This window comes from Harpia harpyja, chromosome 1 (genome assembly GCF_026419915.1).
Source record: "Harpia harpyja isolate bHarHar1 chromosome 1, bHarHar1 primary haplotype, whole genome shotgun sequence".
Classification (NCBI taxonomy): Eukaryota; Metazoa; Chordata; class Aves; order Accipitriformes; family Accipitridae; genus Harpia; species Harpia harpyja.
In genome coordinates, this window is record NC_068940.1 from 13,718,791 (window position 1) to 13,840,719 (window position 121,929).

Below are 121,929 nucleotides of genomic sequence, written 5' to 3' on the forward strand. Positions count from 1 at the left end.
CTTTCCGAGAGGGCCGAGCGGGGTTCTGGCCGACAGCCTTGCTCCAGCTTTTGTTTCATGAGAGCAATCCTTAGCTTGTCTAATAACGAGTAACTGGTGAGCAGGCAAGTGCTCTCAGGAAAACTGAAACATCCACATATTTTTAACCATTTGATCGAAACAGTGGCTTGTAGCAACAGTAAAAGAGAAAAAAAAAAAATCCTGTGATTTCGTTGAAACCAGTTGTGGGGAGGATGCATAGCAGCCCCAGATGGCTGCACCAGCAGCCCCCAGCTTCACCCCTGCCGAGGTCAGGGACACCCCAAGATGGGCAGCACCGGGGGGGCCATGGGGCAGCAGTGGCAGCACCAGAGGGTGCCCCTGCTCCGCTGGGGTGCTGCCCGGGTGGGCATGGGGGCTGCAGATACAGCACGGCCACGGCCCAGGCCTCAGCCACCAGGGCTTGTTGGGTGACCAGAGCCCAGCTAGCAGCTGGGCTAGTATGGGGCCACCGCTGATGGTGTGGCCACTCTCGCTGCCCAGTCCTGGGCCACTCTGGGCATGTCTCATGGGGCACATGCTGCCATCAGTCCTGGGTACTGTGGCCTGAAGACAGCTTGGCTTTGATGAGCTCTGGGTTTCAGCGTTACACCGACGGGCAGACAGCCGCTGCCGTGCTGGCCGGGCAGGTGTGGGCAGAGGGAGGAGGGTTGGCCTTTGCTGCTCCCACGAACACGTCCTCAGTGTTGACGTGCTGCAGTTTTCTGCCGCCTCCCTGTTTTCTTCCTTTAGGATGTCACAGCTTTCCGTGCCGGTGTTGGTTCTCCCCTGTCCTTGAGCTACTGATGATCGTATTCCTAGAATCCTGTCTCTGCCTGCATTTATACCTTCTCTTATCGGGCGTGGTGCTGCGCTGCTGGCTTTCCCACAGCTTAGCAATTTTCTCGAGAGCCTGGGCTGAGGCTGTGCAGCCAGGCCATGTTAGAGCCAGGGCTTTTGTTGGGGGCAAGGCTACCGAGGGTCACAGCACACAGCCACGGCTGCTACCAGCCTTGTCCTGCTGCTTGTCCTTTCCCACCAGCTGGCAGAGGTGGGTCCAGCCACTGGCATAACCTACAAGCAACCCGTGTGCAAAACCACAAAGACACACAGAAATGGAGATCCCCAACAAAAGTTTTATTTGCATAGACAAAAAACGTTCCCTCTCTGTGGGCACCACCCCGAATTCCTCCCAAATGTACCCAGGGTCCTCCCATCCTGCCCCTCCCTGGCCCTCCTCCAAGTTACAATGATGCACTCTGAGGGGCAAAGTGTTGGTTTGCCCTAAATGACCTAATGAGCCACCCTGGGTGCAGGTCAGCTACTGCCTAGCCTGGTCTGTGGCGTAGGACCTCGACTTGTGAGAGTCCAAACTTCTTTCTCATTTTTATATACTGCAATATCCCACCCCTCAAGACACGTAAAGCTTAGGTGCCACTCCTGGGGGTTTGGGCATAACTTCAAGGTCTTTAAATCATTCATATCTTTCTGAGAGGAGCCTCAGACAAGGACATGACCCATGAAATGAGATGCTGAGCCGCGGGATGGGTGCATGTTTTCTGAAAGAAAGAGCAAGTTTCTCTTTAGGAAAAGCCTTCTAATGACCCACAAACTGTGCTGCAGTACATCACACGCATGCAAGCATTTCCTATTATAAAGTAAAATGACCGAGTCCTTCCCTTGGGTTTTTGTTAGCTGGCTTTTGCAGCCTTCTGCATCCTGCAAGGGCGTTGGGACTTTCATCAGTGACCACTTCAGTAGCTTAAGAGGGAGGCTCTGACAGTGATCACACCCAACCTTTTAGCTGGGAGGATGGGAACCATGAAAGCAAGTAGGGAGAGGATACCTTGGGTAAAACCGGGTAGTTCCTCTGAGCTTCCTTAACCAAACTCTTGACTGAGGTCATGTTATTCCTCCTCTCTTACACCCAGCGTAACAACCTTGGGGGCCGGCATTTCTGTGCTCCTCTGGCCGCGCTGCTTTTACACCCTGGGAAATCAGCCGGGCGAGTGAAAACGTTGCAGGCTTTTTTTTTGTTGTTCCTTTCTTTTTTGTGCAGCTCGTTTCTGCCGGGGGGGTTGGGGGGGTTGCCGGGGAGACTGGGGATGGAGGAATCCAGCCAGGGCCGGCCCCGGGGCTGGGCAGGGGCTGTGCTGACAGACACATCGATGTGAGGCAAATACAGAGAGGGGAGAGAGGGGCACTGGCTGCTAACAGCTGAACAGTTCGTTTCCCTGCAAGTAATTCGCAATAAGCTACGCTGAACCTTTGGGAAACTCTCCGTTTCAAATGCTTACCTTCGGATTAAGCTGGACCTTGTCTGAAGTCTCCTGAAGTGATCTGAATGGCTGCTGTTTGCCTCGAAAGGGGCTTGTCTAGGGGCTGCAGAAAAGCTAGACCTGGATTTCCTCCCTCATCCCTCAGTAATGCAGCTATTTATTGTCGAAATAAACATTTCAAGTTGTTTTTTTTCTTCCAGTCTCAACAAGTTCTCTACAGAAGCTATACTTGACCACCCACCCCCTTCAAAATTGTGAATTAATTTATTTTAAGATAAAGCAGTTGGGCTGGGTTTCTTTCCTCCGGTGTTAATCTGTTTTCCTTGAATTGGATTTTAAAATGGCTTCCTTTGAAGCCTCAACCTGTTAGGAATGAGCTTAACATAGGTATGGAGGATGTGTGAAGTCAGCTACTCCCTTTCACGCTGAAATGTCAATAATTCTTCTAGTAAATTACTAATATGCAGTGCACGGTATGCAGAACACTTGGAAATAATAGTAGCGAGCAGTCACGGTACCTGTATTTTGCACCAGCTCTGCTGTAACCGAGTTTTGCTGCGACAGTGTTTTCAGGAGCACACCCACCGCAGCCATGGGAAAGACTGGCATCACTTTGAATCGTTACCTGAAGCGGTCAGTGGTCCACTGGAGTTGCTAATCCGCAAGTTATTTTTAAACAAGTAATTATAGATGTGGATGTTGATTATGCAGTTAACATGCCACAAAAAATGTTCGCTTGGAATTAAAGCTACACATTGTTTGCAAAGTGTAGTCAACCAAATAATTAAATTGCTCCTGGCTTAGACCAGTAAAAACAGCTTACACAGGGAGTGCAAGCGATCAGATTTATTTTTCCCAAAATCACTGTTGAAGAGACAAACCTGAGAGTGTATTTTCTAGCATCCCCTTTTGGAGCTGGGATGCTTCTCCCCGTAAGGCGAACAAAAGAAAGGTGTGGATGCTTTGGCATATCAATCAGAGGAAACCGGGTTGTTCCGCAGATCGCCTTGGAAGAACGTAAAATCAGATCTAGAGTGATCCATAGGCAGGGTTATCGATCCGCATAAACGGGGTAAGAAAGATTAGGGGGATCGGCACATGGCCAGAACAAAGGAAAGAGTGTATTGAAGAAATACGGGTTGGAAACGGTGACGAACTTTGATCCGCACCTCTAGAACGGCTGTCGCCTTCATCTAGCGGGTCACTAAAACCGGGTTTGGCGGGGTACCGCCCGGCGCTGGCTGCGGGGAGCCCGCCTGCGCTCGCCGGGGCTCCGGGCAGCCCCTCGGGGCAGCGTCCCCCTCCCACCGCCGCCCCCACTGAACCAAACTGGTCTGACACGGGCGGTACCGATGCGGAACCGACACGGCGCGCTGACCGCACCAAAGGGCAGCGGGCGCGGAGCGTGCCGCCCTTCCGTGCTCTTCCTCCCCCCGGCCTCCTCCTCCTCCTCCCCTGCGGGAAAGCATCTCCGGGGCGCACATGTTCAGCCCTCCCTTGCTCCCCCCCCGCCCTGTCCAACTCCTTTCCTTTCTTCATCCCTCAGCATGTGTAAATCGGCAACGAAGCGACAAAGTGCTGCGAGTGTGCAAGACCCGATTGCTGCAGAACGAAAGGGAAATACCCCCCCTCTCCCTCCCGTAAAGCCCCCGGGCCCTGTGCGGCAGCACCGGCGTTGTCTATTGTCTGGCTGAGGGTCGCCGGTGGCCGCAGCCGGACGGGGGGCGGCGGGGTAGCGGGGAGCCGGTCGCTTGGCTGGAGAGCGGCTCCTGGCTCAGCTACGGGAACTAAATCTGACCTTTTTAGGCGGAGAAAGAAAAGCCGAGCTCGGCACCGGGGGAGCGGCGGGCAGGGTTCGCTCGGGGGGGGCGGCTGGGTATAGGGTAGGGTGGGCAGACGAGAGGTTACACGGCACAGCCCGTGCTGGGGGGGAGGAAACCCACCCGCGTCCTGCCGGGGGTAGACGAACCGGGTCAGGGCGCGGGGCTCCTGACCGCCGGGGCGGGCTTGTGCAGGCAGTGGAGCGGCAGTCACCGGCGCTTGGTGATGCCCGTGGGGGCGAGGTGCCCCCGCGGGGAGGGGAGTCTCCCGCCGGCGCCGTGTGAACGGAGGCACCGGCGCGGGGGTGGGGGCAGCCGCCGGGCTCCCCCTCCCCACCCCCCCGCGGCAACGCCCGCTGCTGCGGCAGGAAAAGCTGCACGTCTCGGGGAACAAAAGGCTGCGGCGGCCACGGGAGGGCGGAGGGACGGCGGCCGCCGGCAGCGGGGTGGCGGGGCCGCTTCACACACGTGGCCGGCCCAGGACGGCCGCCCTACCGCCGGGCTCCGCGCCTTTGTCCCTGCTGTCAGCGGCGAACCGGGGCGGCGGTGGCGGCACCGGTGCGCCGCGGCCGCTCCCAGGGAGCCACGCCCCTCCCAGGGCCCCGCCCCCTAGGGCCCCGCCCCGCCTCCCGCTGCGGGAGACAATGCCGCAGCCACGCCACGCCCCCGCGCGCCCATTGGCTCCGCGACGGTCCCGCATGACGTCACCGGCGGGGCGGGGCGCGGCGCCCCATTTAAGGGGAGGCGCGGGGCGCGGCCGCCGCAGCGGCGAGTGCGAGAGCGGGCGGAGAAGGCGGCAGCGGCGGCTGGAGCAGCGTCAGACACCGGCACCATGCGTGAGATCGTGCACATCCAGGCCGGGCAGTGCGGCAACCAGATCGGCGCCAAGGTACGGGCCGGCGCCTCTGGTCGTCTGCCCGGGGCGGTGCCCAATCCGCCGGGCTCCGCGTGTCCCGGGGAGACCGGTGCAGGCAGGATCCTCCTTCCCGCTGCGGAGCACCGACGGGCTCGCCCCGCCACCGCCGGAGGGTCTGCGCGGGGCGGCTCCCGGCTGTCGCCCCGCGGGGGAACGCGGGGGGCTTCTGCGGCGCGCCCTCGGCGGCTGGGGGGGGTGGGGAGGGCAGCCCTGCCGTCCCTCCGCCCCCCGCCGGCTGCAGGGGTCGCGGGCGGGCGGGGGAAGGGGGCGCCGAGCCGGTGCCACACCCCTCCCGTCGGTGGCGGGGGGGGGGCGGTGAGGGGCGCGGTAGCGGCCGTGTCTGGCGGGGGCCGCCCCCACGCGCGGCGAATCCCCGCGCGCCACGTCGCGGGGCTTTGGCCAGGGGGCGCGGGCGGGGCGTGGCGGCGCTGACCCCCCTCGTCCGTCCGTCCCTCCCCCGGTCCCCGCAGTTCTGGGAGGTCATCAGCGACGAGCATGGCATCGACCCCACGGGCAGCTACCACGGGGACAGCGACCTGCAGCTGGAGAGGATCAACGTCTACTACAATGAAGCCACCGGTAACGCCCCTCCGTAACGAGCTTCCCGGCCCGGTGCCGCGGGGGGAGGGGGGGGCGGGCACGGGTGTCTCCAGCGCATCCTGCCGTGGGAGTTGTGCCCCAGCCTTCCCCGCGATGGGTGATGTCCTGGCACAGCTTAAATGGTGGGTTTGTATTCCCATCCCCAGCTACCTCCCTGCAGACTCCCTCACCCTCCTTGTCCTGGGCAGCAAATTGTGGGGGGGCAGAAGGGAGCAGGGCAGGGCTCCTGTGATGCTGGCTGCCGGCTGCGGGGCTGTGACACTGGTGCTGGTTCCTCCCACAGGTAACAAGTATGTCCCCCGCGCCATCCTGGTGGACCTGGAGCCCGGCACGATGGACTCCGTGCGCTCCGGCCCCTTTGGACAGATCTTCCGGCCCGACAACTTTGTCTTTGGTGAGTGAGCGCGGGATGGAGGAGTCCCAAAGTGGGAGCTCCCCGCACGGAAAAGGCCTGGAGTGAGCAGGCGAGGGACCCTGGGGGTCCTGAATCCCGATAGCCCCGCGGGGGTGGAAGTGAGGGAGGAAGCCCGCGGGGCAGGAGAAGAGGCGTTGTCTCTGTTCCTCCCGAGGGCGCTAACGCGGCACCTTGCTTCTGGTCTGCCCTCCAGGTCAGAGCGGGGCTGGCAACAACTGGGCCAAGGGGCACTACACGGAAGGTGCTGAGCTGGTGGACTCCGTCCTGGACGTGGTGAGGAAGGAGTCGGAGAGCTGCGACTGCCTCCAGGGCTTCCAGTTGACCCACTCGTTGGGCGGCGGCACGGGCTCTGGGATGGGCACCCTCCTCATCAGCAAGATCCGGGAGGAGTACCCCGACCGCATCATGAACACCTTCAGCGTCATGCCCTCCCCCAAGGTGTCGGACACGGTGGTGGAGCCCTACAATGCCACCCTCTCTGTGCACCAGCTGGTGGAGAACACGGACGAGACCTACTGCATTGACAACGAGGCCCTGTATGACATTTGCTTCCGCACCCTGAAGCTGACCACTCCCACGTACGGGGACCTCAACCACCTGGTGTCGGCCACCATGAGCGGCGTGACCACCTGCCTTCGCTTCCCCGGCCAGCTGAACGCCGACCTGCGCAAGCTGGCGGTCAACATGGTGCCTTTCCCCCGGCTGCACTTCTTCATGCCGGGCTTCGCCCCTCTCACCAGCCGCGGCAGCCAGCAGTACCGAGCCCTGACGGTGCCCGAGCTGACGCAGCAGATGTTCGACTCCAAGAACATGATGGCCGCCTGCGACCCCCGCCACGGTCGCTACCTGACGGTGGCCGCCATCTTCCGGGGCCGCATGTCCATGAAGGAGGTGGACGAGCAGATGCTCAACGTGCAGAACAAGAACAGCAGCTACTTTGTGGAGTGGATCCCCAACAACGTGAAGACGGCCGTCTGCGACATCCCCCCGCGCGGCCTCAAGATGTCCGCCACCTTCATCGGCAACAGCACGGCTATTCAGGAGCTCTTCAAGAGGATCTCGGAGCAGTTCACGGCCATGTTCCGGCGCAAGGCTTTCTTGCACTGGTACACCGGCGAGGGCATGGATGAAATGGAGTTCACGGAGGCCGAGAGCAACATGAATGACCTGGTCTCCGAATACCAGCAATACCAGGATGCCACTGCTGATGAGCAGGGGGAATTTGAAGAGGAAGGAGAGGAGGATGAGGCGTAAAGTTGAAATGGGTAGGAGTTAAGTATAGTCTGAGCAGGCAAGTGTTCATTGAGAGGAGGAATCTGTGCAGTTGTGCTGAAGCATGCATTTTTTAATTTGGTGCTCTCCACTGTTGCTTCTGTCAGCAGTTTTGTATCCTTGACTGTCCAATGTAACAGTAGTTGCAAAAATACTTCAGAGTCTTCTGTTGAAATGGTTAACTTCTCAAACATAAAGGCTTTTTGTGTCCTAAACTGTCTCCTCTGCCTTATTTCTGTGTAGACTAAGAAAATAACTCTTGTGTAGTTTTCTGTAGCTTCACTTCCCAGTTTAATCCTTAATCTCAATGAAAAGGTAAACTCAATAAAACAAGATTTCTCAGGCTGTGAATTTAGCAGTATGAGGAAACTGCAGTTGCTCAGCTTCAGATGGTAGCTAATTTATGGAAACTGGGGGTTCACTGTTAGACACTCTTGTGTCCAACAGCTAATCTGTTGTTGGGGAGAAAGCTGCCTCAGCTAATAGAAACAAGACACTGCACTTGAGAATCCTGCAACTCCTATTTATGGACATACATAGTAGTGAGGTCAGCGAGAAGGTATTGAATTCCGCATTACAAGATGTCAAAACTGATTTGACAGGATAGCTGCAGGCTTACCCACTGCCATTCAGCAGCTCTTACTTAACTTCTCCCAGGGCATATCTTACATGCATATGGGTGGCTGCCTGTGATTTGACTTGATCCTGAGCTGTCTTATCTTCCCCTAACCCTTCTCTCTAAATATAAAAAGTCCATGCTGAGAAGCATGGGTCTGTACTAGTAGACAACTTGAAGCTGATTAAAAAGCTGAACTTTCTCTTCAGGCATAACATTATTGAGTGTTTCCCAAAAATAGCCACTAAGCTGCCCTTAACTGTAAAGGGATTGACTCTTCAGGGCAATCAATTCCCTTTAGGACATAAGAGGTGATGGGCAGATTTCTAGATAACATGGCTCAAAAGGCTGCCCAGAGCATACATACAATCTTGGAGCAGTCACCTATAGATACTCTGACAATAGCTGTCTCCTGCCTCCAAGTTATGTGCTTACAGGGCTGCTGTTTGATGCTCTTGGTCCCTGCAGCAGGAAATGGACCTCTACCCAGGCAGGTGAGAGCAGTGCAGCAGCACCCTGTTGTGCATCTGTGCAAAGGTAAGCGTGGTTTCCTTACAGTGATGGGGGGGGGATTTACGTTGCCGTACGCTTAAAGGATGCAAGAACCCCAAGTGAGTCTACAATGCAGTCGTCAGTAGTTATGGGGTCTATGAGACTTTTCTTACTCCTACAAAATGAGTAAAATCCCCCATGGAGTATAGCAGTTACCCAATATGTAAGCTTAGTCCTTAGTTCACCTAAACACCACTTAGGGGAGTGTTCCTGCACCAAAAAAAGTGTTGCTTTGAGAACTGCTACCAATGCTACAGTTACTGTGGTCCTTACTACTCTGAAAGAGCTGGTATCCACATGTGTGCAACCTCTTTTGTGATCCTTTAATGAAATGCTTGCAAGGCATTACTGGAATAAGGACTTAAAAGGTTGCTGCTGTGCATAAGTAATATCTTGCCTGTTTTGGCCTTGTTAATTGACTCCACTGCCTGTAGACACAGCTCTGAGTGTACCCTGTTCCTCTGCTGATGGGCCTATTAACCTGGTATGCAGGACAACAGGCACTTGCTAAAGCTTTTCTCTCATCTATATGCTTCATTTCTGGTGTACGCCCTGTGAAGAGGAGTGAGAAGCACTTAAACTGCCTGAACTGCCAGTAAACAAATACAACCATATATACCCACAATAGTACTTGTGTTTCTTTGCACTTGAGCAGTTCTAGGATTAAGCATTAAACAAATTGAGGTTGTTTTAGTAACTTGAGTTAATACATGCTGCCCCAGGCCCTTTGGGGAAATAACAGCTTATCTGGTTGTCACAGTAACCTTCCCTTGAAATTACCTAGCTGGGTTGCACTTGAAACTGTTTATCATATAGCTTTGTTTGTAAAGCTGAGAAGGGGAGCCAGCAAACGAATTTAAACAAAGTTTACCTAAAAGATGAGAACCTGGTCTTTGGTAGTAAAGATCTTCCTTTTTGCCATGGAACTGTAGCAGGTTTCACTAGTGTTCAGCATGTCTAGCTTCTAATTCTTAGTGTAATTACACTCTGTCTCTAGCTAACCCTTAAATATAGCTACCCAAGCGACACATTTCACTACAGCTCCCTTACTACAAAGTAGGACACCATCCTACATTGCTTGCTGTTGTTTGTATTCTGTTTTTTCTAGAGGAAGAGAAACCTTAAATAGAGATACTCTAGGCAGAAACATGTCCTTTCATAAATCCTACACAGCTTATTTGCCAGTCATAATCATTAAAAAAAAAATAATCAAACCACCATTTCAGTAGGAGTTGAGAGAAATACAGGAAAAGGGTGTACTGGAAGATTTAGAGGGGAGGTTCAAAACCCCTTGAACCTTGGTAGGAACTGTAAGTCAACTATAAGGGAGGATGAGTCTTGTATGGGGCCTGGGGGCTGCAGTACCCTTTTTTTTCTGTTGGATGTTTGAGCTTTAGCTGTATCAATCATCTAGGGGACCATTCACTATAAAACCTGGAGACTGATGCTGTATAGCAAACAACAAACAGATGTCTTTGCAAATGCTCATGGTTACACTTCTATTTCACAAAGAAAGCAGAACCACTGAAAGGATTTCAGATTAGGTAATCTGACTGCCTTAACCTCTGTTGGGTATTGATTTGTATTTGTCCATGTGATGAACGACACCTCTAAGGCTAAAGGTCTTGCATGAGGCATCCTGTCTGGAAGAAATGAGGATAGATAGTACAGACTTAGTGATGTGCAGCTTAAGCCACTTACAATGCCTCATTTGTGTGGAGATAGAAGTTAATAATATCAAGCAATGTATTTTTGTTTCAGTATGTCAGTGGTGGCCTGCAGGGAAGCATTCTCCTCTGTTGATAGTCAGAGCTGATGGTGTTGGGGAAGGGAACAATCTCCTTTTTTTGTTCCATTTATTAAATGTGTGGCATTTTTAAGCACAATTAACAGAATGTCTTGACCAACACAACTCAATGTTTGTCTGCTGGTAGCTGTAAGATGGTAAAGCCAAATAAGGCTGTAAAAGCAGCTAGGTACTATGTAGGTTTAATTTAAATAGAAATGGAATGAGGTGTGGTACCACTGAGATGCCATCTCTCCTAATTTCCCTTCCCTGTTTAGTTCTATGACCTCAGTCTAAGCCATTGTACCAACAGTGTTGTGGGAGAATAGTCCAATATGTGGTCTGGTTCTTCAAAACACTTAAGTATCTGTTGAGAACATAGGCCTACATCTGTTTACCAACAGATGTTTTCCAGTCTGTCAAGTGAGAGCAATAACAATTGTCCTCTTCCCAACATATGTGAGGTGCCCATATACATCAGAAATTGGGTTGCATTGAATATACAATGGTCCCAGTGATGTGATAATCTAAGAATCAAACCTGAGGTGTATCTTTCCGGAAGGTATGAGGTAAAGAACACAGTAAACCAAAGTAGCAATAGGATTTATAACCCGAAGAAAGAAGGGAATCCAGATCTTTGGTCTCTTCTCCAGCCAATTCTCTGCAAAATGGGGCAAACCCCTAATCTTCTCTGCAGGGAAATCTGCTCATGGATATTATCACATGCTACATACTTCAAAAGAGTATAGCGCTAGTAAGTCCTTCTAGGTATCTGTGCAAGTATTATGTGCTTAAAGAAACCGTGATGGACTGACAGAGTCCTTACTGGACAGTGCTGCAATGCACTACTGCAAACCACAGCTCTGGTGCAGGAGGGACAAGTTTTCTCTCCTCACCAGGAAGAGCTGGGGCATCTAGCAATACTCTCTGCACCAGAAAGGGTCCCCCCCTTTGCCTCCTTTGTCCTTTGCCCCTCCCTGTAAGCTCCATAGCAAAGTTATGTGTAAAATCAGGATGAACCCTGGGACTGGCTTTGAGTAGGGCAAGTTTCATGGTTGTTCCATTGAAATCACTTTTAAAAAAAAAACCCAAACCAAACCAACCCCACACCTCATTGTGTTACTACATTTTTTTTTAAGAAGCACTGTTAAACTATTAAATTGTGCTTTGCAGTGGGAAGTGCTTCAGTTATTGCTTTCTGTTTAATGAGGCCTAATATTTTTGTTTGCTAAAGCTATGAGGAGATAAAATCCTCTCTGGAGAAATCACGTGACTACCCCCTATATTTGGTACACACCCTTTCTCCCAAGGGATGTTATTTTACTTTTCCATTCCACATTAAAGCATAATGAACGTATACTTTTAGGGATCATTCAGATGTGGTAGCCTGTGTCAGAGCTATAGGTAATGCCGTTCCCCTGAACCTGCTCATTGCAGGGGAGGCCCTGTTTTCTCATTTACAAATAATCCCCTTCTCAATCTTCCCATGTATTTTTCAGCTGCTTCTACGTTTCCACAGAACAAAGCTCGTGACTCTTTTGATGTGTTATATGTGCCTGAGGCAATCCAAGTAAGGTTATTTTTTCCCCCTTTCTTCAATTCAAGATAAACCTTTATAAATAACTGTTATAAGCTGATCTCGTATGTGACAAAAAAAAAGATTTTTTGAGAATTTTCCCCCTTCCAATCTAAAATTCATTCATGCTAAGCACCTGCCTTTTGATACTCCAGCAATCACCTGTCCTGGTCTGTTTGTTATTTATTAAGATGGGAAAGAGCAGACTATTGGATCTCAGATACTTCCATTTTAGATGGTTGTTATCTTTAGCTTGCCTACATGGAAATTTAAAATGGAAGCATTTTGTCACAGGAAAGTGCTTGAGGCCATGGTGCATTTTGGAAAAAGACATTTTTTGGCCCTGACTCTACTGGACGCTTGTCCAGCTGGAGCCCTCTGAGTATTTGAATCTGAGACACAGGGAAGGTATCGGGGGGAGCTGTGAAAGCCTGCCCCCCCCCAGCCATTCTGCCAGCAAACGACACGGTGCAGGTGACAGACAACTCTTTCCTCTCCCTGAGCAGTTTAACAAGAAGCAAACCGTTTCCCTGCTCCTAGCATCAGTGCTATTTCAAGTATTTTATGTGTGAATCTGCCAGAAAGAAAAATTGTGTCCTTTTAAAGTGTGTGTATAAGAAGGATGTCTATTCACAGTATCCAAGCAAAAAAGAAATAATTTAAGAGTAGGTCATTCCCTCCTCCCCACTCAAAGTCATTTTTCCCTTACGGGCAGAATTCCATTCGTAAGGGAGGAAATCAAGTTAGCTTTGTTAAATTCTTGTTTATTAGTGTTTGATTCTTGTAGGGTAGAGATTTTCTAACTGGTCTCAATTTATTCATATGTCACCTTTTATAGTCAGATTATTTTTCTCACTTGGCTTCCTTGGTGAATTTAAAGCATATTTTCTTTTCTTTCTGGCAAGAATGCCTCTGTCATTGCAAACAGAAATGTTAATGGTAATCCAGCTTAAGCAGAACGTGAGAGCACTTGCTCCAGAGGGTGAAATGGCTACCCTGGCACAGGTTGTGTAGCTTGTTCAGCAAACAGTTCTCTGTTGGTTTGCACTGAAAAATGTTTCCACGTTTTCCTTGAATGTAATAGAAAGGTACTGCTTGCCTTCATAGTGAATAATTAAACGGGGTTTTCAAGCAGAATTCAAATGGTCTCACAACAAGCTTTACAAACATTAAATGAAATTCAAGCATTGACTTCCTACAGTCTGCTTCTCTGAATCCAGCATAATGCTGGTCTTGTAATTAATAAATTAATTGTATGACTCTTTTTTTGGAAATTCCAGCTATGATTCCAGCTCCACCCTAGCAGGCAGGGAGAAAGAGCAAGCTTGGATTAGAGCTTTCCTGGGCATCGAGAAAACTGCCACTTGCAGAAGTGGGTAGCTGCATGGGCTGGGCTGATTCAGTATCCTCCAGGTGCTAAAAAGAATGGTCCTATTCCGCTGCTTCAGGTGTTACCTTTGTGTTATTTCCTTTAGCCAGCTCCAGGGCATGTCTGACCCTTCTTCCAGTCAGTTCAGCTCCCTAAACTCCACAGTTAGGGACAGTAAACTGGGGGTGGGGAAGAAGCGTTTTCTTGGATCAGGGAGTGTGCCAGAGGGAGAACTGGTGCAAAGGAGGAGGAAAAGGCAGGCAGCTGGAAGCAGGAGAGAGCAGAGCAAGATGCTCCGTCGATACAACCACCTAGTGCGACGGCACCCTGAACTCTCCCGCAGAGAACCCTGGCAATTTTAAACAATGTACATTGAATCCCACCACAAACTACTGCATCTCTTAGCAGACATCACAAGGTGAAGTTTAGAGTTTGCTCTGTGTCAGTTTGAGTTACAAGTAACTATCAGATTGCAAGATAAAGCAAGGAGGCTAAGGAACAAAAGAAATGGTGACTAGCAGATCAAAGTCACTATCTGTGCCTTGTTGTCGATGATGTGCAGGAAATAAGCTACCCTAGAAAACGTGATATCAGCATTTCATTTATATTGATGCTGGAATCTTAGGCATATCTTGACTGGAGGACCCAGTCTGTAGAGATAGCAGACGTATTCTTCTACTGAGTGATCTTAAAAGGTAGGTGCAGCCTGGATGGGGGCAGGAGCCATCTGGCTGCTACCCATCACAGCTGGTGTGCCAAGCGGAAATAATGAGAGGCTGCATTGTTTTGCCTTTCTTCTCAGTAAATCACTGCCTGATGATGATCAACATATTTTTCCCTTTCTGGAGTCATTTTGTGACATGTGATCGTGTTTATTGCGGTAGCTTTGGAAGCCAGATGAGTGGGGTTCTCTTTGCTGTGTCCTATACAACCACACTCACAAAAATTCCTGACTCTTGGAGGTTATAATCTAAGTTCACAAGAGAAACCATAGGGTGTGGAAGAAATATTAGGTTCATGAAGAAACAGTTCTTTCCTCAAAAGGAGCACGGGTCATTTTAGAATTGTCAGTGCCCTAAATTGCTCTGTAACGTGATGTTCTCTCACACACTTATCCTCTCTCCTCTTTTGTTCTTGGCCAAACACACAAACCCCCAGGTACAATAAACACAAGTACAGAGGACTCTACAAGGAAACTGCTTTTGCTCATTCATAAAAGCATGCTTAGTGTTGTAGTATTTAATTGCTTCTAGTGCCTGCAGTGGGTTGTAATTTTGAAATAAAAATAGATTTTCCTTTTCAGTATTTTATTACTAGAATTAAAAATACCTTCACAATTATTCCACCCTCTTGCTGGCAGAAATATTCTTCTATCTTAACGTACGCTGCAAGCGATTAAGCATCAGGTTCCAAAGGTGACCTCAGACAGTCCTCATCAGGTGGGAATATTGTAGTTACCAGGTAGAAGGCAAACAATAAGGTAATGAACAGAGCCTACTCATCTGAGTACCAACAGAAAGATTTAAAAAGTCATGTGGCCTCCGATATACATGCCTGAGCAATACATGACATCACCCATCACAAATAAATGAGAATAAAGCCATAGGCAGACATTTTTTGTGCTTGAGCAGCTTTCACATTTGTACATTTGCGATTCTTTTTCGAACAATGGCAAATTACGGACAGACATGAAAATGTGGGATCCCTGTTGCCTCCCTTGTGCATCCATCGCCCAGGCTCCACCGTTGCCTTGGAAACTGGGAAGGTAGGGTTTGATGCAGGCAGGGTGCAGGCTGTGGTGCTGCCGGCAGAGTTTCAGCTGCCGAGGGGCACATGGGCGTTCCTGGGCACATGCACTGCCTTTGTATGAATGGGAGAGTTTTGACTTTCATTTGCAATTCTGAACACTTAGAGTTTATGGACCTATATTAAAAAATACAATAGGGAACTCCCATATCTATTTAAATAGCATTACTGGCTGAGATTTGTTAAAGTGTTTGCCAAAATGGAGGGTTCTGAATTGACATTCAAGTAATCAACATCTAATTGCTTCACTGTGTGTTCATGGATATTCAGCATTGCTGTAGATGAGGGAACTTACACATATAAACATGTACCTCCCTTTAGGTACTCAGTCTTAAAATGGGGAGCTACATGCCCCCCAAAAAACAGTGGAGATTTACAAAGAGACTGGTGCTACAGCATCTAAGAATTACTTTCCTAATAAAAGCTTAGAATCCTTAGTGGAATAACTCTAAAGCCCGAGGAGACCACTGTGTGCATGTGGGAAGAAGATATCTCAGGGAGTGTCCAGGTGCCTTCAGGGGGGAAATTAGAATGCTTCAAGCTGGTCCTTTGTAGATTACCAGGAATACTTTGGCACCTAGAAAGATCTTCAATGCTTGTGTGGATCCCACACAGATGCAGTTGTGTTGCACTTCCACCAGTAGTGAGAAGATGTAACTGTCTACCGCTGCCCAAAAGGGTGGGTTATGCCTATAGCAAGTAGAAATGTATGTGCATGAGTTGTGTGAGCAATAACAAAGGCTGCCTGTGATTAAGTATTGCAGAAACGTGTCAAAGGAAAATACTGACAACAGCTGGGATATAAAGAACACAAACTTCAAGAGAATCTGGTGAAAAGATCTCAGTGCCAGCACAATTCTGGATATTTTGTGATTGCAAAAGCCACGTGTAGTAACACCACATGTAATTACACGCATTGCAAAGCTTGAGCCAGTCCATGCTCGTGACATTTCACAGCAGCTGAGGTTTCTGCACTAGGCAAGAAAAAGAGCCACAGTTGATAAGCAAGTCAATTCACTGGAGCAAGCTGAGAGCCACTTTTGAAAATATGGCCACAGTATTTTCCCAAGGTCACAGCAGCCAAATGCTGGGCAAAGATATGGTACTTCTTTGGCCACTAGTATTTCCCGCCATAGATTAAAAAATTGAGTGAAACTGGTGTCATTATGCATTGATTTATATTGTGTTAAGCACAGCTAACCTGAGTAATATGTAAACAACTCTGTTCATTCTGGCTGCAATTACCTTTCTTCTTGATAGTGGTAATGATTTACCACATTAATTATTATCTCACCTTTGGAAAAATCTGCTGGTTTTGAAGCTGTTATAATTGCAGTATAGTGTTATAGTGTACTGAGATGAATAAACCATCAGTCTGGTGTTGCTGGTCACACGCAGCCTCCCACTTGTTTCTCTCCCTTTCACGCAATCACAGAATTGTTGAGGTTGGCCAGGACCTCTGGAAATCGTCCAGTCCAGTCCTTTACTCAGCCTGGGAGGGTCAGCTAGAGCATGTTAATCAGGGTTGTGTCCACTCAGGTTTTTAATATCTCCAAGAATGGAGACTCCACAATCTCTCTGAGCAACCTGTGCCAGAGCAAATAAGGTTTTTCTTACATTTAGATGGAATTTCTTTTATTTTGGTTTGTGCCCATTGCTTCTCCTCCTGTCACTGGGCACCGTGGAGAAAAGCCTGGCTCCATCTTCTTTATTCCTTCCCGTCAAGTATTTATACACACTGATAAGATTCCCCTGAGCCTTCTCCAGGACAATCAGTCCCAGCTCTCAGCCTCTCCTCCTATGACAGATGCTCCAGTTCCTTAACCACCTTCATGGCCTTTCATTGGACTGACTCCAGTATGTCCATCTCTCTCTTGTACTGGGGAGCCCAGAATTGGATGCAAAACTCCAGGTGTATCTCACCATGGCTTATCCCCTTCCTTGACCTGCTGGTAAAGATCTTCCTAGTACAGCCCAGGATGCCATCAGACACCTTTGCTGCAAGGGCCCGTAGCTGACTCATGTTCAGCTTGGTGTCCTCCAGGATGCCCAGGTCCTTTTCTCCCAAGTTGCTTTCCATCTGCGTGGCCCCCAGCATGTACTGGTTCATGGGGTTGTTCCTCCCCAGACACAGGACTTTGCACTTCCCCTTGTTGAACTGCATGAGGTTCCTGTCAGCCCATTTCTCCAGCCTGCCGAGGTCCCTCTGGATGGCAGCATGACCCTCTGGTGTATCAGCCACTCCTCACAGTTTTGTACCATCAGCAAACTTGCTGAGGGTGCACTCTCTTGCCATATAAGTCATTAATGAAGAAGTTAAACAGTGTTGGCCCCGGGATCAGTCACTGGGGTACACTACCAGTGGCTGGCATCTGAACTTGCATTGCTCATCTCAAGTCCTTCAGCCTGGCAGTTCAACCAGTTTTCACTCCATGTTGCTGTCCATTTGTCTAGGCCATACCTCATCAGTTTGCCTACGGGGATGTTATAGGAGACAGTTCAAAAAATAAAGTTCACAAAACAAACAATGATAACTGCTCTTCCCTCATCTACCAAGCCAGTCACTTTGTTGTAGGAGGCTATCAAGTTGGTCAGGCATGATTGCCCCTTCGTAAATCCATGGTGACTACTCGCAGTCACCTTCCTGACCTTAATATGTTTGGAAATGGTTTTCAGGAGAATTCATTCCACCATCTTTCTAGGAATCAAGGTGAAGCTGGCTGGCCTGTAGTTCCTCGGATGCCCCTTCTTGCCCTTCTTGAAGTTAGCAGTGACACCCTTTTTTTTTCCCCCGTCCTTGAGAACCTCCCAGGTTGGCTTGACCTTTCAAAGATTATCAAGAGTGTGCTCGCAATGATATCTGCCAGCTCCCTCGGCACTTGGGTGCATCTCATCAAGATCCATGGACTTTTAGCTGTTCAATTTATTTAAATGTTTCCCAAACTGATCTTCCTCTACCAAAAGTAAATTTTCATTGCTCCAGACATTCCAACAGGTCTCAAAAGCTTGTGATTCCTAAGGGCAAACCTTAATAGTGAAAAACAAGGTGAAGACACTGGGTACCTCAGCTTTTTCCATGTCCTTTTGTCACTGAATATGTCCCCTGCAATATTCAGTAGTGGGTCCATATATTTCCCTAGACTTCCTTTTGCTGCAGGTGGACCTGTAGAAGTCATTCTCACTGTCCTTCACATTCTTTGACTTTCCTAACCCTGCATGAGGACAGTGATTCTGTGTCGCTCCTGGATCACCTGACCCTACTTCTACCTGCTGAATGCTTCCTTTTTACATTTGTGTTTACTCAAGAGCTCCATGTTCATCCATACAGGCCTCCTGCTGCCTTTGCTTGATTTCCTGCTTGTTGGCATGGACCGCTCTCCAGGCTGGAGGAGGTGATCCCTGGAAGTCAACCAGCTCTCCTGGACTCTTCTTCTCTCCAGGACCATCTCCCATAGGATTCTTCCAGACTGATACCTGTTGTCTGAAGGTCTTATCTATTTCTCTTCCTGATCAGGAGGTGTTTAGCAGATACCCACCACAACATAGCGCACCTTGGTTTGCCCACTAATCCCGAGCCTTTAGATCTCAGCTAGCTCATTACCCACCCCCCAGGCAGAGCTCTGTGCATTTCTGCTGCTCTCTGCACAAAGGACAACTCCCCTTCCTCGCCTTCCCAGCCTGTCCTTCCTAAAGAGCCTGCATCCCTCCATCGCAGCACTCCAGTCGTGTCTCTGTGATCCCAGTGAGACCACAGCCCTGCAACTGCAGATCTCTAACTCATCACGTTTATTGCCCATGCTGTGTGTGTTAGCATAGAGGCACTTCAGAGAGGCACCTCAGAGAGGCACCCAAGCCTGCTGATTCCCGGGAAAGGTGCAAGATCTTGCCCTGCCATGCTGTCCCCTCAGCACTTCCATATTGCTCTTGAGGTGGACCCCCTCCAGCTCTGTTTTGCTGAATACCAGGTATGTCGTTTCACATTCTCTTTGCCAACCTTCTCCACTGCTTCCTCATTTGATTGTGGGTTGTCGTCTCCCTTCCCTGGTCCTAGTGTAAAGCTGTCCTTGCTAGGCTGGCCAGCTGTGTGGCAAAGTTACTTTCACTACTGAAAAATTTACAGATGTGAACTGATTAATGTTTTATAGTCAAGTTCAATAGTTTCTGCACAATCCATTATAGACACTGCTGAAATTTATTTGGGATATTCTCCATGGCAACAACACAGATACAGGTGTGTATCTCAGTTGGTTCATATATACTGTTCTCGCTGTTGCTCCTGAACTGTCCCTCCTCCCTCGGTCATCTGCTATGCACTTAGCTCAGTTTATTTCTATGAGTGAACAAGCAGAGATGCTAGGAGCAGGATCCAAAAATCTTCCAAAATGACGTGCATGGCAGGTGTCTGGTAAGACAGAATGTAACTTCACTTATAGAAAAAAGCTATCCTATTCCCATGAGTGTTCAACCTGCAATCACCACAGGACTGCTCCCAGAAAAAAGCCATTCTTTAGTAACAGTGTAGCTTCACGCCAGCCCTCGGTGTTCCTGAAATTAGAGCCCCACATGTACAGGTTTGGCAGCACTATTTAAACAGGGCTGCACTGCTTGAAAGTGGCTGTGGGCTCTGTCGTCACCACCCAGTCCCTGCTTGTTTCAGGTGCCTGAACTATGGAAAGATGATTCTTGTGCTTCTATCAAAGCACGATTAAGCAGGCCTGAGCTAGAAATACAAGGTTAAGGGTGCTAGTAAAACATAGCAGTGCATGTTTTGCTGCTGCGGTGCAGCAGAGGCCAAGAAAGTAAGTGGACGAGCTCCAACAGGCGTGCAAAGAGGAGTTAGGGCGGGTTGTTTTGGGTTTTGTGGTGGTTTTTTTTTTTCACTTTTTTAGCCCAAGACGCACCACGCCTTGTCCGATTCCGGCCTTTCTCCCGCCGGCTGAAGGCGAGGTTCCTCCAGCGCCTCCGGCCAGCCGCGTTCCGACCGCGGAGGGGCCGCACCCGCACCCTGCCGACCGCCGGACCCGGGCCCAGACCCTGCCACCCGCCCGCCGGACCCGGACCCGGACCCGGACCGGCACCGGGGCGCGGGCCCCGCCCCCTTCACAGCTGCGGGAGACAATGCCGCAGCCACGCCACGCCCCCGCGCGCCCATTGGCTCCGCGACGGTCCCGCATGACGTCACCGGCGGGGCGGGGCGCGGCGCCCCATTTAAGGGGCGGCGCGGGGCGCGGCTGCCGCAGCGGCGAGTGCGGGAGCGGGCGGAGAAGGCGGCGGCGGCTGGAGCAGCGTCAGACACCGGCACCATGCGTGAGATCGTGCACATCCAGGCCGGGCAGTGCGGCAACCAGATCGGCGCCAAGGTACGGGCCGGCGCGGGGGGGGGGGGGGGGGTTGCGATTCCCGGTGCGGCGCCCCAGGGTGACACCCCGCGGGTAGCACGTAGCCCCGTCCTGAAATGAAAAGCGGCCCGGGGCTTGTTAAGGCATGGCGGCTCCTGCTCCCGTGCCCCCTGCCTCTCCGAGCTGCCGCGGGGCTGGGCGTTGGCGGGGATGTGCCCGGGCTCCCGCCCGTCCCTGCCCTGCCACCCCCCGCCGCCTCGCCCCTCTGCAGCCACGGCGCCGGGTCCCGAGGGAAGGAACGCGAGGTGTTTCAGTGCCACGGGTAACCCCCTCCCCCGGGGGTGCTGCAGGAGCTGCCGTCTTTTTGTAGTGGCTGAGGGGTCTTAAACCCCTGCTAGACAATGGGAGAAGACCAAACTGAGATGCCCGGGGATGGTCATCCTTTGGATACAAGCTATAAAATAATTTACTCTCATTGCGGTGCTCCAGCTGCCTGTCTGCCCTCCGCTAATTCAGCTGCTGTGGCCAGGGAAGCCTCTCTGCACTGACTCACCTTCCTCCCGGGCAGCTGCTCTGCCATGCAAGGGAGTGGTCAGGGACATGGCATGCACCGACTGCACTGGTGTCTGTGATTGGCACTGGACAGCTGTGGTTAACAATTGCTGTTTTCCAATAATTTCTTCTAGTTCTGGGAGGTCATCAGTGATGAGCATGGCATTGATCCCACTGGCAGCTACCATGGGGACAGCGACCTGCAGCTGGAGAGGATCAACGTCTACTACAATGAAGCTGCTGGTAAGTGTGTCTGTTTCCGCAGATGTCCTTAAATAAATGGGGCAGACATGCCAGCTCATTGAGGCTGGAAAAATCCCTGAACAAGAGCTGTCACCTGCAAGTGACTCCTAAGAGCTTTGTTCTCAGAATGGCTCTGATAACACAGTAGTCTTGATCGAGACAGCATGTCTCTCCAGTGAAATGTAGGGAGGCGGAAGGGAGCATGGCAGGGCTCCTGTGACGCTGGCGCTGGTTCCTCCCACAGGTAACAAGTATGTCCCCCGCGCCATCCTGGTGGACCTGGAGCCCGGCACGATGGACTCCGTGCGCTCCGGCCCCTTTGGACAGATCTTCCGGCCCGACAACTTTGTCTTTGGTGAGTGAGCGCGGGATGGAGGAGTCCCAAAGTGGGAGCTCCCCGCACGGAAAAGGCTTGGAGTGAGCAGGCGAGGGACCCTGGGGGTCCTGAATCCCGATAGCCCCGCGGGGGTGGAAGTGAGGGAGGAAGCCCGCGGGGCAGGAGAAGAGGCGTCGTCTCTGTTCCTCCCGAGGGCGCTAACGCGGCACCTTGCTTCTGGTCTGCCCTCCAGGTCAGAGCGGGGCTGGCAACAACTGGGCCAAGGGGCACTACACGGAAGGTGCTGAGCTGGTGGACTCCGTCCTGGACGTGGTGAGGAAGGAGTCGGAGAGCTGCGACTGCCTCCAGGGCTTCCAGTTGACCCACTCGTTGGGCGGCGGCACGGGCTCTGGGATGGGCACCCTCCTCATCAGCAAGATCCGGGAGGAGTACCCCGACCGCATCATGAACACCTTCAGCGTCATGCCCTCCCCCAAGGTGTCGGACACGGTGGTGGAGCCCTACAATGCCACCCTCTCTGTGCACCAGCTGGTGGAGAACACGGACGAGACCTACTGCATTGACAACGAGGCCCTGTATGACATTTGCTTCCGCACCCTGAAGCTGACCACTCCCACGTACGGGGACCTCAACCACCTGGTGTCGGCCACCATGAGCGGCGTGACCACCTGCCTTCGCTTCCCCGGCCAGCTGAACGCCGACCTGCGCAAGCTGGCGGTCAACATGGTGCCTTTCCCCCGGCTGCACTTCTTCATGCCGGGCTTCGCCCCTCTCACCAGCCGCGGCAGCCAGCAGTACCGAGCCCTGACGGTGCCCGAGCTGACGCAGCAGATGTTCGACTCCAAGAACATGATGGCCGCCTGCGACCCCCGCCACGGTCGCTACCTGACGGTGGCCGCCATCTTCCGGGGCCGCATGTCCATGAAGGAGGTGGACGAGCAGATGCTCAACGTGCAGAACAAGAACAGCAGCTACTTTGTGGAGTGGATCCCCAACAACGTGAAGACGGCCGTCTGCGACATCCCCCCGCGCGGCCTCAAGATGTCCGCCACCTTCATCGGCAACAGCACGGCTATTCAGGAGCTCTTCAAGAGGATCTCGGAGCAGTTCACGGCCATGTTCCGGCGCAAGGCTTTCTTGCACTGGTACACCGGCGAGGGCATGGATGAAATGGAGTTCACGGAGGCCGAGAGCAACATGAATGACCTGGTCTCCGAATACCAGCAATACCAGGATGCCACTGCTGATGAGCAGGGGGAATTTGAAGAGGAAGGAGAGGAGGATGAGGCTTAAGTCCTCTGGTATCAAAGGAACTTCTGTAAAGAAGGCATGTGTACTGAATTACTTCTGATAGTGGTGGTGAAGCATGTTCTCTTGAAACTGTGTACCCAGTTACCCTCTCAGCACTTGTAACTTTGACAGATTTCTCAATGTAACAGTTCTGAATCCCAGTTATGACAATGTTTTGTCCTTTAATGTTAAGAGCACATAAAGGCATGTATTCTAGATCATGTTTTCTGTCTTTCTTAATATCTCTCTTAGACAAAGAACAGCTATTTGGCTTGCGTGGCAAGAAGTAAGTTTAAAGACATGTCAGAAATCTTGCAGTGCAGTAGTGCGCTCTGATCCACTGAGGCTTACATATTCTCAAAATGTATGCTTCTCATGCATATCTTTCATGTTTTTTCTTACAGGATGCAAACCTACCTGTAAATTGAATGAAAATGGACAGCCAACTGAAATTCATAAACAAGACAAGGACAAACACCTCTAACTTGCTTTACAGTTTAAGTCAGTGTAGGAAATCTTCCACTTGTCTGTTGAAGTCCTCTGCAAAACGCAGGTGTAGATTATGCTTCCCTTCTGGCATTAGAAGCAACCTTAAAAGAGAAATAATTAAACACTGAATATACATTTTATTCTGTGAGCATATGTAATTAAAATATTTATTGCCTTTTCATTGCTCTTGGTTACCGAAGTACAGAACTGAAGTAACTTTTGTTTTAAGTACTGTCCCTATGTATGTGGTTCAGAATGTCAACCGCAGCAATAATTGAAGCAACAAGCATAATACTTGCCTGACATTGGGGAGGATAAACTAAGCTTAAAACAATTTTTTTGTGTCCTAGACCCAGTTTCTAGGAACCTTTCTGGTGGTCTGCCAAGAAGATAAGATTCTAGAACTTGTATAAGCAGGATGCATCTTTGGAAGGTATGTGAAGTACCTGAGCTCTCTGCCTCTTTCAGAGAACAGTGGTTGTGCTGGGCAGTGAACAAATTAAAGAGATCACTACAGAAATATAGATTTCATGTCACCAACCGAACTCATTAGTGTTTGAACTTCATCTAATCTTTCTGCAAAAAGACAATCCAAAACTAACACTGTTTGTTCATCCATTAAAGTAAAAACAGAAGTCAGAACTTCTTCAGCTATAACAAAAGCTTAGAAGTAATATCTGTGAAGAAGGTTAAATCTTTGTAATACTGATATGTGTGACAAGCCTAAAGTGCTACTGGCCATTGCTTTCTATCTGCAAAAACACATACATCAGGTATGTACTTCTAACACTTCTTTTCTTTATATGGAGGTGGCAAATTCTTTAAATTATTTTATCCTACCACATGCTAAGCAGTTTCAACAGAGCTAAAGCCATCTTGACTGTTACTTTGCTATGTTGCCTTCATGTCATCCAAGTGCCACTACAGCAAGGGGGATCTTTCTTCTTTTGGTGGTGACAAGTGCTGTTTTGTCTTGGGGGAAAGAGCAATACTGTGTGAACATACCCAGCTCTTCTAGCAGTTCTGTCTGAATTTCATGAAGTCTGTTTCTTTAAAGACCAGCAGCACACAGATGCACAAACCTATAGCACTGTGTATGCTATTAGCTACTGCTGTTAAGCCACTGTAATGCTACCTAACTCTAGCCATACCATGCAAATATAGAATGATGGCACACTTCTACCATGAGAGAAACAAGCAATGTATCTGCACTACAATCAGCAAAAGCTTTTTCTACCTTACTAGGTAAAAATCAAGGCAAGAAAAGCTCATAGTAGAAGCAAGTGTTACTGAAAATATGCTAAGCTTAAGGATTTCCTTCTGCTTCACAATGGAACATGTAATCTCCAGTGCAGCAAGGGAAGAAGGGGACCACGTACCTAAGTATTAATTTCTGAGAACACCATTAGTCTGATTTCTTTTCTGATAAGTATGCATATAAGGGAGCACTTCAGCATGGAGACATGGAAAGAATCATTTTATATTTTATTGGATAGCAACTTCTAACAGTGTTTCCTCTTTGGCTTGTCTCTAAAGAGAAGCTATCAGATCCTTGTCTAGTTTTTGTGATGACTTGCCTTAGTCAGCATCTGGAGCACTTCAGAGCTTAGTGGAACCTAATAGGATGATAGGTGTTCTAAGCAGGGCATGTGGGAGTAACTAATGAGCAGACATGGGATAAAACACCTGCATGTGATTGTTAGGAAGGTCTCTTATTCTCATCTTTCCTGTGGCATAATGCATTTCTATGAACAGCGGGGCTGACTTTAGGATAAATATAGCACTCAATTTTTCACAGAGATGACACCAATGAAACAGTTCCCTACACCCTGCATTCATAAAAATGGGTTTTGTTCTAATTCTTTTCTCCAGTATTAATTATCACAGTCTGTTATTAAGTAGTAATAGAACTCTTGAATTTGTGTGCAAGTCTATGAAGAAAATTCAGCTGGTGAAATTGCAGCTTTTTATAGGAAGCATTTCTCGAATTTTCAAATGAAGCAGATGGTGCCTTGAGATTTTTCTTGCTTGTAAAGTAATATCTCTGAGTATAGTTGTACATATTTTTTTCTCATTCTGCTTTTCTTAAAAACACTGAAAATTCATGGGACAGTTCAAAAAACAAAATCTTTGAGGTGGTTGTTCACCTCAACAAGGCAGAGCAAATGTCAGTATCCTTTGCTTCTCTCTAATAACTGGGAATCTCTCTCCATTTGTAGCATCTAAGTTCACTGCTCTACTGAATGGGGCAGAAATGAGGTCTCTTGCAGTAAAAGGAATGCAGTGGCCATAACAGAAACAGAAGAAATTTCCTTGTTTTGATAAATATTAGGAAAGAGGAAAAGGATCTTACTCGGTTTTTCTTGGAGGACTTCAGGAAGGAGCTTATTAAAATATTATTTTTTTTATATCACAAGAAAGGTCCAGCTACACTGTTTGGATTGTAATTTGCTAGGGAAGTTTAGAATAATAGCTCTGTGGCAGAGACAACTTGTCTAAATGCTTTTTTTTCTTTTTACACTGTGGGTTTGAACTGCTTCATTTCTTCCACAATGGTTTATAAATACTCCATCACATAACTTACTGAGAGCCTTTGATGTGCTTATGAATGTATTCTGCGTGAGCTTGTGGAACCAAAGGGTCTTTCTCACCATGAATTATAAATGTGGGACATTTAATATCTGGCAGCAACTGTTGGCAGATATTACCTAGGGAGAAAATAAATGAAGGTCACACTTTGTTTTAAAATAGTATGAAAGACTATAACAGCTTCTGTAAAGGACTATGAAGTCCACTGGGTTCTAGCTATTGCCTCTCCTTTTGGATAGTGTGCAATTTATCTACAGAACTATGCAATCAGGACTATAATTAACATTTCTTTCTCCAAAATGTTGCTTCACCGAAATTTGCTTCATTAATGGATCCTAGCACAAATGGCTAGAGTGAATGAAGGACTTCTGTCCCACATTTCCCCCAGGCTCCCTTTGACTGTTCAAAGCAAATACATACATCTATTTCCTGGCTTTGTTCTTTTCAGCCTTAGAGTCTTATGGCCTTCATGTTAATGCTACATTTTGGTACATCAGTTGTCAGGTTACAAGCTTTGCTATTTTTACCAACAAGTAACTTAGGTTGTACTCATGCCTGTTCTACCTTCCAGACCCTTTGCTGTCTGCAATGAATAACCATTTAATACAAATTGTACTAAAACTATTCAAAGGTTACTCTCCCTGCCCATTCATCTTGCAGAACCTCAAGAATAATTTTATGCTTATTAGTCTTTAATCTCACTAGAAGGAATTTTAATGCTTTTCCTTAAACACCCCACAATTTTTTTCCCCCTTTTTTCCTTATCCCTTAGTAACCCAGTTTCCAAACTCTTTGCCTACCTTCCCATGCTCTTGCAAAAGGAGCTTTGGGCAAAACATACTTGATGAGTTTTATGTTCCATTTATCTTTGAGATAACTTTGTCCTATTTGTAGTTGTCTCTCTGCAGCTACCAACAGCTATACAGTTAATGCTCGTATATGCATGCTTTCCTTAACAGTAAAGTTATATGCTGTTTCACAGAGTTTTTTCCCAATTGTTTGGTTATTTATATAGTCTTAGTTTGCAGTTCTACTGGTTAAATATTTTCATTTAGAACATTTCACCCATAGTCCTCAAGCACCTGCACAAATGTTGACTGTTTTTCAGAACAAGTAACAAGTAATTTTAGGCTATTTACCTAAGGACGTAACTGGCAGTCAAGCTATTATTTCCTAGTTTCCAGTCCTAAAACTGTATTGTACTATAACCACTAGATTATATTTATTCCAAAAACACAGAACAGCAAGAAGAATCTTGAATTTTGCAGCTTTATGCAACTTCTTCAGTTTCATTAAATGTTGGCACCTTCTAAAAGTTCACTTCTTACAGCATTTCACGCTAAAAGCTGTCCCATTTAGGGCAAATAGTCTATTTCTTAAAAAGAGCTTGAGTTGAGTTTTTGACCAGCAAAGGCTTTGCTGTCCTCCTTTTATCTCTGACAGGTTTTATTAACCCCTTTTCTTGTATTTGCCATATCTGCACCTTTTGTGCAATGCATCTTAACTTTAATTCCAAGGAGGCCTGCTTGTAGTCCAAGTCGCCCTCCCCAAGCTATGCCTGGAAAAAACCTGCAGTCTGATGGTTGCTCATCTTTTTTAGCAAACGTTAGGCTTCTCCCAATATCTGACCCAATTACAGCATCTAGGTAATTCAGCTCCTTGTTACATGTCTCCAGGTGTCGTCTTTTTCACAGTCACTCCATCTCATAGTGTCTGAGGCATGTGCAGGCAGTAAAAGGATGTCACGGACAGAGTTTCACCAGCCTGGGCTTTGGACTTAAGAATATACTAGTTTTAAGGAGATGCATTCTAGAAAGAGTAAAATAAAATCAGACCATAATTTGTTACATCACTCCACTGGGAGAAATTCTAGTACCATATTGTTGATCCTGTGCGAAACTTTATGGAAAAAATACGAAATGAAGGAATGCTCTCCTTGTAGTACCTGCTGCCTGTTAATGTATGTCACCTCCTGTCTTTCATTATGAGAGCTACATGAAAATGTGTATAAGAGAATTACAGGCTCCTTGTTTTATGTATTATGTATTTCTGCTTTAGGCAAATTAAAAGCAATTTTCCTCTGAATTAAAACAGAACTGCAGATTATTATTCATGGTATCCTTGGCTGCAAAAGTCTGTGTAGAGTAATTGCAGAAATCTTCAGAGATAAACATTTAATAATTATATTGTCTAGTTTAACTATTCTTTTTGGATTTTTAAACACCTAAGCTGTGTCAATAGTGGGTTTTTAATGTGTTTTGTTACTTCTGAGTTCTTAAAATCTGAACTTCCTTCTTTTTTAACTTGTATGCTACTAGGTTTGAAACAGTGCTTCAGCTCCTGTTGCAGAAACTGGAATGAACATGCCTTACTTTTGGGATATCTTAACAATGTCACAAAGAGGTAATCCTTTGACGCAGAGAGGAGAGGAGAAAAAAGCTTGAGCAGCATCCCTCCTGTTCAGTCTGCACAAAAGCAATGATTTAATAATGTAGTTTTGTGGTGGAACAAGAGGAGAGACTCATCAGCTAATGCTTCCCCTAAATGTGTTTTCCTCCTGTACCTTGCTGGTTCTGTGAACCATCTACAAAGTAATTGCTTTATTCATGAGTGTGAGTCAGACCCAGCTTTTAATGCCATATGCAGAGTCCGTCCTTTACTGGCTGCTAGGAGTACTGTAAGATTTTTATCCAGAACTGTCTGCTAGTATAATTGCTTCAGTTTAACATTGTAAAAGCCTTACCATCTGATTTTTCAGCAAAGCGACATATTCCATCTACCCAAGCCTCACAGGTTTTTGCAAAGTAGTCATGTCCATACATCTCTTCCAGTGGTTTCTTGACCTTTTCACTCCATTTTGAGACATCTCGGATGCCTACATAAAGTAACATTGAAACATGTTAAGTCCTTTTCAGCAACAAGATGTAACCCAGTACTATCAAGACCTAATATGAATAAGTTTTCAAACCAGACCATGGATGTGTATTTCAAACTTGAAACTGCACTGAATGGTTTTAAATAATTCATAGTATCGAAAGGGTATAATAAAGGTAGTTTTACGATCTCTGCTGGGTCTTTTTGAGTTGCAGAAGACCATCTTGTTGTTATGGTCACAAGGAACAACAGAAAAAAAAATTATAATCAAAGGACTCAGTCCTAAAACTTCTGATGTTTCTTTTTGGAGGGCTTGCAGAAGAGGAGCTCAGGGAGGTACCTTGTGTATAAAAAGGGGACTGTTTTATAACAGTGTGCCAGAGCTGGCAATTCTTTTTTTATAACCTTCAGCCTTTTGCTTTGGCTCATGGATGGAAGTTCTTCCATGGTTCCTACCAATATTCTGAGGAAGGAAGCTCTTACTAAGGCATTCCAGCAGGCTGACATCATGGCACATTTGCCATAGTCTTACAGAAAAACAAGCAACTCTACTTAGTAGAGTCCTGTGACTCATGGCAGGCTGGCTAAAGCTGTACAAATAATCTGACATTCTAGTTACTTATTTATCAGATTTACTATTTTTCTTCCCCTAAAATTTTCAAAAACCAGGTATTCTCAAGGGTGACTTTCACTAAGCTATATTTCAGCTGTACAGCTTTGTATTGATAAAGCTCAAAACAATATTAGCATAGCAGAGAACCTGAAAGAGACCTGAAAAGTACTGAATCATCAAACAGCAATATATGCCACTAGCAAAGCTTTTAATTGGTTTCAAATGGGAATTAAGGGAAGAAAGGAGTGAGGTGTTAATTAACAAACAGAACTTGTCCAGCCAAATGAACAAGGTAGCAGAGACTGAAAGTGTTTTATAACAGCATCTGACTGGAAATGAGTTTGCTCACCTCAGACTAGCTGTTACTGAACAGCTGTTTCCATTATAGAATCTACTGTTTTATCCTTGTGGCTGGCCTTAATTTAAAAAAGGGGGGGAGGTGAAGCCGATGTTGAAAGGGCATAGATACCCAATAAACACCTTTTCCTCCTACCAAACCGTCCCCTGTAGCTGAGATTCACTGATGAACCAGTTGTAGAAGGCTTGCACTGCTCCTCTCTGAGCTCCATCACCCAGAGAGAGATGTTGAAATCACCAGTCCATGAAGAGGCCAAAGGTTTGGAATTGCTGTAGGTGCTCTGTTTTAAAGTAAGACGACTTCTTTTTTTTTTTTTTTTTTTTTTACATTTTAGCCTGTTGGCTGATACTAACTGACGTGCATTTCATAATTATATAATAAAAACTTCATACATATAAAAACATGTAAAGAAATAAAGCAGCACTTTCACAGACCTAAAAAACATCTTGCTTACTGAACTAAAAAATATACTACTACTACCAATGAAAGTGCTTTAGTATAGGTGAGGTAAGTACACATGTGCAGTACATACACTTGTTACTTAGCTGAAGAGAGACAGATTTCGTAGCTGGTATAAATCAAACTCCAATCGCTTAAATGAAGCTATACTGGGTTACATTTGCTGAGAGCCTGTATGGTTAACTCTTTTAAATCAAGAGGAAATAAGGTCTCTTTATGAGTTCAACAGCAGTTTTTGCTATTTTCCTTTCAGTGACAAATGGCCAGATTCTATTTCATGTGAGTGGAATAAGGAACAGAAATCCCACATTTCTTTACTTTGCAAAGGTTTTGTAACCACAGCAATTAACTTTAAGGAAAACAAATTAGAAAGGCATCCTGGGACATTTACTTGAATGATTCATTTGCTTCCTGAACACAAATGGTAAGTTATGAGCTTGTTTTCTTACTGCCTATGTATAATAAGGGCCCTAAAGATAAAATTTGTTACATGCTAGCCCAGTGATTTTTCTGTGGACCTTGTCTAAAGGTTGCACAGGATGTGAGAAAGGAAATCAAGCCTGGGATCAGTAATAGTATTTGCAATTTATTTTTAGGAACTTGTTACAGCAACAAAAATTTTACTTTCTGAAAACTACTGATAAGCTATTATAACTTATGCTTTTCGTCAGCTGTTGGTAAGGACTTTTTAAAAATTCCATTATATTACCCTTGGAATAATTGTTAGGGAGCTTCTCACTATGACTTTAATCTATCCTTCTACTTAGCAACTTGGTGAATTTTGTGTCCTTTTCCTTTAGGTTTGTTGTGTCCTCAACTCTGTCTCCACTTAGCTGTTACATGACTAAGATCCTTAGGTCAAGAAGTTAGGATATGATATTCAGTTTGTACATACCATTATAAATTCTCACATCCTCCTGAGTAACACTGGCGTTTGCTCCCCAGACAACCAACTTGTGGATAAGAGTTGGATATTTTGCGGCTGCGATGAGTGCTGTAATTCCACCATCACTCCACCCCAGCAAAGAGAACTTCTTAAATTTCAGTGCCTTGATTTGTACAAGAAAGTTATATGCAAATCATCAGCTGGTTTTACAAGCAAATATTAAATATTTCTTGAAAACTAACAGTACAGATTTAGACACAACACTACATAGTTGAACTATGGTTAGCTTTCATAATTAGAAAATATAATTTTCCTGCTATATGTAAAAATACTTAAGAAAAGGTCAAATATTTAGAAAACAAGAAATTGTACCTGCCCTTCCAATTTTCTATAGCTATTTAATGAAACAGGCAGTAGCCATATTAGATTATTGCTGCATTTAAAAAAGCCCTCTTGGAATTAAAAAATGTTTATTTACAATGGAGAGTAAAGACCTTCAGAGAGCCTGATGATATCAAGAATCTGTGGATTCTCTTGGTATAGTGTTGGTAAAGACTATCACAGTGTGGGATGGTAGGTAATCCAAGACCAGGATGAACTTAAGAAAAAAGAGATGTCTAAGACTTGAAAAATGGAACCCAGTGATCTAATTTACTGATGCTAGCTGATCTAAAAAAAAAAAATAATCTGCTCTGTAACAACCAAAAAATGCTTAAAGTATTTGCTACAGGATTGTATCAAATTTTATTTGTGCTTAATTCACATTTTCTGAAGCTTTTAAGTGTACATTTTAAATGTTACTTCATGGTGAATTGCAATTCAGAACATTAATAATGAAATTCCTCCTTCTCGAAAAGGAAAGCTCAGGGCAAAAAATATGACAACCAAGACCTTAATTTATTCTGACTTGTACAATGCTTTCCACTAGAATTTGAAACTCTTGTTTCCTCATATACCACAGTCTGTGGTACGGGGTACCGGCAGGGACAGGAGAGAGGATTTTGTGTGTATGGTGTTCAGTGGGCAAAGGGTGGGGAAGGTAAAGACACTCAGCAGCAAACACACCTGAAAGTTGTACAGGGATCATATTCAATGGATAAGCAGTATTTGCAGCGTTCCGTATAGAAGCCTCCACTTGTGAAATCTTTCGCAAACAAACATAAAGGTTTCAAAGGGGTTTTGGTTTGGTTTGGTTTGGGTTTTTTTGCCAGAAATTACAGCCTTTTAGATGTGATTAAGGAAGATATTATACTTTTGGAGGAAAAAGAGCAAGTTAGTTGAATGAGTTGTTTTGGTGCTTGGTGTTTTGTTGTTGGAAGTCCAGGCGTGCTTTCTTTGGACAGAAGAAAGCAAAAATGCAGGCAATGAGGGAAACAACTACAGAGAGAGAAAACGCAGTTTCTAGTCTGCTTGTAAACTGGATGCTCAAGTGAGGCATAACTTTATCAGTCAGCTTGATGCCTAGCAAACTTCTGTCACTATAAGGCTTTTCTGGTTTTGGCTTCTTCCTTGGTATTAGGTTCATTGTAGTGTTGCTCAGTATTAGATTTCACTCTGCTAAGCTATGATTACTGAACAGAAAAGAAATAAGGTAGGGGAAAGAAAAGGACATGTAAAGTAAGAGCTGACAGCAAGAAAAGAGATCCTTGAATTTTAGCAGCTGATCACAAGTTGGCCCTGGCCTGCTGAAAAAGTAGTTATCTGTGACCAACTTTCAGTATCATGCTACTGAAGGGTTACTGATGTCACTTGGCAAGCTTCAGGAATTGGCAGCAGTGCTTGTAAAGCTTAAGTTTTTGCTGTCGCTGCTGCTGCTGTTCCCCTACTGCCAATAGCAAATTACAGATCTCAAAGTCGGCTGATGGGTGGAATAGCTGATTAAAATTTTTGTTCTTCATGCCAGGTTATTTGCCAGTGCTTCAACTGAGATCTGTTTGCCTCTAGTATTCCTCTTGTTTACTAGCCATTATCTTGATTCATTCTTCAGGTTGTCTCAGGATGCCTTTCCAGCAGGAGGAATTTAATCTATCCTTTGCAGCCTTCCAAAAACCAATGTGATGTAACAGATGTGTTGGAAATGATATGCGTGTTTGCTTGCTTTAATCTTGAACTATTTACAGTACAGGCCTCTACATAACATTGGCAATAACCTGAGAGCTGGTTGCACAGCTCAGTTCTGTGGGTGATTTTGTGCTGGCTTTACCCTGTAAATGAAATAAATGTCTTTTGAAATCACGTCCTCCATCCAGGCCTACGTGAAATGCGATCAAATGATCACGAAATGCTGTGACAGAAGTAACTTTGAACAGTGAGTTGCAATACAACAGCACTCTGCACTGTATACTTTAATTGGATCACAGGTAGTATATCACAAGTAAGGGTGGCATTTAATCTACAAAAACTGGAGAAGCCCAAGCTCATCCTTTTGCTAGGACAGTAGCTCTGAAGAGGAAGAACCTCCTAAATATCAACACTAATTATTTCCATAATGATTGTTTTAATGCTATTTGCCTTTGCTAGCATTAGACATTGAGAAGGAGTGCAGCAAAGCGGACTTATTTGCATTACACTCCTTTTATTTCAAGCAAACTCCCTCACAGAACACATACGGTGATACAGAGCAGTGTCATCTGCATCAAGGTGCTAAATACTCTGCAGAATTTCAGCTTTTGTTATTTCACAGAAACCTTGCAGCACTCACAGCTCCAGCAGAGACACCAGAATCTGAAGAAGCCTAGAATAAAGGTTCTGAAGGCTCACCTATACGTATGGGTTTTTTGGCTGATTGTAGGCCAGATGATGTATGCAAACTATATATCATCACAAAGCCCTCTGCAGGAGTTACGACTTTGTTTTATTCTAGAAATCCTAGTTGGGATGATTCCTTGGGATTTGTGCTATCTTTTATGTTATGCTAAAATAGAAGCAAGTTACCCATGCTTGGAAAGATTTTTAATAACTTGTTATATGCTTATATCAATAAACATCTTCAAAAAACCAGGATGTTATGTCTCATTTGTTTTGACATCTTTAGAAATTGGTAGGCTGCTGTCCTGCTTGACTGGAAGCTACATGGTTATATACTCTTTGGGGACAGCTCTGTTTTCTATTTTGCATTTATTAGTATTTGAACAGAGACAGGAAAGGGGGTTACAACCATTTAGACTGCAAGTTTGTCACCTATCCGTGGCAGCATCTTTATTTTCTTTGTTAGCATAGCAGAAGAAATTGGTGATTTATGGTGCAGAGAGATTGCTTTTATGGTTAGAGGGCAAAACTGTGTCTTAATTCTGATTCTGCTGTCAGAATTATTTTGTTTCTCTACACAGAATACTCCATGAAGGCTGCATTTCCAGTTTCAGATGGATTTCTGCAAGGTTACTGTTTATTACAGAAATACAGTTGGATTGACTGTCTGAATCTTGTCTCATATTTTTGGAATTTTAATGTTCTGCCAACTTTCTTAACATGGCCAAAGAGACTGTATAGCTTAATATAACGAAGCCAAAATATTAGTTAAAACTAAACCAGAAAATAGTGTTAGCACTTATAGGACAGAATAGGAGAGGAACACAGAAACACAGATTTGAAATAAAAAAATCTGCAAGATGGTTTAAGTAATAACAGCTTCAGGTCACATTCTTTATAGTCACAATAGCTGTATTAGTTATTAAGATCTGGTATGATCACAGGAACTCTTCAATTTCCCACAAAAATTATTTCAGTATTATGCTGCAAAATGCAAAGCTTCAAGTTAATTTTTAGAATCAAGTGTTTCTTGAAGTGGGCTCCTCAAGGCAAAATGCCAAGATTCTATTAGCCAGAAAATTTTCTAAGAGCCTTTCACTACTGTAATCCCTTCAGTTAAACCACTTAGCATAGACATTGTGTTTTATATACACTTTACCTAAACTTACATGGTTCTTGGCTGCAAATCTCTTAGGGCAGGGTCTTAGGATTAATTATAAAGCATATGTGTTTATTCCAACTGCTGAACCTCTATGTATATTGCAGAAGAGATGGAAGAAGAAAATATTTTCCGGAATAGTGCATCTGCTCAGTTTTAAGCCTTCATTTGTATGCTCTTTTGCATAACTTGCTGTTTGCTGGAAACAACCTGCTTAACAGTGTTCTTCTTCCTTCTCAAAACTTAAGGAAAACAGCTTTTAAATATATATATAAAATAATAAATATCTCAGAACAGATTTACCTGCATAAGATCCACAGCATCTTTTGCATCCCTCTCAAAGAAATCCGGAGGAAAGTCTCGAGATGGAGGAATGGACTGTCCATATCCCCGAGGATCCCAAGCAACAATTGTGAAAAGTTGCTTATTCATAGACTTAAGCTGTGGTCCAAAATCAGTTTGACCACTCCCTGAAACATCATCATTTTTCAATTATAGTAACCACCATAATACATACACAGTATACATACTCTAAATGGAAACCCGCAGAAACTTGTATCTTAATTCTAAAAGAAAGATTCTCCATCAGCTGAAGTACACTTCATCTCTAATCATAACTAACCATTGTAACTAACTATTGCAACTCTCAGACAGGAAGTAGCACAGTAAAAATCTTTAGAACTATCTGCAATACACTCAGAGCAAACCATTTCTGGTAGGTATGTAAGCTTATAAAAAACTGTGTTCTACAAAAATGCTTTAATACAGAATCTTAAACTGAGGTACCTGGGTAGGGATTTATGTTTAACAGATTTAAAGCACTAGCATGGTCATTGCTGTTTATCTGGACAGCACAGGTGAAATTGAAAGGGGAGGCATATACTGACTCTAGCTACAAATTAGTAGGTGAAAAGCACTGTGCGAGACAGTAGTTCTTATTCAATAAAACACTTCTATGAGAATATTGGTGCTTAAAGCTGAGCTTTAAATACTTCATTGCCTGAGGAGACAATGGTGACACAAAAGCATAAAACTGTAACTTTTGATTTTTCTAATATATATTTTATCAAAATAAGCCAAATACAGCCATTTTTCTGATGCAGAACGGTTTCCTTTATTGATGGCTCAGACCTTCAAAGGATTAAAAAATGAAGTATTCCAGTCTATTGCACTAAACTGTCTATGAACACCTAGCATGAAGGTAAGACTGCAATTTATTTCTTATTAGCATTATGGTCATGTGGTAACAGTATCACATGCTACTTGATTAAAACCTGTTCAGATCTAATATATTCAAATGATGTAAACCAAATATCAAATTGGCTATCCATCACTATATTAAAAAGGCCATTTAAGGGCATTTAAGATTTTTTCTGAAATATGTCCTCAGATACCTCCTCCTATACCATCAACTGGTCTAAATGATAAAAGAGGCTGTATATAGCATGCTGTGATGAGCTGACTACAGCCTGACATGATCTCTTCTCTCTTGCAACACCAATTAATTGCTAGTCAGAAATAAACTATCAAGTTGTTTGAAAAATACCAACGCAACCTGATTAATATTAATCACATACTGTTAAATAGGCTTTGTATCAACCTCTGCACTATCATGCACGTGCTTGTTATACTATATTTTTTGTAACTTAAAAAATACGCAAGGGTGTAAGCATATCTGAATGCTGTGTTTTCTTAGTATTTTTTTAGTTAGAGAAACATCACTTTTAATATAGTTTACAAATAGTATAGAGACTAATTAATTCTGTTGACCTAAAAGCACTTATCTTGTTGCCACAACACACTTATTAGTCTGTTAATACAGTAAGTAGTATAAAATAGTATTGAAAACTTAGTATCAGTACAAAGGGAAGAAGTATGTGACAGTCAGAATGTAAAGCTCACCCCCACATGTTGCCCCCAAATATTAAACCGTAAGCTTAATAACGGTAAAGATACTAAGCCTAACTATTACTTTTTGTAATAATGCTAACTGGACAATAGCAATGTACACCTAATAATAATAATAATAATATTACTCACAACTGAAGAAATACATTATTTCTATTTAAAGAGTTAGCATTGGCAACAGGATTGCTAGTTTCCAAAGCTGTTTAAAATGAAGAGGTTAAAACATATGACTACTAAAGCGCCCCTAGCATTAACTTTTTTCCACCCTCCCCTTGAGAATTCTTTGAAAGAAAGAACCACTTCATGAAGACTTGAAAATGTTGCTGCCAAGAAGAACAAATGTTTCCTGCTCTTCAGTTCTTGACATTCTAGCATCTTGATCCAGCAATTCAGTTAAGCATGAGCCCAACTCTGAACACAGTAACGGTCCTACTGACAGCCTGCCATGAACTGCTGGTAAGTCTGATTGGCTCTTTAGAACTGCAAGAACCCAGGAAAAAAGGCCTGTGTTAATTTTAAAAGGTTGTTATCAAAAGCAGTGGTCTCAATGGACAGATACCACTTAGCTAGCAGAACCTGTTGTCCATCTCAGAAAGCCATTGAGAATCCTAATGATGTTGCCCTGAATAACCAAAACACGAAAATACATTTTTAAGCAAAAAGCAAGTCTCAGCTGTGCCTTTTTCACTATGATAATAAAATGCAAGTGCTGCATTATGTCTATTAATTTGATTGGAATGCACCTAGTTTCTAAAAAGGAATGCATAATTCAGTCTGTGTAACAAATATAGCTGACCTGATTTCCCCCCCACCCTGTTATTTTGCACCTTGTGTAGCTATTTGCCACCTGTGCTGGACACCCCCTTTTGCATAGTTAAATCCAAAAGTGCGAGTGACTGTTACACAAGTCAAGACATTGTATAAAAGGTGCCTGGTGAGATAAATGAAATCTTTAAAAACTGTTAATTCATTGCAATAGCTCTGCCTTTTCCTATCTGTTGTATGTGTAGCAATTTTTTAAATGGCAATGCTCCATAATCAGGTGTTGAACATGTTGCAAAACAGTTTTGTGCATTCTAGCTTGAGACCGGATGGTGAAAGTGGTGGTTGCTCTACAAAGATAAGACAAAATCTCCAGACCTAGCATTCCAGGAAGCAGAAGAACTGCATGGCTTCCTTCTCCTGTCTGTTGATAATGCAGGTGGACTCCATTCACTTGGATTTTGGCAGATGTTACTGAAGTACTACAGATGGGGGAAGGGAAGAAAAAAAGGGAAACTTTCAGACAGTTAATTCTCATTACTACACGGTCATTCAAGGAATATAGAATCATTACTTTTTCTAGATATTAACAACAATACAGTGAGATTTAAATGGGTCACTTGCCTTTCACAGGTGCACAGAAGACTAAATAAAAAACTTGTCAGGAGCAGAGAAGTATTCAGTTCTGACCACTGTGTAGCATTTGTACTTAGGTTTCACAAATGTAGTTAAATTACTTAAGGGGGAGAAAAAAAAAGAGTCTTGACTATGCAACAAGGGGAATATAAAAGCAGCTTTACATGGCTACAGAAATGTGTTGAAAGAAATACATTAGAGAGGAGAAACCTCATTCTGTCACAGCATAACTTTTGAAACGGCTGGTGTTCACCTCGTTATTACTAAACTGAGCCTCTCCACCTGCCAAAGAAACCACAATCTATTGTTATGGTTCCTCACGAACCAGAGGGTCTACAATGAAAACCACCTTGCACTGAGATGAGGGTGGAGAAGAAGAATGTGATAATAATATATCTGTCAGTGTAATCTCAGCAAGAGATAATGCTTTACTGGAAAATACCACATGACCAAAAAACCCCAGCCGCTAAAGAAGTCTCATAGAAACCGACTGCATAGGCCACCTCTCAACCCCAACCCTTAAACCTCTACGTTAACTTTCAGTACAAAGCAAGACAAATGTGTAAATGCAAACAGGTAATCTGAGATACCGTGTCTAGATAGAAACACCTAGCGAGAAAGCAGAACTAGCATAGATTGAAGGTAACTTCTTAACAGTATAAACCATTACATCTGTTCTCCCAAGCAAATTTGTGCCTTAATGGTTGCAAGACGTCTTTTCAACAACCTATCTCATTTTACTTAAAGCTAATAATACGACAAAAAAATTGCCATTTGGTTGCCTAATGGCCTCATTCCCTGCACTTCTTAGTTTACCCAGATTAAATATTCTTGCCCTATGAATTCAATCAATGTGAATTTCACACACATACAGAAATACTGTTCTCCAGTCTTATATGTAACAATAATCTCTATTCCATGATATGCACTGTGCAACTTATTAAAAATTCAATTTTAACATATAAATTCTGAACTACTTACAGCATGTAAGCATAGTCCCACCCATATAGAGTTTAAGATGGTGGATTAAAGGTAAAAAATCCCACAAACTTAAACCCTTCTCCTAAGGAAAATGAAAATGAACAATAGCTTGCAAACTCAGGTTCCCAATACATAAGTGGCAGTTAAACCACAGAACCTGTTCAACACAAAGCCATTTGGATTTTACATAAAATCTTAGTCTACATAACCAATCATGTCATATGCCTAAATATGGCATATGTGCCTGTGACTGTGCAGAGTAGGATCAGCTCTTTCTACCTGTGCAGATCCAGTCTGAGAACTGGAGTGCAAATGCAGATCTCTGGCAAGAATACAATTCAAAGAAACTCATTGTGTCATTATAACTTCATCGAGTTTTGCTGAATTGTTATGCAAACGTGATTCAAGTGATTAATTTGACTGTAATGTTAAACCTCCTTTAAGTCTATATATCACACCTGATGTGGCTATATACTTCACAACTTGAATTTTGAATGTAGCATTCAGATGGCCTTCTTATCTCCTTTTTGAATATCTGACTTTTGCTTTTTTCTATTTATAAAAGAAAATTATTTTTATTTTTTTTTCTTGATATACCATCTTTTGGTTTGTCATTCATTTCAACAGGTTATTTTATCATAGTTCTCACCACAGCAAATGAGCATCTTGCTCTTATTAAATTTCATAGAAATTTGTGAGGGTTTTTTGCTTCTGATTAATAAATTGCCAAAAACATTTCCAGTTCCTAACAAAACAGAAATAATCACCATCTTGTTACTTTTTTTTTAAAAAAGGTTACCAACATGTACTTTTAATAGACAAGGGATGTATATTCTGCTTTCCTGATTCAGATGCTAGATTTTTTTACACAGTTCCACATTTTTTAGGATTAATTATTAACATTAGGGGCTTGAGAATTTTGCTAAGTTTGTGATGCTTTTCTATTCTTGGATTGTGCCTCAGTGTAAAGTCCAATGGAATCCAGGAGTTTCACAAAGAAAGTATTTTCAATACTTTCTGGACTATGAACAAAGGAGTTGGGTTTTTTAATGTGCTGAGAAACTGTACTGGAACTGCCTACACCTAAGGCAGATTTGGTCTTCCTCACACCAAGTTTCTGTGAGTCTGAAATCACTTCAGCATGCTTGTCAGCATGATGACTTCACTTCTGTCAAGTTTTCATAAAGACTGCATTTTCCATTGGCTGGCATAATCAGAGACGATGTTAAAACAAAACAAAAACCCCCACTAGTTTGTAACTGAGTTACTAATGCTAAGTTTTATAGCTCTTTGAGAAGCACTGGATACATACTGCCTATGTTTACCAAGACAGTACAGATGCAGAGTAGGCAGGTCTTATACCGTGCCTTGCTGGAGGGCACACTTCACCTCATACTCTGTGGGAGTGCAGCTTAACCTGGGAACTACCTTTCTGTTCCAGCTGTGCTACAATACAACCTAGTCTTTATCTGTGCGGGGGGGGGGGGGCGGCGGGGGGGGGGAGGTATTATGTCTGTTTTCCTTAATAGGATTTGCAGAATAAGCAGTATTATGTACATTACATATATGTATTCTCTTTGCAATCCAGGCGACCTCCAGGAAACACCTTATCCGCAGGTGGCAGAGAAGCAGGGCGGTCAAGCAGCACGTCCTGCCTTGCAGGGGGGGAAACGGACTGGCAGAGGTGAGGGTGACAGACACTGACGGAAGGGGCTGCGGGGCCTTGCTCGTACAACTCCTTGCAGCGCAGGCAAAGCAGCTAAGGAAAGGGCTCTTCCCTCCCAAGCGAGACGAACCTCCCCGCCTAACCGCAGAAGCGGGCACCTCAGGGTACTACCGGCGTCCCCACCTTGTCACCCTCCTAAATCTAGTGTACACCCCTCTGCTAAAACACCTTGTTCGCTCCGCTCCCCCCCCCCCCCCGACACCCACCCGGGCCTGTCAAATGTCGCCTTCCGCAAGCGCCGGGCGGAGGGAGCAGGGGAAGGGGGACAAGGAAGCGGCTGTGGTTTTTACCCGTAGGAAGCGGCCGGTCCCCGGGGGGTGAACGGCGCGGCCCCGGCGGGTGGCTGCAGCAGCAGCAGCGCCCGGAGAGCCCGGCCCGCGATCCGCCGAGCCATTTTGCCTACCGAGGTCGCCTCGCCGGGGAGGGGAAGGAGAGAGGAGGGGAGGCGGGGCGGCCGCCCCGCCTCCCCTCCTCTCTCCTTCCCCTCCCCGGCGGGGCGACCTGCCGCCCTGCCCTGTCAGCTCCGGGCTGCGCTGGGCACTACAGTCGCCCCGCTGAGGGGGCGGGTGCCCTGGGACCGAAGGCGGCCAGCGGGGCACTGGGTGGCTTTGGCACCCTCGGGGCGCTGGAGCCCGTTCCCCGTGAGGCAAGGAGGGAGGGGGACCGGCGGGGACAGCCCGTTCCCTGCCCGCGCTCTGATGATTGGCGGCCGCCGGTGTCACTCAGGGCTAGGGCGGTGCGCCGGCGGCCGTTGCTGAGGGGAGGGTTTGGCGTCTCGGCTTTGGCGCCCTGCCCCGCCCCCCCCCCCGGCGAGGGTGAACGGTCACCCCGAGGCGGGAGCGGCGCGTGAGGGAGGGCGGCTCCCGCCCCGTGTGAGGGAGCTGCGGGGGGGGTGTCGTCCGTCTGTCCTCCCAAGCCTTTCTCCCCACACGCGGTGTGATCCCTGATCCCACCCGCGACCCCCAGAAGGGGTAGGCGCTGCCCCCGCTTGAGGGTGGGAGGTGGGGGCTCTCCTCAGGGCCCTGCTCTTTCCTGCCGCCTCAGGAGAGGAATGCAGAGCCCAGCCCTGCGGCAGGTGGTCAGCTGCACCGACGGCTGGGTCTGGGAGTAAGGCACCGTGAGCACCTCCATCCTCTGTGGGAGGCAGGGGCCCACCTCGACACAGCTCTGCCTGAGGTGTCGGCAGTGGGTGAAGATCCTGCCCTGGGAGATACGAGGGACCAAGTCGTGAGCTGCACCTTCAGCTCTGCCCGTGATGCGAGAATCTCCATGGACTGTGAGAAAACAGAAGACTTGGTGGTCATCTGTGACTCCAGGTCTGCTTAGAGAAAAGGTCCCTGCGCAGCCGGAGCAGTTGGGACCGTGAGGGAATGCAGCTCCCCCAAGGTGATGTCTTCAGCACGCTGACCCCAGGCCTTTGGCAGGAATCATTAACTCTGCCTCATCAACGTTGTTTGTAGCGAATGCTTGTGGTGAAAGCATGTATCCCCTGGCCAAGGGCTTTGGCCTGGCAAGTGCCCACACTACTCGGGGTCAGCCACTTCTGAAGTGGCCTGACTACCTTTGTTCATCCCAGCACTTGGTTGCACTTTCCTCTGAACCTCCTCACAGCTTGCTCATAAAGCACCAAGGAGACTGACTGCTTTCCTGGGTGTCTGCTTTCCAAGTGTGGAGGAGAATGACCAGCCTGAGTCACAGCCAGCCAGGGCAATGGTGGAGAAGGCTGTGAAGGTAGTGAGGAAAATGGAAGAAAGCTGTAGAGCTGGTACCAGGCTTGAAACAGACCTAGGAAACAAGGTCTCCTGCCTGGATGAGAGGGATTTCCTCAAGACAGGTCAGTGTTATGTATTAACTCCAGCCCAGCGGGAGCTCAGTGACTGCCCCAAGAGTGAATAGTTGTCAGCCTTCCCACTCCATTGCCATTTGTTTGTATGGGACTGACAAGTCTTAGAGGTGAATGACAGTCATAACAAATCCTAGTGCATAAAGAGATTAACTCAACTGTGAGCATACTGGTTCAGTTTATTGCCTGAGCAGATCAAACCATTTAAGATTAAGGTCTTTAGTATGGCTAATTACAAGCAATCCATCATCAGGACAAGCTGCCTTCACTCTTGCCCAGTGACATCTACAAGCCTCTACAGTTTCCTTGCCTCTTAGACCACTTTCAGAGGCTCATCTTTGTTGTGAGTGTCACTGCCTACACTTCTTTCTCATGGAAAATGACTGGAGGTGATGGCTGACTATTCTATGTTCAGGAAAAAGAGGTAGCTTGGTCTTCTGCTACACAAACTGATTTTTTTCTGGATTCTGCAATTCCCACAAATGAAAAGGGGCACGTATCTCATGTATCACTATGAGCTTCAGATGGAAAAGTCTCAAACTTGTATTTGATTTCACTGATGGTACAATGACTTTCAATCTAATCTTCCTACATATCCTCTGCATACTATGGCTGAAGGAGATGTAACAACTTCCCAGAACCTGTGCTGAAGAACTGAGGGATAAGGTAGAAAGGGTTCATCACACAATGTAGGGGGAGAGAAGAGGTAGAAAAGTAAAACCAGAAGCCCTCACCGATGAGAGAAAAGGGACACGAGAAGGTATACGTACCACTTGAGAAAAGGATAGGGTAGTTCCAGATGGGTTAACCCCACTATCAGTGTGACAGAAGTTAAGTGGTCCCTTTGCAGAAAAGTCTGTCTCAGTCGAGGTGCTGCATCATCTCCAGGCATTCAGTCACAGCTCTGCAGCATATAAGGCCTGTAAAGCGACAATTCCTCTTCCACGCAATCCCTCTCATAGGCAGTGTCCTGCCTTCTTTGGCCTGGGGAGAGAAAACTAACATGGCAGTTGGGGCAGAAATGGCACTGGCAAAAGAGCCTTTTCTATGTGTGTGGGGAAAATGAGTGGCGCCATGAGGGGTGACAGGAGAGAGCCGCTCTCAAGGAGACAGTTGCTGTCTGGGCCCACGGGGCGATGGCCCCAGATGCAGCCATGGAAGCAAGACTCTGCCAGGGCTGGATGCAGATGGTGGATGATCTGGGGACAAAAAGAGTGTAAACTCACAGGTTCAACCTGTGTTCACCCTACTCAGTTCACCAGAACATCCAGTCTTGTTAGTAAAGCAGATTTGGACTTAATGATAGGCAACTGGGACAATTAAGTATTTCAGTTCAACTATTTCCTCAAAAATGTTCTCCTCATAAATTACTGGCTGAAAGGAGAGAAAATGCTTTGGGCAAGCCAGACACAGACTTAGTCTTAGACAGTCTGTGAAAGAGTTGAGAACAACTGGGGCACTAGTTCTCCTGTCTGCTCCCATAAAATGTTTTTATTTGTCTGGTTACTGCTGGTCATTCAGGTTCTGGGAACTAACTGGCCATTGCATGGAAGAGAAAAGAAAAGGAAAAGAAAAAAATTGTTTAAAAGAGGTAGTACTGCTCTGCTGGTGATGTGTCCCTGAACACAGATTTCCCTTTCCCTCTTACCTGCCCTGTCAATTTTTGGCCCCCTTGGTGTTGCTCCATCTCTCCAGTATGGTCATCTCTACAGACAGAAACCTGTGTTTAATGGCAGCTTCTGGCTGCTGCTGAAGGCAGGATTTCTCTCTGATATCCACCTAAGGCTCTGAAGGGCATCACTTCTGCGCAACGGGACTTTGTCGCCTGCGCTGAACCCTCACAGTCCCTGCAGCCAGATTTTTGTACTTCCTCAGGTTGTAGAAAATCTGGAAAAGACCTAGTCAGTTATCAACATAGTGGGTCCCTTGAGACATGCTGGAACATCAGGCAGAAAGACTATTTCCAGGTCTCCAGAGGCATTAATTTCACCTACAGATGGGAGTCTCATATCGGGAGCAGTGATCCCATACAAGACACCAGAATCATCACCATTAGTGGGGCTTTAACTCTGGAGTTTTCAAGGAGGAACTCATTTGTCAGGGCCATTGGGCCACTAATAGGCTTTAATAGCCATGATCAGCCTCAGCTGAGGTCTCCCCACACCCTCTGCTCATGGGCCCAGGAGCCTCATTTCAGCTCAGCACAGGGCTATCGGTCCCTGACTAGCTCCAGCTGCATTACAGCCATATCTGTGTCTGGTTGGGGTCCCTAGTGATCCAGGTACTGTTGTAGACTTTGCTTCTTGCTGTAGACTTGCTTCTTGAGTCTGTGTATGCATTGACTGGTCATTTTTGTTTCTTTTATTTTAGCTACTTCCATTAAGTGAAATATACTGCCATTTTCATGCCTGTTTTGATACTTGGACTCTTGTGCCTCTTGGATGGTGATTGTCAGAGCAGACAATGTTTTCACCTTAGGACAAAACCTTGTCACTCCAGTTCCACAAAGAGGTAAGTTTTGGGTAGTGGTGAATTGCCAAATCCAGAACAAAGATGTGAAAATATTGAAGTTTCTTCCAAAAAATTCTGAGTGGATGTGGAACGACTTTTGAATCTGTGAAGTGTGGAGAGTAGCAGTATGTGTTTTTGTAGCAGGAGGCCTATTTAGCTAGAGTATTAGCTGGGTTGAGAACAACATGACTTACATTGCAAAGAAAAGGATGCTTTGTCATAAGCACAACAGTGAGTAGAAAAAGATCCCAGATACTTTGGCTCAAAGAACATTTCAAACTGATGAAGAAATGAAGGCACAGACATGCATTTAAGAATTGTTTTCTTTGTGTTCACCTGTATTTTTCTTATTGTCCCAGTTTTAGCTGGGATAGAGTTAATTTTCTTTCTAGTAGCTGGCGTAGTGTTATGTTTTGGATTTAGTATGAGAAGAATGTTGATCATAACAGTGATGTTTTCAGTTGTTGCTAAGCAGTGTTTAGACCAAGTCAAGGATTTTTCAGCTTCTTGTGCCCAGCCAGCGAGAAGGCTGGAGGGGCAAAACAATTTGGGAGGGGACACAGCCAGGGCAGCTGACCCAAACTGGCCAGAGGGGTATTCCATACCATGTGATGTCATGCCCAGTATATAAACTGGGGGGGATTGCTGCTTGGGAACTAACTGGGCATCGGTCAGTGTGTGGTGAGCAATTGCATTGTGCATCACTTGTTTTGTATATTCCAGTTCTTTTATTATTATTGGCATTTTATTGTTGTTGTTATTACCATTATTAGTTTCTTCCTTTCTGTCCTATTAAACTGTTCTTATCTCAGCCCACGAGTTTTACTTTTTTTTTCTGATTCTTTCCCTCATCCCTTTGGGTGGGGGGAGAGTGAGTGACCAGCTGTGTGGTGCTTAGTTGCTGGCTGGGGTTAAACTGTGACACTTATGCTAGCAAAGGATAGTTGTCTGTCAGCCTAAGTAGTGTCTGCATACCTTTCATGTGTTCATGAATAACTGCATTATAAATCTGAAGTGGCCAAGTGCAGGCATGTCAATGTGAGGTAGTCTCACCATTTCAAAGTTGAATATGATCACCATCCTGTAAATCTAAGCAGTCTTGGTATAATTTTTGTTCAGATTCAGAATGTTCTAGATTCAGAGACCTGAAATGGCTCCAAATACTCTGGTACAAAAGCAGAAACAGCTTCTCCCTTGGAGAGGGCCAGGGTAACATTCAGAAGATGGTTCTTGATATGTTTATGGGAGGGGTTGTATGAATCTCTTTTAGTGAATTCAGTGATCCAGACCCTTATGGTGCTGCATTTAGTTCTCTTGACTCGAGATGTGCGCAGGGCACGCAGGAATTGCAACCCATCCTTCAAAATCCAAGCAGTATTACTGGTTTGTTAAGGTGATTAGTGTGGATTTTTGTCTCAAACAGCTCTCATCAAGTGTCTTTCTGAGCTCTATAAGCTCTAATGCTTATTATGTGATCACATCTTAGTTCTGGCAGAAGTTAGTGTCTGTAGCAGAGAGATGAGAAAACTGTGCTAAAGAGAAAGGAAGTGACCTACTTAGAGTTGTAGAGGAGGAGTGTGAGAGGAGTGGGAAACCCAGCGTAAGTCAGGAGCCTGGTCTCCTTCGTTTGACTCATAGGCAATGCTTCCTCCAGAACAAAGATAGCTTCTAGACTCTGCAACCTAGACCCTGTTCTGATCCTAACTTCCCCATTCCCTTCTCCCCAGGGGCTGTATTAAGGATAGAGTGTGAGAGCTGCACTTTCCCTAGCTGCCATTTTGTGGTGAGGAACAAATGAGCATCGGTTGGCTGACTCCTGATGCTCATTGGTATGCTAGGAGGGAAATCTGGCATGCTGCAAGGAGCACTTTCTGTAGTCTGTAGAGAACTGGGATGAGGAAGGGGTGAACAAAGTGCCTAGAGGGCACTAGGATCCAGGGAAGAGAGCCCTCCCAAGTGCTAGTTAGCTCTGACAGGGCCTTGCTTGTACTGGATTATCCTTCCTACTTTGTTTCTCTGTAGCTCTTTCTCACTGTGTACAAGGCTGGGTGTGTTTCAGAGACTGGAGGTTCTTACTCTATTTTCCATGTGCCTCCAAGGCTGAAAGAAGGCTTTCATTTGTTGTACTATAATGATGAAAAATCTATCAGAGAAAAGAGACATAGTTAAATTAAAGCTGCTTGATCAGTCAGAGGCTAAGTTCTTGAGTATTGCCTCTCCTTGGAAACTGGCCTCTGAGGAAGAGGAGCTGTATGTTGCCAGCTCAGTTCAAAGTTCACATATCAAATACTTGCAACAGTGTCCTCTCTGAGTTTTTCATTCAGTATTATTAATTGGTATTATTTAGCAACTATTTTGGAAGCAGTAAAAACTCCTCAAATTTCTTATCTGCTTGTACACTGTTAATGGGGACATAGTAACAAAATTAACCAAATAAATGGCTCTGAATTACATGGCCTCTAATCCTCTCAGCATTTAAGAATTTCTGCACAGATTGGCTGCTGTGTAATGATGACTGTAGCTACAGGGTGGAGGCTGTACTTGAATGGTATTTGATCATTTGCTGTTAGTGTTCTAGCTTTTGCCTCCACACAAAAAAGCTCCTAGACTTGTTGCCTAGAGTAAGGGAGAAACCAAAAGCAATTGATTCCAAGGAACACAAGAATTCTAGGTAGGGAACTCTTTAATATCTTAAACTAGTGCTTTCTGTGAGTAGAACTCAACCAGCAATAAAACCACGATCTAAAGTCTCAAAGCTCTTACTCTCTTAAAATGGCAAAACATAATGTCCTTTTGCATAAGTGGATGAGTTCACCTGCTGTATAAGATCTTCAAGGACAGACCATGAGAAGGAGGTCTGCTACTGCAACCCACAGCTTTTTTCTCCCTGGCTTCCACCTCACCCATTTGATGAAAAATCTCTGTAAGATTGCTGCATTACTGCCACCTCTGTTCTTGAGGCTAATAGCTTGCCAGTTTAATGTGAAGTTACTGTTCTGTCCTTTCTCTTCTTTCTTTTGCCATGAAGGGTATCTGATTTGTGCCATACTACATCTCTTTCTTCCTTGTCCCCAATATTTCCTGCATTTTTGATCTGTCATGATAGGTTGCTTTTCAAAAATCAACTCCATCCTTGATTTCTTTTTTTTTTTTCTTTTTTAATTTTTTTGGGGGGGTAGGGTGGGATGGGGGTGGTAGATGAAATGAACAACCCAGTAAGTTAATATTAGCTGATCTCTCTCTGCCATACTTACCACTTCTGTAAATTTTTAGGCCAGGGGAGAGCACTCACTCTTTTTCTTTGGACCTCTTGTACACCATTATCTTTTATGTTTCACCTAGTTAACCTTGTATTGAGACCTATAGCTTTGTGTTTTACTATATCCATCTTAAGAAACAAGACCAGTCTTAATTAAAAGATATCAAGAGGATCCACAGACTCCCTAGGTAGTTTATTCCAGTAGTTAATCATCCTTATTATTAAATATGTATTCTAATTTTGGCATGCCTGGCTGCAGCGTCGAGGCATCGGATCCTATTATGTGGTTTTCCACAATATTCTAAAGAGCTTGTAGTACTTCATATTTTCTGCCCAGGAAGCTGAATCTTCTTCTCTGTGATTGAGTCTTCCAAGTGTTATACTGAAAAAGATTGTCTCTAGCTTTCAGTTTTGTGGTTGTTTCCCATGTCATCCGAAACATCACCTGAACTATGAGCACTAGTCTAGAACTGGACTTGACAGCATCAAAGCTAAAATGACCTTCATCTCCCACATCCCACTTTGAAGATCTAGGACTACCCTATGCTTAAGTCTTGTTCTGAGATGCTTCATGTTTGTGTTCTACATCTTTGTTGTTGTTTCAGAACAGAAGGTGCAGGCTCACTTTCTTTATTAAGGAGATGAAGCATTTAATGTATGCCCTTTAAATGATCACCATTCATTCTGTGTACCAAATAAGACAAGAATCTTATAATGGAAAAATAGCATGTTGTGTAAATGAAGACTATATGTATGTGAGACTTAGAAAAGCAACTGGGGGCTAGGGAATTGATGTAGCAATACAGTGCAACCAATGTTGCTAGAACATAAATGGACTTTGTTGATCTGTTCAGGGATCTCTTTCATGAAGTAACATAGTAGTTGGTGGTTGTAATGCCCTATGAACTGACACAGAGGAGAAGACACTCCCCACCCGCTCTACCCCATTTCTCTATCCGCTTCAGGAAGAGTAAATTATTATTTCTGGAAAGTGTATGCTCATGATACTAGAGAATGATGTCTTTTATCTATCTATTATACTCAAGAATTTATAGAACATATAGCATGTTGCTAAGTCAAAACAGTAAGGCAATGCAATAAATTCTGAGGCATTCAAAATATAAATATTACTGTGGTATATACTGATACATCCCAAGCTAGCCTCAGTGGAAAGGAAAGTATGAGTTTTAGCATGCATTAACAAATATATAAATGCTCCACTATTTGGGTGGGTGACACACTCTTTGTATTGATGTCTGCTAAAGTCTCCATTTTGGGGGCCATTTCCAGTATTGCCTTGTGCTACGTAGGTTTGAAGATGACAAGTATGTGTTGGTGGTTACTATGATTCCAGTTTTATTTTGCTTCTGCTAAAATGGTGGCTACTGTATCAGGAGCAGAAATCTATTCTAACTACACTTCTATTAAATTATTAGTTTTTTTTTTTTTTACAATAACAAGAACCTAATGAACACTTACTGCTTTATCTACAGTGTAATTACCTGGTCCAAAACATCTGCTGGAAATATTTGTAGATTTGATGGAAATAGGAGGTATTGTCCTTCATTGGAAGAGTTTGGCATAATTATTCTTAGGGCATAAAAACTTACAGTTCAGTAATTCTTCTCTCATAGATCTTGCACACTGAGATTATGTCAATACTAGCAAGTCAGAGTGGCAAGGAACATTCCCAGGCTCTGGGATACCACCACCTATGCTACAGAGCTGTTGCAGTGTTCCCCAACACAACTTCAGCGCTGTGAAATAGCCCTGGCACAATATTTTGGAGGTTTAAAGAACTGGCTACCCTGGCAGCAGGCTGTGGCATGCCAGTTAGCCTCAGTGCCCAGAACATTCCCAGGCATGTTTAGTTTACTAGTATAAATGCAGCCTGAGGGATTCAGAAACTAGTAACACTCCGAGCCCCCCGAGCAAGTAGGAGAATGCGTCTTCTGTCATGGGGTAATAAGGTACCTTCCCCTTACCAAAGCTCTAATATTTCCAAGTTTTTACTTTGGATTGCATAATGATTGAATTTCTTTTTTTACTATTTCATAAAGCAGATGAGAAACTTACCATGTAAATCTTTTCTACCAAGCAATGTAAAAATCTAACGCAATATTAACCTATGAAAGAAGAGTATTTTTCCAATTTACTTTTTAAGCCAAAAATCATTTTTGCTTTTATTTACACTGCTGTTCTGCATAATTCTAGACATCTGCATTTAATAAACATTATAAAAAGACTTTAAAAAATAGTTTTGTATTGACTTAGAGCAGTCTGAGATAGTACCCTTGTAAGTATTGGCACTTCTGGCAAAATTTAAGAGTTGACTTTGTCTTCTGTCCAAGTTTTTCAAGGAGTGAGTCAGTCTTTCACATGTTATTACTGACATAATAGCTTTGCTGAAATGACATGCTTTTGTTCAGAACTAAACAAGGGTACCAACATGTTTCAAGATAGAATCTAGAAATTTTGTATAACACATTCTCCTTGAATCACTATTGGTATTGCGTTTTGTTGTCATTACCTTTGGACAATCATTTTATTCAGAAGGAAGACGCTTATTTTCTTTTATCCTCTGGAAGACCAGTTATCTTGACATAACTTTTTGATTTACCAGAGGTATTCACTGAAAACTGCTTGGCAGAAAAAACGTGTTCCAAAAAGTGTGCAAAAATGAGAGCTCCAGAAAGTCTCTTCAGAATTATTACTTGTTACTGGAAGTTCTTCAGGAAAAAATACCCTACTTTTCCCCCGAGTTCTCAGTCAACTTATTCCTCGTTGATTTGCATCAAACTAGTAAGGAGATCCAGTCTTTGGCAGCCAAAAAGGGCTTTGGCAAGCTTTCCAACTGTAGCACCTTTGGAGCCTTCCCTCATTACCCACTTAAGCAGCATTTGGTAAACTTTTTCTTTTAGTCCATCTCGTTCATAGTCGTGATCAATTTCATCAATCTCAGGATCACAGAAGCCCAGTTTACGAGCACAGTGTTTCCACTGTTTAGCCAACTTTTCTCTCACTAGATTTAGATGTTTCTCAGTCAGGACAGTAGTATTGTCTGCAAAAAGAAAAAAAGTATATTTAACATTTCTTCTGTTCCTTTCGCTATCTCACCTGTCCTCCCCCAACTATTTGTCGGTAATATCTGGAGACAGAATTTTAGTGATACAATCAGAAGTGGGTTTCATGGAGGCAGTATTACCCAATGACACCAGGAAAGAAACTCCCAGTCGGAACACATGTATTCACAGGTCAGTTGCTGGACTTGCTTTTTGATCTGAGGCTATCATAGTTTGTCACCTAAACCAGCAAAATTGAAAAGCTCCTTCCTAGAGTTCTTATATAGCTGACTGAGGTCTGTATGATATGTTTTATATTCAGGGACACTATTAATTTTTTTACTCAGGAATAAGCAAGGATAGTTTAATTCAGTATTGACCAACGACAATAAATTAAATTTCAAAATCTTCCAATTTCTACCCAAATGAAGTGGTTGTGGCCCCAAGCCTGTCAGTATTCAAGAAGCATTTGGACAATGATCTTAGATATACAGTTTAACTTTTAGGTTTCCCTCTGTAGTGTCAGGCACTGGACTCCATGATCTTCATCGGTTCCTTTCAGCTCAGGATATTCTGTGATTTAAACTGTAAGTCCGGTGAGGACCACCAATCCTAACCTTGCTTCTACCAATTTGAGTGTTGTTATTCCTCTTGTTCATGATGCATATACATCTACTTGTACCTGGTGTCTCATAAAAGGTCATGAAACTACAGGACAAATGAGGTACACAGTATTACAGAATGGTATTAGCACAAGGGTAGTTGTTTCATAAGCTCTTAAGTATGTAGTAGAAAAGGATCCAAACAGTTATTTCTCAAATATCAGAGGGAGAAAGCTGTACTGCTTTTATACGTTCCAAACCAAATGATTCTCAGATAAATATACGGGGAGAATACATCAAAACTAGGGAGATGTTACTCTTACCAAATATACCCATTGCTTCATAATGCCTATAAATTGCCTCTGTAGCAACAGGAGAAGTGCTGATATGTTGATTGTGCTCTTCAATCTTCATGTGATTGTAGGATCCAATTTGAATTCCAGAACTGTTACTTATGTTGTACTTGATTGAATCTTCTGTATAAGGGAATTTAATGCAATTTTATAAACAACCGCACATGGTTCAAAATGTCAAGAAGTAACATAAGGAGGTGGTAGGGAGGAAGAAGGTTCTGCTAATAAGAGAAGTGATTAAATTTTTTATTGCATTTGATGTAGAAACGGCCATTTACTGGCAACTGTGGGCATATTTTAATTATGCAATGTAACATAAATGTACTTTAGTGAAAGCCCATCCTATTCTACTCTGTGACAAAGTGCCATAACCAAGCCTTACATGCTGGTAGTTACTAGACTGTAAATAATGTTCCCTGCGCTTTAGGAACGTGTAGTAGCAGCCTTGCTTTTTCTTGGCTAACAGCTTCAGGAAGTCAGTCTTCACTTGAAAGCGCTTTTTGTTTAAATCTTAAAGCCTTACTTCTGCCTCTCAGCTTTACTTTTCATAGATGTAAGCTCAGGTTTACAGTTACGGCTTCAGAGTTCTGTAAGACTACAGAAAAACATTTCTAGTTGCTCATAAGGTTTCTATACTCTGTGTTATACTATGCTGTCTTGATGGCATCTCTGTTTCATAATGTATTTCATCCCCGCTATCTATGTGTATGTTCTTCGTGGTGCACTACTTGCTCAGTGTTTGTTTCAACAACATTTCTCTCTCTTTTTTTTTCTCTTTTTTTTTCTTTTTTTCAAAAATTTTCTTTTCCCCTGTTCTGTACTTCTGGTTCTAAGGCAAGACTAGAATGTTTTCTGAGATACCTTACCTAGCACAGCTAAATTGTGTGCACCTCTGGGAGCTTGCATCTGTGGCTTACTTGTATGTGATTAGTTAAACACCTAATTTGGTGTCTTCTGCTTACAGTCGTCCAGTTTCCACACATAACATGAAACTAAGCGGCAATTCTAGTCATGTTAGGTGACACCAGTTTTCTATTCTCTTGACAATGTTTTCTGAACTCTGTTTGGATAATCACCCATTAAATGTTTTAACTCTAGTTTAAATGGTAAATATCACAATCTGGGTCTAAAATTGAAGTACTGATACTTAAAATGATAGATCAAGCTCTGTATTTAATCACCTAAAATGATGGTTAGATGCACAAACGTCCTTGTTACACACTCAATTGCAATGTGAAGTGTGGAAATCTATGGTCACATAAGAAAATCTCACTAAATGCATTTAATATTTGTTAACCTGAAACTGCTAGTCAGAAATACCTATATGTATGCATGATTAGTTTCTTGAAGTTGCACAAAAGGAATGTGTTTTAGCATGTCTCAAAATATTATGATTCCTGTATCTTTTTTTTTTTTTTGAGTTGAAGGACTTGCGAAATATATTCATATTTTAGCTAAAAAAATGAAGAAATCTCATGTTTGCTATTTTCTTATCTGGTAACAAAATGAATCTAGCACAAGATATGAAAACATGTACAAATGCTTTGTCAATATTAACAGTAAAAGTTACTGTGCTTATAAATCTCCTTTCTCAAGCCTCTATGCTTTGCTTGCTTGTCATGTTTGGGTAATCATCTAATGACTCTAAGGGGCATATAGTCAAGAAGATAGAAGCCCGCTGCTTCAAGTTTTCTTTGTAAGTGTAAACCACTTATAAACTGGAAAAGCCTTGAAAGGGTTAATTAAAGAGTTCAGGGTGCCCCAAGCAACACAACTTGAAAGGAACATATGTTAACAACTCTTGAAAGACAGGACAGAATTTCATGGGTTTGAGACAGCTGAACTGCAGAGACCTGTGCCCCAAGGAAGGCTGATCAGCACAAAGCCTGCAGCCAGAGATTTGTATTAAAAATCCAGAGCAAGAAAGGACAGGTGTCCCAAATGCACATGTGGTTCAGGAGTTGGGTAGAGTCACAGACACCCGATGTTTAATCTAAGAAAGCGACTGGTTTAGGTGTACAGGAGATCTTACAATGCCTTCATGTTTTTAAAAGTTCTCTTACACAGAAGATGTCCTTGATCCATCAAATACACATTTAATAGTGTGTACAGGTCCTGCTAGAGACAGGAATTAGTTTTACATACTGGTACTGATAACTTCAGCTATGGTTAGAGGTATTAAGCAATAACATAAATTATTTCAAGATCCTGAAGCTTTTTGCTTTACTGATCAGGATGCAATGCATAGCCTGTTGGCTACCAGGGCAGATGAAGACTACCGCACTTACCTGTGCTTACTCTGGGTGCAGTAGGATAATATGTAAAAGTTGCCCTTGTGAAAGAAGTGGAATCCTTGTTACCTGAACAAAGAGGGAAAACAAAAAAATGTCAAAAGCATTATGTAAATAAAAAAGCAAATGTATGTAAAAATGACTGCCATATTTGTAACAGCACGAGTACATAGTTCATGCTTTTAAATACAAAGAGATGAGAAGCTTTTTAATAGGATTGTATCTCCTTGAATAACTCTAGTTAAAGCAATGACCTTATTATGGTTTTGTTCAATGACTAATAGCCTTAACCATCCTTGGATCCTAGTAAGGGCAATGGGCTTCCACGTGGGTATATGGATACCTGGGTAGTAGATGGCAGTGCGGGATCACAGCATAGTTATGGACTGAGCTGCCTCGTATCAGGTATTCAAACTGAAAAATATCAAACTCCCAAGCATGTTGCTACTGCTTACTGCTGAGACTGATCGTGGTTTGTATTAGCACACTGGTTGTGACCAACTCTAGCAAAGGCATGGGACACCACTGCATCTTCTGCTGGTGGCAGTAATGTCTGGCAGAGATGTAACTTCCAGCCCACGGCAGTAATCTATTTGGATGCCCACAGATGAGCTCTGCAGCTCATGATGGGGTAGTAAGAGTGACTGGGTTACAGTCACACAATAAGTCAATGGAAGAGCTGCAATGCAGCTCTTCTGCTTCGTAGTCTGACATCTGCCACACTATGGCATGCAGCCTCCCTATAATAACTGTTTTCTTCTTTCAAACAGAAGACTTGACTTTATTAGTGATGTTGACAGTTCTAATCCCTGCCTTCTGACGTGACAGCTCTCAGATTCATTTCAGTAAATAAACTCACACAAACAACTAATCACAGCCTCTGCATAAATAATTTAACAGAGTAACACCTTTGTGGCATTCTGCCTGTAAACAGCTAGGCATCCTTGATCTTCTCGTGAGACAATCTGGAAAGGAATGCCATGCTAAAAATATCCAGTATTTAGTAGGAGCAGGCTAATGTATCTCATGCTACCTCTAGTTCCTGAAAATTACATCCTATAGGCCTCTAGTTACCATTTATTTATACTTTTTGCCAATGCTTAGTGTTCTCTTCCTTCTTTGTCTCCATATCTTCCTACTCCACAGCTTACCAGCAAATGTTGACAGAAGCTCCCCATCAGCACCAAGCTCCCTGGAGAAACCAGTTATGAGCTTTAGCTTCTTGCTAGCTCCCTGAGTTCAGAATTCTCTTACCTTGCTGCAAATCAAGTTAAAAATACCTATCTATTTTCTGAAATGCTACAAATGTTGTTTCTGCGCAAGAAGAACCTATGGTATGAATGTTACATTTTTGGGAGTCAAAAGTTTTCCTTTGCTTTCCTAGAATGATTGGTAGCAGCTCTTAGTTTTGGTAGCTGCTGTAGCAGTATCTGCTGTCTGCTATTACTTGGTAGCTGAAGAGTTAGGCATTCGGTCTAATGGTCCTCTATTATACTGATGCTTTAGAAATGGTTCACTTGAAGTTAACAGCCTGAAATCAGTGAAAGCAGCATAATGAAGTCAAAGCTAGAGCATTTAGTGACGTGAATTAACTTCAAGTACATGAAGAGAACTTCACGAAATAAATTCGCCTTTGTTGTATCACAGACCAACTGTTAACAATAAGCAGGTGGTTGTTACATAAACTACAAAACATTCTTGGCCACTTCATTTTTAGAGAACAAGTGTGTCTTCAGAAACATAGGTGTTGGGGGAGGAGGAATCTCACCCGTATCTGTGTCTGCATTCTTTGGATACCAGTTTACGTTGGTCTGTGACGGCAAGTTTGGGCCAGATTCAGGCACAGGAGGTTTACTTAGGCTAAAGGTACTGGCTGAACACAATCCATAAAGACCCTCTGTGTTTCCCGTTAGAAGACTGTTATGGCTTGGCCCATAAAAAATATCTATATTTCCCTGTTTCGGTGGTGTTGCAGCTGGCTGTGGCCAAAAATATGGATTAGTGTTTGATCCTGTTTTTTCAGCTCTTGGATATAGTTCACTCCATTGAGGAGTAGGAGACAGCTTTGCAAATGGATCGTAGGAAACTCTTCGTCTCCTTTCTTCCTCTCTCATTTCAGGGGTATATACTACAGGTGGAACTGCTTTATCCATCCAGCTCCCAAATACATGGTAGTTGTATTCACGCTGAAGTTTTCTTTCTAGATGATCAGCAGATGTAAATGAGGTCTCACAGCTCTCAACAGGCTGGTTCTCAGGGGAGGCATCAAACAGGGCTTCGTTAACATGACTGGTCATGGGACCTTGAGAGCTGTGTAGAGAATTAGGCTGATCTGAAAGGGAGGAAAATTAATATGTGAAATACATCCAAATGTAAGTGTATAACTTGTTGCGATGAGACTAGAACCTATTAATCTACCTTTAATATTATGGTAATATATAAAAGGTGAATATATAACATTACTTCCAGCATAAGCTGTGTTTTATTTTATAGAGTGCCTTTACGGAGAAGTATTACAGATTTTTATCTAGGAAGTACAAGCTTGTTTAAGCTATCAGTGTCAAAATTTCACTTAGTCAAGTGGTGTCGGAATTCACTGCATACTCTGCTTATATTGACATCAAGTTCTCAACCACTGAAACAAACAGTTCCTGGAGGCATTTGTAGGGTCTGATTTAATAGTGTGTCTCCACTGGCATTAACTGGTGTTTAATAATTGCAAAATTGGAGTGTAACAACAGGCTGAAAATAACACCACTGTAATAGGTGTTACTTCATACAGCACAAATACTTTGTCATTAAAGTCACGTTTGCAAATGATTATGTAAAATATCCCATCTGGTATTTCATGATGAATCCTTTTTATCTAGTTTATTCTTCATAGTCCCAAAGAATACACTTTTACAAGTAACAACTACCAGATAAAATAGTCTGTGTTATCTACATCTTTCAAACTAATACTCACTATCAAAGGACGCTCTACTTCAGTCTTGAACTAGATTGAGTTATGACCTGGATCATCCTGCAGCATTCCAAGACTAAACAAGAATGTAAAAATCTGCCTGTAACTACTTGTTCTTGTGTTTTTTAAGGGTAGGACTACAGATGCTTTCTTAAAAAGTTCTGAAAGCTTCATAGTTGTCTAGAAAACATCGTACATTGCCCAAAGCAAGGGACTCTGACAGACCACTGTAAAATTGGAATAAAGCATAGGTATGTGCTTCTGTTTAGCTCAGATAATGCCAGTGAGCTATGGTGGGGGTTTTGGGTTTTTTGGGGGGGGGGGGGTGTTCTTTTTTCTTTTTAAAAATTTTTTTCCAAATGACCTGAATTCAGTCCATATTAGGCAGGACCAATACTGGTTCCTTTTCATGGCTGTGTATTAGCACCCCTTCAATCTGACTTGCTCTACTTCTTTTGTTACTGCTACTAGAGAGGGAGTGGGATGAATAAGCTAATACAGAAACAACCTTATCAAAAGTGACAGCTGTTAGCAATTCAGTATTAGCACAAACTATATGGCATCCATTCTTCAGGGCAAGCTTGAGATGTATGAATAGATCCTGTGGGGTATCTTTCACTACCACTGCCTGAGTAATGCCAATTGACTGGAGAAAAAAAACTGACTTTGACTGACAGGCTGTCAAGATGGTATCTTTCTGCAGTGTAGATTCCCAATAAAGCCTTCTGTACTTAAAACACAAGAGCATCTGTAATCAGCTGCAGTCATACGTGATTATTTCTGCTAGGGAAATGCAATTATACTCATTTAAAAATACAGCAGTGGGGCTGCCCTATTAAGTCCATCAGTTCTACTGAAGAACAGTTACGGCAAACGTAGCTTTGGGGAAGATTTATTAGTTGCGTGTTACAGTTTAACATTATTCATTTAATAATATCTTTCAAATGGTGTGAGCAAACTTAGCAGGATTTTATTTCTACAGAATTTGATATTGTTGCTTGTAAATCAGTGTTGCAAATATGATCCTATATCCTTTGCCATTAAGAAACTTTGGAAAAAGGATTCCAGATACATTACTAAAAAACTGTAATTATATCATCACATATTAGTGAGACAGCTCTATAAAACCATGAAACTCATCCAAGTTTTGATAGAAAAGATGAAGGGAGAGAAAATTCATCTATTGGTGCTCCTCAGATAGATTCCATAGAAAGCAAGATCATAAACAAAGGAATATGTTATAATTATGCATCCTGGCTGTATTCAGAGCATTCATAAGAAAGGCTGTAGTGGAAAAAGGAAAGTCTTCATGAAATTAAGGCCTACAGACCAAGCAGTTGGCATGACTAAAAGGATGGGAAGAAAGATCAAGTATGAAAAGTAATTCTCAAAGTGACTATTGAAAAATCTAATGTTAAACAAAATTTTCAGCATGGCAGAGGAAAACAGAAGAGTGTAAAACGAAATGGATTCAAACTGTGGATTGGGGAAAACTAAGTAATTAATTAATTAAGTATGACTTTTGGGAGCCTGGGAGCAAATTTAATCTTTTCAGTGGTTACAATTCTCTCTGAAGCACTGAATAATTGAGTCTCTTCATAACCCCTTAACGGTAAGATTACTTACTTTGTACATGGTTACTTTGTACATGGTTAAGTACAAGATTACTTACTTTATCTTTGGCAGAATACACAGAATAACAATGTGCTAGTACATGACTTACCTACTTGACCATTACTGGTATCTTCAGCTACAGCATCTATTTGAAGGGATTGCATCCTATTCAGCAGTTCATTTGACTCGGGCCACATTTTCTGCACATAAGAAAGAACAAATGATCAAGTTACAGGCAAAAGCTTATTCCTGTAGAACAGGAAACAGCACAGCTTCACAGTGAAGTGACCTGGATGAACAGATTCCGTGAATCTGTGGGAAGAGATCCCATACTCTTACAGAGAGCACAGCTTGACAGAAAATACTCATTGTTTTGCTACAGATGGGCAAAATCTTTCCTTCAATGACGGGAGGAAGGACTGCAATGCAACTGCAGTATATAATACTCTGATTCGGCCAAACAATACCCTTGCCTACATGAGTATGAGCTGAATCCAGAAAGAGTGGTTTTGGATTGTCTGTCTTGTACTTAATAGCTAGACTTTCTGCAAGCAATCTCGGTGAGAGGATGCTGCTGAGGTAAAGGTAGCAAACATGCATCCTGTTTTGTGGATCTATATTTAGTAAGTATATTCATCAATGGGGAAGAGGTGAGGAAGAAGACTTACATTCATGTATGGCCACATTGACTTTTTACGAAGAGTATTAGGAACAAGGAGTTCAGAGCAAATCTTCAGAAAGATGCAGTACAACTTCCTTTCTGTAAACCCTCATCCTCACTTCACTAGAGTGAAGGCAAAATCCATTCCTGTTCTATTCTTTTGATGTTCCCATTATTCAGACTTCACTGGAAGTAAAAATTTTTTTTACCTGGAAAAATTATTTCTTAATTTTCCCCAGTCCTTTTTACTTGTAAAATAATTTCTAAAAGTAGGGTGGGGTTTTTTGTTGGTTTTTTTTTTTTTTAAATTAAACCCAAGAAGTACTTTCACAGACTAAAAATCAACAACTACTATCTCCTCCCCCCAAAATCTGCTTCCTTTCAAAAGCAACAGATGACATTCTAAAGTGCATTACAACCTTAGGTCCTTAGATTTCACTTGAGTAACTGAACTGCTTGAGCAGGGGGGTTGGACCAGATGACCTCTAGAGGTCCCTTCCAACCTCAACCATTCTGTGACTCTGTGGTCCTTTTAGTTAGGAGGCTGTGGACTCTGCTTCCACGGTTGCTAGTGGGGTGGAAAAAAAAAAAAGGCTATGCTCAAACCCTCTAACTCATGTTACTACTGAAACTGTACAAGTAGTTCACCACACTGACTTGCCTTGAATGCTGTATTCAAATTCTGTGCCTCAATCGGAATGGATGCTTTCCTTCCTGATAAAGTAAGAGACTCACAGCCCATTTTCTAAATAGTCCTATGGTCCCTATGGTTTGAGAGGTGTATTTGCAGAGAGCTAATGCATCTAGTCTAACTGGCCATGATCCTGATTTGGGGCCGCTATCATAAACTAGATATATATACTTCACATTGTGAGTTAGCTTGGTCAAATCAGTCCAGGAAATTTGTTTCACCAGTTTGATTTTGCAAAACTCTATTGCTTTTTTGAACAGTCACTGGTGCTTCACAAACATCACATGTTCTCTAAACCAGAAACTTTCATTTCCACAATTGTAGACTTGGTGACAGAAGGAAGCACTTTGTGAAACCATTCATTTACAGTTTTCTTTAAAGGAAGTTGTTTTTCTTTTCTCAGTTAAAATAACTGTGTATGTACTCTTCTGAGCCTCATTTCACTGCAAAGATTAAACCCCTAATGCCAGGAGTTCTCACCGATAGCTGTCAGTACTACTGAAGTGAGTAAATTGATAAAATCTGTGATAAAAAGGTTCCATAATCATCCCAATTGTTCAAGAACTTCTCATTCTCTTATTTTCAGTCAGGAAATCATTCTTTTTATCATAATTTATAAACCTACAGCCAGAAAACTAAGAGAAACCAACTTGGATACTCAGGAAAAACATCTGATTTCAAATCTTCCCTGTTATTACTGCCATATAGCTTCCTGGTCTCAAGCAGGCTGGGACTCATTAGACACTGCCTGAACGCAGGACAGAAATTACCAAGAAGTTAGAGGTGTGGTTTTGGGGGGTTTTTTTTGGTGGGTTTTTTTTTTTTTACACTTACTCTAAATCAGATTCTGCCACTTTTTAATCTCTAGGAATAACATTTTATTTCATGAGTGAGACTTAATGGATATATGAGGAGCTTTTGCAAAGTATTATCGTAGAATCAGAGTGTTACTCAGGTGGGACCTTGGGGGACCTCAGGCCCACCTCCTACTCAAAACAGGGTTACCTATGGGATCAGAGTTGGTAGTTCAGAGCTTTGTGCAGTTGGGTGTTGAAAACCTCCAATGATGGTGACTAGATGACCTCCGTAGGTAACCTGCTCTGCTGCTCAGCTGTCTTCATGGGGAGAAATTTTTTCTCTTACACCCAGTTTGAATCTCTCTTGTTTCAGCTTATGTCCGCTGTCTCTTGTCCTCCTACCATGCACTGCTGTGAAGAGCTTGACTCTATCTTCTCAATAAACTCCTCATAGGTAGGGGCAGGCTGCTATTTATGTGCCCCCAAAGCCATCATGTGTCTGGGCTGAAATAACCCCAGTCCCTCAGCCCCATCTCATATGGCAGGACTAACAAGCACTGAGCAGATCTGCTGCCTGTGATGCTGCTGGTACAGCCCGGGATGCTGCTGGCATTCCTGGCTGCCACGCAGGCTGTGGCTGGTACCCAGGTCGCTGCTCACCAGCACCCTGAGGTCCTTCTCAGCAGTGCTGCTCCCCAGCCAGGCAGCCCCCAGTTGGCACTCAAGTCAGGGGTTGTTCCAGGTGCAGCACATTGCATTTGTCCTTTCTGAATTTCAAAAGGTTTCTGTCACACCATTCCTTCAGCCTGCAGTGGGCAGCCTTGCCCTTGTGACTGTATTAACTGGTGGTCCTAGTTTGGTGTCACCTGCACGCCTTATGAGAGTATGTTCCATCACTTCCCTAAGGTCACTGATAAAGGAGTAAACCAGGGAAGCTCCCAGTATAGTAGACCCCTGCACTACTGCAGTTGTTACTGGCCTCCAGGTGAAGTAGGACCCACTAAGTGCTACCCTCTGAGACTCACCATTCAACCTGTTCTCATCTGCCCATCCAGACAGTAACATCCGAACTTGGATACAAGAACATTTTGGGAGACAGTGTTGAAAGTCCTCCTAAAGTTGAGGTAAATGACATGCACTGCTCTCCCCTCATTCACAAATCCAGCCATTTTATCACAGAACAAAATCAGGTTGGTCAAGCATGATCAGACTCAAAGGGGCAGAATCTGGCCATAACTGAGGTTGGGGAGAGGGGTGGGGAACTGATGCTTTAAAATGCTTAGAAAGTTACTCACTTTTAACTCCTTCAGATCATCTTCAATATTTTTTCCTAGATTTTGATAGTAAAATGGCTTGTATCTTTGACTAATTTCTGCAAAAAGAACAGAACTAAGTGAAAGTGGTTTCCAATGGAATATAGAAGTGATTTATACTGTCAACAATTTTGATGGATAAGGATTGAATAAAGACTTGTATAAAGTCAGAAACAGGAAAATTATACATACATTTGGAATCTGTTCACATGACTCATTTAGCCTTAATATAGTAACAAGAACAGTCAAAGGCTAGTTGCATTGTTCATAGAAGGCTGATCTGGGACAGCTTTTGAAACTAGTTTGGGTAGGGTATTTTCTCAGTCAGACCCAAGATATACTATGTCACTTGATGGTAGCTTTTCTGTAAATTTCAGCAGGAAGATTATAGTGTGCTGAAGAAAAATGATCAGCAGGTATAAGTGTCTTGGCTCCACCCACTCACTAGTATTTCTCAGATTTGTAAATGTTGGACCAGATCCCATTTTTAGTCAGGGTACAGGGAGCATGCTTTACTGGGCATGTGAATTGATATTTCTATTTTCAAAGCAAAAATTTATTTTAAGAGGAAAACACTCAAGTTTGTTTTGCTTCATTACAGACTACTGATGCACATGTAACAAAGAATCGCAAAGCAATGCCTTACCTGCAAAGGTTGGCCGTTTCTCTGACTCTTGCTCCCAGCATTGTTTCATTAAGTCAATAATTTCCACTGGACATTTATCAGTGATCTCCTTTATGTCTGGTCTGTTTCCATTCATGATGCCAAAGCAAATCTGGGCTTCATTTATACAATCTGAAAAATAAAATTTCCTATCAGATCTTGATCACGGGTTTTGCTACCTTTCTGTAGGTAAAAGAAATAGTGAAGCAGCTCTCTGTGTGTTTGTGGATATGTAAAAGAAGATTTCAAAGAAAGGTGACTGATTTACAGCTATAAATATCTCACACTAGTGAATTTTAATTCACTGCCCTAACTTTCATGGATTAGAGATTTATTTTAAGATTAATATTTACTTTTACATATAAGATGTGCCCAGTGTGAGTAAAGGTGACATCTAGCTCTCTAGAATCTGAATCTCAGTTATGCTCTGCACTGGGTATGAACACAAAGATGGCCACACAGGCAACGTTTAGCTATTTAATTAGCAAAAAATCCATTCAAAATGATAAACACATTACTCTGGAATTCCACAGTCTGCTCCTATTTTTCTACGTGACCACACTACTGCATGTTGAGAAATTAGTACCATGCAGCTGAGAAGCTGTAACTGGCTATATGACCATTCCTGTTAGAAGAAAAACCACATGTAACCAGCCCACCTCAGGCAATAGTATACATCAAAGTTTCCATCTTGGCCTGCCCAAGATTTGTTTAACTTCTGCCACTGAGTGCAGGTTTATGCCCACACCATGTGTATGCAAATAGTTTGGGCTCATGCCTATCTTTCAATTCAGATATTCCTGTCCATGCTTAGAAGTCAGGAATGATGCAACTAATGCCTCTCACTAGCCATGAGGTGCTGAACAGGCGCTATTCTTGGGCATATCTGATTTAATCTACTAATCTTAATTTTATAACTTTAAATGCTTAATATTTGTAACTTAGTTTTGTGATAGCATCCTCTTGGAAGTAACTTACGTTCGTACGGCTCTTTGTTAGCAAAAATTGCCCAGATCACTATGCCGAAGCTGTAAACATCTGATTTCTCCACAGGTTTTACATTAACACAGCGTAAATGCTCTGGGGCCATATAGAAAAGAGTCCCAGCATTGTTCTGGCAAGTGCTCTTGATTTGCTTCTGTCGGACAGTCTCTTCTTGGGTCAGCCGGCTCCAGTTCTTAAAGGAGGCAACACCAAGATCTGCAATCTGAAAAATGAGACACATCAGAGCTACTGCTGTGATGAAGAGGAGATAAACAAGTATTTCATGCAGTGCTCAATTTTGTAATGAATAGCTGTTAATAACTTACCTAAAAATGAAACCCTGCAAAAAATGCAACTACAAGAAAGGAAAACAAACTACTTGCCGTTTTATGGGGGGGGGGGGTTTCCCCAAATAAATTATCACTGTCAACTGAGAACGATTAGGCTGAACGTTCATTATTAACTTAATCCCACTTGGAACAATCACCCAATGTAAGGAAAAAGTTTGGTTTTGCTCATATTGACAATCACATTCAAGATCTGCTTGCAGTGCTCATGGCAGAACAGAAGACCCATATGAGAACAAGCTAAGATTCAAATCCAGAAGTAATCTGAGATGGGCAGATATCCCTCTTCCCTTACTACCCTTTGCATTTAGATTCCATTTAACTCAAGTTCCTTATATCTTCCTACAGAAAGGGGGGAGGAAGAGGATCTAAAGTGATGTGATGTGTATGGCAAAGAGACATGGAAAAGGATAGCATGGGATAAGTTAAAGCAGGGATACCTGGGTACTGTGTGCTTGACAAGGTGATGTTACTGAAACCTTAGGGTGCAGTTTTACAGCTAGACTAATGGCTGATGGTGAAGAAAGTAATCCTTCCCTCCTTTCCGCACAGCCTTCTGTTATGTGCTACCTCTGCTCCTCCTGTTCCAGCACTGACACTTACCTGACACTGGGAAGACCTAGTGCAAGGCACTCAAATGGCTTGCCTAATCAAGTGCACCACAACAGAAGGGTAGCACTGCCAACAAGGCAAATTGTAATCTGCTGGTTTGGCTGCTTAAATCAGGGCAGGGTGGTCAGATTAGCATCAGTGCTAACACAAGGGAACAGGAGATCAGCAGGAGAGGAAAAATGGAAGAAAATAGGACTGCCTCTCTTGGCCACAGGCAGCTGTCAAACTGAGTTGTGTAACCCAATCACTTCAGATAAAACTGAGGTGATGCCTTGCCTTACTTATAACTTGCTTTTCTTTTCTTTCTTGTTGCCTCTAACTAGCTTATTGTTCCTCTTGAGTTTCTGAAGCTTTGGACTAAATTTAGAGGTCATGTATTCAGAGGAGGAGGAAAATGTAAGTGATGTTCTGCTGAGCAAGCAGGAGTCCAAGTTCAGGTCTACAAGTGAGAGGTTTAATGTGATAGAGGAAGACATGATATAAATCTTCCTACATTTGCAGTTACCTAGAACAACTATTTCCCTTTATAAATATCGGCAAGGTTAGACACATTCAAGCAGAGAGATCATACAACAGCTGCCTTAAATTATACTTTTAATCAAGCTGCTTAAGGAAGTCTGATCTGATTCTGAATTTGATCTTGGGTTGCAGTTCAGTTTGTCATGCAGTATGATGATAGCCTAGTTTGGTCCTGTCCATATAAGCAAGCTGAAACCCGCAAAACCATCCAATTTACATTTAAAGCAGATCAGGATTTTTTTTTTATTTTGGGCAAAAAAAAAAAATGTAGTTTATACCTCTTCTCTGCAAGCTGCTCATACTCCACTAGGACTTGCTACTATATTAACCTTGTCAAAAAACTTCTCACTAATTTATGTGTGAGAAATACCAAATGACAAAGCTCTCTTCACAGAAATTTATTCTGTAGTTTCAACTGTAATGGGGTGGTTATTTCAGCAACTCACCTTGACCAGAGACAGGATGTTTGATGAGGACTGCTGCAAATTCTACTCAGGTTTATTGAGGAGTAGACTCTATATCTATGTGTCTTGATCCAAAACCCCACTAAAGTTAATAGAAGGGCTTTGGAACAGGCTTATAAACCATTCTTTGAAGTAGTCTCCTGCTGCTTTATTTGTAGCTGCTGGCTGTCATTTAAAAATGATGACTAAGGGAAAAAAGAGGGAGACAAAAGAGGAAAAGATGATAGGCAAAAGAAGGAAAGGAATAAAAAGGAGGAGGTAAAGGCAGGAGGAGAAATTACAGCAATAAAGGACAAAAGGCACGATCCATAAGGCATTCTATTTTGTTTCAATCTCTATGTGTTAAGGTTTGTTTTTTCTTTCTGTTTTGTTATTTGTAGTTCATTAATTCTCAAGAATATTATTCATTTTTTTTAATGCCCTTAGTGATTTTTTTTTTTTTTCCATAGTTGGGGGAAGATTATGCAAAGCTCAGGCTCAGAGATTGTATAGGCCACCGTACTTCAGTGATCCACTGCTACCACTCTTGGCAATAGCTCACTACACTACAAAGGAGTTCATCTACCAATCAGGAATACTAACCAATGCAGCTGAACTGGGTTCTTCAACCCAAATCACTAGCCTTCTCCATTTACGTTGTTCTAACAAGTACCTTAATGTGGAAGTCTGTGTCCACAAGGATGTTTTCTGGTTTTAGGTCTTTGTGTACGAAACCTTGCTCATGCAGATAAAGCATTCCTTCTGTGATCTCCAGCACAAAACGCCCTTTCACTGACAAAGGCAGTGAGAGCTAAAACAAAGAACAAGAAATACCATCTATTAAAAAATGCTACTACAACCATCAAATTAAAAAACAATCTTTAAAAAAAAAGTTTCTTTCTCAGTCCCAAGAATACCTCTGCTCAAGCCATAATAAAAAAGAACTAAGATCCTTCTTGGATCTAAATTTTTGCATTAAAGTAATTCTAGAGTCACTCTATATTTACAAAAGCATTCTTCTTTAGCAAATTCTCCACTTATCTCTACAAACACTCCTGTAAGTTTGAACCTCTAACTGTGGTCTGCTCCTCTGATGCACAGGAAAGCCATAGCTGCCCTCTGCTGTCTCTAGAGAAGGCAGGGCTGCCGCTGGCTCTTTAACACAGGAGAATGAGAAACTAAAGACTCCATTCTTTGGAGATTGCAGTAACATCCTGTCCCTTTCAAGCATCTTATCAACCCTAAGGAGTGGCAAGGGATGAAGCAATTCACTGCTCACCTTCTGTAGCACTTTCATCATGTTCCCCCGGTCCACATACTCCATCACAAGTGAGTAGTTTCCGTCTTCCAAAATTATACCTAGTAGTTTTACCACACGGTCATGCTGCAGTCTGCGCATAATCCTGCCTTCTTCAAGGAGGGAAGCATTATATCTGTAAAACAGAAATTACGCTGAACTTAGGTGCCAGGCTAGAAAGAACACAGGGATGAAAATGCTGTTGATTCATAATGAAAACAATGGCCAAACATGTCAACATCCCTAGAGCAACTGTAAGATGAACTATACCTTCAGCTGGTTTTGAATTGATACAGCTTTGTTCATGCCAGGTTATATTCTCTAAGTCTCAAATGCCTTGCACAGAGACTGTCTGCTCAGCCTGATTTTAAGGTCTGCTTTTCAGAAAGTGCATAAGCATTCTTTTTGTAGCTGCACTGCTGGTTGTGTATGTCCAAATCCCTGAACTGGGGTGGGATCAGGGCAGGGCTGAAAGAGTCTTTGGACAAGGAGGATCGAGACACATTCCACTGCCTCTTGTACAGGAAACCATACAGGTCTCTTTTCCAAAGGGCTGGTATTCACATTCAAAATGGATTTATTACAGGGGATCCATCCACGTACTGGATGGTGATAACATGTACTAATGATTACGGGTTTAGGATGAATTCAAAGCCTAACTCTTTACCTGGGCCTCAGTACAACCCATCAATAGTCACAGGTACACAGCTGGGAGCTTGCTAAGGGTGTTAGAGAAGGATGGTACCCGTTATATTAAATAGTCTTCTTTTTACCATTGCTCCTGTTCTAGTCATCGGGCAAAAGAATACAAGAAAATCTTGAGACTATGTTGCCTGCTAATGCTTTCCTACACTGTGACTTAACGTGAAACTGCTCTCTCCCTCTGTGTTCCTCTAGTACTAGAGAAGAAAGTGGCTGTTTTGTTTGCATTAGGCTCAACTGTAAATTTGCTTAAGGCTTTTGGTTCAAAACTTTAAGGAATAACAAGCTTATGAGCCTGTGTAGTGAGAAAGTAAAAACACAAACCAGACAGGCTTGTCCATTTTAACTGTGTTCATCCCAAACTGTCAGTGCAGTTCGCAAACTACTAGAATCTCTTAATTCGTTTTTCACTGGCAAAATAAAAACTCAGTTAATTTATTTATTATAACCCAAACTAGAAGAACGTGCGGTTTTGTCTCTCTCTATTGGATGACTCACAGGAGAGTTTCAGGATCATTACAGCTCTGAGGTGGCAGAGCTGCAATGTGACCTGAATCCACTGAAATCAACAGCTAATACAATCCTTGAATTAAAACAGCAGGCTCGGCTCACTCTGCTTTTTCTCAAGGGAGAGAGGGTTACATTCTTGGTATTATACATGTGAGATTGGAGTCCTACTGATAGCTCATGTGTGTTTAGTTCCTAGTGGACATCTACGGTTGGACAATTGTATTGAAAATTGATCTGCAAGCTTGAAAATATCATGTGCCCACTGAGTTCCTGCATTTCCTTAAGTGTGCAAGAGTGCCCTCAATTCTTAACAATCCACAGTGTGCTCACCTTACAACAGAAAACAGGAACTTCACTGGAACAATGAGCTAAAACTAAAAAAGTTGGCTCATGAGGGAAAAAAGGAAAATTTGCAGGACAGCTGCTAGTATTGTCTTAGAGTATTTTCCCCACATACAGTATCTCCAGAATCCAAAGATCTGAAATTATTACACTTAATTTAGATTTATCTCCATTTTGTTTAGAGGATTCCTTAGACTAACAGAAAGATAAAAATCAGAACTAAGGTCTGTAACTTACTCAGTGCGCTGGGGTCCTGTATACACTTTTTTTAATACTACGTATCCATGTTTCTTGTGAAAGCATAAAGAAATTGTTCCAAATCCTCCAGCGTCTAATGGTTTTTTTTCAAGCAAATCCTGGGTGTTCATGTGGATGTCTTCCAGAGACATGTTTGCAGTCTTTGTGGCTTAGCAATTAAAACAAAATCAAGTACCCTAGTGCTTCTGGACCTGTAGTATAAAGGAGGAAAAAGAAATGTCATTATCAAGCATGTAGCTGTTCCACTAAATAAGCATGTATGCAAGGAGCGGGACACAAGCATATACTCTTGTGACCCTTATGAACAAAGGGCCTCAGTTTGATACCAAAGATGCTGTGGTTCTCACAGGATCAGACCTAAAGGTCACAATGATTTATCTTGTCAACCCATTACAGTTATATTAAGTAGATGTAAACCCATTTCTTCACCTGAGGATCAAAAAGTACTGTTCATAAATAGTTTTTATTCATATAATATGCAGTAGATTGGTACTGTCCCTACAATTCACATGTGCAAAAACTTAAACCCAGAAAAATCAAGGGCCACAGTCCCAAAGGCAGGCAGTACCTAATGATTCTGATAGGTATCTCATTTTCTAAATTGCCTGAACATGGGCCTTGGGTGCCCAAATACTTATATAACTCTAAGCTACCTTTTAAGCATCTTTGCAAATCCAGCTCTAAAGGGTTTGCTTGAAGCTTAAAACAAACAAACAAACAAAAGGTTTTTCTGGAGAGCGAAACAAAGAACCCAGCTTCTGTGGGAAACTTATTTTCACAGCTGTCTGAATTTAAGGAGACAAGTGCTAGGAAGGACTGTGGTGGGGATATAAGGCAACTTCTCCCCTGCCTCTCAAAAAGAAGAGGAACAAAGAAATTGTGAAGGTTTGCAGTATCTCCTAAGTGCACCAAGAAAAAAAGAGAGCTTGGGGGAGCCTATGAAATAGGTAGATAAGTAAACCTCAGCAGATGCCAGAATAATTTTAAGTCTTTGATAAAGCTGTGGTGCTCTCTTGCCTAACGCGTCTCTCTGGAGGTGAAACCTTAAAAGAAGGCTAGACAGCTGGTACCTTTGGCACACGCCAACAAGTTGCATTGCTAGCACAGGTGCAAGCCACAAGCTCTCTTTTTTCCCCTCACTGAACTTTTACCTTAAGCACCTTACATCAGGTAAGGAAAGAGTTTGCTGAGAAAAGACAAAGTCCAAGAGTCTAGCAGGGCTGTTCAGTTTCCATTCCTCTTGCGTGACTACAACACACAGAGCTGGGAGAAAGGCACCATTTCAAAGGGCCACTATCAGAAACAGTAGATTGGCTCATTCAGGCAATTAAGAGCTCTAAATAGTGTAGCAAGGGGATTCACAAATTTTTCAGACTAACAAGTGACTGCTAACTACTGTGCACCTGTATCATCAAATCTCTAATTGAAAAGATTGCTTAATGTTATGAACATCAGCTGCAGCCTAATTACCACAACCTCTTTCTGGAGCCTGGGAAATAAGGAGGCAGAGAAAGTGTCTGTAGAAGATAGGTCTGTGAGGGAAAAGAGATGTTTATGTTCAGGTTTGGAAGTTGTCTGGTCAGTTCAATACTGACAAGCCAAAATAGAGAAGAGTAAACTTAATTTAAAAAAAAAAAAAAAAAAAAAAAGGTTGTGCCTGTAGAAGAGAGAAAGCAAGAGCTTCCTCTTCCAAGTGTATATATACTCCATGAGCTGTTGTATAGACAGGGAATGTCCTTTCTACAGCTGGAGCAATGTGCTCTCTTCAGAGTTTTTGTCTTTGGCTTTCCTGGATTTGAAAGGATGAAGATCTTGTTTTGCTGGAGTACTAGCCTGTGTTATGAGAACAGGACTGAGGATATCACTGCATTTGTTTACTAAGAAGGTAAGCTCTGCTATGCCTAATAATTGTTAGGGGAGAGGAGACTGTTGTTGTGTTTTGTTTGTTGTTGGTTTTGTTTTTTTTCTTTAAATTCCTTTACAGTTAATCAAATAGCTGAGTAACAAATGACTCACCATAGTGCCAAGAATAGCCACTTCTACTCTCATAGGTGAGCGTTACTCTCCCTGGAAGTTTCTGGTGATGGTTCTCTGGCTTTCTGGGGGTGGTGCTACTGACTGTTGTGTAGATGGGGTGGGTGTCACAGGTACAAAGGATGGAATTCAGTCATGAGACTTTAATGTGGCACGAACTAATATCTTGCTTCTTTATCTGGGGTCTCCCTTTCAGGAATTGTTTCAAAGTCACATATCTATGGTAATTTTTCCATGCTAACAGTGATTATGCATCTTAGTTTTTCTTGTAAGAATTGCACGTGCTCTTCTTGTGAAGGCAAATTAGATGTGTATTTTTGAATGCTGAATCTCTAAAGCTGCATTAATACTATTGATAGCTTGGGGATGCCATTCAATACCATATAACTTGGCAAAAAACAGCTCTGCCTCAAACTGCAACAATATAGGACCTTGTTCCTATTTACATTGCTAATACCTGTTCCTACCAAGCAGCATGTAATCACCATAACCAGAAGGCTTGGAAATTCAGAAGTAATAACTTCTGAAATCATAAGACATCTGTTGAAATGAGTTGGACAACACTCAACAGAGGGAGTTTTCCCATAAGATGGGAGGGAACCCTCCTCCTTGGGCATGCTCTGTTATTAGGATGCTACTACTTTTTTTTGTTGTTGTTATTAAGTAGTGAGATACTCCGAGTAGAAGCTCTTTGATCTTAAGATTTACTTCAAACCCAAAGTTTTTTGTAGAAAGGAAAGCAATCTCTAGCCAGGTTTTTAAGCAAAGACTACATATTTCAGTATACTACTTAATACAAGGTTATTGGCTGATGTTACCTGGAAATGTCAGATGATACAGAAATCAAGGAGGGAAGCTCAAAGGCTCAAGTTCATTCCAAGCTTACTGCTTTTTACTGAGATACATGGTCATTCACATGTATTCTCAGTACCTATGATACACCAGTGCAAACATCACATATCTGTGGTTAAGAGAAAAGAAATTTTGTAGTTTGGTTTAGCCTAACCTTACAGAAGCTACATGTACTTCTAGGGGTTAACTCATGTTCTGTGAGGCAGCCCTCATCTGTACACTTGAGTGATTATAAAGCAGTTTTTTTTAATATACTATTCTGAACATCTGTATTAGGGTGGGTTCATATTTAACAAGTGCCAACATGTATTATGAAAACTTTGAACACTGGTTGCTAGAAGAGAGGGATTTTTGCCCACTAATATGTTTGGGTTTTCTTTAGAGAGAGATAAAAGTGTAATAAGTGCATTTGTGACATTTTTCTTTTTAACACCACGGTTATGTGCTCCCCTCTAACGCCCAAAGGGCACATAAACTCCCAAGAATCGTGACCCGGTCATGAGGTCATATCGGGCCTGGTCACCACTCAAAAGCAGTTTGCTCTCTTCTAATGATTTGTTACTGATCTGATGTAGATCTTGTGTAGCCTGCACAGTTAGGGAGGATTGCTGAGTACATTAGCACGGTAATATGAAAAAAGTTCACACGGTAATAGCAGCCCTTTTGGCCTAATGATGCTCTCGGGGCACAAGTTCTTGAGAGGTGTTACAGGTATAATTGGAGAAAGTGAACAAGTCTGCAAGCACCAGAACTTGTGGCCATGTAGTTATCGGGAACAAAAGGGAATAACAGACAGGAACCAAAGCTGCTATCACCAATACAGGTAACAGGAGATAAATGGAAGGGTCCCTGCAGCTGAAGACAAAAATACTGCATGCGTGGAAGATGTTTCAAAAGCTGTCAGCACATCTCAACTCTGTTGCTGTAACTCTCATAACCCACTCTGTCTAAACCTTTCCCTTCGGCTAAGGGTTTTCAGCTGCTGCAATTTTTCACTGACGAATGACTTCCCCCCCCCCCCCCCCCCCTTTTGGAGGTAGCAAAGAAAATACCTGTGCTAGATCAGCAGCAGGTTGCAGAAGGGATCCTGTCGGAACGCGAGGGAGAGCCAACACAAGGGAAGCAAAAGTGTTCATGAAACACGAATTTCGGTAGCTCTAGAGCAGAGGGAGGGTGGAATGCACTGCGAGATTCGGCAGGACCAGAGCAGAGGGAGGGTGGAAAGGGAAGAGGAGGGGCTCTGTGCAGTGGCTTGCACCGGTGCAACTGTGTCACAGTCGGTTCGGTTTTAGCACAGAAGCGGTCACAAAACCGTGTATTCTTGTACGGGAATTAGGACAGCCTGCCTCGGCAGAGGCACCTCGTACTGCCGCGGCTGCCGGAGGAAGGCGCCAGCCGGTGCCGGGCCCTGCCGGTCAGGCCGAGCTCGGCCCCCGCAACCCAGCTGGCAGCCGCGGTGCCCCGGGCGGGGAGCGCCAAATGCACCCGCTCGCCGGCGCCTCGGCAGGAGACGCGGGCCCGGGAAGTCCTAACGAGAGGTCTTCTCTGGCCTAGTTCCTCGTTGGCCGACTTGACATGTCGTCGTCCTGCTCCTCCCGGCGGCTTCCTGCCGCCGATGCCGCCGCCCCTCGCACGCACCGCTCCCCGCCGTGCCGCTTCCCGTCGCGGTGCCCCGGGGGTTCCTCCGTGGCCGGGCGACCCTTCCCAGCGCCACCGCCGGCAGGCGGGGTGGGTTAGGGGGATACGCCGCAACCCCGCCGGGCCACCTCGTCCCGGGGCCCGTCACCCTGCCGGCCCGGCCCCGGCAGCCCCCCCCGGGACCCTGACCCCGCAGCGGCGGCAACTTCGCAACACGGGGGGCGGCGCGGCTTCCCCCCCCGCCGCCCCCCCTACTCCCGGTCCGCGGTGCCTTACCGTGGCTGCGGGCCGCTCTCCGCCCTCCTGCCGCCTCCCTCGGGAGGGCCCGGCGGCGTGCGGGTGCGCCCTCACCGGCCCCGTGGCGGCGGGAGGAGGGCCCGGCCCAACCCGCCGCCGCGCCTGCTCGGAAGCACAGGCGGCGGCTCGGGCTCGCCCGAGGGCGCCGCGGAGGTGCTGCTGCTCCCGGGGCTGCAAAGCGGCCGGGTCTGTGCGGCGAAAGGCACGCCCGCTGCCGGGAAGAAGGGTGCGAGCCGTGCCTGCCCAGGCACCCGGCGCCTCCCAGCATCGCTGTCTCTCGCCGGCGGCGCCTGGAAGGGGTCAGCTCCCAGCGCCCACCCGCCGGTGTGAGCCTGGTGCAGACCATCTATGAATGGTGCAAACCTGGCCACGTTACCGAGACTGACAGCAGCTGGGAGTTTGATGCGTGGTGGAAATGCATTTCTTCGTTATGGTTTTGGTGCCGAAGAGGCAGCTTTTCGTTCAGGAAGGGTGGAGGCAGGAGTTTCTCCTCTTTGTCAACAGTCTTGGGGACCGCTGCAAAAATACGTAACCTAAAAGGACCGCCATGAACCATCTAGTCCATCCTCTTGCAGAGGTCAGGTGTGTCTAGGGCATCTCTGACAGATTTTATGTAGTTTGTTATTGTCCTAACAGCAAAGAAGATGCCATAACTAACACATTCTATTATTTTCATTAGGAAAACTGTTCTCGTATAGAAATAGTGTCTAATGCAGCTTCTTTACATAAGACTGACCCCTTTGCCTTTCCTCCAGTGAAACAATGGTGATGATGAGTGTCTACCCTCTTTGCCATGACCTTCCCATTCTGGGGAACTGTTGCGTTCCCCACGGTGCTTTGCGGATGCTGCGGAGTGTGCGGCTCAGTACTACCAGCCACTACCAGAACAGCAGCAGCAGATCCATGTGGGAGGACAAGAGCAGCCCACAGCTCGCGTTTAAGGGAGGGAGCCTTTCTAAAGCTGGAAGGCAAGCCTCTTAGTGATGAGAGAACAAAAGTGGTCTAGGAACCTGGTCCTCTTTCCTGGTGGAAGCCGAGGCCCCAGACTGCCCTAGATCTGGAAGAAGCACAATGGCCACAGAGGGTTTGATTTAATTCTGTGCTAGGCCCCATGGTAGATTTCATGGATAGAGTCCTCAGCTGTGGAGGACTTCTGAGGCTATGTTTGTACTGGTCCTATTCCTGCCACATACAAACAAAACATTGGCAAACAAAAGAACCCCATTCAGTATTATGTGGCCTTGAGGATTTACATGGGCGCACTGGTGTGTAACGCTGGCACGTTCTGGGCCTGTGGCCCTCTCCAAGTACGAAATTTGTCCTTTATGGTCAGCAACATAGTATCTGAATTCCTAAACCACCCATGTACCCATACCTGCCCTTCTAGGAGAAGACACAGTCTGATTTGTGCCTTCTGCTGGCCAGCATGTTCATCTGCGAGGGGCAGGTGGCTCCCACCTTCCAGCTTTCTGAAAGGTGTCTCTTTGGAAAGGCAGATGGGAAACAGTAGTATGCAGGTGGCTGCAGTTTTGGAGAGGTAGAACAGCCTTGGTGATAACTTTCAAGCTGAAGTTTTCTCTCCAAGACTTGAGGCAGTTTTCTGCACCTTGTTGGACAAACTGAACATGAGGCTTCTTTCCAAGAACTCTCCAAAAAATGCTCAGTGCAATCATTTTCACTCTTAAAAAAACATCTTGGCAACGGTATTGGCATGTGCCCAGTGCATCCCTGTTTTCCACTGATTCTGGATCAGCTAGTATTGAGCCAGAACAGGATTTTAATGCTCTGACAGCTGCAGATGCAAGGGCTGATCACACCTGCTATAATGAGGAGACACAGGACAGCTATGCTGAATTGCCAAACTAAGCTCATCACAGTTTGAATACAGACGTTTCATGTCCATCCACATTGTGAGGTATTGTAAGGAGGATGTTATTAAACCTGCAGTCCAGAGAATCTGGGACATCTGTCAACTAAATAAAGCAAAAGGAAATCCAGACATGGTATCTCTGGTGGGCTGATCATTCAGTTTTGGTCTTCTGTGGCAATCCCAAACATTAAAGAAATCTTTTGAAAATGTTTTATTTCCAAGGTTTTTTGTTTTGGCTTGTTTTTTTCTGCTTTTGAGCTTTGCATTGTGCGTGTGGCTGAAGACATGGGCTGAAGGCAGGAAGTAAGATGGCTAAATTTATAAGAATTGTGTGGTTAAAAAGGTTTCAGTCTCATTCAATGGTGGTTTGCCAACAAGCGCTAGGCAAAAGAAGACAGAAATTAGCATTTTTTTGTTGGTGCTTAGAGGTCAGTGTTGCCAGTTATGACAGTCCTTCTCAAAATGAATAGGGAAAAATAAATTGATCAAAAAATGCAATCTGAATTTATGGAGAAATATCTTAATTCTGATTGAGAAGAAGGAAGGTTATCCTGAACTGGATGATAAAGCCAGTACAGTTTTAATGCTTTTCACAATAATGCATTTATGTGAGCAGAAGTTTTCAATTTTAGTATTAATGAAAATAAAATAAGCCCATTAGTTCTTTTTACTTTAACCGAAGATTTTGCTAATCTTGACCAAACCTTCACTTACTTTGTACTAAAAATCTCAGTCATCTTATTAAAACTGACATAAAAAAAAGTAAATATATAGAATTCTAAATGCCTTTTTTTTTTTTTTTTTTAACATGTAGCTGGTTTTATTTCCAGCAGGGTGAAAACTGCTGTATGTGAAACCTGCAGGTTTCATTGCACCACTGGAAAAATTGTATGGGCTGATAAATAAAAAGTGTCAAAACTCCACAGTGCTAGACCACGGCTACCTGGAATGGTTACCTGTCTCATTAATCTTAAAACCTAAAATCAAATTACAGTAAGCTTGTGCCATAACAGGAGAGTGACTTCACACAGGGCTATTTTCCTGGTATTAACTTTGAAGGCTGTAGTGTAGTAAGCTCTGCCTACAGAGGTTTGAATTTTTCCACTTCTTCCTCTCCACCTGCAGTTTGCTGCCAGGTATCTCTTTAGAGGCTTTTCCTTCTCCATGTCTCACATGAATTGCGAGCTCTGTAGGGACCTGAGCGTAATGGTGCTGTGGCTGTCCCCAGCTAAAGGCTCCGCTGGGCCCAGCAGGGATGAGTGTTCCCTCGCACAGGAGGTTCTCAGCTCTGGAGATGAGTCAATGCTGAAACATTAATTCTGGGCTCAGCACCCTGCCCAGAACTCTGGGGAGGGGGATCATTGGTGGGCAAAACTCTAAGGAGATATTTGTCTGTAATCTTTTTGTAATCTACTTTTTAATCTAAAGCTAAAGCATTATCTGGTCTGACTGATCCCACTGCTGTCCAACAGCTGTCAAGGTATTATGTTCTACAGCTGATTTTACAGAAAGAAGCCATGATTTTAGCTAGCTTTGGCTCATCAATGCAACAAAACTTCTGTTGTATTTCCCTGAGCACCCAGAGGGCTGAGATGGGAGAAACTGTAGCACTGTGCAACCAACAGTGTTGACACATGGGGAGAAGGGCCATGTCCCCCTGGGGAGTCCAAATGCAGAACAGGATGCCCAAGAGACTTGGGAACCACCATTGTTTGTGACTGACTGCTGCCACAATTTTTCATTGCAGGTAAGTTCAGAAGAGGACCACCTGAGGTCTCTCCTAGATGCTGAGGTGTGGCCTAGCAACAGATGACAGAAATACAAGGGTGTACATGTAGAGTATATTGAGAGGATTTTGTTTCCCCTTGGCTTCACATGAAGTTCCAGTAAAGACACCACCTTTGCTCTGCACATCTCAGTGGAGTACATAGCATTTGTAGGTGTGGCAGTCCTCTGTGACAGCCTGTTGCTTTGACAAGCTGGTTAGGTCTTGGTTTATTCTCCCTGTTGGATGTTAACAAAATGCTTTCTCATTTCATCAAGGGCAATTGGTAATTCAGAACCAGCTATGGGGTATTTCAGCTGCACAAACCTAGGGAAGAAACTGGTCTTCTGTCTCCTTACTGAGTTTTCTAAAGAGATCAGAATTCCTGTGCATTCAGACTGCATTAAACCAATACTGCTAAATCTGGACGAGTTTAAAAATGTCTTTGGATGGCTGGAAATAACTGGTCATAAAACATTATTTCACTAAATTTTACTGTTAAAAAAAATAAGAACTTCACCAGTATTTATAATTTTTCTTTTTTTTTACATCAGTCTGCACCAAGCACTGTGACACAAATTCTTCAATAGGTGTTTCCTTGGTATTTTGTTCTGTGGAGAATGTTTCCGTAAATATATGAACACCAGCAGAGTAAGATAGAATCAACAAAGGTATTGCAGGAATAGACATTTCCCTGACCTGTTTGTGAAATGATCAACTGCTGCCACTATGTTGAAGGACCTAAAATGAGGCTGCTGAAATGTGAGGCTACTGCTCTGGACTAAGCCCTCTGCTTCCCCAAATATTTGTAGTCAAAGATTCTTTTATACTTTTTAATTCGAGTTTTGGAACTAAGGCTGGAATAGCTCTCTTGGCTACTCTTTGTAGTGACTCACCTAATTTAAAAGGAAACATCATGGATCTTGGAGCTTCATTTTTGTATGGATACAGTAGGTATTTTAATACCCTTAGAATGACAATTATCTAGCACTAAAACTCAGGAGCACCCTAAACTTAAATTTCTTGCATCTTTCTTGTGGAGTGTAGGCTCTTTAGGCTTTAGGATATCTACTAACATAGTAGGATTTTTCTTAAAAAAAAAAAAAAAAAAAGTTGTATATGAATTATACATGGTATTTATTATTGGCTGTTCCTCTCTTCAGCACAACCTTTTGATAACTTGTCTATTGCAAAGTACATTCCTCTGCAAGCAGGCAGCTAATCTCACAGTGACATTAACGTTGTTCCAGGAATCAAATAGTAAACCAAAGAAAGAACTATCCACGCTTGCCTTTAAATGTTAATTTTTCTTGAAACCTCGATTGAAAGCACCTTACCACAAGAAATCAGTCTTGGTTTCTCTAAGCTATGAGTCTTCTTGATAACATAGTTCAGATGGGGATCTATTTGTTTCCTTGTGTTTTTCTGAAGTTGCAAGCATGTTTCACCTGCCATATCAGAACATCAAATAAAAGAAATTCAGTTATGATTTTTGGAACAAGTAGAGAAAAAGACCAGAAAGTTGCCTGAAAGTGTGTGGGAGAGGAGGACCACCAGCAACAAAAACCCAAATCCCCAGACTAAATGGAAGAGGAAAGTATGTTGCCGTTATACCCTTCTCCCCAGCCTGAAATGCAGCCACAGGTCACTCACCTAATTCTAGCTTTATTCTGATGAAATCAATGCTGTTTTGACCAGACTACATTTGACTTTTAGCATAATGTGATTTAGCAGGGCAAGCATTCTTTAGATCAAAATGTCTGTAACGTTTCCAGTACTACTAGGAAACTAATACTGCCACTTTCTTTCTTTCTCTCCTTGTTAACCACAGACCACTCTATTGGTTTTCTACATGGTAAAATTCTCCCCTGAGTTTTTGAAAGGCATGTGCCAGAACATAGGTGTGCCCCTGTACAGTGTGCTGTACAGCAGGCACTGAAAGCATGTCAGGATAAGGACATTAACTCTTGGCTCAGCACCCACTATCACTGCACAGTTGACTGGCTTCCAAAGCACTGCAAGAGCAGCACCTTTCAGCAAATGTGGTTTAATCTGTTACGTGTCCACAGCCGAGATACAGATCACAGCTCTGATTACCTCTTCTCTGAACAGATACAGGAGAGCCAGACATGAAATAAAGGAAAGTGACAAGAATTACGAGGCACATGGAACATTTCTGTATGAGAATAGACTACACACATGAGCACAGAGATTGACTGTGGAAAGTTACAGTTGAATAGTGGTTCTCAGTTTCCCCCTTATTGTATACCCCCTTGTACAGTGGCTTTCAAATTGGAATGATATACCTAAAGATGTAATTTGGGAGGAGTTAAAGCATATGCAGAATGGTGATCTGGCTGATATAGTTTACTTGTGTTTCCAAGAGGCTTTTGACAAAGTTTCGTATCAACTTTTTTTTTTAAGGAAACTAAGCAGGTAGGGGATAAGAAAGAAGGTCATGGCATGGAGATGTGTTTAAAAGATAGGACAAATTGGGCAACAGTAAATGATTAGCTTTCAGAACAGAGGGAGGTTACAAGTGCAGGGATTTGAGCTGTTGAAAATGATCTGGAAAGGGATATGAGCAGTGAGGTTGAGAAAGTTTGCTGATGATACAGATTACTTAGAAGAGGGGGGACAAGGAAAGCAGATTGTGAAGAGCTCTGGAAAAATGGTTGAGTGACTGGGCAATGAGACAGGAAGTGAAATTCAAGTTATGTAAAGGGGTGCGCATGTGGAAAAAGAATTATCCTACAATTGACGTATAAAATAATGGCCCCTGAGCCGACCATTACCACTGATGGCCAAGATCTAGGGTTACAACAGAAAAAACATTAGCTAAAGCAAATCATATGTCAGAAATTATTAGGAAAGGAGCAGAGAAAGTCATACGAATCCAAAAGTCATGGAGTTGACTCCACATGCACTTCTGGTCCGCTCTTCTCAGTAATGGGATAGTGAGACTGGAGGAGTTCAGAGAAGAGCAACATGAGTGACCGAAGGCCAATGCCTTCCTTTGAAAGAACAACTGAGCAGGACAGGACTCCATGGCCTGGGAAGGAGATTATTTAGGTGAGGAGGTGACACACATCTACAAAACTGTAAGCACCATGTAAAAGGGTGGATGGGACTGATCATTTACTGTTGACTGGGAGGAATCAAATGAAGTTACTGGGAAGCAGGTGCTTCACTCTCCCTGGGATCACTCCCCACTCCAATGCTTCATGCAAGGAAAAAGCTGACCTGCTGAACTTTGCCAAAAAGTATTGGCTGCTTCAAGTTGGCATGAATTTAAGAGAAGACTGAACAAAATTCAGAGCAGAGATCTGTTTGGCTTGGTAAATATAGAGAAAACATGTATAGCTCAGGAAATCCCCCACACTAAATATAGTTGAAGCCCAGGACAGTATTCAGGGGAAGTGCTTGCTCTTCCTGGCCTATAACCACTGTGGAGAAAAAACTTGGGGTTGGAGGATCCTTGTTCTGACCCAGCACAGCCACTCTTGTATACTTACATTACAAATATCCAGTCTAATATAGGCACTTAATGCTACCATGTGTGTGGGAGCTGGCATGCATCTGCCAAATAGTGTAAAGAAGTGTATCTTCATCACATAGGTCAGTCTGAGATTCTTCATCTAACAGTTAAACCCACTAAGCTCTGCAATTGATCCAGCACAGTAACATTTGGTTTGATAGTTGCAACTTCTGCTTTCATATCCATTTCCTTCTTTCTTGAATAGTCTGGTAACTGAACGCAGTGAACATAAGGATAATTCTTCTCCCATCCAATTTTAATATTTGCATTTGTCCTTCAATCTCTCTTCAGGTAACTTAAAGTTGTTTTCCTTAGGTCTTTTAGGCAAGAATCTGCTTTCCCCACAACTTCTGTGTATAATATTTTCTGTTTTATTCCCTTTCACTTTCTTTTTCCTATACCAGAGTTACTGAGCGAAAGCAAATTTCTTGCTTGTGTAACCTAAAGACTTTGACTCATATGCACTGAAGTAGACATCTGCAACAACTTAGGGCAGCACTGCTTTCAGGGGTCTGTCTCTGCTAGAGATAGACCTTCACTTCATACAGTGACAAACAGGAACATGTGACTCTTTCCCTGTGGTAGCAATTCCCAGCCTGGTGTATAAGCTTACCCTGCCACTCCAAAATCTCGGCTCAGCATGTTTATTATCCAAATAGCCCTTAAAGAAACATAAGGGTGGGGCATGACAAGGCTGCTACAAAGAATGTATGGCAGATGCATGCTCTCTGTGCAGAGGCCTAAGTGTCATTTGTCAGTGACTTAGAAGACCGTTTCTTATTTGGGCCACGTTATTTTAATATCAAAGTGCAAAGCCAGCTGTTAGGTAAGCTGATTAAAGCAAGAAATTGTGTAGCTAAGAGAGAAACCCACCCTTTGCCATATGCACAAAATGGGTTAACAGCTCTCAAACAAAAATAATCCCACTAAAGTTCAAGGTAAAAATCATGGACGTTAAGAGCCAGACAGTCATTTTGTCCTACTAGATCCTGGCTCATAGACGGACAGTGCTCCTGCAGGTTTTGGCAGTGCTCCTGCCCAGACAACACCTGCAGAGGTTTTCTGCCTCACCAACTGCCAGTGCTGGAGATCTCCAAGGAAGCCCACCTACACTGATGCCAGAGGAGATGCACCCAGCCCTCCAGACCCAAACAGCAATACAGAGTGGTGTGAAGGGGCAGGGAACAGATTGGATTCCTTTTTGTCGTTACTTAGGGTAACAAAAATACAGAACTGCCTTTGATTTTAGGAAACTACATACTTTACAAATGGGAGATACATTTTATAAAGAAAGGCAACACATGCACATACTGCTATGTGATATTTGTATTTGTTTTTTCTCCTCTTCTGGTGTCTGTCATAGCTTTAATATTGCCTTGTAAATATGTGGAAAAGCCTAAGGCTGTCCACAAGGCTTTCCAGTTGTCTAAGTCACTGTGCAACTGTACAGCCTTTTGCATTATTCATGATCTGGCTTCATAGCTCAAAGGCACAAGTGTAGAGCTCTCATTTAAAAGAACAGGATTGGCCATAACAAGGTTGAGTATGGTCAGCATATTCCCTGGCAAACAAAAAAAAGTGGCAGCTGGTACAAAAACTGTTAAAATAAACTTGACGATGTACTTTACTGTTTCATAAGCAGCAACGGTATAATCTGCAACTAAATACTGTTTGTGTTATTAACCACTTGTAGGCAGGATGTCACTGTTTATATGAGCAAGGATAATTCTTCACAAAGGGTTTTGCACCGATCATTGAAGAGAATCCCTCAAGAATCAAAGAAGATAAATGCTATATTGCCAGTTAAGCTGCTAGGTGTAGTACTCAAGATACTTATAATACATTCGAATTAGGAGATTAGCATTTAGATATTGAGATAAAGCACCAAAAAGAATGGAGGAAAAAAAAGTCTTCTCTCTGTAGTCTTGTACTTGAACATTACTTGAAATACCACTCAGGAGAGCAGTTTATGGGTTCTTCCTTCCAAAGAGTCTTCAGACGCTGGGCCCAGGCAATCAGCATCTCCTTCCTCTTCTCCTCAGACACATACTCCGGAGCAAAGCAGATGTGAGGTGCAAGGACTTTGACGCCACAAAAGTGCATGATTCCATGCTGGACTCAAAGCAAAGAAACAAATGCCTCAGGAAATAGTTAGTCTTTCACTTTCAATTCAAGAATGTAGAAGATTCAAATCTGAAACTGTTTCTCTGGCCCAATGTAAGGCAGGTTTTCTAAACCTGTGCATTTATCAGGAGAAGGGAAATAAATTGCAAAAGTTCGTTACCTGTCCTGGCAGTCACTAGTGAAGGCTAGACATTAGGTAGAATGACATATAATACACTGAAAAATAAGGTCAACTTCATTTATTCTGCTCTGTGCTATTTAAGTTCTATTAAACCCACAGAACTGTTCTCTTCAGCTGCTGTATGCTATTAAATTTGCAAGGATCAGAGACAGCCTAAAGTTCATTGTACTGTTTGAATCTCCACAGATTGTTCCTGAACTGCAGTGTATTTCTCATCTACTTCTAAGTATTTTTTTTAACCTTTTGCCTCTGGCTTAGCCAAACAATCCTGAATGAAGGCTAGTGCCTTTCAAATCAGCTCAACTTGCCATTTTCCCTCTGTGTATTTCTGAATTCACAGTTGTGTTTCACATTCTTTGTCATGTTGACTTGCAAGCTCTGCCGCTAGATAGCCTCACAAGGGCGGACAGCTAGTAATCGCAATGGGTAGGAGACCAAAGAACTTAAGCACATCCATTGTATTATATCAAGTAGTAGCTTTGCCTTACCACCTAAATTTCTCAAAGCATGCTTGCTACTTCTGATAAAAGGGTAGCAATAAGAAAAGGCATGCTAACTTTTGTATGCTGATCATTAATACCAGGATAATGTGTGACTCCCCTCCTGCCCCGCATCCTACATGATCAGGTAGCTATGGGGAAAAGAAATCCTGCACACCAGTGATAAAGGAAATCCTATAATACCAGAGAAACTTAAAAGACTGACAGTATGAGCTTTCTCCAGATTCCAATCTGGAGGAAGGGGAACAAAACAACTTTAAAACTCTATGGACTTTTAAAGTAGTCTCAGGATTTTAGAGCCCAATTTATAACCTGCAGATGCTTGGAACTGACAACTTAATTCTTTCTTATTACATTATATTTCATATAAAATAAACAATAATACAACTGTTATAAATAATTGGAATACTAAAAATTAAGGCAAACAACAACCAAATATTCATATATTATACCTGGATGGGCCACAGGAGGTAGCGAATATCACCACTGATACCTCCTTTTGCATACATCTCTTTGCTTCCTCCAGTGGTGAAAGAAAACAGGGCTAATTTGTTCTAGAATTAAGAAAGCAGTGCTTGAATTAGGCATGTTTAAAGAAGAACGGCTAAATAGTTCAAGAGATATTCAGGGGAACCTGAACAGCATAAATTTCTAGAGGAGGTGGTGTCCTCTTCTTTCCCAGACTTTGTGTAGCAGCAGCTCTGAGGCAAAGATTGACAACATACAGCGTAGACAATTGGACTATGTGTCAGGGCTTTGGGCAGATACAGGTTAAAAAGAAAAGGAATTACATGTCTGACACTCTTGCATGCAGCAGGACTGACCCTTGTTCTCCCTTGTGCAATGTTTGGAAAACTGTGGCTGGAAAGCACTCTGTTACTGAGAATCCCTTTATCCCTGTCCTTCCTGGAGGCAGAAATTGAATGCTACAGTCCTCCTTCAAACCTGGGCTTGCTTGTCACTTGCCAAGGTGACAAGGTGTTCCTCAGGTGTTCTAAACCCCTGTGTTTCTTCTGCTTCTGTAACCGGTATTAGCCATGGGCTTGCGCTCAGCTTCTACCCACTCAGTTTTAGCTTCTGTAATTGAAATAACGTTTTTCCAGCACAGTATCTGAACTGCCTTGAGCCTGCACTCAGCATGCAGCTATGATCATTGGGGATTACTCCTATTCATCTTAGTGAGGCAGCCATTTCTGAAATTTAAACAAACTGAAATGTTTGGAATTGTTAAGAAGATCAGAAATTACAGAGATTAATATGCAGCGAACATAAACGTAAAACTAATATTGTTTCTGGATGCTACAGTTGTCACCAAATAAGATCCATCAGACAGCGGGCCAACATTTTCCAGGGATATTCTCAGTGCCGTGGAGAATTAAAATTTTATGGATTGTCATCTAGAGATACTGATCTTGCTTAATTTATAAGCTACAAAGAAGAAAAGGTTGAAAGGAGATACCTGGGACAGAGGCTCGTGCACTGGGTATTTCAGGTTTCTGATTAAGTTTTATAGTTTAATTCCAACCTTTCACATCTAATCCCAGAACAGGATCTTGTCACCTATTCTAGTATTTCACTCATTACAGATTTGTGCAGTCCTACAGTGGTGGGAAGAATGACATACTATAGTTTTAGGAAATGGATTGATTTAAACTGTTTGCAAGCTGTATGCCACCCCAGTGCACTCTGATACACCTACCAAATTATAAAGCCCATTTTGTAGGCCAGCTAAAAATCTCTAGGAGATTGCTTAAATCTTTAGCAACCACTGCATTCTCCTTATTGTACTACCTTTCAGACAGTTTTAACAAGCCAGACAAGTGCAAATCATGATCTTAATAAAACAATCTCAAAAACATACCTTGAGCAAACCCGAATCATAACAGTTTGGAAATTCGTGAGCAAATCCTTGGACCAAGACTCTGTCCATCCAGCCCTTCATGATTGCTGGCATGCTGAACCAATACAAGGGAAACTAGGCAAAAAGTAAATTACCTTGTTAGCACAAAGAGTTGGGGCCATCCTTAGGCCTGGTCAACAGGCTAAATCCTATTCTCTTAATCTGTTCAGATCTTGTACATGCCTTCTTTCAGCTCTCTGTCAGGAGAGGCAGTAACTATGCCTGGCAAAAATAACTGAAGTGCTTTCTGTTTGTAGTAGTCTCGGGTACGTACCTGAGCACCTACAGCACACTAACACCATAGTGAATGTGAGGGCTTCCACACAAATTAAATTGGAATATGATGAAGCAGGAAGGCGCCATTTAATTCAAACTTAAGACTGTACAGAATTGTGTCTCCTATTGCTGAAATGCCAAAGGAACATATAATCTAATGGAGAATGTGGCCAAAATGCATACAGAGAACCTTATTACCAGGACTGACATCTGATGATCACTTCTGATCTGACAGACTGCTGACAAATGCCATGGGATCTTAAGAAAGACTTACTTTCATGCCCTGGTGTCATGATGATCCTGAATCACTTTATAGAGAAGAAAACTTCTTTAACAGTAGGACCCTCTGCTTCTAGATTCTTCAGTTAGCCCATAGGACTACAGCCTAAAGCTCTCACGTCTTATTTGCATTATCTTGAGTGCTTTAAGGACTCCTATTCTAGGATGCATCACTGTCCCTAAACCTTGGTACACACTGCAGTACAGAAGAAGAAATTCTGTAAAAACTTACCCATATGTGGCTTAATTCAAGATGGAAACAATGTGGAAACTGGGCAATCACCATTATCTTTGGAAGTGGTGAGTTTAGCCTGCAGTTAATTTTAAATTACTTTATGGTGTCTTTGAGAGGCTTTTTTTTCTTTCTTTCTTTCTTTTTTTTTTCTGCACCAGAACATACTCAACTTCATAGCATTCTACAGACAGAAAGTAGAAAGAAACCACTTCCTTCAGGCGATATTTTACTATACTTATCTCAGAAGCAATAGTGTAAAAATGATGAAGACTTACTGTGAAATGCTTAACGGAGATATGGTCATATTCTAAATTTCATCTAGAATTGGACAGTGGAATATATATAGGCTATGCCTAAGGCCAACAGTCACACAGGCACACAAAGAAATGTGAAGTTAGTATTGCCTTATACAGTACTTCTGGGATGTGTGGACACCAAGGACAGAGCTGGCACAGTGGGGAGTGGAGATGGGGTGTAATGATCCGTTTGCAAGTCCAGATAGTGCTTCTGCAACTCAGCAATAAATGAGGACAGTCTGGTTGGGGAAGTCCCAATTCCCTGAGACCACTGGCTGCTCCCAGCTGCTTGCCCAGAAAATAAGCCTTGCCCTGCTTTCTGCCAGCCTGCCGGATAACCACGGTCATGTATGTTTTTGTGCATCCAGATATGAAGTTTGGCCACATGTTGGTGAATTACTGTATTTGCTGTCATTTCAACCTGGATAATTGTGCTGCTGAATTAATGGATTTGCTGTTGTAATGACCCGGATAATTGTACTACTGATCTGTATTTAGTTACTCTACCATTACTTAGAGATAGAGTACTTTTTCCTAAAGCTGTTGATCTGGTGTCTGTTACTATATCCCAAACCTGTAACTCAGTGGGGCTGCCTTAAGCCCTTACACACACCTCTGTGTGTAGATCTGTGTTTGTTTTGCGTGAGCTCCAAGACAAAGGGGTAGTATCGGGCTGCCTGATAACATGGCACGATTTTCATATTGAGAATTATAGTATTATTTTGCACTCAGTACTTTCTGGTCTGAGTTGCTCAATGCAATCATTTTGGAGTGCAGGTAGTGTGAGGACCAGTTTTCACAAAACCTATGCAATCAGACTACTTTTGAATGTTAATTTTTAAGTGAAGCACTGCTGTGAGTTCTACTCAGGTAATTTAAGGTTCTAATTTCAGATGCCTTCCTACTCTCCAAAAATGCCAGTGTTGCACTGTTGTGTGAAAAACTCATACTGTGCTAGCATGAATAATGCTCACACATGACCTGGTATTTTTTATATTTTCTAAAATCCACATCATATCAGAAAAACCAGACACCTTGAAATTGCTATGCTGGATACAGATTGTTTTATGTTGATGGCAGAGCTACTACCTCTTTTTACTCTGGCTAGATTCAACGTTCCTAATGAAATCTATAATCTTTTCACTATTGCTTTTCTTTTGTTCAACCCTATATATTACAGCTGAAGTCTTTTTTTAATACAATTTAAAATAATGACCTGAAAAATCATTAAGTCTGCTTCCTGCACCTTCTTTTGCTCTTCAATTAGATCGTTGGACAAATCTCCTCTCTTGTAAGCTTCCCATGTCTCCACACCATAATTGAACTCTTCTGGGTTGTGCAAGCAACCTGCGGGTAGAAGCGAACAGTCATTCCTTGCCTTGTTTCTAGCATTGTAGCCAAATAAGAATTAAATATATGCTGCAATCTACAGCTCTAAATTGAGTTACTGCTTTCCATTTTTCCCCACTTCCTTTTTTTTTTGTGTGTGTGTGGATATTCAGCAGCATCACAGCTAATCGTGATTTCATTTTAAACTGAAGAGGAATATAGCATCTCAGACTACTAAAACTTTTGCCTTTCTGTGGCAACATATAAAGTGCAGTAAGAGGACCTAAGCTTGGCTCTAGACTCTGGTGATGCAGGTGGATGATTTAAGAGAATTTTGCTAATTGCTCTGCCTCTGCATTAGGGATTACTGAAACCACCACACAGTCACAAGCACTATGTAGCTGCTTTTCAGCCTCTGTAACTGGGAAATTCAGCTGGGGCTGGGGAACCAGTATTGGCTGGCTCTGCTGACTCCACTACAGTTAGGTAAGCTGATTCGAGTATGTCCAAATCAGATATATACATTCAATTCTGCTGATTCAACTAGTAGATCATCAATCTCTAGCAGAAGAGAGTGGCAGGAGCCTCATGAACTAAACTCTAGCAAGTCACAGAATGCTATCCGAAGGCATTTCTCACCCACGAGAAATGGACTTCAGAAATTGTTTGTGGACACATGCTAATGCATTTTTCCCTCCCAGTAATGTCACTACAAGCCAAGGTTCATATTCAGGAGTGGACTTTTAGAAATGCTTATGTCTGGTCATTAACAAGTTTTTTTTTCTCGTTTTTTTGCCAGTGCTTGCACTAGACCTGTGCTATTGCCTTTTGATTCTTGTTTTAAAGAAAGACTTTCAGCTGTCACAGATTGTCACGGCTTTGTGTTTCCTAACCTGGAAAAATACTGGGGCTACATGCTATTAAGAGCACAGTGAAAATATCACATAAACCTAATGAGCATCACTGTTTTTCTCAAGTCTTAACTGCATCATCTGGTCATTTTTAGTAATCATATAATACCAAGGTAGTCAGGAGGTGCCAAGACAACTCAAAAGCCCAAGCACTTAAGTGCCTGGAGCTAACTTGCAGAAAGCCTTTGTAATCTTGTTTGTTAAGAGTAGATGGTTTTTAGAAAGTGTTTTCAGTTGATTGTAAATACCGCAAAAATAGTAATTTTCCCTCATCCACTTTAGTCTAAAGGCAAAACACTGTTTTACAAATCTGCACTATATGGATATTTCATTTTTCTGATTGAGGGACCATTTCTAGTGATCAGATTTATTAAAATAAAGATGATACTTGTTGGGTTGCTACACTGACATTTCTTAGTCAATGCTAAAAGAAAATAAAAAGCTGGGTCTTGTTAGTTGGGGGATATTTGTACAAAATAATAGCAACAATTTTTTGGAGTGCACCTAACTTGTTCTGGGTTGTTAGTGCAGCAGGATAGACAAGGTGAAAGTTTGTCTCATTGTTATTGTTGAAAAAAGTCTATTTTGGGTAGTCTCACCAACAATGTCATTTCTTGTTGCTCTTGGCTCGAACTGCATTGCATATAAATCAGACACTGTTACACTGCAGCCCTGCTTGCTCAGTTCTTCCACAGCAACCCTCTTCAAAGATCCGTTCAAGGACTTGGGCTCTTGATGTGCATAGACTATCAGGACTTTTCTCCCTGGAGGCAGAAAGAAAACCAGAAGATACCTTTGAGTATAGGAGCCAGATACAAAAGAGTTTGTGGAGCCGGTCCTTCATTTTTCTGTAGTGTGTTTTCCAAGTGGCACAAAACTAGTGAAAACAGAATGATAATGGCAGCATTTGACTCCTGCTCGGCAGCAATGAGTGACTCATGAGGAAATCATCAGTAAATGCCCCCCATTCTGCAATTTTGTGCTACACTGGGCTTTCCTAGGTGGAACTCAGTGGACAGTGGGTGCGTTTCCATAGCAGGTGACACCGCCCTACATCAGCACAACCCAGTCCCTCCTCTTGAGTCAGCATTTGTGTTCGTCCGATTCCACTGCCCACCCCCAAAAACTCACCCAACAACAGGAAAAAAAAACAAACCGAAACAAAAGCTGTCTGCTGGTTTAGCTCCCTAGGCTGGGTCAGACAAGCTACAGCACAAGTGTGAGGGGTGGGCTGGGTTCAAAGTGATGCCAGCTTAGATTCCCTCAAACTGTTGTGGAAACAAGTTCTGAAAGCTCAGAGCATCTTCCTACTGCAATGCGGGATCCCCTCATCTTCCATTTCAGTGCCGCACAAGTGAAAACACTGAGGTAGATGTTTAAGATGCTGCTATCCCAGTTCAGCATCATCACAGCAACTTCAATAGAAAGCAACATGATTATTTTCTTAGATGTGAGAGTGAGCTGTCCTAGTGTATCTGAAACTGCTGACAAAGTGGCTTTAAGGTAAGCTGAGCAGCAAGATGGATATGTGGGGATGGAGCTTCTTAAACTCATGTAACAAGGTGTATCAGAGCTTACTTGTTCAAAATTTTACTGTACATAGGCCATTCAATTTTAATAATGCTCTAAAAAAATTGATCACTGAACACAAGGGAAATGTGAAATACTTTTGTGAGGTAGTAGTTATGTATATATAAGCACTGCAGAGAATGAAACTTCCAGGGATTGTTGAAAATTACTGTATCTGAAAAACATGCAGCTCTTGGTTCCTGACTGCCAACACAAAACCTGAGGCATCTCCTGAGTTCAGTTTCTCCAGGGGACATAGGAGTACAGCCCAGAGCACCCTCAGGGTGACAGGTAGGTTTCAGATATCAGAGATAATGAATAGAACCAGAGCTGAAGGCTTAGAAGAAAAAATACCTCACTTTTAACCTAAATTATAAAGGGTGATTATTTCTCCAGTGTGCATAGCATCCATGAAACAATAGCTTTGCCAAAAGACTATTAAAATTTGTGGTCAGATGCTATCATAAATTTAACACGTGTATAAACTATTTAACCCTCTGCTCCATAACTTATTCTGGAATACTAGAAGCTGTTACCTCTCTGCTGTTCCTGCTAACTCTCAGTAAATAGGTGGTTCAGTGGCTGGAGGTGACACAAGCTCACACATGCGATAAGATTAGTTCTGCAAGCTGCTGGTTTGTTTCCATTTCAGTGGAGCTGGGGGCACTTGGACACAGTGCTGGGAGAGACCGGAGTTTTCAGAGGCATCGCTTACTGAAGTAATTTCAGTCCTTTATAAAAGTAATACCGTAGTATCCCAACTAAATATTACAGATATGCCACGTACCAGTGTGCCCAGGCCTGAAGTGAAGAGCGTTTTTATCGGTATTTGTTCTTACCTGCCATTTTCGGGAAGCACCGAGTAGCTTCTGTCTTGAGACTCTGACGCTGCCTGTGAACTCAAAGGACAAATTCGCTCGCGTGAGAAACAGCAGGAAAAGGTACAAGGAAAACCGCTGTTTCAGCGGGAAAGGTACCATTCCGTGTGGCGGCGGAGGGGCTGCGAGGGGAAGGGCTCGCCGCCGGCGGGAGAGGCGGGCCCGCAGGCCGCCTCACGCCGGGCCTCGCCCAGCCCTCGGCCGGCAGGACCGAGCGCCGGTTCGTCCCCGGGCCGCCGGACCAGCGCCGAGCGGCTCCCGCACGCCCGCTTCACCCAGGGACCGAGCCGGACGCGCCGCGCCGCCTCCGCGCAGGAGGGGCTGGGCGCTGCTCCCGGTTTTCGTCCTACCCTCTAAAATCCGGTTTCAAAACGACTGCCGGCGCCGGCCGTGCCGGCCGCCCCGCCGGCCGCGGCCCCGGGTGCTTGTACCTTCTGCCCGCGACCTGGCGTACCCGCGCGGCGGGGCTGCGAGCGGCCCGCCCGGCGGCCCCAGGGCCTGCGCCGGCGCCGGGCGGGGGTGGGGACGGGCTCGGCGCCGCCCGCTGCGGCAGCTCCGTTGGGCAGACGGCACCCGTTGGGTGCGCGTCACCCGCCGCAGTTACTACACGCGATAACTGTTACTAATAGACACGCTGGCTGGCGTTTCTTGGGAACGAGTGCTGCTCCTGGCCGAGTGCCGCCGGGGGGGAACCGGGGCGGCTCACGGGTGGGTAACCCCTCCGTCTCCTGGCAGCATTCGGTGGGTCCTCACCTATCTGCCAGCGACGGAGTACCATCAGCTGTGGTTTTCAAATGGAGAATCCGAGGCTGAAATCAAGTGACTGGGCCAACGGCCTGGGAAATAAATGGCCGAGCTACCGGTGTCCTCTTGCAGCGGGGTGAGCGGGAAACCTCTCTGCAAACCTTGCACCATCTGCGTTTTTCACCCCCTGCCCTCTGTGCTGTCAGGGTCAGGGGAGACACGCACCCCTCAGCTATCCTCCCTGGCTTCCCAAGGCTACAGCTGTCACTTGCCAACATACATTGAGCATAAAACATGAGCCCAAATTCTGCTTGGCTGCACTCTGTTGGTTATACGGGAAGCAGCGTGGTAAAGAACTAGGCAGGGACTCCAGAAACCCAGACTGAAAGTTTACTTCCCCTCAGGTAGGATGTCTTATTTTTGTCTTTTCATCCCATCTGGTAACAGAAATAACGAGACCTTCTCACAAAACACTCGGTGTTTAAGCAGCTAAGGGCTGTTGGTATTAGTATACTGCTAGCAAGTAGAATTCACTTTTGTGAAGACTGGGCAAAAACTGGCAAAGAAGCTGAAATGGACATAGCCCAAAGACTTTGAGTTTTTTTGCTGTTTTATTAGAGTTGTTTTTTATAGCTCATATAAATGACCAAGCCATCATTTCCCCCCCCACGCATAAGGTCTATTCATGGTAAGACATGGGGAACTAAAGGAAAAATGCTAGTAGTTTATATACCTACGTAATATTATCTGACAGGCTATTTAATATGATACCTCACAGAAACAGTAAAGAAAAAAAATTACACTGTTCCTGCTAACATTTCTCCATTCAAAACTCGCAGAGTACTAGAGTATTTCCAAGGGGTCTTTTTTTTTTTTTAATTTTCTCTATTCCTGCTTTCCTCCTCAGTGTTCACCCTGCATTGGAAATTGTTTCTGCCTGGACATCACCCAGGCATTGGCCGGGTCTCTGCTGGCATGCAGCCTCCTCTGGAGTCCCGTTTCCCTTCCTATCCTCACCTCCTGCTATCAGGAGCCTGGTCAGAGTGAATGATGGCTGTCGCCCAGCCTGTGTGTCCAAAGCTTTCTCTGGGTTGGGTGGGAGTCAACGCATGCTTGGTCTTACCATGACAGGGAGTATCAGAAACACTCCTGGATTCCCACCCTGGTTTTGACATAGCTCCCGGACTGACAATTATCTTGATCTCTTTTGGAGGTTTAAAGTAAAGAGTGAGCATAACATGTATAAAGTGAATGGCCAATTTTCTCTTGGAGCACAAAATACTTTTGTCTTCCACAATATATATTGTTAGCATATAACATATGATATATCATATATCATATGTATTGTTAATGTTAACAACATTTGAAAAGGTCTACCTGCATACAAAAACAGCATTAAAAAGGGGAGTATATTTTGTGGAGGAAGGACTTGAGAGAACACATTTGTGATGCATTAGATGGCTAGACACCTATGTTAAAATATTTCACAGGTGTATAGGAGGAAAGATGGTTTATTTTACTACCAGTAAATAATAGGCTTTTACAACTGGAAAATACTGCAATACTGTAGGTGTGCATTGTGATTTTAGACAAATGAAGGCTGTAGTCTCAACCTTGAGGAGTTCATGAATTTGAAGAGCATAAAATCATTAAATATTTCTACACATAAGATTGACAGCAGTGATCTCACTGTAGAGGTGAACCCCCAATTTCTGAGTGAGGTTGTAAAAGTTTGCAGGATTAGTTCCTGTGTTAATTCCTAATATATCCTAAAGTACCTTTCCCTCAAATACTGTTGGAATGATCTCTAATAATTTTATAAAATTTAAAAAAATCCTTTCATGTTTGTCTTTGGCTGAGGCCCATTATAAGGATTTCAGCAGCCACATTCAGCAATTTCTTAGCAATCTTGTGAGCACCCATTAGTTTTTCAGAGCTCTTCAGAGAGTTCTTTATGAAACTCAAATTTCATAGTTTTAGGAATCCATTTATTTTTGCTGTTTGGGCAACTGTGTGGGACAGAGTGAAGTTTCTTGTAGCCTCCTTCTCCCTCTCCTGCTTCCCCTGCCTCCTTTAAAGTTAATTAGCACTCAGGAAGATGTTGCAGTAGCTCGAACACCCTCTGAGATTTTAATTTTGCAGGTTGGGAATGTTTCTTATTATCTTCCTCCCCCACCTTTGCAACTGGAAAATTACAAAGACTTTGGACTGGGACAATGGGTGGTAGAAAGGAATATAAGATTGGGAAATTTTTAGAAGGTTGCCATTCACTGTGGTAGTGGCCCAACTCTGAGTTGTTAATAAAGCAAACCAAGAGAAACCCATGACTGAAAATCCTTTAACACTAAGGACTTAATTGCTAATTAGCAATGGAAAAAGTAGCTGTGGCTAAACTGGGAGAAAATTCTCCTGTTGCTGTCAGCCATTAATGAGCATTGACTGAGCGAGCCGTATTTCATAGGAAGTTTGGATATTTGCAGTTTCTCTTGCTTTTGATTGACGCAAACTGTTTATCTCTCTCACACAAGACAGAGAACATAAGAAAATTAAAATTATGGTAGTAATTCAGACCAAGGGTGTATTCAACCCAGCACCCTGTCTCCAACCCTGCTCACAAGTAGATGCCTAGGGAAGAGTAAGAGCAGGTAAGCACGTATAATGATACTGACCCCACTGCTCTCAGCCTGCAGCTAACTTCAACTTAGGCCTGGGCATGTTGTAGTTTGTTTATGTAGTAACCTCCAATTTACATCTCTGTCAAGCACTTTTCCTAGTCTCCCTGTGAATCCATGCCAATCCCTTATATGTACACTGTTCTTGGCAGGGACTTCCACAGATTCAATTCCTGCTGTGTGAGGAACACCCCCCCCCCCCCTTTTTTTTTTTTTTTGCTTTGCACCTGATTCCTGTCAGCTTCATTTGATACCCCTTAGTTCTTGTACTGGGAGCGACAGCGAAGAGTCAGTCCTGTTCATCCCCCCTGTCCATTGGTGATTTTGTGGACCTGCATCATGTGCCTCCTGAATCACCTCTTCTCTGGACTGAAGACTGTTCTTCAGGGGGTCTTTGTTCAGAAACCGCTCTGTACTTTCAGTCCTTCCTAGTGGTCTTCTCTGCGCTTTTCCAGTTCTGCTGCATCATTTCCTGAAGTGAGGCAACCAGATCTACATATAGTATTCACAGTATGGGCGTGTCTTGGATTTACCCCGTGGTATAATTTTCTGCTCTGTGGTCCTAATAATTCCTACTGTAAAATTTGCTTTTTTGGCTGCTACCAAGTGTTGAGCTGATGTCTGTGTGGAATTATCTGTCATAATTAGAAGATTTTACTCCTGTGTGGTGGTAGTCAGCTCAGAGCCCTTTATTTTAAATGGGAGGCCAAGTTGGTTTGTTTGTCTCCCATGCGCATCTCTTAAGATTCACAGAGACTAAAAATAACTTTTAATTGCCTGGCCTCCCAAGCAGTGTCCAGAACACTGTGCGACTCTTAGTTCCCATATAGGTTAGAAACAACCCTCGTGCTCTGTGAATGACTCACCTATAGGAGGAATTTGGCACAAGTTGGTAGCTTAAATACTGTTCTTCAGATATATTCTAGGTACATTTCGCTGTTATCTAAAATACTTTTACTCTTGACTTGTAGCCCCAAACCCTCTAGCGAAGATAAATAACTTTTTTTTTTTTTCCTCTGAAAAACTAAAGAAGGATCATGCTTTTCTGTTGATTTTATTGGGGCAGGGGGTTGGACACATAGCTGAGGAGGGCAGAGATACCTCTTTTTTATACTGTTGCAATATTTGCTTATTGGACTACTTGTTTAGGAAGTTCAAGAGCTGGATTTAATTCTGCCTTCAGCTTGAGGGAAACCAAATACCGATTCTTAAAGAGTGACTCCCACATCAAACTGTGGGCTATTCTGGAGAGACTACATCATCAGTTCCTGCTGAAGGTGTTTCACTGCAGAAAAATATCTTGGGTTTCAGTGAAGGAAAAGAGAGAAAGCAGGCATGATTTTGTCACTTAGGCACTGGGATGACCTTGGAACATGAAGGCTCCAGTCCTCCAGTGTCAAACATTGCTGAAACCTTTAACATGCAACAGCAGTTGGGTGCATATGCAACCCCTACTGTGCTGCAGAAGAAAAGCTCATGCTCTCTTTACCAAAGGTTAGGCATCAACTGGGTGAAAGTTTTGAAGGTAGCAGGAGCTCATTTTTGCCTGTCATTTATGTGATTTTAAGTCTTTTTTTTTTTTTTTAATTAAATATCTGACCTAAAAAGAAAGTCAGTTGTTTTGTCACAGTTCCCTCTGAGGACTCATTCTTTCCTATTACAAGGGAGCACAGTTAGCATTAACTAAAGGAAAAGAGAAAATTCTTGTAAGTAGGAAAGTGTGGTTCATGTCAAGGTAAACATTTAAACTGAAACCTAAGAGACTGCACTTGGAAATCTCAAAAAAGTGGCCCTAATTTAGGAATTTTCATTGGATATTAACCTTACCTTTTCCCCTTTCCTTTTAAAATATATTTTAGTTCCCAGGTCTGATAATTCTGTTGCTATGCTTCCAATGGTGTTGTACTGGATGTCTTCCATAGGCTTGGAGTTTGGTCAGACAGATAACCCTTATGTGACAAAGCAAGACTGAGATATGAAAAATAAGGGAAAACAAAGCACCCAAGAAAACAGAAAGTATGAGGAATGCAGCAAACTAGCCCTAGCGGGATAATGATCAATTATAGAGAGATTTATAGCAAAATGGGAATCAAGAGCTTGATGCGGGCCTAGGTGGTTTTCCAAGGCAAAAACTTGCCAAGTACTGGTCAAGAAAATCTCTTAGCTAGTAACAAGGCATATTTGACAGCTTCCTTCTATCCCCTAGTGAAATGAAGTACCTTGCAAAATTGGAAAGGGCATGTAACTAAAAAGGGAGAAAACCATTCATATAAACCTTTTCACCAAAAGTTGGTTCCTGATTCTTTTCCCCAGTACAGAGACAAATTTCGCTGACTTCTTCCTTTCCTTTTCTATGCTGAGATGTAGGGTCATACTGTCTGCAAGCTCTTCCCCTACTTTTCCTTCACTAGTTGACAGGTGGGATGTCAGTTTGGATAGCCTTGGGCTGCCAAATGGTATTCTGGAAGCCAGACACATTTCTATCTGCAGTTCTTTTTGTTCCTAAGTATTTTAGGCTTCTTTGAAACCAGCTGTTATCCTTAATGAGCCCATTAATACTTTCTTGAACTGTTACCAGTTGAGTCCCATGAGCAATCACTGATTTTAAGCCACTCAGTCATATTCTGCACACAAACAAAGCTCCATTTTGTACAGAGTACTTTTAAAATCCTTTATCTTGCCAAGAAGCTTTTGTATTCTATTTTCAGTAATAAATATCTACTCTTAATATTGCTCTGAAGTTATTGAATTTAGTAATAAAAAATGTCCATGACCATAAGGTGTATATAACTCAGCTAGGAACTGGAGAGAACCAGCTCAGTGACCTGAAATACTTGTCCAGTGGCTATGCTTTCAGAGAACTAAACTTCCTGAACCCCAAACAGTCCCTTTGAACAGCGACAGGACATCCAAGTATTGTCATTGCTGTAGGAAGCCCACTTCAAAGATGCTGTAGTGGTGCAAATGTTATGACATAAGGGATTACAGTCAACAACAGAATAGAACAAACTATTTCAGTTGGAAGGGACCTACAATGATCATCTAGTCCAACTGCCTGACCAATTCAGGCCTGACCAAAAGTTAAAGCATGTTGTTAAGGGCATTGTCCAAATGCCTCTTAAACACTGACAGGCTTGGGGCATCGACCACCTCTCTAGGAAGCCTGTTCCAGTGTTTGACCACCCTCTCGGTAAAGAAATGCTTCCTCATGTCCAGTCTAAACCTCTCCTGGCGCAGCTTTGAACCATTCCCATGTGTCCTATCACTGGATCCCAGGAAGAAGAGTTCAGTGCCTCCCTCTCCTATTCCCCTCCTCAGGAAGCTGTAGAGAGCCATGAGGTCACCCCTCAGCCTCCTTTTCTCCAAACTAGACAAGCCCAAAGTCCTCAGCCACTCCTCACAGGACATTCCTTCCAGCCCTTTCACCAGCTTTGTTATCCTCCTCTGGATGTATTCAAGGACCTTCACATCCTTCTTAAATTGTGGGGCCCAGAACAGTCAACCTCTCTCTTCTCGCTCTACCCCAAATGCACGTAACTGTTCTCCACTTAGGTAGGCAAGCAGGTGGGATTCCTGTCTCCTAGTTTTAGCCATGTAAAAATTAGATCATCTAGTCTACACTCCCTCTAGAGCTGAGAGAGTCACTCTCAGATGCAAATACTTTCACTTGCCTTGGATGCTAGTGCAAGGAGACCCACCACCTGGCTTACAGCAGACACCTGGCAGCATCTAGGTGGCTACAGGGAGACGAATGCTGTCTTCCCCTGTCAGAATACTTGGACTCCCACAGCCTTTTGAGCCGCAGCTATTGTCAGGGTGTGATGGGTTAACCCTGGCTGGATGCCAGGTGCCCACCAGAGCTGTTCTATCACTCCCCCTCCTTCTCAGCTGGACAGGGGCGAGAAAATATAACAAAGAGCTTGTGGGTCGAGATAAGGATAGGAGAGATCACTCACCAATTACCGTCACGGGCAAAACAGACTCAGTTTGGGGAAAAATTAACTTGATTTATTACAAATCAACCGGAGTAGGGTAATGAGAAATAAAACCAAATCTCAGAACACCTTCCCTCCACCCCTCCCTTCTTCCCGGGCACAACTTCACTCCCGGATTCTCTACCACCCCCCCAGCGGCACAGGGGGACGGGGATGGGGTTTACGGTCAGTTCATCACACGTTATTTTCTGCCGCTTCATCCTCCTCAGGGGGAGGACTCATCACACTCTTCCCCTGCTCCAGCGTGGGGTCCCACCCACAGGAGACAGTCCTCCACGAACTTCTCCAACGTGGGTCCTTCCCACGGGCTGCAGTTCTTCACGAACTGCTCCAGCATGGGTCCTTTCCACGGTGTGCAGTCCTTCAGGCACAGACTGCTCCAGCGTGGGCCCCCCACGGGGTCACAAGTCCTGCCAGAAAATCTGCTCTGTGGGCTCCTCTCTCCACAGATCCGCAGGTCCTGCCAGGAGCCTGCTCCAGCGCGGGGTTCCCACGGGGTCACAGCCTCCTTCGGGAACCCACCTGCTCCGGCGTGGGGTCCTCCACGGGCTGCAGGTGGATATCTGCTCCACCGTGGACCTCCATGGACTGCAGGGGGACAGCCTGCCTCACCATGGTCTTCACCACGGGCTGCAGGGGAATCTCTGCTCCGGCGCCTGGAGCATCTCCTCCCCCTCCTTCTTCACTGACCTTGGTGTCCGCAGGGTTGTTTCTCTTACATATTCTCACTCCTCTCTCCGGCTGCCGAATACCGCCGTCCCAATTTTTTTCCTTCTTAAAAATGTTATCACAGAGGCGTTACCACTATCGCTGATTGGCTCGGCCTTGGCCGGCGGCGGGTCTGTCTTAGAGCCGGCTGGTATGGGCTCTGTCGAACACAGGGGAAGCTTCCAGCAGCTTCTTACAGAAGCCACCCCTGTAACCCCACCCGCTACCAAAACCTTGCCACACAAAACCAATACACAGGGATATGTAAAAGACCCAAGTTTTCCAAGTGTATAAACCCCAGCTATATAATGTCAGAGAGTAAGAAATAAGGGATATCCAGTGCTGAGGCTGATTACTGTCTGGCACTGGATGCTGTAAGAACAGCATTATAAAATTCCTGAGGTAGAATAGTTTAGGATGAGTCAGAAGCTCTAAACCAGAAAGCCCTCTGCTGGGAAGTATTTAGAGTAAGCCTAGTGCTTATTGCTGTGACAGTGCCAGCAAAATTTATACAGCAAACAAAAGTACAGTAGAAGCAGGAGGAAGACTAAAAAACTGCAGCTAACAAAGTGGCTGCAGGGAGAAGGAACTAGGTAGAGCCATGAGCAGGTGCGGCACCAAAAGGTTACACTTTGAAATGAAATTAGTTTTCCAGGTCAAAACTGTGATATACTGGCAGAGTGATACAGGGACATCTGCAGTGCTACTTCATGCGTCACAGTGCTTTGTGAACAAAGGTTCCCTAGACATGTCTGAATAATACTTCCTACACTAGCATCCTGTAAGAAAAAAAAAAGTTGTTGTCAATTGGTGGTATAAAAGAAAAGTAAAAAGGGTCAAAACGAGTATCTGAATACCTAAAAACAATTAAGTGCTTTTATTTACATTCTTTTCTAATATCTCACAAGCACTGAAATAAAATTTTTGAGTTGATTATAAGGAGAAAGGTAAGAAAATCCTACATTTCAAATACCTCTAAGAGAGAGGAAATAACTAACATATTTTATTGCCTCCAAGTTATGTCCATTCATGGCCTAGCTTTAAAATCTGCATGCTAAGAATATGTTATTGGATATTATAATAAGACTCTGAAGTTCAAGACCTAAAGTACTCTGAAGGAGTCAGGTTTGTTGCTTCAAGCCAACAATGAACTGAGTCATCAACACAATCAAAAACATTATAGATGCCAGTGTAAATTACAAAAACATACAGCACGTATGTTGATTGATTCCTTCAGCAACTGAACTAGATTAGCATTTTGTTTTCTTTTTTCCCTCACTTTATCAGATGATACAGCACGCAATTTTGTGATCCTTAATATCTGTCGTATAAGTTCATGTAGAAATGCTAATACCATATTTTGTGCGTGTGTGCATTTTCTTCATACAAATTACAGAACGTGGGTTAGGGTGCAAGGTACAGTTGTCCATATTAGAAAAGGAATTAGTTAGAATATAACGGTGCAGGAACTATTTTAGCTTTCCTTATGCCTTTTCCTAGGATTAATACAAAGTTTATCGTTCACATTGTTCTGTCTCTGGAGTCGTATATCAAGATTTTAAAATATCGTGTATCCAAAGGATCTGTTGTGCCCTCTAGCGCCCAGTGCAAGGGTTTGTCTTTATAACGGAAGTGAAGCCTTCACCAAGGACGAGTTTTTTAATATTTAATGCAAGTTCTGTCCTAAAGCAAATGGTTTAAGAACCTTTATCAGGAGTGATAATAAGCAGCAAGGAAAAACGATGCTAACAAATCGTTAGTATAAGAGAAATCCTATTTGATATTAGTTTCCTGTAACTGTTGCAGAGAACACAGCTACTGGGACAGCAGTTCTAACCAGTTGAGTACTGTGGTTCTGCACTGGAAAAGGAAGAAAAAAAGAGAAATTGAGAAGTAATATCCTACAGAAAATATTTTTGCACCGGTCTGTACCCCCATATATATCACAATAACACTGCAGTTATTCCTAGGCTTCTTTTGTCAGGCAGTAAAGATGACGGTCTCCCTTGTATCGATCTCTCTCCTTAGAGCAGAAGAGTTGACAGGCTTGTGCAACAGGAAGGAAGGAAGCAGGAGGACGGCGTGACTAAGAGCCTCTCACTATGACCTGTTTTTCTTCTCAGTCTGTCTGTCTGGTAGTGAGTAACAGAATTGAAAATGGTAACCTCTGGGGTTAACAAGTCTATAGTATCTCTAAATGAAAAGCAAACCATCAACAGGGACAGGGTCCTGGGAAACAATTCTTATCAGTTGTTTAGCTTGTTTTTAAACCTTGTGTTGTTAAATATTTAACACTACTAAAGTATATAAATGAAACATGTCTTTAAGGCTTTTAGCTATTTGAAACTTAATTGCAGCTTCTGCTAGCAGATTTTTGCCAGGAAGTAATGGGACTAGTTCACTCAAGTACAAATTCTGGGATACACAAATTTGTTACTTGTAAATTAGTAATCTCTTCTGTGCTTTTTGATTGAGAAGTCTGGCCTGAGGTACTCTTTCCAACACAGGCTGGAATTTCAAATTTGACTATAGACTCAGTCTTCGTGTGTAAAGACAGCAGACCTAGGATTTGCCTTTGCATCTGAATAATGGGAATCTTTGCCAAGTGTGACTGTCTGTCTTTGCCCCATTTGTGATAACAAAAGGCAATAGAGTGGAATGAATATTAACTGGTACCTGAAGAGGTAATAAATAGACAGTTTGATTTCAGAGGAAGGAACTTTATGGAGTATTTGAACTGAGAGTGGCAATGTGTTAGCTGTGATATTAAAAAGCATTAATACAACTGAGCATAGTTTTCTGTGAAGGTAATGTAAAATTTGCTGGTATGCTACAGCTCTTCCTGTTTGATTTTGAACACTAGCTCCAAGCAGAGTTTTAAAGGTCTTTGGTTGTTTTTTTTTTTTTTCAGGGGAGAGGTGGGGGAGGGAGAAAGTAAATTTTCTATGCCAATAATCCTTCCCTTAGATGAAACAAAAACTTGGGAGACCTGTTTCTATAGTCACTGCCCTTCAAAGTTATTTTCTATCCCAGATGTAAGATTTACATTTGTCTATTATGGAGAAAAGGTCATATGTCAAGTTGACACTCTGTTTTCATATTCAAGTTGATGCTTCTTTAGGTTTGAAAAGTGAGGCTGTAAAGGAGCCCAGCTGCTGGCTGAAGTCTGTTGTGGTGGGGGTGAACATAATTCCATGAAGTTGATAAACTCTAGTTAGGCATCAGCAGGTACATAAGGTGCTGCCTCTGGTGAGTCCAGTGCTGTGTGACAATGTATTTCAGAAGCAACTAATTTTAGATATTCTTCCCAAAGGGATTTTTGCAGGTTCCTCTTACGTACCAGAGTACTTGTCTGAAACATCTGCTGAGAATTCCCTCCACGCAGCTGCAAACCGCCTGGGGAGAAAGCCAGGAAAATGAGAGGGAGAACCCACTTGCTCAGTGTGCCATGAGCTCACCCTGGCAAGGTTTGTTATGGGACATACCCATGACAGTAACTTGGTGATTGCTTCCCGGTTACTGTGAAGCCTTTCACTGACTTGGAATCAAGCTATAATATGGGATCAAGTCCTGTACATGAACACATCATCCCGTGATCTGAATGTTAACCATCAAGGTAAAAAAGTCATCAAAATAAAATTGTTTTAACACACAGTCTCCTACCCAGGCTCAAGATTAACGACCTGGCATTGGAAATAGTGAGCAAGTCAGTGATGATTAGCTTCAAAACAAATCCAACTACTCAGCCAGTGTTCAAAAGAATAATTATGCAGAGGACATAATTCTGGGGGGAGGCTCCTCTGAATTTCTGTCACAAAAAGACTCTAAGGCTTCAACAGGAGCAAAGCAACGTTTCATTGTCTTTAGTGCCCTGACACTAAACAATTCAGCCAGTGGTGAGCAGTAGAAAAGGGAGGACGGTGTTTGCCTGGCCGAAGCCCAGAGGAGGGTGCTGGAGAGCTGACAATGGCACTGTTAAATGCCTTAAACTCGAGACACGCTGAGCAGCAGATCCATCCCCATACCAGTGTGTTTTCTCCTGCGTCGGTGAAACTGCAAAACAAATAGGGAATTAGTCAAAATCTTTCTTGTGTTTGCCAGCTACTTGTGTATGCGGATGCTCATCCTACATGTGCTGTCCTTCAAATTTATTTCATGGCTCCTTTTCATCACTTCATTTCTGCATGGTTCTGCTGAGCAGCTATTTTGTTACCTCCACCATCCTTTCTTGGTCTATTTCACATGTCAAAGAATCTAGATATCTTGAGTTTCACCTGTACATTTAACAGTTTACTTATAGAACAGATATTGTTGCCATAGTATTTGATACAAATGAAGAACAGTAATTTATATTTGATGGATAGGCAAACTGATGCTTAGAGACTAAGGGAGATTCACCAAAAATGTAGCCACCTCCATTCTGCCTATGTGCAAAATTTCAGCCCTTTAAACTGTTCTGCTAGCCAATCTGTAATGGTTAAAATCCACCTGGAGCAAACTTTGCAATTTAGGATTTGCCCAGGAATGTTTCAGGTAATCATTGTGTAGTGTGAAACACAGGGACGGTCCCTGGGGCCAGAGCTGGGATCCAAACTTCTATCTGCATTAACAGGGCCAGCCACCAGGCTACAGCCTTGCTGTGTGAGAGCTGTTGGTTCCTCAGCTCTGTTCTACAGGTTGAAGTGTCTTCAGCATAGAGGTGCCCTGCCTTCCCCCCCTCCTCAGCTCCTGCTCTTCTGCAATATCATGGGGCTTGGTGGCTGAGGTGTGCTGAGGTGTGAAACCTGTGATGAAATCCTCTCCGGGGAGGCAGGGTTTCAATTCCAGTCTTAATCATTAGGGTATAACATAGAAGGGGGGAAATGAAAAAATTGGCATGTGCCAATCAGGAAAAGATATATGCCAACTTCTGGGTACGGGAGTAGGGGGCTGTGGGTAGCTGTTCACTTGGGATGTACCAAAATGGTTGGGGAAGCAGATGATTCAAGACATATTCCTGATATTACTTGCTGTTGCATTACTGTTGCCTAGCTGCCTCTCTGTGGCCCTATGACTCCCAAGCCCAACGCCCCTTCGCCTGGATGTCCATGTCGGCTCTGGGGGGGTAGAACCTTCAAACATTGGGATACACATTTAGCAAAGGCTAAATTTGTCTTTGGACCTTCAAAATCAGACTTTGGGGCTTAAAAAATGACGCCCTGGGCCCTTAAAATGAGTCCTTGAACCTTAAAAGCGTCAACCTCAGAACTTATGAATGAGGCTTTGGACTCTAACAAGGGGGGTTTGGACCCTGCAAATGAAACTGTGGGTCCTCAAAATAGGCTATGGGTACTAAAAGGTAGGCTTGGGTCCTATAAAATGAGGATTTTGGCCCCAAAACAGGGATTTTGGCCCTAAAAATGGGTCTTTGGGTGCTTCAAATGAGGCGTTGGACATTAAGCAAATGAGGCTTTGAGCCCTAAGTGAGGACTTTGCGACCATGGGTTTGGACCATATGAGGCTTTGGGACCATGCACTTGGACTAAAATGAGAGTTTGGACCATAAAATGGAGTCTTTCTACCCTCAAATCAAAGCTCTGGACCTTAAAAAATAGGATTTGGGACCTAAACCTGAGACTTTGAGCCCCAAAAGAGCGGACTCAAAAAAAACCTGTTCATGAAAGTGAACATAGAAACAAAAATTCAAAAGTGAAGACATTAAGAGAGGAAAAAATTAATAAACAGCCAAAAAACCTAAACAGATGGAGACACAGAAATTTTTAAAAGCGACTGGGTATAGGACATACTAGAATGAACTAAAAAATAAAGACAGTGAACTGGTTAAAAATAGATGAGGAAAGAAAATCTAAAAGCAATGGGGAACAGGACAGACAGGAAACAATTAAAAAACAGGGAGTGACATCTTGATAAAAGTAGACATAGAACACAAATTTTAAAAGCAACAAGATACCACAAACAGGAAAAAGTTAATAAATAGGGACAGAAAATGAGATAAAAGTACACCTAGAAACAAAGTTGCATAACAAAAACAATTATGAGAGCAAAATACTGAAAAATAAGAACAGTTAACTAGATAAAGTAGACATAGATCTATCTTCCATTGGATGTGCCTCTGCTCATGCAGCCCTTGATTATGTTGGTCATCTTTGCTGCTGGCTCCTGTTTTGCTTCATGAAACCCAAGGACCACCAGAACCTTTCTCACAGAGCTGCTACCCAGCCATGCAACCCCTGGCCTCTGTCATTGCAGGGGCTTAGTCCACTTTAGGGGCAGAACTTTGGATTTGTCCTTATTGGATATCATATATTCCTTTTGGCCCATCCCTCCAGCCTGTCTATATCCTTTGGGATGGCAGCCCTGCCCTCCAGTGTAGTGTCTGCTCTCCTCAACATGGTGTAATCTACAAATGCTATGAAAAAGCACTCTCTTATCTCAACTGGGTCATTAAAAGCACATTAAGTAGGGCAGGTGCAGGACAGGCCCCTGCAGGACCCTACTAGCTAGGTGCCTCTAGGCAGAGTACGACACATTGACCACATCCCTCTGAGCCCAACTGTCCAGCTGGTTTTTTTACCCTTTTACTTTGCCATCCATGCCGACCATAAAATCCTATCTTGGACACAAGAATATTGTGGGGGGTGATGAAGGAGGCCTTGTTGATTTCCAGGTGAAAGACAACCACTGCTCTCCCTGGGACCAGCAATCCTGGCCTTTCCTCATAGAAAGCAAAGAGGCTGGCCAGGCACAGTCTACCCTGGGTAAACCCAGTTACCTTCTCTTTCAGACACCCAGGAATGGCATTCAAGTGGACACGCTCTCGGGCACAAACTTGAGTTTCACTGCTTATCCATTGGCCATTTTTAAAATGTAGTTGATATACGGCCCAACACAGGCTGCAGCCAGCAAAGGGGCTGTACTGGGGAGCAGCTGGAGTTCAGTCAGTGACCCCCTGGAAAACACCTTCTTGTATCCTGACCTCTCAGCCCCTGCCAGGCCAGGGCCCAAGCGCTGCCATGGACTGCTCACGCCTGAAGCAGGCCTGGGCTATGATGCTCACTGTTTTGATGCGCTCAGATAAATACAAGCTTTTATAATACTAAATATGTGATGTAAGCCTTTGCAGGACTGGAACATTACCATATCTGGTAGCTACTCCCCCCCTCTCAGGATTGCAGTCATCAGAGGTGTGAAAGGGTAATGTAACCACTGCCCATACATGCCTCCTCCCTATGCACAGAAGGGAGAAATGCATTCCCGTGGAAGGAGGTGTTATTGCAGTACATGTGCAGAACCTGGCTTGGCAAGCTGCCCTGCAAAGTAGAATATTACAGTCTTACAGACCAAGCAATATGAGTTTTTGGCAAATGGCAGAGTGGAGGTACCTTAGAGTGATGTAAAATTACATATTACAGAATTACAGAACAATCCAGGTTGGAAGGGACCTCGAAAGATCATCTGGTCCAACCTTTTGTGGGAAAGGGAGCCTAGGTGAGATTATCTAGCACCCTGTTCACTTGATACAAGTTGTTGCTAATTCAATGATTTGGATGTGTTTAGTGTTTACTCTTTGAGAGTTCTGGTTTGAGAAATATTTTGTTGCTATAATGTGAACTAAAATCACCTCAGTGTGCCCCATTACTTTAGATTGCTTCTATGCTCAGTCTGCATGACATAGTTGGCAAAGACTAGTGTATGGTTCAGAGATATATATCCCATGCACTAAGCGGCACTAATCATGTAGCTATACGCATACTTTTATCTTTTTTTTACATTGCTGTGGGGTATCCCCATTTGTGCCTGGACCTCCTACACAAAAGGCACCCTGCAGCACCGTAACCAGTCATGCAGATCCACCATCGCTGCAACAGCACCGTCACATTTTAGAATTACTTCCTTACTGTACATCTGTGCCGCCCAGCCCCTTCCCCTCCCCCCTTTTTTCTTTGCTATCTGCAGTATTGCAAACCCCAAGAGCAATGAGCAGAGCTGAGAAATCCCCGAAACTCAGTTATCCGTGCAGCTAGTCAGCATAGCTCTCACAGCACTCAACATGTGCATTGCTTCCCCCATTGGGTTTTTTGACCTTTTCTGTGGCCTATTGTCATTTAGCATCCTGCATCACATAATGTCACAGGTCCAAATAATTTGTTCTGGGATTAATTGCTGTGGTTCAGAGGCTCAACCTGAAGAGCAATGTAGCAGCTGCTATAGAGCAGTCAAAGCTGACAATAAAACCCCAAGTGGAAAATTGAAAGACAGATGAGCTCCTTTCCCTCTCCTTTCCCTGCAAACTCAAACACTCCACCTAAAGGATTCTTCATACATTTTTGGATGAAGAGACATCATGGTCTTCTTTTTTTTTTCTTATAATTGCTCTGTCCCATAACAGAACCCATCACTACTGCAGTTTTACCTTGTGGGAAGATAGCATAGCAAGATGTTTGGGTTTTTTTTTTTTTTTCCCCTCTAACTACTGCTATGGGAGCAGAATTTTACCTTGAAAAGTGTGCATTAATGTTTCTGATAGTGAATACAGTTATGGAAAATTATTTTGGTTTAGAGCCAGAACAGTCAGGGACACATGCAGGACTGGGAAGCAAGAACACTTTATCTCTGCCACTGATAATCTCTTTGGCCAGGGGAAGGTTGTGTAGGCTCCTGTTTTGAGCGTTCACTCACTTAATATGAGTTAATTTATCTTGATTTTGGGGGAGGGGGAGTGTGTGTGTGCCAAAGGGCCACACAGCCCCTGTTCCAGTGGATTCCTTAGAGACCCATTGGCAGTAGGCAGTTGTTGAGAGCAAGCTTAGGTTGGGCACCCAGAAACAAAAGGCTACTTTTGAAAAAAGGGCTTTAAAGCATGAGCGTTATGAAAATGCTGACTATCATGAATGCTTATTTCAAAAGGTAGGCTAGTGCCCCGGATGAGTCTTCCAGGAGAGGAAGGGGAGGAAGGGCAGCCAAACATCCATGGCTGTTTCCCGGTCTCTGTTCACACCTGCTTTCCCTCTGCCCCACCTGGTTTCAGGAGAGACACCACCTCTGTTGTGCCTTCCCTGCTGCTGCGGTTGCTCTGGGGAATCATGGTCCACACGTGGTACGAAGGCTGGCAGCATCGTGCTCCCCTATGTGAGAAGAGCCCAAGGGTGACCATCTTGGTTTCGGCCGGGATAGAGTTAATTTTCTTCTTACGGCACAGTGTGTTTTGGATTCAGTGTGAGAAGAATGTTGATAAGACACTGATGTTTTAGTTGTTCCGAAGTAGCGCATATCCCAAGTTAAGGATTTTTTAGTTTCCCGTGCTCTGCCAGCAAGCAGGTGTACAAGAAGTTGGGAGGCAGCATGGCCAGGACAGCTGACCCGAACTAGCCAAAGGGATATTCCATACCACAGAACATCATGCTCAGTATATAAATTGGGGGGAGTTGGCCAGGAGGGGCCGATTGCTGCTTGGGCATCGGTCAGCGGGTGGTGAGCAATTGCATTATGCATTACTTGTCTTGTCTCGGGTTTTAATTCTCTCTCTCTTTTTTTTGTTATATTCCTTTTCATTACAATTATTATTAATATTTTATTATTATTGTTATATTTTAATTTACTTCAGTTATTAAATCGGTCTTATCTCAACCCACGAGTTTTAATTTTTTTTTCTGATTCTCTCCCCCATCCCGCTGGTGGGGAGGAGTGAGTGAGCGGCTGTGTGGAGCCTAGTTGCTGGCTGGTCTTAAACCATAACAGTCCTTTTTGGCACCCAAAGTGGGGCTCAAACCCACGAGCCTGAGATTAAGAGTCTCATGCTCTACCGACTGAGTTAGCCAGGCACCAATATCTTGCCACAACAGGGCATCCAGGGTGATAATGTGCTCACCTGGACAATGGCTGAAATCTTTTCACATATCTTGCTGCTCACTCAGGGATAGGAATCAGGTGATTACCTCTGGTTCTGCCTCTTTATAGCATGATGGCATTAGGGTACACTGTGCACCAGTGTCTACTAGAGCCTTATAGTCCTTTGGGTCTGATGCGCCAGACCATCGAATCTGCACAGTCCAGTAAACCCAGTTGTGCCTTTCCTCCACCTGGCTGGATGCAGGGCCCCTCTAGTCCTGGTCACAGGATTCTTCACTCACTGTTTGTAAAAATAGATTAGAATTCCTTCTCATAGGATCAGGAGTAAGATCAGTCCTTTCACTGTCTGGCACACTGCTCATGCAGCCCACTGGAGACTGGAGCAGCAATTTTCCTGGAAGAACCCTCATCTGTGATTGTTTTTCCTCGCAATTCACATACCCGTGCATCTAGGACTGAGGCAGGTTTTCCATCCCACTTCATCATATCCTCTCCAAAAGCTTGGATGCTCCCTGCTCAAGGATAACTTTGCTGTTACCAAGCAGTTTTGTGTTGCTTCACAGGAGAGCTGTAAATTATGATGGTGGTTTTGAGTTGATTTTAGGAGGTCTTGCTGCCACACAATACAGTGATCTTTTGACCTAAGTTATTTTTTTGACTGTAAGAAAGGATATAAAAAAATAAACATCAATGGAAAGATGAGAGAAATGGGAACAGGAACATGTCTTACATGTTCCTGGTCTGTGTAAATGCATTATAGAATTGAGTTTTAAAAAACGATAAAGTAATAGAAACCTCTGCGGATAACTAGTCATCTGCTTTATTAGCGATATGACAGGAGTCATGCAGGAACATTTAGCCTGGGACTAACAGAAACCAATTTCTTCCTTTTTTTGTTTGTCTACCAAAACTTTTGACCAAGACACATCTACGCTGCTCTCCTTCAAACATCTACATTTCATGGTAGGACTTTTTACTTTATCTGTAGTAGTTCAGGCAGACCTGCATAGTATTGAGTACCTAACACAATGGGGTACGGATTACACTCGGATTCCTCTGGGTGTTGGCCTAATAAAAATCATAGGACAAGTGCTGAACTGCTTGCATAACCTCCTAGGTGTCAGTGGTTATGCTGCAGAGACATTTAGTCAAACCATCCTCCCTGGCAATATGTTCTGAAATACAGCATTGTTTTCAGGCCTAGCTGGAAACATGCCAGGTTTTTGCTGAGCCTTACATGTGCTGGGGCATGACTTGGGGTAAGGCTGTGTGAATATATTGCCTGCAGTGTTCACTAATTCTAAAGGTTTCATCCCTTGTGATGTAGTGACTCATTTCTTTGTGTGCATGTACATGGCAGGTAACACTCCTAAAGCTCTTTTTATGGTTTCTGATGTGGGTTGATACTTGACTTGCTAATGCCAGTGTCCTCTCTTCATGACATTGCTTTTGGAAAGTATTGTTCTTTAAGACAAATTTCAATTTCGTTTTGATTACCATATCCAACCTCCTTGCCTGATTTTCCACCCTGAGGCAGTATAAAACCTAAAATCATTCTTTCACTATGCTGAGAAGAACAATGGCTTAGTAGTTCTTTGTGTATCCCATAGCATTGATTATTTGCTTTCCCACTTCCAGAATACAATTGTATTCTGGAAAACTGCCCACTTACAATTACATGCTAGGATTCATATAAAAGATCATGAAAATACCATTTATATTGTTTGAAACAGATGTGGGAATGTGCGTTTGTCTGTGTCTCCAAGATCTGTATATGCAAGCACCTTGCTAACAATTTTTTTGTGTCCATATCATCATCATCATTCAGCGTCACCTACTGTTCACCTTCCCCTAAACCCCACTGAGAGCTCTTCTTGAGGTGGGGAATCTGTGCGATGAGAAGGAAATGGCAGTGGTCTAGTCAGATGTCAAATGTGCATCACTTTTTCCTTGCCCACAGCAGAACTCACAGGCGAGGGCTGTGTAGAAGAATAGTTTAGGCTGAAAGTGTGTTACACAATATAGCTAACCCCCCCACACTAGGGGACAGATAGGCATGTTACGTAAAGGGGAAGATGGCTCAGACCCGGCAGCATCTAGCAGAAATCATGACAGTTGTAGCGGTGCTGCCATGTGTGAGAGACGCTACTCAGGAAGGTCTCCTCTGGCTGCCCCTAGCATTAGAAAGACATACGCAGAGCAAGGGTTGAGCTACAGCATGTGTGAGTTTGGGCTTAGGGAGTTAAGACTAACTCTGTTTGTCCCCAGATCCCAAGATTGTACAATATCATGTGCCAAATCTTACTAATAATTTTGGTTCTTAAACAAAGAGTGTGGGTGTATGGAGAGAAATTATTGTAAGTAAGTGATTTCATGCAACTGTGAAAGAAGAAAGTAAGTTATTTCCCTGTGTATGCAATATTCCAAATAGAGCGACCTTCACTGCATTCAGAGATAGTACAGGACTGACAGGAAAGCAGCTGTAGGCAGGAAAATCAAGAAAAAGTCTTCAGTAAGACCCAGAATCAAAACCAAATAACTCGAATGAAACTAAGACTGTGAGTCTTAGGTGTAAATCTTCACTATTGATAATAAATGAAATCATTGTTTTGTCAACAGAAGGGCTCACCCTGACTTGGGTACAAGTCTTTACTTACTCTTAACATTGGTGAGGTACAAGGTTTAAGCACTCCGCTGATTTACCTAACGTAACATCAGCTTTTACTGTTTAATAGCCTGTGTTTATTAAGCCAATGTACATAGTTCAAGATACCATTTCTGTCACAGACATAAAAACCTTCAATTTTACTGGCAATTTATTCAATGTTGGAAGTCCTCATAGAGTTTAAGAGATCCTAGATTAGCATTAATTAAAATAGCTATGCAACAGTGTACATTAATTATTGCAGACACTCTAAGCACAGCTGCAATTATAGACACTTCCTCTATAAAAGAGAAGCCAAAAGATTTTATCCCAGTTTTTAATGAAGTTATATTTCAGTGTCTGTATTCCAAAACTCTTCCTTGGAAATGAAGCCATATTCAGAAAAAAGTCTCTGACAGAAAAAGTCTGTTTTACAAAACAAACAAAACCAAGACATTTCACAACCTCTGTCAGTCACCGCTTTTATGGAGGAACGGTTGTAGAGGAGTTGAGCTCAGCTCTGTTGTATAGTGTCTTTTCCATGTAAATACTAGGAAAAAAACCCCAGCCTACAACAACGAGCTTTTCAAAGTACCCAACTTAATACTGAACCCCATGAGTCTGAAAATCCTATGTAGTGAACTGATTGCATCAGACTGCAGCCTGTTACTGTAGCTACTCACTTTACAATGCTGGCCTGCAAAAGCCCTCACAGGAAGACCTTGTGAAAAAGGAGAAGTCGTTTAAAAGTCCTGTGCTTCCTTCCTTCCTCTGTTGGGCTGCTGTAGTAGTACCTAAGTCCTGCTGCATACCTTGGGGTTTGTTTGACTTTCTTTATATTTGCCTTGCTGAGGGTTATACTGAAGGACTCAGAAGAGACACTGAGCTCGCTTATAAAGTGCAACAAAAATAGTGGAGGCTGCATGAAGGGGTCAGAAAGGGACAGATCCTGAGGAGTCTGGCAGCGATGTGGAGGCTGCTCCCAATGCAATAGTAGTGTGGTATCTTAGCATGTGTATTGCACAAGCTTTTGAAAAGGAAGTTGTGAGAGAAAGCAAAGGGACCACATATATAATGAAACTACATTATGAGTAATGAAAGTACCACCTAGTCTGTGGGCTTCCCTTTCTCCAGGAGCTGTCTGAGCCTTCATTTCCTTGTATCTATATTGTGTGACTGGACATTGTTTCATTTCCATGCCTGTTCAGAAAAGTCTTCCCTTGCTGGTGGCTCAGAACGTCTCACACGTGAGTAGTGCCACCATGTTCACTGTGGTGACTTACCGAGGCAGCATGTTAGCCAGGACCAGCCCAGTGCCAGTACTTGCCCAAAGATGTCAAGGCTGGGTAGATGTAGATAAAGATGGAAGAATTGGGAAATGAGATATGGTGGAGCTTAGGAGAAACTTCAGATGCTTTTGGGGCAACAGAAGAATGGTGGAAGCAACTGCTGCTGTTGCCCTGACGACTGCTGCCTCTCTGAGTACACCCATCCCTTCATCATTAGCCAACCTTGCTTTCCAGAGCTTTGACAAAGACAAAATTTGTCCATTTGGATATCCTTCCTATGTCTTCTGGATGTTATGCATACCATCTTTTCCTTTAATTCTTCAGAAATTGAGTGAAGCCGTACAGTTCTCATTTTACTCTTCTTATATTTGCTACGGGTGCTCCTCAGGGCCAGCATGGTCCCAGCAATGGGATTCTGTGTCAGCTCTTCTAGAAGGCAGCCAATCGACCAGACCTGTATTGTGATTTTGTGGTTAGTTTCTAAGAAAATACTAAGAGCCATAATTTTACCTCAGAATGCTACAATGTGCTGTCTGCACCAAATTTACCACCTTCTTGTCGTCCTATTGCTTTAGAAGAGCTTTGCATGAAGACGAAGGTATTTCCTAGTAAAGGAGCATGTCTCAAGTTTACCAATGAGTGTAAAGTCTGGCCACCTTGAAACGTGAGTGGCTCCGGGTAAGAATGGCTGACTTCTGAGAAGAGAGGGGAAAAGCTAAAAAGCTCATCTGTTAAGAAATTAATTTGTGGTTTGGAGGAATTCTAGAAGTATGTGGGGAGATAAAGCATGGGATGAAGCCTAAAATAAAATTCCAGTAATTTATTTTGAAACAAAATTTTAAAAAAAATTGTACCAAAACCCCACCATGTCCATTTATTAAGGACCAGTCCTATCTTCTAGTGAATTTGCTAATAGTCCTTTTAAAAAATTAAACAAGTATGATTTCCTCCTTTCTTGGTCTTTCTTCAGTTCAAATTACTTGTGACTGTTACTAGGACAAAGTCTGGTAAGGATGTTTTGCATGAAGTTATAACGTATCACTGATACTTTACAATTTATACAAATTGGACTTCTGCCAATCATTTCTTTGCTCACCATAAGAAATTGAGTCTTGACTTCAAAGACGTATCAGAAATTGAATAGCGGTGTATTGATGGGCTGCCACTTGTGGGGTTTTTTACATAGATGCAGTGTGCTAAGAAATCCTTTCACTGAACTTTATGTAATTCGTTCAACTTAACCTCAAGGGTCTGATTCGTAGGGGCTACTCTAGTCCCTTTCAGACCCAGCTGGAAAGTCGCTATAACAGAGAAGCTAGGGATTTCCCCATCAAGGGAAGTCCCCACTTGATGGTGAAGTAAATCTAGACCCCTGAAGACACCTTTTGTTTAGAGGCATGTGAAAAAAATTTCCCCTCTGGCACATTGGCTCCAGGAAAATCACTACATGCTGTCATTATCCCTCCCATTCCCCCTGTGTAATTAGGGGACTGGGTAAGTTATAGATGTTACAGAAAGCACCTTTGCTTGCTGTCTTGCTTCAGTGGTATGCCAGGCATAGCTTATTCATATCCAAGTCTCCAATGAGCTAGTATGTAAAACCACTACATCTCCAGTCATGTAAATTTACCTTCGTTTTCTGTGATCTTCTTTTTCTTTTAGTCACTAAATATATGTACATATGCATGTACTTATATAAAAAGCATGTATTCACATAAGTAATAAAAGTAAAGGACAGAATATAAGGCCTGCACTGAAGCACAGAATTCTGATTTTTTTTTTTCCAAAGTAGGATTTGTTGCTAAATATTTACACATAACTAATGCCACAAAGATGAGGTAGCTATTTTCCCCTCCATTTATATAATACATATTTCCTTTGTGAGAGGTCCAAAAGATTGATACATTGACTGGATATAAAACATAAAAACAACTTGAACTGAAATCAATGCATCTCTACTGGTTCCATGACCTTGGATCTTCCCTGGCTCTTTGGTGGAATCCTAGATGCTTTTTACAGAGAGGGTTTTTCCTCCATCTAGAACTGTAGTTCTTCAGTTTTTATTTGTAGGGCTTATACAGTTCCTTTTCTAAACAATTTCTTTTCTTCTCTCCCATTACTAGAAAAGTTAAGTTCATGGAGACCGCTTGGGAGACTTAATAACCCAATTTCCACTGGTTTTCAAAATATTGCAAGTATGCAGGAAAGTCAATTAGTTGTGTAAATTTAGGAGTTGCCTGGCAAATTTGAAAGTAATCATCTCACATTTATGTAGTTCCATTCATTAACAGGGATCTAAAGCTCTGCCAAATATACAAGATGATGACAAATTAAATTTACTGTGCTCAGTGGTGGTATCCAATCAGCTAGAGAAGAAAGTTATGAATGAAATTGCATTTCAATTTTATTTCAAGTTGATTTCAATTAGAATTTGATCCAGTTAGAATCTGTACTACTGGGAATCCATAACTAATGGTCTGAATATGACCACTGCACTTGACTTTTACAGCCTACATTTGCCCAAACTGACAGAAGATCCCTGATGTGTTTTCTCTCCTTCACAGAGCAGTAGCACAGTGTTTTCAGCTCATTGTCCCTGAAGGAAGGGTGACTCGGAGCCAAGAGTGCTCCTGTGTAGGTCCCAACGTTGCGCTTGCATTTTGGCTTGCTTGATATCTCCCATCTAGATACGAACAAGGTCCAAGGCTGTGGTATGGAATTATTCATGAACGGTTAGTTTCACTGTAAAATGTGTTCTCAAGCAAGAGGAACATATTCTACCAACATTTTCTGGTAGCCCACAGCACCCACATCCTCTGCAAGTGAGAGGCAATAGGCAATGAGGATGATAAAGGCACCACGTGCGTTCTCTGAAACTCACAGGTCAAGATGAGGTTATTAATGATAGAGAACTCCTAAATGTTACCACTCAGCCCCCAATGCAGAGGAATCCCTCTGCCCCCGACCCAGCCTCTCTTTTTGAAGAGCACATAAAAAGTTGTGAACAGAATTTTATGTTTGATTTATGGTATCTGGATGACTCCACAGCACAGTGTTTGATATAACTAACTTACTGTACTCATGTGAAAAAGTAAATTGTTCTTGCATTAGACTGAGCAGAGACATGATGCAAGTTGCCCAGCACTGTTCAGAGGGAGTCTATGGCAAAAGAGAAACTGAATAGCTTTGGATATCTTGCAAGTGCCACAAATTTGGGATCATCTTTATACCATTTTGTGCTTTTCTCCAGGTTTCGAGTGGGAGGTAATGGGAAGATAGCAAAATGCAGTGTTGCAAAGAGAAGTTTCTCAGTATCAGTCAAAAGGCAAGTATGATGCTGACTTGGCAGCAAAGAAAATACAAGCGGCCCTGCTGTGGAAGGTTTTCTTTTGCCTCTATGCGCTATGAGGAATATGCTTGTGCTGGTTAGTGTGTAGAAATTGTGTGGTTTTCCTTTAAATAGCTGTCATTATCTGGTGTGTTTCCCTGTCTTAAATGATTTGAAAATCACTGCAGCCCTGCTACAACAAGTAGAGAGACTGGTGTTTTATATCAATAACAAATGGTTTGCATGCACCCTAGAGTGCTAATGGAATTCCTTTAGAAGATGTTTGGCATGAACATGAAGGAAAGGCACATCATACAGATAGAACAAAGGTTTTGGAAAATGGTAAGCTGCTTGGTTACCTTCATCTGTGTCTGGTACTTGGGTACTCCCTTCAGCATTTCAGGGGAATGAGAGAATGAATGTTCAATGATACCTGAAGTGAGGCCAATTTTGGCTGGAAAAGACAGTGACTCATTTTTCCCACAGGATTTTTTCCTGCTGGTAGTTTCCAGGACTTTCCCTTCCTGTAAAGTTGTTCTCTGTGGCTTGCAGCTTATGGCAAGCTTTCTCTCCAGTGCCCATCTGGCACTTTCAGGAGTTAAGCCAGCTTTCTGCTTTGTCTCACTACTCCCACTCAGAAAAAGAGCAGAGAAGAGTTGCAGGTATAATTGCAAGGGGGTCTCTTTTCTTAACCTTGCACAGCACTGTAGAGATTTTCCACTCTTTGGGTGTGGGTACAAATGGTTTGTGCACAGTCCAGTTGACAGGTCCAGTGTAGTCACTCAGGGAAGTGGAGAAGGTGGCTGTTTCTTCTGTTGGTGTCAGCCTTCCACATGGAGGTGCTTGTGTCCAATTTTGCACTTTTGTTCAAGTGGCAAAAATACTGGCTGACTCTTTTCCATTGCTACTTGTTTCCCAGAGTAAGCAACATGTGGCTTATGAAAGAAAGGTTCACCTGTCTGAAGTCTTAAAATAAATCCTTGTTTGTTGCTAACAACAGGCAGATGCCTTCTGGAGAAAGTCATGAACAGGGGAACGGAGGTCTCTGGGAATTTGCCCTTACAATAAGGTGAGTTGTAGAGGGGGAAGCAGAGCGGGGGTGGTGGAGAGGAAGAGTCAGATCTGTCAAGGGGTTTTGGTGTAGTGGCATTAGACTAGAAGCAGCTGCTGGTTTCACCCATAACTGTGCTACACTGGGCAGAACTTATTTGAAGTTGTAATGTAAGCACAATTGATTAAAATCATTCAGCATTTACTCTTGCTATGGTCTTTAGTACCCAGACTTGCTGCCTAGCAGTTTGGAATAAGTTATGTGCTAAAGATCAGTGTGGTGACAATAGCCTCAGGCTGTGTGTGAGGCTAACCAAAAGGTGCATTCTCATGGCTGACTCTCTTGAAGAGCTTGTCTTGCGTCATTCACTGAGGTAAAACAAAGTATGGCCATTTGGCAGAATTTCAACCTGGATCTGGGGTATTTTTCACTGAGATTTTGGATGCATTCCACAGCGGACCAGGACTCTAGGACAGGGACTACAAACAGATTATGGTTGAAAAGGCTTGGCATGATACCTGTGCATTGATCTTGATGCACTATGTCGTACAAATAAGAGTCATGTTCCTTTGCCATGGGTCTAAATTTTTCATTATATTGTTTGTTCGCTGCTTATTTCATCAAACTGAAGGGAAGGAGAGCACAATATTCTGTGAAAGATTAAATCTGGACCCAAGTTTCTCCAAGCAACGCTGGTGTGAGTAAAGTCATGTCCAGTCTCTAACTGAAATTCATTTTACTGCTTTATTGTCTTTTTTTTTTTAAACAATATGTTTCTCAGTGCAAATAGCAAAATAACTCTCTTTTACTCTGAACAGCATTTTTTCCTTCTAGGATTTTTGGTTACATGATTGATTAAAGTTCTTTTTTTCTTTGGTAATGAAGCTATTATTCAACTACCTGTGCATGCAAAAAAAGAGAATATTAGAGTTGCAATTCATGGTCTTCTTCATTTTTAATTTCTTCCATTTTCATATTCTTCACATAAAAGTCAGTCCCTGATTTAGATTATGACAAGATATATTGGCAGACACCCACAGAAAACTATTAATACAGATTTTTTTTCCCTATAGCTCTTTCTCACTCTTGCCTTCTTAAAATAGGGGGAGAAAGTAATAACTTAGCTTGAATTAGTATCTGTGGCATAAGGATCTGGTAGAAGATTTTTATCTCAAGATGCAGTGTAGAGACAAGGAAGGAAGTGGGATATCAAGTGAGAATCTCCAGGATCTGATTCAGTTACAAGTCCAGATATGAATTTCAGTGTTTGTCTGAATCTTCATTTCATCACTAACCCAAGAGAAAAGGCAGAACTGCAGTTGTGGGTGAAAGAATTCATACTATGTAAAGTATGTCTACTGAATTGCAGCTACAAAATTTACCGTTCGAAGCAATGATAGGAAGAAAAGAATATTGGTTGCACTACTTCAGTGTAAACAAAAGATGTCACTATGAGACGCAAAAAGCATTGAGATAATTAAAGATTGTTCTGAAACAATTTAGATCATACCATTATGATATAATGATGATTATTTTTAGTTTCTTTCTTTCTACAATGGGAAACCACTGAAGACACTCTGTGAAACTACTTTATCTGAAAAAAAACCCAAAGTCTGATTTACAAAACTCCTTTCTTGATAGGAATGTTTGTAGAAATGCTTCCAAGTTCCTGTAAATGCCCCCATGTTTCACACATCATATCATGTTAAGCTGTTCTTTACCCTAAAGAAGATGCGGGTGAATCATTAAACCAAAATGAAAGAAGAAGAATATGGAGAATAGAAAGTTTGTGAATTGTGAAGACAGAACATAGTATAGAGTGGAACAAAAGGGGAATTTTCAAAGCAGTAGATATTAGAGGAAAAATAACACCAAAGGAAGAGATTATCTCCTGCCCTTGTCCATGTTTCAGTGGGGTTAAACTAAATGCAGTAGAACAATGTCTGGTACAGTATGGGGCTCAATATTCATGATCCCATTGAGGTCAAACTCCTATTGCCTCCTCTGGAAGTAGGACAGGATTCATGGGTTGTAATCAGGCTAAGCAGTAGGGCAGCATTTTCACAAAAGGAGCATCATTAACAGCAAAGCTGTATCTGCAGACACAGCCAGACTCCTTCCAGGTCAGTTGGATTGGCCTATCCTGTCCTCTTGTTCTGAGTTACCTCCTCCAGAGACATCCTGGGCTGGATCTGAAAGTTTTTACCTGGGCCAACTTTCCTAAGAGTTTCAGCTCTTCTCTCTGCTTCTCAAGTGTGAGAGGAGAACGTGGTCCTCAGGTTTTCCTCAGTCTTTATTGAGGTCAAGCTCCCAGAAGCCCAGGCTATTTTCTCAAAACCAGTATTTGGAAGAAACGTCCTATCTGCATGCATGATACTCTTTATCCCTGCTTCCACTTCTGTCTAGGCATCTTCTGCTATACTATCATGATTCTTGTACCTATTTTTCAGTGTTTGCATTTTGGGTTTTTTTTCTGAAGTGTGAGCACAAGATTCAGAGAGGAGGTAGTTCAAAGGAAGAAATTCATTGTCCCTCCCTTAGTCCCTTGGGGAATCTTTTCAATGCTTGGTACAACTGGAGACTTGCATTCATTTCTCTGTGAGTCCTGTCTGCTCTGGGGAACTTCCCCATTTAGGGGGAAATCCACATTCAGCCACAGCTGGGGGAGTCCCAGGCAGCTGGACAAGAGGAGAGACGGGTGTAAAGGACCTAGAAATTGCTTTAGAGAAACAAAGGCATCTGTGTAGACAATCTTCAGTGCACACCAGTAGGCATAACTGGACTTGGAAGATACGTAGGCTTGAGAGCTAAGCCAGTTGTTCCGTGATGTAACAACCTGGCCACCTTGGTCCCACTCCCTGGAAATAGCGAGTTTGGAAAGTTTGTGAAAGCCAGTTGTAGAAAGTGATGGGAATTTTTGCCTGATAAAGCACAGGGGAAAAGCTGACTAAACATGTCAGGATTTCACCAGATGAAAGAAGAACAGAGGAGGCCTCTGATGTCTGCAGAATTAAAAAATAAAGCTTAGGTTCACTAGTTGGAATGTAGAAATCTTGTCTACTACATTAGGTCACAAGCTGGTAAGACGTTATGCAGGGAAGATATCTGTATGTGTGTGAATACATGGGCAGGTACAGTACAATAGGAAGCAGGCTGTGTAGCTCAGCTGCTCATGAATATATCTAGAAGTTGAATCCATTCTTTCAATATTTATTTTCAGGTCCAATTTTGATTACTGGCATTATGCCATTGATCTAACATATCACTAGGTCAAGTTAACTGTGGACATCATCCTGCACTGCATTTAAGATAAGAATTGATATACACGTTTGCCTCCATTTAAGTTGTTTGCTCTGCGAGAACAACTCAGAAAAAGATGTCTTTTTGAACCTTAGTTTTGAACCTATCTAAACCAATGGAAGTTTTTCTATTTCTTTCACAGGATCTTTAGACCAGAATATAATTTTCTAGCTGAATGATAATGGAAGTGGTAGTGGTTTGATCTTACTACAGATGAAGGACTAGAAAGAGTACAGTGCTGTTTTTTTCTCATCTTACGAAAACTA

At 43.2% G+C, this 121,929-nt stretch overlaps 5 protein-coding genes across 9 annotated transcripts; 2 read left to right on the forward strand and 3 right to left on the reverse strand.

The window, feature by feature from the left end:
- Positions 1-4,851: 4,851 nt before the first annotated feature.
- On the forward strand, positions 4,852-7,535 carry LOC128138735 (tubulin beta-2 chain). Its single transcript, XM_052780139.1, has 4 exons — positions 4,852-5,006; positions 5,504-5,612; positions 5,917-6,027; positions 6,242-7,535. Exons 1-4 carry the CDS (start codon positions 4,950-4,952, stop codon positions 7,300-7,302), a joined length of 1,338 nt encoding a protein of 445 aa, XP_052636099.1. The 5' UTR covers positions 4,852-4,949; the 3' UTR covers positions 7,303-7,535.
- Positions 7,536-20,251: 12,716 nt separating this feature from the next.
- LOC128138742 (tubulin beta-1 chain) lies at positions 20,252-23,002 on the forward strand. Its single transcript, XM_052780149.1, has 4 exons — positions 20,252-20,385; positions 21,051-21,159; positions 21,404-21,514; positions 21,729-23,002. Exons 1-4 carry the CDS (start codon positions 20,329-20,331, stop codon positions 22,787-22,789), a joined length of 1,338 nt encoding a protein of 445 aa, XP_052636109.1. The 5' UTR covers positions 20,252-20,328; the 3' UTR covers positions 22,790-23,002.
- A 149-nt stretch (positions 23,003-23,151) lies between these two features.
- On the reverse strand, positions 23,152-41,406 carry BPHL (biphenyl hydrolase like). The gene is made up of 7 exons (XM_052780162.1): positions 41,265-41,406; positions 38,010-38,113; positions 35,265-35,431; positions 31,064-31,217; positions 28,608-28,739; positions 25,860-25,983; positions 23,152-23,376 (listed from the first exon to the last, which is right to left on the reverse strand). Exons 1-7 carry the CDS (start codon positions 41,366-41,368, stop codon positions 23,289-23,291), a joined length of 873 nt encoding a protein of 290 aa, XP_052636122.1. The 5' UTR covers positions 41,369-41,406; the 3' UTR covers positions 23,152-23,288.
- Positions 41,407-50,738: 9,332 nt separating this feature from the next.
- RIPK1 (receptor interacting serine/threonine kinase 1) lies at positions 50,739-74,541 on the reverse strand. 2 transcript variants are annotated; one of them, XM_052780076.1, is made up of 12 exons: positions 74,412-74,541; positions 69,591-69,802; positions 67,782-67,935; positions 67,176-67,313; positions 64,576-64,804; positions 63,580-63,729; positions 62,916-62,992; positions 59,581-59,671; positions 56,664-57,227; positions 54,893-54,964; positions 52,575-52,727; positions 50,739-51,648 (listed from the first exon to the last, which is right to left on the reverse strand). In XM_052780076.1, exons 2-12 carry the CDS (start codon positions 69,740-69,742, stop codon positions 51,362-51,364), a joined length of 2,067 nt encoding a protein of 688 aa, XP_052636036.1. In that variant the 5' UTR covers positions 69,743-69,802; positions 74,412-74,541; the 3' UTR covers positions 50,739-51,361. The 2 variants fall into 2 exon arrangements, with proteins under 2 accessions (XP_052636036.1, XP_052636041.1); XM_052780081.1 differs by lacking the exon at positions 74,412-74,541 and adding an exon at positions 73,550-73,874.
- Positions 74,542-78,544: 4,003 nt separating this feature from the next.
- Positions 78,545-92,579, reverse strand: NQO2 (N-ribosyldihydronicotinamide:quinone reductase 2). Of its 4 annotated transcripts, none has more exons than XM_052780176.1 (7): positions 92,515-92,579; positions 92,045-92,097; positions 90,236-90,400; positions 88,613-88,743; positions 86,272-86,385; positions 84,863-84,964; positions 78,545-83,717 (listed from the first exon to the last, which is right to left on the reverse strand). In XM_052780176.1, exons 2-7 carry the CDS (start codon positions 92,049-92,051, stop codon positions 83,544-83,546), a joined length of 693 nt encoding a protein of 230 aa, XP_052636136.1. In that variant the 5' UTR covers positions 92,052-92,097; positions 92,515-92,579; the 3' UTR covers positions 78,545-83,543. The 4 variants fall into 4 exon arrangements, with proteins under 4 accessions (XP_052636136.1, XP_052636147.1, XP_052636156.1 ...); XM_052780187.1 differs by having other exon boundaries at positions 92,045-92,104; XM_052780196.1 differs by lacking the exon at positions 92,515-92,579 and adding an exon at positions 92,434-92,478.
- Between the last annotated feature and the right edge of the window lie 29,350 nt (positions 92,580-121,929).

What these genes read in the sequence shown, in the direction of transcription:
- LOC128138742 (XM_052780149.1), top strand. Translation starts at nt 20,329, where the DNA reads ATGCGTGAGATCGTGCACATCCAGGCCGGGCAGTGCGGCAACCAGATC. An exon ending in GCAACCAGATCGGCGCCAAG is followed by an intron (nt 20,386 to 21,050) that starts GTACGGGCCGGC and finishes AATTTCTTCTAG; the next exon opens with TTCTGGGAGGTCATCAGTGA. An exon ending in GCCCGACAACTTTGTCTTTG is followed by an intron (nt 21,515 to 21,728) that starts GTGAGTGAGCGC and finishes TCTGCCCTCCAG; the next exon opens with GTCAGAGCGGGGCTGGCAAC.
- RIPK1 (XM_052780076.1), bottom strand. Translation starts at nt 69,742, where the DNA reads ATGTCTCTGGAAGACATCCACATGAACACCCAGGATTTGCTTGAAAAA. An exon ending in ACAGGACCCCAGCGCACTGA is followed by an intron (nt 67,936 to 69,590) that starts GTAAGTTACAGA and finishes TCTGTTTTACAG; the next exon opens with ATATAATGCTTCCCTCCTTG. An exon ending in TAACAAAGAGCCGTACGAAC is followed by an intron (nt 63,730 to 64,575) that starts GTAAGTTACTTC and finishes TTTATTTTTCAG; the next exon opens with ATTGTATAAATGAAGCCCAG.
- LOC128138735 (XM_052780139.1), top strand. Translation starts at nt 4,950, where the DNA reads ATGCGTGAGATCGTGCACATCCAGGCCGGGCAGTGCGGCAACCAGATC. An exon ending in GCAACCAGATCGGCGCCAAG is followed by an intron (nt 5,007 to 5,503) that starts GTACGGGCCGGC and finishes CGGTCCCCGCAG; the next exon opens with TTCTGGGAGGTCATCAGCGA. An exon ending in CTACTACAATGAAGCCACCG is followed by an intron (nt 5,613 to 5,916) that starts GTAACGCCCCTC and finishes TTCCTCCCACAG; the next exon opens with GTAACAAGTATGTCCCCCGC.
- BPHL (XM_052780162.1), bottom strand. Translation starts at nt 41,368, where the DNA reads ATGGCTCGGCGGATCGCGGGCCGGGCTCTCCGGGCGCTGCTGCTGCTG. An exon ending in GGACCGGCCGCTTCCTACGG is followed by an intron (nt 38,114 to 41,264) that starts GTAAAAACCACA and finishes CCCCATCTGTAG; the next exon opens with TACTTCAGTAACATCTGCCA. An exon ending in AAGCACATCAAAGGCTCTCA is followed by an intron (nt 23,377 to 25,859) that starts GTAAGTTATGTG and finishes TTCTCTTTTAAG; the next exon opens with GTTGCTTCTAATGCCAGAAG.
- NQO2 (XM_052780176.1), bottom strand. An exon ending in CAGACTTAATGATTTTTCAG is followed by an intron (nt 86,386 to 88,612) that starts GTCATTATTTTA and finishes CTTTTTGCCTAG; the next exon opens with TTTCCCTTGTATTGGTTCAG. An exon ending in ACCTCCTGTGGCCCATCCAG is followed by an intron (nt 83,718 to 84,862) that starts GTATAATATATG and finishes CTTTGAGTCCAG; the next exon opens with CATGGAATCATGCACTTTTG.